Source organism: Pseudoliparis swirei, chromosome 6, assembly GCF_029220125.1.
Source record: "Pseudoliparis swirei isolate HS2019 ecotype Mariana Trench chromosome 6, NWPU_hadal_v1, whole genome shotgun sequence".
Lineage (NCBI taxonomy): Eukaryota > Metazoa > Chordata > Actinopteri > Perciformes > Liparidae > Pseudoliparis > Pseudoliparis swirei.
Window position 1 is genome coordinate 13,136,885 of NC_079393.1, and position 144,179 is coordinate 13,281,063.

Here is a 144,179-nt window from a genome sequence, read left to right on the forward strand (position 1 = left end):
CCACTCGCATCTTCCTTGCACGATTCACGTGGACTCAACCGGTGCTGAGTTCGTCTGATTTAGATCTTTTGTAAATGAAGTCCGTACCATTTTAAAATAGAATAACATGTATGTATTTTCCAGTCTGCCGAGGGTTACACTCTATGAGATGCTCCTATAGTACAGGCCTTACGGTAATGTGTGTACACTGCCTCGTTCCGGGAAAGGGAGCGTATTCTCGATATAAATGAAGTTCTGTAGTTTGAGAGGAAAACATTCACTGGCTGAGGTCCGACAGCTGCTCAACTGGTACTGGCAGGTATGCATTAAGACACGAGTGTTTAATGAATGTTATACTAAATTATAGGTATATATAACCGAAACTACTGTTCTGTTTACTGCGGTATAACCTGAACGTTACAGTTAAAGCTCATTTAACGAGAAACGAGAAGTAGTCAGAGGATAGGAATTCACCTACGTATATTCATTTTTATTTATTTGTTTGGACTTACAGCCTACTAAATGGAGTTAAAAAAAATACTAATAGAAAACTTTGACTCCACTTCCTACAGTCTTACGATAAGAAGAAGATGCACTGATGAATGGATCCCGCACCAAACCCTGTCGAATAATGATCAGCAGTAGGCCTACGTTTCTTCAACACACCACATGCGGTGACTTATTAAATATGAACACAGCATATTATGAGTTCAGACGACTGAGATTCTGACTTGATTTGTTTCAGAAATTGTTATAGTGCGCCATCCCGTTTCTGTGTGTGTACCTGTGAACCACAAGCTGACCCTGAGTGTCCGTGCTGAGGGCACAGGTATTCTCAATTACCAGTGGTTCACTGAGGATGATAAGGAGGTTTGTGGATTTTGATTTACAAAACATTTTGAAATTAAAATATATCGTGTTTTTATCATTGAAGGTTTCAAAACGTACTCGAGCATTTTTAATGGCACTTAATTATGACTAAAAAAATAACAAACTAAAACAAGTTAAACGTCATATCGAGAAAAACGTGGACACAGTCCAGCAAAAAATCTTAATATTTTCTCCGTGAACGTTTCTGTGCCTAGTTAACACATCATGTTGTTGTGTTTCAAGGTGCCTGCAGGCACTGAAGCAGACTTGACCATCACAGCAAAAATAACTCAGCTCTATGTGTGTCGGGTCAACGACCACTTTTGTAACTGGGTGTTCAGCGACTGGGTGAAAGTGAAGGTGTTGGACATTGATAAATCAGGTATGTATTCTTATTTTGATTTATATTGTAGTAGTGTGGTGCTTCTTATTGTTGTTATTGTTGTTGTTGTTGTATTGCATATTGCAAGACAGCCTCTGCCTGTCAGTTGGCAATCAATCATTGTATGCACATAGCTGGTGTATTGCTTTGGGTTTGAATCTCTATCTATCATCAGGGTTGCCAGAGAACTGGCTGGGTGAGCCACACATTGCTGTCCACCCTAAACCCCAGACAGTCCAACAAGGTACACAACTCACTCTCCGCTGCGCTGCCTTTGGCGTCCCCACGCCACATTATCAGTGGTACATAAATGGACAGCCGCTGCTGGACAAGAATAGTGGCATACTGCAGGTACGGAAGGGCTGTTTACTTATCTCAGTGCTGAGCGTGATTGTTTACACTGTGCTATATTTATTGTGTCAATTCATGAATCATGCACCCTTTGGTTAATATATTGCCAACGTTTTGATTTGATGAGTAATCAAATAAATGTGCGGGATTTGCCAGAAAGATAAAAGATTGTAGGAACATAATCAATTTTGGTAACTGCAGATTGACTGTGCAACGGCCGAACATAGAGGATCATACCTGTGCTGCATATCTAACGTGCTCGAGGAGGCATGGACTGAACCTGTCGATGTTGACTTTGGTAAGTCATAACTGGAACTACTTTTATCAGCTTGGTTAAAGTTTGTTCCTGGTTGTATGATTGTTTTTTCATCAGACATTACTTCCTCCAGTTACAATGAAAATCTTTTCTTCTAACACTCCTTTCATTCCACTGATTTAGCACTCAGAAGTTATTTCCGTTATGCTGCAGGTACTTTCCCATTTCTTCAGAGTAAAAAGGAAGTTAGACTCCAAACAGTACTCCATCCGAGCCTTAGACAGACGACAGGAAAGTGATGTGAAACTAGTCCTTGCAGAGTTTCTCTAGTGTGTGACTTATGTTGTGGCATGGACAGCGCAGATCACGAAAATATTGAAATGTGTTAATTTTACTGATATGTGTCCTCTGGACAGAAACGTAGTTCACTAAATCAGATTTTTGTTGATATAACTGATTGTGTGCATCTTTTGTTTTATATCCTCTAGTGAAACCTGATCAGCTTCTCAATGCAGCCCCCACAGGTACAGTTTTATGGAAGGAAACTCAGCTTCAAAACGTGCTATTTTCAGTGTCCCACAGTAGGAAGAGATTATGGTGTATATGATCATTTCCTTGTGTTGCTATAATTCCAATTCGACTCTGATTTTTTTTAGCCACTGATAAAGTTGCCCTACTTATTGGCAACTTGAATTACACCAATCACCCTCCCTTAATGGCCCCCATTATGGATGTACATGAGTTGGCCAATCTTCTGCAGCAGCTTGGCTTCAGAGTGGTTTCACTGCTGGATCTCACCAGGGAGGAGATGCTGGCGGCCATTGACACGTTCCTTCAGCTCCTCGACAGAGGAGTTTATGGTGAGTAGAATTTGCAAAACCTACTTTTTTTCTCTCTAAATTACAAAATGTTTCCCTTGATACATGATTTATATGTTGTGCTTTGAGAAGAACTGACATAGTTATTTCAAGAATTTTGTGGCATTTATAAGATAACAATTGAACTTCTTCCCCCAGTTTCTGTTGCTCTTATCTGTTGCTGTCCACGTGTCATGAGTCATGAATCCCTGCGTGGTTCACTATCTGTAGCTTCACACGTAGGCTTGGTCGATTGGACGGACGAGGGGTAAAAAGAAGCGTAGGCGTTTTTAACTTCTAAGCATGGCACTTCCTGTATGCCTGTAACACTTTGAGAGAACCTTGTATAGTATTTGAAGAGACTCATTTATAATCAGGCAAACAATCAACACAATGTATGTCTTTTGACATGTGATAACAGTTATATAGTGTAAAACCACAAAGAGGTGAGATTGAAGTGTGTGAAAACATTCAGCTATTAATAACTAGAGCATTGAGCTTCAAGAACAAGTCATATTGTTCAGGGGAACAAGGACACTACTGTTATTAAACAGCAGACATACGCTAATGATAGAATGGTATTGATGAATATAAAGAAGCAATGATAGGAGAACTGACATGCTGCGTCAGAATGATACTCTCTGTTACTATTCTTGACTTTCTCTTGCAAACAATAAAACGGAGATGGAAAATTAAGAGAGTTTTGAAACCTATCATTCTGTATAGGACTGCGTGTTGCTCTCCAGTGGGACCTTTCTCTAAGCTGCTCCAAACATAAGTGGAACTGCGTATGTTCAATGCAAAATGTGATAATCATAAGTGTTAACTAGATGCATTTTTCACACTATTGACAGGCCTTTTTTACTATGCGGGTCATGGATATGAGTGTGTTGGGAGGAACTACTTGGTGGCCATCGATGCTCCCCAACCGTACCGAACTGAAAACTGTGTCTGTGTGCAGAGGGTCATGCTCAGTATGCAGCACAGACGGACTGCCCTGAGTGTAATTCTAATGGATACCTGTAGAAAATGGTAGGTACAGTTATTAGTTTATGTTTTCACTAATAGTAGACAGTGACTTGTATTTTCCCATTAATTTTTAAACTGATGGCCATACTGTATTATAAATATGTTCAGACTGTTATATACTGTACATTTAAACATCTTTTTTTATTTTGATGTCTTCAGTCTTCTGCTAACTGTATTTTTCCTTCTGAAGGTACAACCAGGATTGCATACCTTCAGGTATCATGCCATTAGGACCCACTGGGAACACTGTTTATGGTTATGCCACGTACGTACTTTTTATTAGCACTTTTGTAAATATTTAATTACAAATACAACAGCCAACATGCTGTGGAATGGAACATTCACACAGTTTATTTAAAAAAGCAGAAGTTAATCCTTTGATATCTATTTTTTCCTTTGTTAACTAATGCAGATGTGAAGATGCCGAGGCGTACGAAGTCCAGGATGGGAGGAGAAGTACTGGAATCTTCACTAAATACTTGAACCAGCACATCCTACAGACCGAGAAAGTCACACATGTCTTAGAGAAGGTGTCCGAGGGTAAGTGGATTTAAATAGGACTGTGTTTTGGGTTTTGAGAACATGATGATAAATCCAAAATATATCAGCCTTAAAATGATGCTGTCATACTTGTAGTTTATTAACCCTGCTATGAAGAAGAAGATTGTTTGTCACTGAAATCATGAGTTTAAAAAAAACTTGTATCCACTCAGGTCTACAGTTCTGCTAGATTTGGGGTAAACAGATCTGAAGGGGACAGGTTGTACTTTGGTGCACTGGGTGGACCTAAGAGAAGTTTTCCAATAGTTGGCAACTCATTTTATTGTTGTTTACTCAAGACTTGTAAGTGTAGCTGAGACACAGTTATCAAGTTGTCCCGTCTTGCGAGTGTGTTTTTCTGTTTGATGGGTCTCTGGTGGAATAATCTTTCGAGGTACCATTAGCTTGTGACCTCATTCTCTGGAAATTCAGACTGTTGGCACAAGAACAGCAAGAAACCGGAGAGCTGCAGATTGCAAGACAGCTGCTCTGACGTTTGGGCACCTCCCACCGCTGCCCTCATGAGTTCACAGGACGGCCTGCTGACAGAAAAATCTGTATCTGTGGATATATTTAGATGAACAAATGAACCATGATTGTGACATTCTTAAAACAGGTTTTTATCATTTGGACTTCTTATTTGAAATCCTCGAGCCACAATATCGGCGGTAACCTAAAAAAGTCCTACGCCTCTGTTTTTGATATCTGCTCATCTTGTCTGGGATTTATTTAGAGATGGAAAAAGAGCTGATGATGATGCGCTGCTGGTTTATAGCGAAGACAGCTCGCCCCAAATATTCCTGATGCCATATCCTTCTCAAAAGCCATCTACATAACATTATTTGACCATGGTTTTACTTCTGGCCTGCCATTCCCCCCTGTTTACCTTTTAAATGATTCCCAGGTTTGCATGTATTCACTCTTGTGAATAGGGGTTTTCCAAAACTCATTTAAAAGGTCAATTACTGTTAATATTAACCGTCTTACATTTCAAATTTTCCTGAGTTCCTCAAAGCCAGCCGTGTGAATCTAATGAACTTTTTCTCTGTGCTTTTGCAAAACTCAGGCGGACAGGCTGTTACTGTTCACTGCTAACAATTAGTTGTTTTAGTTGTTAATGGCGTGTTGATTTTCCTAATATTGGTCAAAGTAGACTGAGTATAAACAGGAAAAACCCTGTAAATAATTCAATTTATATGTAAAGTTGCAGTTTTTTCTTCAGCTCTTCGGGCATCATATTTATTGGTATTTCCCTCCTCTCTCTACACCAGCTCTAGGCAGAGACCCTCTTGTCAAAGGCAAGCAGCAGGTGGAAATCAAACACACCCTTAAGGAACCTCGATCCCTTGCAGACCCAGTTCGCACCACTGGCCACACAAGGGAGCTCCACCAGCGAGAGGTGTGCTGGAGACAAGCAAATAGTGAGTTGTGAAAAATTTGATTTGTGTGGGTTAGATTTTTTTTAGGTAAAATCGCATTGCGGAAAGGATATGTAAAATACATTCACATTCCAGTTTATTTTGCATTAAGTAAAGCCCTGTTCTATTTCTTGATCTGTTGTCACTTTGATTGTGTGATAGACCGGTCTCTTTACCCTTACCCACACCTCACACACTGCATACAGCATGTGACTAACCAAGTGCAGACAGTGTGGTTTATTGTGATATTTATATTGTTTTTGTCAATCAAAAAAGGAACTGGTCCATTTGACAGAGTATTTTCCTGTTTAATGGAAGGAAGTTGGCTCATGACATCTTAACTTCCCCAAATTTACCCAAACCCTTTTATAATAGAAAGGTCAGCAAATATGAGAATCTCCTCAGTCTCTCTCAGACTTCATGAAGGATAAAAAGTCTGCGGCTTACTTGAACAGAAAGGCTGAAAGTCCCTAATGTGCTTAATCCATGGTTTGGTTAGATTAGCTGCTCTATCTAAGTATTATTTTACCATAATAATAATAATGCAAAAGTGCAAGTATAGTAAAACAGTTGTGCAGAATGTTGTACAAAGTCATCATAAAAATAATAACTCAACACTTGCTCATGTGTTCTTTCAGAGCTACCTCCGAAGAAGCGGCTGATGTTTGTTTGCGGAGTAGAAGTGGAACTCAGCTTCTCCGCTTTGTTCTCGAATGTCTTGGTGGCTTTTGCCACTGTAAAGACGGAAGGGCCCCGAACCCAAGACTGCAACGTCACCCTGAGTAGCATACCTGTAAATATTCAATTTTTCTTCAAAAACTATCCTTTCAAGCATTATTCTCATCCATATAGGAGCCATAAAAGATCTACACAGTAACATTCTTGAACCAAGGCACTTTCATTTTCATAGACACACACAGAAACACATTATATGTAATAAGTAAATACAGACATTTCAACGTTGCGGCCTTTTTGTTTTACTGTTTTTTTTGGACACATTACTTGTCATATTTTGTTATGTTATGAGTTACTAAACTCAACATTGAGTTTAAAAATTGCAAGTACTGTCTACATCATTAATTGGTGAATGGTGATCATTGAGAAATGCCTGCTTACAGGTGGAAACAGCGTGAGCAATATGGGCTCACGCTGTTTCCACTGTAAGCAGGCATTTCTCAATGATCACTCCCACGTTTACATGTCTGAGGAAGGTCCATATATGGACTTCCAGCCTCCTGCAGCAAACACAAAGCAGGATGTGATAGTAATCTGCTGTAATACATCCATGCAGAGTCTTGGCCCATACTGACCTCTAGTGGCTGGTTTATGAACGCATCAGTGTTTTAGTGCATTTCTAGCAGTGAGTTCCAAGCCAATGTGAATACAAGCCATGTTTATTGAGAGGGAACATATACATGTTATATAGTTGCTTAAAAATTGTGATAATGCTGACAAAATATGTTGTGCTTTAAATCCATAGCCAATGGAAGACATATTCTCCAGCTCTGGAAGGTCAGAAGAGATGGAGACTCTCCTATTTATGAAATCTGATAACCCGGACTGTAGTCTGCAACTTTGTGCTCTTCAAAGGCTCAAGGTACGCAGTTGCTGACATGTTCTGCATCTGTGAAGTGTATTTTTACTATTTATATTCTTCAATCAAAACACAGCAAGTCATTATAAGAATGACATTAAAATAAATGTGTAATATTGTTTTTTATCATTTGCATTTGTTAGGAAACGCTGGTCATCAAGCTGGATCTACACTATACTCACATGGACAGTAAGCAGCGGCAGACAGAAAGCCAACAGGTGGACATTGGAACGCCTCTGGTGGCCTCCTGCAAACTGTACACAAGGAATCACCCAACAGCCAAGAAACGAGGAGGCGCTTCTGCTCAAAGTATGGGCAACCTCTCGAGCGTCAAACCGCAGCTGCATCCGACTGTGGCTGGTTCATGTCGCCCTTTCACCAGAAAGGCAGAGTGTGCCGCTAAAGTTGCAGTTACAAAAAGCAACGAACCTGAAGAGAACGATGAAAATGAACTGCAAGACTTCCCTCTTCGACATTAGGCGTTTCTGGTTCTATTGTAAATAGTAGTTTGATGCTTTTTACTGATGTGATTAGGACTCAGTTGCTGAATCATTTGCATCCTAATCATCGGCAGTTGATGGTAGTGATGAATTAATTACTGAGGTTTGCGTTACCAGCCATCAATTCATATCTTTAAACTGAAGAAACATGAACACTTAACTACTTTTCTAAAACATCATTAAACGTACATTGTAAAATACTTTTTCGGCACTGGCGAGCTGGCTAGCTTAATTTAACAAATAAAGACTTTTACTGTTAATAATTTATCTAATAAAGACCACTACTTTCATTACTATTTGATTCTCAGTCTTTTGAAACGTCATTTTGTTGCCAATTTAAGTAAAATGTAATGTTTAGATGGATGACACACTTTTGTGATTGAATAGACATTACACGCAAATCAACCACCAACAAAATGATACTGTATGATCCTTAATTACGGTTTGTTTAAACCTTGAGGGAACCATGAGGTGCTTCTTGGTACTAACTTAAATAACTTGCAACTTACTAAATATATGAACGTATTGACCAGCCTTTATATTTTATGTTGCACTTTCCTGTCTTTAACATATCTGCTTCGCACAGTAATGTTAATTTAACATTAAATGCCTTTTGCAATGTTGGTCCAACACTAAGTACAGTAGCTAAATTTTACCATTATAATTCTAAACGTTGCCATTGTTGATTCCATTGTTGATAAGGTGTCTTCCTCCAACATCACAAAGACCAGTCATTGTCTGATAACCACCGTTATTGTCATGTAGACAGATTGTGTGCCTGCATCATCAGTTTCTGGTAGCTCGCCGTGATCGTATAGTGGTTAGTACTCTGCGTTGTGGTCGCAGCAACCCCGGTTCGAATCCGGGTCACGGCACAGACGTAACGGGGGGCGCAAAGAAACGTTTTTCAATGTATAATATGCATACCTTTTCCATTTGAAATGCGGTATTATTTGATAAACACATTGGATTGTCATGAAAAGCACGGTCTCATTGTGATAATGATTTAGTCAATTTATATATGAGTAACTTAAATAAGAGAGTGGAAATTAAAAAATATTAATAGTAAAAATACATCGACTTTGAATTTAGAGATCCTCCACCTCGCAGAACCCACTCAGTTCACTCACCAAACCACTGATGTGATAACTGCTTAAAACGCACTAACGATGACTGGCCTGCAGGGGACAGTAGAATACATTAAATATGCACCCAATATGACCTAGCAAGAGGAATGATAAATAATGCCTTGCCCCCTTCCAGGATACCTTGACACAACTATATATATATATATAAATTGTAACGTGGCTAATGCATTTAGGCCAGTTCGTCTGCCATGGTTTGTGTTGAAAGTCAGTTAATCAACCCTCGAAGACCCTGCGAGAGATATTTATATTCAGATATCGTCTGGAGCTCCTCAAAAATGAACGAAGGGGATATTTGATAAATTGTATGATCCAGGCTTAGTTACATCGATATTTCATAAATACCTCTAAGACAAAAGTTGCCTGGGTATTCTGGATGGATGCCTTTTTTTAATTTTATTTGAACATCCCAGCGTTGTGTTAAAATTGGGCAAAGCACTGCAACATGACCCGATATTCACTTTATATTTAGCTGCTATAAAGAAATATCCCCATGAGTATGAATGCAGTATATAACAATATATATATAATTAAAATATGTTTTTTTATGCACTTGAGCTTTATAGCTGTGTGTGGAGACACATTGCGGGGTAAACGCCACAAGCTCCCGTTGGTTCGCTTTGACGTCAGTTTTCTTTGGGACCCGCCCGCTTGCTCAAGTGGCAGCGGTGAATGGTGAGAGATAATCCTCCACTCCACCACAGACACACAGCAGGGCTGAGCTGCCTCTGGATCTGGATGCGGGCATCCTTGGATTCTGCCGTGAGCACGGGCCCACTGCACGACAACTTAACGGGACAACAATGGTGCGCGCCTCGGCGGCTGAATCCACATGGCTGCTGGTAGTTCAGGGGACCGGGGATCGTGGTCAATGTGACATTCACTAGCACGCTGGTGTTTGAGGTTATTGTTCTGGTCCGAGACGCAGAGCAGCGATTCTCTGAGAAGATGTTGAGCCGATTCATGAGTGGCAGCATCAGGAATCTTGAGCGGGAATACAGCTGCACCGTCAGACAGCTGGATGATACGGAATATACGTGCAACATTCAGGTGAGTCACCTGTCGACCACTCCGCAGAGATCTGAATCGCGATGCAATCGTGTCCGAGCCCGCAGACCGATGAGAAGCGAGTATCTGAGCAGAGGGACGGCAAGTGCCTGCATGTCCTGCTGCTGGTGTGTGCCACGAGACAATATAGACCCTGAATAGAGGTATACAGTTATTTTGTATCATTTCAAATAACACAAGGCTGATTCCTTCCTTCCTTCCTTCCTTCCTTCGCGTGACCCACTATTTCAAGAGTTCATGAGTGAATTTAGTGGCAGGCTTTCAGGGAGCTTTGGAGGACAGACATGGCAGTTCCCTGAGGTTCAGTTCGACAGGGTGCCAAAGGCACACTGTACTGTGACATGCATGGTTGAAAGGGCGTTTTGACAGGATTATGTATCTCATCTGTCAGTTTGTCTCATTTCTTTTTGCCTGTTGGATGACTGCTTGTTGATATTAATTACAATCATTTAGTGTTGCTCATGCAGTTTCCCTTGAACCACTGGCATCAATAATGCACACAGGGGATCCCGTTGCTGCTCTGGAGAACGTGCCTCCTAAGTTACATTGGGTGGCCCTTCCAAATGTACTCTGGAAGAAGCATAACTCAAGCATGTGGTGTTAATGCAGGACTGCATGTTTTAGTGACCACAGTATTCATGTGTGCCTCTTTTACACAGTCATTTACCACACTGTGTGGGACACAGTCGAAAACCAACAATTAATATTGTCAGCTGACGAATATTTCTTTTAAAGATGAAAACAGAACGAGGTCCTGATATCGAGATGTGCCTTTTGTCTCACCGCTCACACGCACCGCTTTGATGATTGTGCAGTTTTATGTTCATGCTGATTTCATAAAATAAAAGTAGTTGAGAGGGCCTGTCACATCAATGACGACACAAAAGTCTTCTCTTTGAGGATGTTGTGCATTTGTAGTTAAGGGCTGGAAGAAAATCCCTTAAGAATTCTCTGACGAGTCAGCAACATGTAGACTCATTACATCCGCTCCACAACATAGCAAAGGACACGTTTAACCTGCAATGAAAAGGAATTAAACATTAATATTACTTGCATGATTCTTGCCACTTTGATATCTATTATCAGCAGCAGGCTTTACTGCAGTCGCTCCATTTCCCCCCTGAAACAGATACTGCCATATTGTAGGATGGCGACTGTGTGCCCAAGTTGTAAACAGATCTGCAATTCTGCTTGGGGAGCCGAGCCAGAGATGGAGCCGGGCCAGATGGACTGTGAGGACAGCAGGTGTGCTGTTTGCAGCAGACTCGTGTGGTCTCTGTGGCTGACGTCAGCAGGCTGGAAGATGGGCAGTGAAAGAGGAGAATGTGCTCCGGCTCTGTGACTGTCTGGCATCCTACTTTCTGTCTAACCTGGCCGTGGGAGGGAGCCGACAAAACCACCTGACTAACCACACTGCTTGAGTGAAGTCCTCATTTAGTTCAAACTCGGCTCTTCTTTGCCTTCCAAGCTTCTGGCCGGCTAAAACAACTAATTACCCAAGATGCCTCGACTAAGGAATGCAAAGTAAGAGGCATAACTAGGTCATATATTCTCACTCTCTTGTAATCTCCTCTCTATGTGTTTCTGTCTCTTTCTCTTTCTCTTTTTCACCTTCCTATCTGGTTTCCAGTGGGTGAGAATGTATTCCCACTAGACCTGTTTCCATTACACGCTGATCGTTTCCCTTAACTGTTTGATGGCTCCACATTGAGATTTGCCCCTGAGTTATGTTATCCTGCTTTCGTTCTCTGACATTGAATTAGGTATCACCTTCCTCAACGTCCCTGTGGTGTCTACATTTATTAAGCCACCTAAAGCATAAACTAGGAGCTCACAATATGCATGAGCATTGAGCGCTTTCAAAAGAAGGGCAGAAAATGTGTCCATCTTTTAAGCTGTAATGCATCAAGTTTTGCTTTAATGAATTATGGATCTTTCCACTATCTTTGGAGGAGGAAAAAGTGAGCACTTATCATTACACAGGCCTGTAGATTTAACTCTCATCCAGTCCTACGTTGATGGAAGTGCTTAAATTCCTCTGTTGCCCTCAGGCCTCTTCTGCTCTGATTTTAATGCAATCTAGCAGCAGAGTCAGAGAGTCTCTTATTTGTGTCACGTCGGAAAAACAGGTACATCACATGTAAAGAAAATATCATATAGTTAATCAAAGACAATAACCAAGCGGATTCCCTCACTTTAAATACAGCATACGCTCTTATTTGTTTGTGGGTCTGAACTAAATCATATTTTTCTCACAAGATATATCAACGTTTTTTAATTCCCCAGTTGGTCCTAACAGTTCTCACAGTTTGTGCTAATATTTATTCTGCGTCTTCATTCTTAAGATGTCTGCGTGCCACTTCTCAGGGTAACATCAGTATTGTGAGACTTGTGTGGGGAGAGAAGGCATAAAGACAGTTAGGAAAGACAGTCTCGTCTGACAGAGAAACAGTTGTTGTCTGTCCCTGAAAGAATTTGACAAACAAAAGCTTTTAAAGTACTTTTTTATTATCACAACACATTTGAATCTCCCTTTCACCCCAAGGGCCTGTTGTTTCTGACAATTTGCGTTTTTCATTTGCTGATTGCTTATAAATATAAGCGTCATGATGCAAGACGTAGATCATACTTTCTTTCTCCTTCACTATCTATCACGCATAACGAAAAACTCCAGTGTTTTGTCGTTGTGCTTCTAATTAATTACGCATTCATTGAATGTCTGTCAGCACAGGGAACTGACCCACTGTATTTCAGCTGCTGAGGTAATAATAGTCTACTCACTGTGAAACCTGTGGTTTTCCTTAGTTTTCTAATAACTGTTTTGTTGGAGGAATCCACAACCACCCGCTTTCAGGTCACTAATCCACCCAAAATGAAAAACAAAACAAACAAAAGGTGTGTGTGTGTTCTGAAGTCCGTACCAAAATTATTAAGAGCTGGTGTAAGACTTTCTACCCTCTCACTACTGGCTGAACAAGTTCTCCTGAGGTCTGCTGACATCTTGGTGAGGAGACTGCCGGGGGATGGGGCCTGTGTGTATGGGTGTGTGTGTGTGTGAGTGTGAGTGTGTATTGAGGAGGCTTTACTTTGAAACATAGGGCCAGGGTCTCAGCTGTTGCTACGGTGACTCCACAGTTACCCTAACGAGACGTGAGATCGCTCACTGGTCAGGACTCCCCTTCCAAAGCACCCGGACAAAGACTCGGCTCACAGGAAGTTAATTTGTTTCCTGAATGCCATTGAAGGACAGTGGTGGTGATGTGACTGATGCCGGGCTCACACCAACCAGGCCGGTCTTCTTGGGACTGTCCTACTGATCCTCTGACATACATTCAGTATTTTACCTCCTGCAGTCATTATCGTCATAGATAATCTGCTGTTAAAGCTCATGTGAACAGATGTGTCGTACATGCTTGTTCACTGTCCCAGTGAACTGGGACACTTCAAGAGAACAGAGACATTCTTAATGTTTGTGGCAGCAGGGGGTGTTTAGGCTCGGCTGCAGAGTGGGTGGAGCGGGGGTGTGGTTCAGGGAACGGTGTCTGATTGTCATCAGCTGGACTGATTGGTAATCAGAGTGGTAATCAGTCCAGCTGATGACGATCTGTGTTGGTGTATCTGAGGTTGTCTCCATAAAGGAGGTGGACAGACATAAACTTGATTAACAAATATCCCTCTGGCTGCTCAGTCCTTAATGGTGCTTAGGGGGGGGAAACCTACTGGTGACGGCTACACACGTGTCACACTGTTATTTTATTTAACACCTGTGCAAAAATATCAGCGATAAAACATACCAAAATTATACTTTTTACCTTATACTATAAAAAGTAAAAGCAAGTTTTTTTGTAACAATCAAACCAAAGTTATATGTATACATGAACAATAACTTTGCTTTAAAAGTTGACAAAATCATGACTAAGCATTATATGTGATCAAAGAATGACCAAATAAAATTGCAAATCTGAGCATACTTTGACAGATTTTGTTACCTGTGGATAATTATCAATACTCTGAGTTTCAGGTACATTTCAGTCGCTATGAAAACACTATTTTGGTTTGCTTCACAGCTCTATGTGCGTTGATTTTCACTGTTTTTGTTTACAGTGAATTGTTTGGGTTTTGTATGTAAATATATCCATGTTTAGAAATTATATATATTCTTTACTCAAGGTCTTCATCGTGAACACAGCCAGCTCAGAGTAAAGTTGTTTTATATATAGATATAAGAGTGTAGCTGCAGTGTACAATGTGACAATTCAGAGATCCCTGGTGACTGCAGGTCTTTGCTGACGTTACACTGTCAGCACCTTCAGAGGTGTCCTGCGCCAGGAAGGCAAATGCCATCCAGGGTTGGAAGTCTGCATACTTCTGTGTGCGTCCGTGTGCTGGTGTGTGTGTTCAGAGCTCACGGAGGCTGACACACTGTTGCTATGCCTAATATGAATGATTAAAATGTGTGCTAGGTCTGAATGTTTCATGAGGAGTAACCTCCGGAGAACGTCACTTGTGTTTAACAGCATCACTGCACAGCAGCATCACGATTGGCTGAACCTGTGGCGCATGGCTGGTTGCGATTAAGCATGACATCACTGTAGTAACTACACAGCAGAGCAGGGCAGGACATCCCCTTGCAGCCCCCTCCTATCTTTGTCGTGGGGATTTGACATGTGGGAGCAGCCACTTGCCAGTTATATTTTATCAGTCACGCTGTGGCAGACCAGGGGGAAAAGCTCAGGTTGGGGGGCGTACTTCCCAGTGCAGGTGCTACAGCCAATTGGCACATGGGAGTGGTCACACCTGCAGCCCATCAGCTGATGAGAGACACAGAGTATATCTACCCTCCACTGGAAGGCATCAGGGGAGAGCTGCCTGAACAGGAGAGAAGAAGGAACGGTGGAACCTCAGGAGAGGAGCCGCAACAGGCCGGCGGTAACTGGACCCTCTCACCACTCTCCTCTGCTCTGCCCATACAGGAGATCGGAACGGTCTCACACCAGGTGTGAGACCAAAGACCCCGACCGGGAAGAATCCTTTGTTGCCGTTAGATGCCCATTCCCCCCTCTTCCTATACGTTTTATTAAAAGACACTTTATTTTGTGCTACGTCTCTGAGTCTCCTGACTTTATTCAGAATCTCACCTCCAAGTCCCCCGGGTTGCCACAACGCCTCTTAATAATAAAAGGGCAGGTGCATCGTGTCAAGGTTGCAAAGATCTGATGCTCTTTTGCTGCCTCTGGATATGTTCATTGATCTTCAGCCTTGCTATCTCACACACGGCTCTGATACTCCAGCGGGTATAACTGGGAAATCAAACCTTGCCTGACCTGCATTATCTTACTGGGATTAATGGAAGAGTTTAGCTGAAGATGAGATGTATCTTTGGCTATGCACTCATTAAAAGCTCACACACAAACACTTTTCTCAATGTGTTACACTGCATCAAATTAAGATGCTGAATGGGAAATTTCAACCACTCAAAGCACAACACTCCATGTCATCATTCACCCATTCACACCCATTCATACACTTATGAGAGGGTCTACCGTGCAATGGGCCATTAGGACCCTAACTAACCATTTATACACAGCAACCATAGCTTGCTGGAGCAATTTGGGGTGACGTTTCTTGCCCATGGACACATCGATATGGACTAGTGGAGCCGGCGAGCCAAGAGCAGAGCAGGGTCGAGCCACTCAATGTGGCTGCAGAGCTTGTTTTGGTTTGTCTCACCAAATGGCATTATCATATTCCCCAGTGTCTCTTTGTGTGTGTGTGTGTATATATGTATGTGTGTGTGTATATATGTATGTGTGGGCTGGATAGAGAGCAGGCAGGCAGTCTGTCAGTGTGTTAGTGGCAGTCTGCTAATCCCTCCATTGTGTTGTCTGGGATGTATTGTGTGACAGAGAGAAACCAGAGGGATCTGAGGTTATGCTCCACCTGGAACATGAATACTAAACCTCCCTTCCAGAGCAATACATCATCCGGTTACTGGTCTGCTCATAAGAGAAGTGGACAAGGACAAGAGCAGAGCAATGTTGATGATCCAGCTATCAGGCCAAGGTTCACTTTAAAAGGAGATAGCCTGTAGCGATAATAATGCAAACAGATTGCAAAATAAAAACGAGTTAACACGGTGCAGTGCAACTCTTAGTGGGGATTGCAAAAGGGAGAGCCATGGAAAGCTTAACTTATTTAAATAGGGAACAGCAGTGTCACATTGATCAAATACAGATAACAAAGGGTGTTTGTAGCCTGCAGCTATGCACAGGAGTGATGAACCACCTCAAGCCAGAGAATTAATCAGATAAAAGCTGCTTCAAACGCTGACCTCAAATTGGTATCAAACTGAATTTTATTCACAATGTTATATCCGGCTCAGCATTAAGTGTAGCAGGAACACAAACTCATTTTGCATCAGTTGTGATATATTTATAACTTTTGTTTGGGAAGATTGTTCTACATAAAATTAGCAGTGTTGCAATTTAAAACTGAAATTTGTTCTGATTGTTTACATTCACTATTTGACTTGATTGCTCTATTTCTGCTGCTGTATTACTGACCTGTTTACCTTCAACACGTTTTAATAGACACATGTTACTGTGCTGCTATCCACAGTTTCCTTTTAGTCCTCATCGCTCTGGACCAGTTTGTCTTTGGGCCAGAGGGCTCTCTGCCGCACAAGAGAATACAGCCATTGTCTCGCTTTGTAGTCCAAGGCACTGTGCTTCTGCAGACTAATGAGGAAATACAGGCATATGTTCGTATACTACCGTCCTCTCTGTGAAAAACAGCAGAACAGCAGGCAGAAGAACATTTAGAGATTTGCATGCAATTCTAATTTTGTTATCAGCACAGAGCATGTGTGTCCTTAGATTCTCGGGCGTGCACTGCAACACAAAAGTTGCTTTGTAATGGAAATTGAAAATACTGTGGGTGTCATCAGCTCTCAGGACAGGTGCTGAGCTGAAATCAGATGCAGTCTGACAGCCGTGACACTTTTCTGTTGGCCAACCAGCCAACAGAGCAGTGGAAGTCAAAGAAGTACTGATGGGGGGTGGTTACAGAGGTTAATTTAATCTTCAACTCCCAGCTCAGTCTTTATTGTTTCATTTAAGTTTGATGTCCTACAAGGGAGCATTTTTACAGAGAAAAAGTGAGCAGTTTTTAGACAACATTTTTCTCTTCTCTCTACGATTTCTCTCTCCTTTTCTCCCGCCCTCAGCTGCTCCACAGGGTCAGCTCTTTCTCTTCATATACAGGCTTGTGGTTCTGCTGCAAACAGCCTCACTGCAGGGTTTTATTGAGCTCATAATTGCCCTTCCTCCCCTCCTTCTTTAATCTCCCTTTTCCCCCGCCATGCCTCAGTGTCTCGTGTCTTATTTGTCTCCTCTGCAGTTTTACCTCCTCAGCGTGCTCTGTGGGTTCTTGCCTCTGTGCTGTTTTTAGTGTGGCCATTGCTGTTCAAGAAACACATTAGATGTTATCGTCAGTATGTCAGGATATCAAAATGCTTTTAAGGGCATCGTGACAACGAGTGTCTTTCAGTCCTCCAGCTGTGCCAATATACATGTTCACACCAAGGCTTATTCCAAGGTTAACTGTCTTCATTTACATTGAGTCAATTTCCATAAGGCACCTTGTTCAATGGATCCCCTGGGATGTAACGTCAGCAGATTCAGGTAATGCTTACAGTGAAATAATTTGACTGGAATGATGACTTTGGGTTGGCTGAGTAACGTATTCAGTAACAGTCAAACAAAGAGCTGTCAGGTCCTACAGGCTTCATGCTTAGTATACAGAATTACTATTTGGTAACAGCTTATTTTATTCTTATAAAAACAGCACTTAAGCACCGTATAGTCTCAATTTCCACTTATTCATGTATGAATAAAATATGAACATCAGAGTGCAAACAGGGTTGAGAAGTTCAGCAGCGGACTAAATAGCTAACATAAGTCCTGTGGGTCAGTGGTTAGCAGGTCTGTCTTTCAATCAGGGGGTTGACGGTTTAATCCCTGCCCTAGTCGATGTGTCCTTGAGCAAGACACTTAACCCTGAATTGCTCCCTGTAGCTTAGTCTACGGTGTATGAATGTGACATGATTGTAAGTCAGCGAAATGAAATGAAATTCTATGTTTTAATCAATGTTTAAAGAAATATGATGATTGTTGCCACATGGCGTTCTGCAATTTGAAACACACTATTATTTATTTTCTTAAAAAATGTGGCAATAGACAATAAGCATAATGTCAGCAAAAGCCCTTCAGTGGAGAGGTTATTCAAATTACAGCTTGGTGCAGTAAGGATTTGCATGAAGGAGTCTCAGAATGCACAACCAGTCTGTTGCAGCTGGAGAGGGCAAAGGAAGTTTCACTCCTGGACAAGAATATAAAACTACTGAGAGCTTTTGATTGGAGAACTTATTCAATTGAAATGTCCAAACAAGGGATGCACTAATCCATAAATTTCTCCAACGATATTATTATATTTCAAATCAATCCTCCTGGCTATATTGTGCTGTGGCCCAAAAAGCGCCAGCTGTGAGGGAATGAATGCAACTGAAACGCTGAATTTTATAATGACATTGATAAAGGGCTTCTAATGGATGTGGATTAGTCATGCCGTGGTCAATAACAGTGGCTATACAATATAATGTATCAGATCGGTGTATCCGTGTCTAGTGTGACAAGTGGTGGTTCAATAAATCCAGGTGTCTAAACTAACAGGTTAATTAGAATTTGATTTAAGAAACTGAAGCTTTTATCTAATGTGTACCTTGTTTTTATGGCTCACATTAAGCTCTTTAGGGCCAAATAATGATCTTTTAACACCATTGCATGCTCAAAACAATAACAATGATAGTTCCCTTGACACTGCTATATAATTGTAATATAATGAAGGAGGGATAACAGCACTTTCCCTCTTTAATATGTTCTACTACATATCCCTAAGGATAACCTCCTGTGGAGCAAGGGCAGCTGGCAGGTTGGTGCTGTTTGCCAAGAGGAAGGTAGCTGATCTTGAGCATTGCAGTAAAAGTGCACTCTCACAAATGAGTGTCTAGCTCCAAGAGAAATACTAGATCCTGTCATCTTCGTACAGAGGTGGCTAGGAGCCTGTGAAGAGGGCCACTTGAGCTGCACTGAGAGCACAAGGTCTGTTCTTTCTCAGCGGGTCTCACTCCTGCTCTCCTTTACCGTCTTCTATCTCTCTCCAAAGACTAGTGACAACACACTGTCTCTCAGGTGTGCCACGGCCAACGGTTGAACAAATCCGCTTATGGAAATAAAAACGGAAGAGAGCGGAGGAGCTTTTAGAGAGCCGTGTATATTGGTGCAGCAAGACATTGAGTAGAGGCGGGCTGGTTGTTTTCGGTATTTAGAGTTGAACAATCTTCTTGTGAATGTTTAGTTCGCCTTAGTCTAATTTGCCACCTGTTTGGGATAATTTTCCTCCAGAGGACTTATGTTACTTGGTAGATGGATGACAGGCTGAGCTACTTTATGAGAGTCATTATTCGTTTGCATTAGCGCTGTTTGCTTATATTAGGTGTGTCTGTGTGCATGTATATTTGCACACCACATCATCCATCATTTTATGTTTTATTCCATCTTGGAGTCAAATAAAGGCTTGGCTCCCGTTGTTCCACGTGTGTCTGGGCCTACAGATTATACCAACAGCGCTTCATGCATGCAATCAGTCTCCTTTTCCTTTGTGTGTGTGGCAGCGCAGCAGTCAGAGGAGATGAGTGTCTCTGGAGAGGAGAGAGAGGAACACACACATGGGACAAAGAAGCTGGCCAGTGGAAATGCACAACAAGCCACAGACACAAAGCCAGCTGTCCACTGCAGGTTCTGGGTCAAGTCAGAAAATGTGTTGATTAGAAACAGTAACATTAGTGTTTGCCAATAAAATAGAGTTATTTTGAGTTCGTAATGATACTTATTTTGAGTAGATGAGGAAGCCGGTTCTCCCATTAATTAAGGTATTTTGTTAGCTTTTCTAAGATGTACTAAAAGGACTGGCACTGTTGTCTTTAGGGATCTATAGTTCATCTGTTATACCTTACATTTCTGGGTCTGCTACAATCAAATGTCACTCTCAAATGCATTTTAAGATGAACTCTTTCATTTTACTTTGTTCTGCAGTTCCAAATACATCAGGTTGTATTTATTTGAAAAGTAATATTAAGATCTAAAAAATCATTCTTACAATATACAATATTTGATTTCAAATGTGATCATTTGATGCGTTTCTGTTTTATGTGATTGTATACTAATTGTGTTTCTCCATGGGACTGTTGGTAAGACAAAACAAGGAATTAGTAGATGTCACATTGGGCTTATGGAAGTTGTGATGGCTACAATGGCGTGTTATAAAGAAAACAATTATTTATGCATTGAGATTTTAAAAAAAAAATTGATCAAGGAAATTAGTTGCAGCCCTATCTCTTGGTGATCTCAGAGATTGCCTATCCCTCGCTTAACAGCGAGGGATAGGCAATCGGAGAAATAATGAACAGCATAACCCCTGATTGTCACAACATTTGTATTCCTCATGTGTCCTTCCTCCTTTTGCTACAATAGCTTCTAGAAATCAGTTGAGTACAACATTGTCATTCATCCTGGTTCATTAGATTGCATGTCTGTATATATTAATTAGACAAAAAGCAAAGATAGTCTTTTTCTAGCTCTCTCCTCTCCTCTTCAGAACCCTCTTTTTCCATTTGCCTATGCGCCTCACTGGCGATAGTGGAGAGTGAGTACACAGCGGACTCAATCACTGGTATCTTTTCATTTGGTTCAGACAATTCCATTTTGTGCCGTATAATGTTTGTAACAGGAGACTATTCCCAAATCTAGCTCAAGAAAATTCCATTAGGAACAGTGTAAGTGCTGAACAACTACATTGCCGTATTGAGGAAAATGGGTTATCAGGCCAACTAGTGACATGGGTTTAGGATTTAACAGTTGTGCATATGATTGTGTCACTGGGTGTGTTTATGTCATGACTATAACTGAGTAGAGCATGATATCTTCTAAGAAACAGATTCCCCTGCCCTGTTCTCTGTCATGTCAAACTAGAGATGAGTTGCTGCTATTGTGTCTTATCTTGTAGTCAGTCGTCCCCAAACCAAATATCAAATTGAGAACTCTCAGGGACTATAGTCTAATGCCAGCATCGTCTGGAAGAAATATCTTTGAAAGAGTTAAATATGACAAATGATGAAACTCAAAAGCCATACTATTTACACAGTGTTCATTGTTGGAATGTATTTTCTGAAAACTTGGCATACACCTGGCAGAATCCATGAAATCCTTTAATAACTGTAGGAACGTATGAAATCCTGTTTATAGTTAAAGTCTTAGAGTCTACAGCCAGGCGAGCAGATCTGTGAGGCTTTTGCATGCTAACATTTGCTAATTAGCACTAAACACAAAGTACCACTGGGGCTGATGGGAATGGCATGATTTTTTCAATTATTAAACCAAAAGTATTGGACAGATTGAAGATGATGGCGTTATATGAAAAGTCAGGACATCCCTAATCTCAGTATGGTACATAATGTGGGAACCATGAATGTCTATTCACATTTTGGTATCATCTGTAAACTTGGACCTGCTGGTGGTGTAATATGAAAAGTCAGGGGATCACTGAAGTCTCGCTGCTATTATGGCCAGAAATAAAACCAGCAAAAACCAAATACTAAGATGATGCTTATAAAAATAAGAATTCCCTGTAAATTAAGACATGGCTGTATTTGTCACTTCAAAGTGACCTCTCAGGCTGTAATATTTAAATTCATAGTATCTGAGCTGTGGTGGTGTTGAAAATCTGCAGAATTTGAACAAAGAAAGACCGAAGGAAATATTCTCAGCCTTTGGTCACAGCTCTGTGTCTTTTGTTTTGGCTGAGCACACAGACAGAGTTGTGCCATATGGCAGCAGAATAGCAGTCTGGAGGGGATTGTTTCAACAGTGGTGCTTTCCTCTCAATAAATGGTGTTCATGGAGCTCCCCTCCGTCCCCTGGGTGAGAGACAGGTGCTGCTGAGGGGATGAGGCGCTGTTTGCACAGCTACCCAGCACGTCAGTCTCCCCACTCCTTTGGAAAGGAAACGTGATTGTTTGCCCCGGGCCTCTTTGGCTGCATACGCAGTGCAAGAAGCGAGGAGCTGCTTCAATAAAAATTGGAAGAATAGGGGGAAAAAAACTTCACACATTTACTAAGTTGTTACCGTTTGCGCCATATTCTGTAAATATATCACACGAGGCAGTTGATATTTGGCAGTTGAACCGATGAGCTGTCCCAACTGGAATGCAATTAAGTGTGAATCAATCCAGAAATCATTTAGGCATCCTGTGGGCTGTAGCTATGCAGTATTGATGATGCTGATTGCGCTGTTTGTCGTCCAGTTTGTAGTGAGCGTAGCTATTTTTAGCCCAAGTCATTTCTCGGCTGCAGGTATAGAGAATAAACTCTACAGAGGAGTTAGCCTAGCCACCTCCGCCCACATGCGGCCTCGAGCACAATGCAAAGCTAATGAATCATGAGCACATTCTGTGACTATCATTATCCGATCCGTCGGTGCTCTGCGTAAAAACGCTCAAGGAAAATGCAGTGATATATCTTGGGTTGTTTGCTTTGCTCATATTCTGCTGCAGTTTTATTGCCTTTCAAGTCAAAGGAGTCTTAGAATGTTGTCACATTGTATAAACAGTCACTTGGGGTCTCTAATAGAACGCACCCAACAAGGCACAAAGGATCAACAAACAAGCAAACGAAAAACTAACATACACAACACAAATATGACATAGAAATGTGTTTAGGCTAAAATTGTGAAATTATTGGACATGTTAGCTGTCCAGCTAACCTTAGCCTTTTACTAGTTCTAAGCGTGTTTATTAGTTGTTTTGGTGCATTATGTACAATTGAGAAATTCCTTGTTTTAATGAGCAGGGAAGTGAAAAAACAAGCAAAACCCGTTGGTGTGAGCGCATCTCGGTACGACATATTGTACCTTCAGCGAGAGACGTCACTTGCGCGACTTTTGAGTGTGTAGTCTTTCTAATTATGTATGTTCATTTATGTCTTATACTTCAACAGTTAAACAACACAATTGTGTTCAAGTAATTTGTTTTAATGGACAAACATCAAAAGTGTAATTCATGGCACAATTAAAAAAAGATCAATATTGTTATATTGCTGTTTATAACCGCACATTTGAAAAGAATCCGATGGTGGTCCTCTAAAAGGGGTGAGACTTTGCCTCTCGATAAAGTCGATTGTTATTTTCAGTACATGTTTATTGGTTTGAGCATTTTGCATCAAGTAATGCTGAAACATTATTGTACAAATGACCTGGATATTTCTGGACATTTGGTTTATTTAATTCATTTTATTGCTTATACCTTATCCATGGGATTCAGCCGAATGACAAATATCCCTCTGTCCTGAGACCTGAATGGCGGCTTTTGCTGCAGCAACTTCATTGACCACTGCTCTCCCTTCCGACTCCTTTGGGCTTTTCTGAAACGCCTCTTTTACAGTCGGCATAAATGTGCCTCTATAATTAATGAGGGTAGCAAACTGAAGAGTGGCAGCAGAGCTTTAATGGAAAGACCCCAGGAGTGCCCTTCAGGACATCCCACTACCCCTCTCCTCTAGTGGGAGCAGGCTGTGACTGCTGCTGCTGACTTGGTAATGATGCAGTGGTGGCAGTCAAGGCTGAGGAGTGCTGCAGTCTGTAGGAGGTACAATGCAGTGATCATTCCTCGCCATAGCACAAATCTGTTGTAACGGCTCTCAGTATATTTATTATTCTTTAGCTGTGTACAATTCATCCGTAAGTCACCAGACTCTCTAAGCTTGATTCTTAGTTATTCAATAGAAAAAAACATGATCGATAAACTGGAACATCATTAAAAAGAAATGAGAGTAAAGCACGTTTCATAACCCTCATTTTAGCCACCAGGTAAGTGATGAAATCACAAGCTGGTGTGGTACATCCTCTGTTATATTGTATTTATTACATCAGGCTCAGCCAGGCTGTTTCTTACATTTGCACGTAGCTACATAATGGATGAACGCATATAGGAATCGTGCATTTTTACGGATACCTGGGGGACATGTGATATTCAGCCTTTCCTTCGCTTTACTTGGAAAATCATAATGCACTGCCTCTTTCATTAATGAAACTAAATGTAGACCACGGACTGCCCCTTGACCAAAGCCAAGGTTGGTTATTGCTAATTTAGAAGAAATCCACATATTGCCTGCCTCTGGTCTTTTTCTAAGTTTTAAACTTTCTTTCTTTCTTTCTGCATGTGTTTGAGTCTTTGCCGAGGCTGTGCCCTTCTGATAACGGTGGAGTAATTAGCTGTCAGCTGTCAGGCCCTGTTTGCTCTGTGACAGTTAGCCAGACTTGACAGTCAATGCTTCACCGCAGACGTCACCTTGATTTGCTTTATTGCTGAGTCATTTGTTGCCTCTAAATCAAAGTACACTAAGGATCAGCAGAATTTCGTACGGCAAACGTTCTTATGGTGCACATTTTAACTTGCCAATCACAGGTGTAACATATACCATTAATTACATACCATACCAGGTGTGCTAGTTCACCTGCTCTGTACATGCTTGCTCACTGGTAGGGCTGAATGTTATCGATGGAACAAAATCATCATTAATGTAGAGCACTGACATTTACATCCCGAAACACAACTACCATTCATTTTTGTACTTTAAGGAATTGAAATCTCCTGGATTAAATATAAAAAATAAAAGTTGCAATCCTGTGTCCAGATACACTTCTTGGCCGATGTTAGCTACAACTCCTTTTGGTGCCTTTTGGTCATCTAATCACAGAGCATAACATTATGCTGCATGCTGCATTTAAAGCAGACGGAGCCTCAACAATTGCACTGTTGGTGGAACTTTTATAATCGACATGTTTAAACCAGTTCACTACATTCTTTTATTTTTGGATGAATGTTACAACTATAGCACCGTCTTCTGTTCCCAACTGCACCACCGAAGTGTTCTCAATCCTCTATCGCTCCTGTTCGTGCCTATGACTAGCTTTATCTCCATGGCAACAGCGGCTGAGGCTCATGGGTTTTATAACATTGAAAGCTGTCCAGCTAATCAAAATGATGAACACATTTTTAATTTCCCAGAAACTAAATTGTAATGATTAAAACTGCTGTAATTTCATAATCCAGGAGTAACATTGAGGACATTGTTTAAAGACACAATTGAGATGTTAGTTGGGGAAAACCAGCTGGCCCTTCCAATTCACAACTAATGGTTAAACCTGTGCTTTTCCGATGACAAGTCAAAACATCTGCTGTGAAAAGGTCTATTAGGATCTCTGTTCAATGGCATGGTAGTTGCTACACAACACAAATCCCTTCTTTGTGTATCTCTGTCAATGGAGACTGATGGATATCTTTGATAATACCTCAGGTGTTCTACTGAGGGTCATAGCTGTATGATATACATCATGTTAATGTGGATGTTTTAAACATTAGAAGGAGCATCCAAACCAAGTAGTCCATCCATTCCAGTAAAATGTGCTTAGCCAGCACTTCTGAAAATGTATCTATCGCTTCTTACTTGCATATCCATAATGCATGTTCATTAGCGTCTTTCCGTGGCTCGGCCTGGCTGAATGCTGAGCCACATGACTCTTGGTAGCTTTTAGATAAAGAAAATGTAATTATTTATTTATAAGAATAATTTTGTAATGTATGTGATGCCCAGTTTTGCAATGCACGAGTACGGCAAAGAGTCTTTCTGGACTCAAAGCAGTCATGTGAAGTGTCTGGGGACTCAGTGCTAAAATGGCACCAAAGCATTGTCCTTGAAGACTTGATTTACACCTACAGTACTTTCCACAAGACAATTTGTTTTGGAGCAATCTGCTCCTTGTCTGTTATAACTGGGCAGCTAGTTATCAGTAATACACTAATACACACTGATGAAATACTTGATTAGCACACAAGTTCTTATTTTTAAAGGGGCTGATCTTCTTCCCTACAGTACTGGTTATTTGATATTTATTTATAATTTTCGAGTTTGCTCAGAACATATGCATTTCCTCTAAAAATTACATAAGGTGTTCAACATAAGCATATCTCTTTGGCCCAATTCAAATAGGCACAGACATATTTTGGCAATAATATGCATGCATGCTGCAGATTGCATTTGTCCCTCAGGACAGAGCTTGGCATATGGCACTGCTCTACTTTATCTCCTTGTGTACTCCACACTACAAATTATCGTGGTTTTATTCTTCTTAATGAGTAGCAGTAACCCCTCTTATTCTGAGTATAAATAAACTTGATATCACAGCCCTCTATTGTGTGAAACACAAATACACATGGTTGACAACCTCACCAGCAAGGTAGAGCATGACATTACCTCTAAAATTGTATTGAGGCCATAATACATACATCTTCAGTGCACCAACCCACAAGCTGCATCAAATCTCCCTGTTAGATTGGTCAGAAGCTGAGTCGCAGGCTAATGGATGTTGAGAAGATGGCAGATGGAAGGTAATGAAGGCCATTTCTAAAGGGCTTTTAAATCTTGTCAGTGTCGCTGTGCTGACTGTGGGTGTTGAAGGTCATTTATCAAGGTTATTGCTTGATGAGTCACTATGGGGGGCAATGAGAGAAAGGGAGAAGGCAGAGCCAACTGCCAAACCAACAATATAATATTATTCAAGTGCGGTCACAAATCCTTCAGCGCGTCCACACCGGAGGAAGAGAGATGGATGCCTCGTTCCATTTATAGAATACGGTTGTAGAAAGGCAGCAGTATTCATATTCTCAGAGAATTATGAGAGATATTGAAAGAGTATATTATACTGCTATCTATTTTTTTTTTTTACTGTCCTTTGAAGTAGAAGGTTTCGACAATCAAACTCCATAATCATCTTCCACATCTGGCAGATGCTTTTTCCTGAGCTTGAGCCTTGTTGCAGCTGTGCAGGTCTAATCCAGGTTTTTCGCATCCCACTCTACAGGTTTATTTCTCTGTGACCCTGTTCTGATATCCAGTAGTGGATTATTTTTCTCAATCAAGAACTATTATATAACCACTAGCCTGAGAGGATTATAGAAAAACATTCCGCTTTTAGAATTTAGTCCAACACACGACCAAGATGCGGCCATACTTTCTGTTATGTGTTGCAATAATAATCATTCTGGTGTGAAGACACGGTCAGTTTAATATTTCTAAGACTTCATTGTACAGGTGCTTCAACATATCTTTAAATATGTAATAAACAAATATCAGGTAGAAATAAATAACTTTTTGATTTCTCGACTGGTCTCGAACGCCCGCCGTTTACACAGCTCAAACATGCTGTGTAATTTGTGTTTTCATTTATCTGCGGCGTTCCTGAGTGGCAGCCAAGGAAAAATAATGACATTTACATGTACTTGGAGTTCTGGGATGCTGTAGCACCTCATCGCCATGGCAACTGCTCATTTTGTCATTGCTCCCCAGGTGTGCTGTATAATGTGTGCCCAAAGTCTCTCTGCTCCCAACTATGGCTCACCTCATGTTGCACTTCCTCGCTCACCTCACAGAAGGCCGAAATCATTGCACAGCCACATCTGATTGCATTCATGATTTAATGGGTATCCCATGTTTATGCTAAGCTTTTCCTTTTGTTTTCTCACTATGTAACCCAATATTTGAGTCATAACCACAGTTGACATGCTGGGTACCAGACCTGTTGTATTTTGAGTTTTTCTGTTCAGCTCGGAAAACAAACTGCTGTCTTTCCGTCCTCCATTTACAAATTGAGCGGGCCAGCGGAGACAACAACAGCATTTAGTGGCACATTACTGCGAGCAATGCAGCCCGCAGATGAAAATCTGCTTGCTCTGTTGCTGTAATTAGTGCCTGAAGGGTGCTGCACTCTGCTAATCCAGTGCCGGTGCTCCAGTGGGCTCAGGGATTGGAGAGGATGGATGATGTGATCCAAGGGAGGCTGGTCATTAAAACAGGCTGATTACATGGCCGTAATGAGATCAGCATTTTAAACTCTGGTTCTTCAGCAGAGTTTAGAGGACTCATGTCTTGAATTCGACTAAAGGTCGTAATTCTTGTCAACCTCTGCATCTTGTGTTTATTGCCTTCATTAACCAAGATCATACAAATTTCTACCATCATAATGCGTATGATGATGATGCTACTAATAATATCTCATTCAAGAGAGACCTGAGTGAATACATACATTTATTTTATCTTTCACAGTAGAGTTAGAATTGTGGAGAGTCTTTGGCGATGAATTGGATGGAGGACGGTCTGCTGACAAGTGACAGCAGAGACAACCGTCTTTGTCTTGATGGCAACAATATGATCTTCAGGAGATTGAGGTAATATCTGGTTGGTTTAACAGAGACAAGATTGTCAGCTTGTAGAGTAGAAGCGAGTGAGAGAGTGAGAGGCAGTAGTTTTTGTTTTCATTATTATTACCACAGATTCACATTAAGCGATGATAATTGGTATTTAAATAAGCGATGCATCACCCTAAAGACCTCTTTAGCGTACCCTCATCATTCAGTGTCACTGGATCAGGCAGCCAGTTACACATGGTTGATATATGTTTGAGTGTGTGTGTGATTGTTTCTTTGTTTGGCTTCCGTAGCATCGAGAAGTGTAACATGTCCCTAAAGACATGCCCATAGATCAACATGGTCCCTAATAGCCTTGTCATTGAATTAAAATAATACAAATTAATGGTTTGCAATTTGATTACAAGTATTTATTAAATAGGGAAAGTCAAGAATATAAGCATGAGCCTCTTTTGGCAGGATTAAAACAGATTTAGTCTCTGTGTTGTTTCTGTGGGATTGAATCAACTTGGCACAATGAAATTCTAAAGGCACCATCGATTTCATTTTCAGTTGACTTGACACTTAGTTGTTTCTTTAAATGTCGCATATTACTGCATAGTTCTCAATCGGACATGTCGGCATTGTGATATCCAGTGTTATTTCCTATTGATTACAGTGAATCCTTTTTTGCTGTCATTTTGATGGTGCGCAGTCTGAATCCCTAGAGTCATACATTAAAGTATGCTGACAAACCTATCAGCATATTTCACAGTTGCAGTTTTTTCCGTTGCTGACTCGGAAAGTTCTTGTTTTTGTGGACGTGGTTTGTGGGATTACACAACAACTCATCCATCTAGAGCAAAACAGCAGCAGCAGCAGCACAGGGGGCGAAGAAGGTGATGGTAATGATGACACACATTTGGTACTGGGACCCCCACGCTCCGTTCGCTTTATTCTGAGCTGATAGATGCTTTCTACCAAACCCACCACCGCTAACGTCATATTCAGCTCGACACTCACACCTGGCATGGTCTGTAGTGGGATAATTCTTTATTTAGCTTTAAAGAAGAGATGTTATCAGCATTCCTACACAGCTATACAGTGTACAAATGGAATGATTAGCTTCCTAAGCTCGTGATTTTCTGTTGATAGTAGCCTACTTGCTAATTGGTTTCTTGACGATCTTCCTCTGGGAATTGATGGAAGTGTTAATGTATGTGAGAACACCACAAATACATCACACATTAATCTTAAGCATTACTTTTGTTTAAATCAGTTGTATCAAGTATGGAGTACAGGTAATGAACAAAAGACTATTTTAACCTTTCTTTAAATCTTAAGTAGGGATGCACCGATCTGATCGGCGCCGATCCATATCGGCCGATATTCCCATTATCGGTTTTGATCGGCGTTCTCAAAACGGCCGATCAAAACGGCCGATCAGATGACGTAACATCTGCGAGAAAAACTATCAGAGACGTTTCAATCGCGGAGCATCGCAACGGAGACAATGCGCCCGGCGAGGGCCGCAGAGGTCAGAGGTCCACGAGGGGATCCTCACGCACCGAGCGGCGTCCCCGTCCCCCGAGTTGAATCACTGCATCAACTCAGCCGACACTCACATGTCTGCCCCTATAGACTGATGTTCACGGTAAACGCATTCGATCGGGAGCGCGCGAGGGTTTTGATCAAGTTAGCGGAAGGATTTAAGTGACAACATCCGGTTTTGCAAAGTTAGCGGAAAGAACCACGTGAAACAACATCCGTTTCTCAAAATAAGATGTCGACAAATCATACACTAACATATAAAAGTAAACAATTAACTGATTTTGTATCTTTATAGATCGTTTCTGAGATTTAGCTTAAATTATGCTAACATTAAAACATTTTTACTGTACCAAGGAAGAGTTTATAAAAATAAGTCAGACTTTTGTATGTTAAAAAAAGTCCTGTATATAGATTTCCCCAAGAGTTCCAGGAAATGAATAATGCAGATGTGTTCCATACATATCTGAAATCCCCTACAATAGCAATCAAACAATTTTAATGTATCAATTAGGACATTTTTCAAAGTAAAAGTCCGAAATGTTTAAAGAAATCTGTAATTTCTTAAATGTTTGAGGTGCTTTATATATGTATTATCTCATAGTCCTAGGCAATAATGCTACACAATAAATAGAATGCTTCAATCGACACCGTGATCGGTGATCGGTATTATCGGATCGGCAGATACTGATTTCAGTGATCGGTGATCGGCACCAAAAAACCTGATCGGTGCATCTCTAATCTTAAGCTTTGCACAATGTTTTTTAGTGAGACTCACCAGGGAGGCTGCCCACTGAGTAGAGAAAGTTGGAAAGACGGGGGGAAAGGGCGTACAGTAAAAAGCGCAGCCTCCCACGCCACCTCGGCCCCAGTTACTCCAGACCACATGCCGCCCTGTGCAGCCAAGCCGTGCCATTCTTGCTTCCCCCTGGGCAAACAAAGACCCCTTTCAGGCCAGTCCCTACTGTGATCGTGCAGAGCAGAAGCAATCTGTTCCTCTTGGTTGCTCACTGGGAAGTGACCCAGCCTTTTCCTTGCTACAGCTTTGCAGGTTTGTGCAGCGCTCAACCAGTAATGCTGTTTCTGCTATTTTTTGTTTGTTTTTTGCTTGGTCCTGTCCATCTTCAAAAGGCCACGAGGACTGAGACAATCTACAAACTAAAGTTTAAGGAAAACTGCAGTTTATTACTACTTTCTTTTTGGTGCTCCTGCCATTGGTAATGGAAGGTGAGCAGGAACGCCCGTGAATGAGCAGTTCAGAGTTTGAAAACTACAACCTTTCACCCAGCAGTCTGTTTTATTCCTGATGAGCACAATGACACGGACACTGTGAGTGTGAACGAGCAAACGGTGCCCTTTTCACCAACCTACAATACATGTAACCATGGTAATTATACACAACAAGGATGACGACAGCTAATGTATTACAGTTGTTATCAAAAAATAAAAGTGCATAACAAAATTGTGATTAAACTGCCTAAAACTAATACATATTAAATGACAAAAAAATTACCAAAACATATTTCCATTTCCATCAAAAAAATAAAGATTCAAAATCAAAATCAGGTGCCAACCAGAAAAAATATAAAAAAACCTTCTGAATCGTAACTCTTTTGCTTGGAAGAAGATAAATGTAATAACTTGTAAACATGTTAGATACTGCTTGTATGAGAACAATGAAATAGAAGTGCAATTTACTGACCTCCACTATTCAATGTACGTCCTTTATAAAACAGAAGTTGGTTACTTAAATCTGTCGATGGTATTCTATATTGGCATTGCAGTATTCATCACATTTATGTTGTACATATCAGCTTTAGTCTCTGATGATGTGGATTATGTTAGTGAGAAAGGGAAACAGTAGCTAAATGCATTTCACTGATATTAGGTGTCTTTTTCTGAATTCCCCTTTATTTCTGATGCTTTGGATGCTCCAGGTCCAGAATGCTACTTGTTTAACTGATGAGGTTTGGACTGGGCAGTCTGGACCAGTATGCACCTGTACTCCCATCAGCCCTCTGGGGTGATCTCACATATCCACTCTGTCAGTCAGAAGACTCCCATTCCTTTTTACCTGCAGCATCAGTCCACTGTCCTCATTCAGTCACTCTCTGCATCAGTCAAGGTGTGTAAGAAGCCTGACCTACAAAATGAGAAAGCTTTTGAGCCCCCAAGAGATTGTTAAGGTTGTCAAGGAAGCTTTTATTTGCACTAGATCGTAAAAGTAGTACCAGTCCTTACTAGTAAAGCACTGGAGATATACAAAAAAATGGAGAAAACAATTATAATATTTCCCTTTATGTTCTACTCCTCTATTTAACTCTTCATTGACAGGTTGTGTAGTGTAGGCTTACCGTACCGTATCTTGCTTCTCTATTGTGAGAAATAATCAATACTTTGGTAAGTTGTATTTGGCAGAGGGTATTGACCTGTTGGTTTACAACAGTCGCGTTCCTCCCTGTTCATCAGCAAATAATCGTTGCTTTGAGGCCACAGAACACAAACCTTGTGTTCAGCAATGATTTATTACGCATTCACGTCTGTTCCATCAGAACATTGTAAAGACTGAATGAAAGACTGACCTAGCAATACATTAATGATGAATATTTTTAATTATCCTTGAAAATAACTTTTGTGCTGACATTAAACTATTTTAACTCTTCATCAGCTCAGTGGATGTAGGAAACGAGATTATGGTTAAGTTTGACTAAAAAACATTATTTTTATGTTATTAATGTTTTGTCTTTGAGAACTCTCCTACTGATACTCTGTTAGTTGGAGTTGGGTGAAAACAAGAAGCGCTCCATTTTCAGTCACACTTACAGTTTGCCTTTTCCAGCATGGTATTACAATACTGTGGGCAAGAATCTTATTATACCCAGTGAAGTAGAAAGCTCCTGGAAAGATACTTGTTTTTGATTAGATGTAGCTAAGTAGAGGTTGAAGATGTTCATGCTTAAAGAAGAATGGCAAATATTGCTGTAATTTCAGGTTTGACTTCCATAAATTGTAACGTTTTCAATATATTAATAATGTTCTATCTTCTAAGCATAACTGAATCTTTTCTGGTGTATCTTCCTGTGTGTTTATTGTCATATGTACTATATATATATATATATATATATATATGGGTTTCAGAGGCTAATGCTCAAAAGTTAAATAAAATGCAGAAATTAGAAAAAAATAAAATAAAAGTCCCCTTTACCTAATGCCCCAAAACATTGTTATCTCCACAATCAGCCAGTTAAAATGTATCAAAGTTATACGGCCAATGTAAGAAACTGTATAATATGTTGTCTAGTTGTGTGCTTTTGCTCAATGCCAAAATGCTTATATATCCCTTTGCGACATACACACTCTAAAAGATGACGAGTATGCGATGCCCTGGTAGCTCACTGGGTAGAGCGCACACCATTAAGGCTGAGCTCTTCCCACAGTTTGAGTCCTGCCGAGGGCCCTTTGCAGCATGTCGTTTCTCCCGCCTGCTTCTCCTGTCTGTCTCGCTATATCAAATAAAGCGGAATGTAAAAAAAAAAAGACAGAGTTGAGTGACTAATTGAAGTGTGACAGAATCTGAACTGAGAGAGTTGTCTGATGTCATTGCCAACATTATTGAAACAAATGCAACTTCAGTACTTCTCAGAGTAACGATGTGCAAAAGTCAGTTCTTTCATGTTTTATAGGCAACATATTGTGTACTGCAGCAAACAGAGTGACAGCAAGTTAAGATTAAGTGAAGTAACAACAACTTCAGGAGTTAAACAAGCTAGACCGTATTGACATAACTTGGATTTATTTTGTATTTTATTTTATCTTATCTGCTTGCTGGAAAAGTACATGTGCAGTCTTTGTCTAATGTTTTACATGGTATAGTGGTGTGTGTGTGTGTTTGTGTGTCGGGGAGAAACAGCAGACAGGTGTGTGTATTGTCTTTAATTCCAATACAGGATATATTTCTTTGAGATGGTTATTTGCAATGTTGTGATCTTTCAGTTTCACATCAAGGGTGAGACAAACATTCAACGGTTCAATTGATTGGCCAGATAAAAACATAGACCTACCTCTTATTAAACCACGATATTTCTTCTTCGTCTTCGTCTTCTTCTTCTTCTTCTGCTGAATGGTCAGTTTTTGGGGAGGCATGTCACATGGTGAGTGATGCCTCAGGCAAAGTATCGTTTCCAAACTCTCTCAATCCTAATTTGAGGATAATAGTGTGGTGACATTTTACAGTGAGATAGAAAGCAATCACTTTGATATAACTAATCTCCTTTGATAAGATTTATATATTTTATTTGCGAAGCTATTTAGAGTTGTGTCTTACTCACTTGGTTTTTTCTTCATTTGAAGTCTGGCACACTCAAATCAATACCTTATGTAAGCTACGTGGGCGATGAATGTGAAACTCTTGTTGCTGAAGAAGAGTGAGTGCTATCTTTACATTGTGTATGTTCTGCAAGCAGTTGCCTACCTTCATTCAAAGGGCATGCATTGAAGAGTAAGGCCTTGAGTAAGAGAGGCGTGTAAGAAGTTCGGCTCACCGATACTGCTGTTGCTATGAAAAAAAATGAAAACATGTTTGAAGAACATATTATATATTATATTACATATATAATAACAGCCAATGCTTAGGTTGATATGTACAAAATGATGCTCAGCCTTCGGTTATGAATATGCAATAGTGTACCCTTTTGAAGGCCACGAGAAAAAGTAGGCGGTGCTGTAATAATAAGTACGCTGTATGTTATGGGATATAAGCTTGACTCCCCTTCTGTTTCTTTCACTGCAGACTACTGTCTTATCAGCACAATATATTCAATTCAATTCAGTTTATTTGTATAGCCCAATTTCACAAATTACAAATTTGTCTCGGAGTGCTTTACAATCTGTACACATAGACATCCCTGCCCCAAAACCTCACATCGGACCAGGAAAAACTCCCAAATAACCCTTCAGGGGGAAAAAAAGGGAAGAAACCTGGAGGAGAGCAACAGAGGAGGATCCCTCTCCTAGGATGGACAGATGCAATAGATGTAATGTGTACAGAAGGACAGATTTATTCACACAACATGAATAACAGGGAGAAACGTAGGCCGTGTTTGTTCCTCTGGGGCACAATGTTTGAAATTACTTTTTCTACTAAAAGCTAAATGACCCCATTAATCATCTGTGCTTCAGTCTGTCAGTTTTGTTAACATATCTTCTTCTTACCTGCTTAGCAACTTATTTTTCGCTCCTGAAATTAACGCTGGAACAGACGCAATTTCTTAACAAATGGCGTTACTGGATCCCGGTTGTATGGGAGGTTTCTAATCCCTCGGCCCCTGTGAGTCCATTAGAAAATCATCACCACGTCTCCCCTGAGGAGAACAAGCTGAGCTGCATGGGACTGAAACTGAAAGGCGGCTATAACAGTTCTCACAGCTGCCTTGGAAAGTCTTATTTTTTGCTCCACTTCTGGAGATTTATCCTAAGAGGCTTAATTTACATTAGCTGTACAATCAGATTGCTCTAAAAATACCAGTTTTAATTAAGCATGCAACCCAATTAGTTTATGCTTTTCTTGGTTTTCCTCGTGGTTAACCTTGGACAAGGTCAGTTGAAGAGGCATCCAATGTCAAAGGGTTTGTGCTCTGATGCATAAACCCTTCTAGTTTAAAGTGAAACAGCTAAAACCATGTCAGCTCATTGAAAACTCCTGTCAAGCACTTCATGCAGGTGAATGATACCACATTAACAGTATCTGCCACAGGTGGCCATCTCCCGTGTCTCCTCCAATGTAACAGGCGATGGAATGCATCTGCGATGTACATGGCATCAACGTGTGTTGCCTCAAAACAGTTGTGTACTGGGCCAGAAAATCCAGCACAGTCTTCTAGTCTGTGTAGTTATATGCTGTCGTTGAACCTGTCGAATATATCACTGAGATCTAGTAATCCCAAGATCGAAACCTTTTCACTGTTTGGGTTCAAATGCCATTCAAGACAAATTCTGTTTGATGGAAAGCCACTTTGTTTATTTGTGTTCTCATTATAACATTGATCAAAGGAAACATCCATCAGTGTCAAGGATTAGGCAGTTGTGGGACTCCTTGAAGCCTCATAAGTGACACCGCAGTAAATCTCTCAAATAAACTGTCTCTCCAAATCCCCAGCCGACAATTCAGCATCACTTTCTAGCTTCTCCTGCCTCGCCACCCACAGCACAGTGGGCCACAGACAGTAGGCACACCAACGTTCATAGTTAAACTATTCAAGACTCTGCTATTTGTGTTGATTATTTAGTGTGACAATCTCAAAGAAATGGTTCTGCTCACTTTTGTGTCTACATGATTGTTAAAAGAAAGTAGAGCTCCGCTGCGCCTGAAGTCCAACTCTGAAGCCTGTCGGGGCAGTTTTGAGTGTGTAGTGCCTGCCATGAAATATAACATCAAACTATTTTATTTTTTACATGACTCAAGTTAAAGCAATGAATCTGTAACTTTATGTCCGTTCTGGTTGCAATTCTAAAAGAACTTAAAGTATTGCTTGAATATTTAAGAATTGTATAATGATCATGACAGTGGGTTAGATAAGGCCGAATTACTTTTTTTGTCTGCAGTACAAGAACGTGCTACAGGGTCTTCTGAGAGATTTTAAAAACATTTCCCATTGTTTCCCAGTAGGCACTCCAATTGTGAGTTCTAAGATAATTTCCTAATTTCCCCCATCACAGTGGCATCTCTTGACTTTAATGAGAGCTTCTGATTTTTGAAAGCTATTTCCCCTCGGCGAACCGCTGATAGGAATAGACTTCATGTTTTTCCGCATTTATTACATATCATGAATACTTCATAAGACTGCTGACCGTTGTCTGAAGAAAGCTGCAGTGTTTACAAGATTAAAAATGTGTTTTAAAAATTCCTTTGCAGACTTGCAGTTCGGTAACACTTTGCAGTTAAGATTAAGACTGAGACAAAGGATTATTTTTCATTATTGATTCATTTGAATTGTAGATGGTTTTCTCAATTAAATGATTAATAGTTTGCTCTTTAAATGTCAAAAAGCAGAAACATTTTCATTGCAATTTCTCAAATCCCAATGTCATCATAATGAACCATAATCAATTTGCTTGTCATCTCTAACCAGAGGAGAGAAGATAACCACAAATTCACAATTGAGTAGCTAAAACCAGTGATCTTTGAAAAAAATGTTTGCTTTAAAAATACTTAAACGACTAAGTGACAATGAAATTGTTATCAAGTAATTGTCTGTTGACTGCCTGATTGATTAAATGATAATTATTGGCAGATCTAATATAATTTAAAACACTTTATTTACAACCACTGAATGTGTGGTTATATTGTTGTCACGGTTATGCTGATATAAGTGTAACATAAAATAACTCAATAACACACTTAAGAAAACAAAATGGAGTGAATATTAAAAGCTTCTTCAGCCTTCAGATAAATATAATTCTCAACTTTATGCTGAGCTGTTTCACTGAATTGAGAAAGTCTTGTCTCCAACCAGTCAGTACACAATTTAAGAAAATTAAAAAGGAAGTTTGATGACCCACCTTTGGCCAGATCTCCCCTGGTTGTAGAGCAACCGCTTTCTATGAGAATCTCGTTTCTCTGAATCATTTATTGAGAAGATTTCACCTCCCTTGGGACTCCATTAGAGCGTTGACACACAGTGGCAGTGGTGGGCCTTTAATGCCTGTGTGCAAAGCCAGCGAGTCTTCAGGGCCAAACAGCTTTCTTTCATTTTCATGGCTGGATTCACCACTGGAAAATGATCTTTCCCGGGCTCTGGAGACAATGGAGGGGGTAAAGTGGCACCACGGCGGGCCCCTCTGCTCAGCATGAAATGTTTATAACAGCCAAAGGGTGCCAAATCTGAGAAATTGAGCTCAACATCTTTCCACCAGTCAATCAGCCAGAATTTCTGCCAGTCACACAGGTGACTTACATCCTATACAGCACCAGATATTCAAATTCTTACACATTACAGTAAATAAAGTAAACAACCAACGGTGGTTACATTTTGTAGCCGCAGTGTTTTAGGCCTGAGCAGACTCTGATTTACCGCTCACTGAGTGCCTCTGGCATGCTGGAGTCAGACACAGCTGCAAAATATGTGGGAGGTCATCAAAAGTACTAAACGCACACTGAATAAAATGTGGGCATCACTATAATAAGGGGGCAGCTGAATGCAGTTAACAAGGAAGCACTACTTCATAACTGCATTATGGTAGTATTTAAACCACGGTAGCTATCCCTTTAACAGCTCTGGTTGTATTAGACGACGGTGGCAAGTTATTTTTGGTTGGCTGACAATAACTTCCTCAGTGGCTCCACACTGCAAAGTCCCTCTGAAAAACGAGTGTGTCTACCAAGCAAACATTATTCCATTTGGAAGTGACTCCATCAGCACCGCCAGAAAAATTAAGCTTCCGCCTACTCACTACAGAGAAGCTTGAAATCACTCAAAAGGATTCTGCTGCCTTTGTCTCTTCATTCTCACTTTAATGTGTTGTTGCCTTGGATTTTACAGCAGCAATGTTAGAACTGTGTCCTGCTGGTTTTACGGTTTTATGGCTTGTAAATAACCAAGTATCTATGTGATTTGGGTTTCTACCTTTTTTAGGTTTCTTAAGCTATCAATATCCTGGACATTACTATCATGTGCTGCTTGTGCATGTTTTTGCTGCAGGGAATGAACAAAATATCTTTTTTTTAAGTAACAGAATCATGCATTAGCTGTGAACATATTTAAATTCCACTTCACGACTTATGCATGGCCTTTACTGGGGAGATAAATGAGTCAGAGTTGTTCAAAAGCTCTAAATTATGCAAAAGGAATGGAGGCTCTCCAAAAACAGAGACAGTTGTCATTGTTTCAGTGATCTGCAGATATACCAGAGACACCCTGGGCAACAACAAAGATAAGCCTACATCTGCTGGTATAGCAAACAATACACACGGTGACACCAAAGCACATGCAATATTTTTACTATTTAGATGTGCTATTGAAAAGATGCCGAAAGGGCCATTCCCAGTTAATGTTTTCTCATGGGACTTCACATTCAATCAGCCCACTTGACAAAAATAGGAGAGGCGACGGCTGGGAAATATCCCTCTCAATAATGAGAGAAGAAGACAAAGAATTCAGAAGGGAAATTACAGTTTGACAGTAAAAAGATAACTGTGTCCGAGTAAAATTCTCTACTTCCCTGAAAGCCTTTTTCTTTCTGCCCTCTATCTCATGCAGGCTTGCCTTTCATTAAAGATCTGACTGCAGCAGTTTATTGAAGAAGACACATACAGCTTTTACCAGCTGTTTTGTCCGTATCAACAGATTATTTAAGTAGCAAGAAAAAATAAAAATAAAAGCAAACTGTTAAGTAAGGATTAATTTTGGAGGTAAAGTCAGGACATGTGCAGATGAAACGCTCTAACACAGAAAGGCAATCAGAGCTCATCAGTGTACAGTCAGGAGGGGATCGTGAGACGGAACCAGCGAGTGTGCGCCCTCACAGAGAGGGATCTCGCATCATCAGCACAGTATCACTGATAATCGTGCCAAACAGACGGTGTCGTGGTAGTGGAACAATTAATCCCGATGGGTGTCCACGCATATTTCAGAGACAGCATGCTGGAGAGAAAGAGCCGGAAGTGAAGTCTGCTTTTTTCTGACAGGGGGTTAGCTTTGGAAAAGAGGATGAAGCTGGAGATCAGGGAAGTGGTCGTCTCATTGTTTAAAAAATGCCCAGGGCTGAGACACATATTTTATGAAGTTATAGCCCGAGGCCAATTAGACCATGTTGAGCAACTTCTAACAGTGACTTCTCACAACAAATCTGCTTGGCTTAAATGTCATTTATAAAATGGATGAAAAGAACACTGACTTGAATCCTCAAAGGCTTTAACAGCTTCCCCTGCCAATGAATCCAATAGCGCTTATAGCTGTTACACTGATAAACAGCAGACATTTGTCATTGTGTGAATGAGTATTTAACAGGAACTGGAATGTGCATGTCTCGTACAACTTGTCATGCCTGTAGGCTAAACCTAGACGTAGTTATGATTATACTGCCTGCTGTAAGATTGCCCAGTTCTCATTTAATGTAGAGGTTAACAGTGCTTGAGAATAAATGCCAGGTCTGAAGGGCTGATGCAGTCTGAACTAGAATGGGCACTCGGTAGAGTGCATACCTTCGCATATCACAAGATTGGGCATTGAATTATGAACATTTTGGCATTAGTTGCATGCCAATTGGCCAAAAATGTATCGTGCTATGGTAAAAAAAAGAGTTTGACCTTTCCATGACCTTGACCTTGACCTTTGACCCGATTGATCCCAAAATCTAATCAAATGGTCCCCGGATAATAACCAATCATCCCACCAAATTTCATGCGATTCAAGAACATTTTGACCTGTTCATGACCTTTGACCTTGACCTTTGACCCGATCGATCCCAAAATCTAATCAACTGGTCCCCGGGTAATAAACAATCATCCCACCAAATTTCATGCGATTCGGTTCAATACTTTTTGAGTTCTGCGAAATATTTTGACCTGTTCATGACCTTTGACCTTTGACCCGATCGATCCCAAAATCTAATCAACTGGTCCCCGGATAATAAACAATCATCCCACCAAATTTCATGCGATTCGGTTCAATACTTTTTGAGTTTTGCGAATAACACGCATACAAATAAATAAATAAATAAATACACGGCGATCAAAACATAACCTTCCGGCATTTTCAATGCGAAGGTAATTAGCGACATTGAGTCATTGCCCGAAAGCATTTCACTTACACTGGAGGAGACCAAACTCGCGCATCACCAAAGCTGTGCAAATGCCAGAAAAATGAAGCATTGTTTTTATGCTAATCCAAAGCATGACACCAATTGTGCTGCTCATTCTCTTTTGAGGGGTATTTGTCACACTTTTTAGTCGGAAAAACCTAGCTGTTGTGGGAGCAACTCCACGCTCACTGAAATATGTATGGTAACCAGGGATGTGGAGAGTAAGAAAAACATTCAAATAAATATTTCACTGGTCATCAAAAGACCAATCGAATGTCTGGCTGATACTTTCTTTGATTATTATCTCTGCTCTAGAGTATATTTAGATGTGGTTACAATCTCTCAGCTGCACGTACAACTGAGCATTGTATGTGCAGCATGTGACAGAAAAGCTATTAGCACCAGGCTGGCAGTGAAATCCATCAGTTGTGGGCTGAATGACTGATGACTCAGAAATCCTCATTGAGAAATGTATATTTATTTCCTTTTTTCTGCATGAAGGTACATTATCATTAAGCCACACGTCACAAACAACTCTCCATCAAACACACATCCAGAGACACTGGATTTTTACTTTGATCTGCGTTATCATATTGGTATCCTGTAGTGGGCTCCGTTTCCATTGCCATAGAAATCCCGCAGTATTTCATTCATACCTTCTCTGGTTGTAGTCTTTAGGTCTAGTTACTGGTTTTCTTCGCACTAGTTGGTGAAGCAGTTAATCGGGTCCGTGTACACTTTTTTTTCTGTTGTTTTTTGTTTCATAAAAAATACGGAATACGGAAATACTGCGGTTTCTTTGTTTTCCATTTAAAACCAAAAACTTCGTTACTTTTTCTTATCTCTGGTAACATGACGTCCACCTGAAGTATCCTCTTCGGCTAACCACTCATCTAAAGTCATTCCCCCCAAAATGTCAAAGTTCACACGAACCATGTTTGGTAACTGTCAAGCTTGAACTGAAAACTAACAGTCGCGCAAAATCTACCGTTATTGTTATTTTGAGTGCGCACTGATATGGAACGCTCAGATATATGTAAACAGCTGTAGGACATGATGGCTGAATAAAGTACACATCGTGACTCCCTCTCAACCAATCAGAATGCTTGATTTCATCTACCCGTATTATAATGCATACTATTGACTGAAGTAATAATAAATATGATACACAACTAAAACACTTGTAAATGTAGAGACTGCTGTGATGTGCTCTATTTAAACACCTGCTTTACTACTAACTATGTGTGTGTGCTTTTATTTATTTATTATAAGACAAAAGACAATACATAGACATAACACCAAGAGGACAATAAACAATGCAGACGACAAAACAATGGACATAACATCATAAAGTCAGAGTATTTGTGAAAAAAACAAACAAACAACAAAAACAAACATAATAATAATTAGAAGGAGAAGAAGAAAGAAAGACAGATGCATGTGTACATGTGTATATGTGTGTGCGTGTGCATTATGAATTAACTAATAAATAAGAGGAGTGGTGTCATGTTTGTAAAAATATCGTGAATGATGACCAAATGTCGTGGTGTTCTGTTGTATTGTAAATTAATCAGTTTTTGACGAGAAAGAAAGAGACGTGACATGAAGATAGCTTCCGATTAATTTGAAGTGGTTCTGGTCGGCCTTTGTGTGAACCAAGCTGAAGTAGCCGGGTCACAATGTGAACTCCAAGCAGCCCGGTCAGGACGGTGAATCGCTCTGACACATTAACCACTCAGCCTCCTGGGACAAAAGAAAGTAATCTGCTCATGAAACTAAATAAATTTCCTCTATGTACCTTTAGCTGTACACTGTTTACACACACACACACACACACACACCTACACACACAGTCCCACGCAGTCAATGGCATTATGTTTCCACTCCTCTCACCAAAAAGTGAAACAATCTTTTATTAATGGCCTGTGCTCCTGCGTTGACATGGAGACTATTTTAATGATTAATCTGAAAGGAAAGTGCCCATTGTGCACCGGGGGCTTTTTAGGAAGTAAAAGAGCAACCATGTCTTTTTCAGGTAAAGGCCCATCAGGAACACATGTGTCTTGTTGCGACTCCTTTGGCAGTCAACAAGTTAATGTTGTGTACAATTAATTATTTCAATTGTGTAACAGGGACTTTTGGCGACGGGTGACGTCTTAGTCAACAAATCCCCATTTGCATTTTCACAATGTATCTTTTCTCATAATTATACTTATTTTCTAGGGAAGTAGAAGACAAATACAACACAGCACTATTGGATATTGTCAATATGTAGGGTTTCACCTGGTCACCTGCGTACTGTGTAATTCATGTCAAAACAATAAACCCTTTTGGAAATCTGTTAAGGCTCCTGTAGGCGATATTGATATGCCAATCTAGGGGTGGGGGGGAAAGGTTCATTAGTGTTAATTAGTAATTTTAAGACATCCTTTCTCCCGTGCAATCACCTCAGTCTTGTAATTAGAGAGACCGGCGGGGGAATAATGCAACTGTGTTCGGTGTGGAGCGAGGAGGAGGCATAGGGGAAAGAAAGGGGGAGGGCTGTTGAATACTAACAAACTAGCTCCATGCAACAAAAGAGCAGATGTCTTTTCTGACTCAATATGTCCTCTCCATACAGAACCAGTTTTTTAATTTGTGGTTGGCTTTGTTCCTCCCATTTTCTCCCTATAGCAGGCTTCTCGGCCAAATGATGAAACCAAAGGAGGGTACACGCTTTTTATTTCAAAACAGATTATTTATAGCAGATTATTTATTGCTTTCATTGTGTCCTTTTTGTATTTTAAGTGCATACAACCTGATTATTTATAACTTTATTTAGATTATGCAGGATTGGCAGATTATTTTACCAATAAATCAACGTTCTCAACGATAAACCAAACAGGGTAAATGTGTGTTCCTCTAATCCCTTACCTTGATTACAGAGACAGTGTTTATATTGTATTTGTCTGCATGCAAGTGTGTTTGATTCCTCCAAAACGCATACATATGCTCATGTGTCTGAGCACACCCCAAAGATCAAGCCCCTTTTAACGAGCAGGCACGTCAGATCGGTTAGTAACGTAACAAAGAGGGAATAATCTCGAAGTGACAGTGTCAAGCACCCATGAAGCCCCCTCGCTACAGAAAGGTTAGTTACCTCCAGTAGCAGAGCTTCTATCAGCATCTGGTCACACAGTCACGGCGGTGAAGCCTTTGTCCTAATGAAGTGCCTTTTATCTGCAGCCTGAGTAATGACATGGAGGCGAGTGCTGCCAGTGACACTTCTACTCGCCGTCACAGGACAAGCGAGAAGAGAGAGAAGGAACTGTGGCTGCACAGCCTTGAACTTAGTTCAACTCCTCATGCGCCATTATGAGAGACTTGAGCGCCCATCAGACCTCAGCTAACATGTGATTTAATCATTGTCATGGATAGGGTTCAGTATCGTTTTAAGATTGTAATATTGGTTAAATGTATATGAAAACTTAAATTAAGTAAAGATAAAATAAGCAAAGTTTAGATCAGAAAATATTACAGCTCAACATTAGCATATGCTGTCATGTTTATGGCTCCCTGATGACCATAATCTTAATATTCACTCTCTTTTTAGCTCTGTTTCGGTCTCTGTCATGGTTATTTTTGTTTTATTAATCCTCTCCTCTAGTTTCCTTTCTATGTTTCCTGTCTGTGTGGCTGTCTGCCCCGCCCTCTTTAGTTTCACCTGTTACTCATCCGTCCTGCTGTTGCCTGTCCCTCGTTATCTCCTCCCTACTTGTATTGTGTATTTGTCAGTTGATGTTGTTGTTTTTCATCTTGAATGTAGTTTTGTTTGCCCATAACCTGCCGGAATCTTGGGCTCTCAGATTGTAAGCCTTTTTGTTTATTATTGTTTACAAATACATAAAGAAGAGCAGTACAAAGAAGTAAAAAATACTATACATTAGATTTACAGCCTTCCAAAATGCCCACTGGTGAGAGACGATGAATAGTAACAGCACTGGAGTGGTGCTAGATTTCATATTTCTCTGGTCATGATTAATCACAAGCACCTTTTCATTCCCATAATCTAGAAATATGCTTAATGCAATGATTACATTAAAGTAAAGATGTTGAAATGTCACTGATAGCAGAGTTTTACCTAATTACATCATTCGAGGTCATTCACAGAGTTACTTGGGACCCAAGTGACTGTGAATGAATGGTGATAGTAGGTTCAAAATGGAAGATTATGATTTATGTTTGTGTTTTTATTTTTTTTCCTTGTCTGATTGTTCGTATAGTTGGTTGTTATGGAATTTTTATTTATTCGTTGTTGTTGTTTTTTGTCTGGTGTAACTTGTAAAAATTTAAAATAAAATGATTGAAAGAAAGAAATGTCAGTTTATGATAAAATGTCTTTTTTATGTACAAAGTTATTTCAGATATAATGGTAGCGTTTAAGAGTCTTTAGTATTCACAGTGACTGCCACTCATTTGCACTAGGCCTGTGATTAGTCAAAGGCCTGTCACTTATCACTTATTACTTTACCTGCGACCAGTTGTCATCAACGGTCATGCTAATTGTATCGGCAACCCTCATTAGTGAATGAAACTCGTCCAGAGGGTAGCAATGAATTATGTTGAAGAGCAGCTTTAAACTTGTTTTTGCCCTGCCATTGTTTGAGAGGAATGCTGCGGGACAGTATTATGTAATACAGTTGGATCTCTATAAGACAGTCGGTCCCATTGATCCAAAGGTTCTGCAGTGTTACAATGTTGTGACCAGGAAGAGGGGCATTAGATGTCTACTGGACATAGTGGTGGATGCCCAGGCTTCTCTCTGTGCTGCAGTGTACGCACAAGTTTCTCTCAGAGAAGCCTCCTCATGAGGTTCAGAATACAGAGTATTACTGTCGCAAAACCCCAGTGAGATGTCAGCATATTTAATCCATCCTCTCTCTGAGCTCCTCTTTTAGCTGTGGATAGGATTTATTCCAGACACTTCAGATAGCTCTCACTGTGTATTGATATTGGATGAATCTGAGATGTCTCTGGCACGTAAAAAAAAAAGAAGAACTGAAGCATATTCTGCGAGCAGAAATTATTTCTTATCTTTAAATTCAGGACAGTACTTTTGTTGTATATTTTCTTGGTTACATATTCAAATATGTTTGTGATTTTATTTTTGTTGGGCAGGCTTGCTGAATTTGTGTTTTTCACTTCTTTTACAGCGGGATGCAAAGGGACAGTATCTGTTTGACCTCACCTGCCACCACCTCAACTTGCTGGAGAAAGACTATTTTGGCATCAGATATGTGGATCCAGACAAGCAGCGGGTTAGTGTGCATGACAGAGGATATTCATGGGCACTTGAATCATTCATTTAAACAAATTTAAAAAAACATTCAATCAACAAGTCCATTCAGGTCCATGTCCCAAAAGAAATCACAAACCTTAAAAAAAACTGAGACATTGTTGCTTTCTTTAGTTAAACACATAACATTTGTGTTTTGCAGTCTACTCCAATTATAAGATGCCTATTACAGTATGGTGTTCTACTTTACAATGTGTGTGTTTTGGTTGAAGCTTTATGATTTAGTACTATTGTTGCTGGTAAAAAAGGAATTGTTTACTATTTTGGAGGTGCATTATTTTTAAATTCAAACCAGCCGTTTCTTTCTGCTTTAGCTCCAAGATAAAAGCTCCCTGACTCCAGCTTTGTATTTAACACACAGAGTGGCATCAGTCTTCTCATCAAAGTATTTCACAGAATGTAGAGCTATTACTTTATTGTCTGCAATGGGATCCACAAATTAAACCTTGTTGATATTTAAAACAAAAATGCATTGTTTCTACTCCTCATGTTAGACCAAGTTTTAATATTACAAGTTTAACATATGTCGATGTAGATCCACTGCGTCCAATGCTTTAAAGGTAGAAGTGATTGAATATTATCCTCTCTGTACACACATAACTATGTAGCTGTGTGTGTATTGGAAATCACATGAGTGGCTGTAGGCCATAATGAAAAGTTGTGTTCTTCCATTTCTTTTAGTCACGCCGCCCTTCAGACGGACTGTGTTTCATCAGTCTCTTCTGTTGTGAGGCATGTAGCAGAGCTGCTTGACCCATCAGTATGCACAGATCATGTTGTCGTCCTGCAGATAAGAGCAAAGTCCTGCTGATGCTGCAGTTCCTATGCTGTCGCTCAGGACTATTTGGGTTTGTTGTTGCTGTGGGTGGGCTGGGTTTGTTTTGGTTCGGCGAGGAGGCAACCTGGGAGAAATGCAAAAAAAATAAAGCCAGGGAGGAAGAATAATCTGAATCAGGCCAAAGACACCGTGTGACTGTCTAATAAGCCTTCGTGCTCCAACACTGTCTCAAGAGACCTCAAGTCACCGTTTCAAAAGAATACCAAACACATTATTAATATTCAATACCACTTTGGCATATTGATTTGCATTCATCTGTTTTTTTCCCATTGCAGCACTGGTTGGACTGCTCAAAATCAATTGCAAAGCAAATGAAATGTAAGTACCTTGAGTTCATAATGTTTATAATGTAGGAAGCTGAAGACTAGATCTGCACTTATGTTAAATTAATTAATCTTTGTTTGATCCATATACATTACTGTGGAGTTGACAACTGAACATTAGGCAGTGCAGTCCTGATAATTTGTATTTATTCAATAACGACAACAAACATTTGCTGACGATGGAATGTATCTAATTGGCTTCGTGCTCAAGTACAACTTTAAGTTTCCTTTTCTTTGGACTACTTTCATTTTAGGCTTTTTCCAGTAACATTTTAGAGACAACGGTATTGCACTTTTTACTCCAACTAAAGCATTACATGCTGCAAACTAATACTGCAATTGCTGCAGTAAAAATAATCTAGTAATATAATAAAACACTCAAGTACTTTTGATACATGGAGAACATTATGCTTTTAATACTTCGTTATAATAATTTCTGTTTTCACTCTTACGACAATTTATTCATAACGGTATGATTCACATTGATTAACAGATTCCCCGGGCCCTAAAAATAGAATAAAATATCTCGCTAAATGAGTATCTAGAACATAATAAATATCCACAAAGAGAAATAGCAGAAGACGGATCAAGACAAACAACTAGTTTCTGCTCTAATAAGCTTTTTGATTTGGGAAAATTCTTAAATGAATAGATCTTAAAACAGAAACGCTGTCTCCTTTAACCTCCTGTGGAAGATGCTTCATCTCTTACAATGAAAGGATTCCTGTCTGTTTCTTAAATGTTTGTTGTGCGTTTCCTCCAGGTCAGCCTCCGTTCACCATGTGTCTGAGAGTCAAGTTCTACCCTCCTGAGCCCGCTTATCTAAAGGAGGAAATCACTCGGTATGAACTGCTTTTGTTGATTTCTCTTCAGATTCATAATGACTCCATACTGCTACGGGGTACCTTCTTGTTTCAGTTTAAAAGTAAGGAAGAAAGCCTGCCATCATTTAACAAACTGGTGAAAAGCATATTTTCCTGGAGTACAGATTGTGCTCTAACATCTTTACATAGAGGCAACATGTGTCTTTGGAAAACATTATTCTTGGGCTTGTACAATTAAAATGCCAGAGTACTTTACCGTCTAAAATGTTATGATACATATTACACAGCGCACAGTTTGCAAGAGGAGTTGTGAAGCAGCAAGAAATGTCAATGTCAATGCCTTCAAGAGTCTTTTAGTGTATAAAGGCACACATTTCCTTCCATGCAAATTCTTCCTCAATGGGATTCTGATAAAATAGCTTAAAGGTAAACATGTCTAATTAAAAGCATGAAGGTGACTGAGTTGACACTGCCTTTAGATAATGAAGAGTGGCTCGCTGGTACATCTGTGCATTCATCACTGACGACAGTAGAGGGAGAGTAGGTTTTCTCGCTCTCTCTCTAAAGTTTAATCATATGTAATGTTCACTACACAGAAAGTGTTGATGGAGAGTATAAAGGAAAAAAGCAGGGTGAATGAAGGGCTGTAGGTTGGGGGTGAGGAGGAGAGAGTGACACGTTATGATGAGATTGCAGAGTGCAGACCGCAGAGGGAGGGAAAGGTTACATAATCAATCACATACAAGGCTCATTCAGTGAGTACGCCCTCTCATCATATTGTGGAAGGATATTTTCGGGTATGCATGTTAATTTAATAATGAAAAGTCTTTAGACACCAACAAATAGGCAGCTTTTCAATAGAATATGTTGAGACCTTTTGTGACAGTAATAACATTAACGATGGCTCCGTGCTATTCAAGCGTTCCAGGAAGCCACCAGAACTGAACCTGAAACACACAGACGTTCAGCCCTCACCATAGCATCACAGTTTGTATGCAATTCACACAAAAGCAAGATGCCCCACTAAAACATTTAATTAAATTCAAACAAAGAAGGGGAAAAACACATGGGACATTTTGGCTGATTATTATAAAATGTAGTGAATTTATTGAATTGTATTGATTATTTATAATACAGACAATACACAATAATCTAACAATGGCTTTTTTTCTTTTTTACAAACATCAGAAATTCATCAGGGTTGTTTGGCCCTGTAGTCAAAAAAAGGGATTTCAAATTAAGAGGACATTTTTCCACCATGCACCATAAAGGTGTGTGACAGGTTTCTAGCCTTCACCAGTATAGGTTCCCCTCTAAGCACCAAAGAATGAGCAGCCAGAGTGATGTTCCAGAATAACTTTCATTTTCTTAGGCTTGCAGACTGTGTCTCTGCTCTCCACCCTCTCGATCTTCCGTCTGTCCAGCTCCTTTATGGAGACAGACTCAGATACACAAACACAGATCGTCATCAGCTGGACTGATTACCAATCTGATTACCAATCAGTCCAGCTGATGACAATCAGACATCGTTCCCTGAACCACACCCCCGCTCCACCCACTCTGCAGCCAAGCCTAAACACCCCCCGCTGCCACAAGGTGAAATAGTGTGCTATGTCTGTGAGTGCATGTTTGTATTACAGTCAAAATATCAACAGCCATCAGCACTAAATGGTGGATGAATTTTTACCCATTTCTTATACTCGTTGCACCTTCAAACGGGTGTGTTGCAGAGAAACAATGTGGGGAATGTCAGCAGCTTTTTAATGCATATCATAATCGCATTGTTAGCCTTTGTGAAAATGCCCTCGGTGGAGAAGAGAAGCAGGTCTGTTGGCTGATTGTGAAAAACAACAAGATGAATTCCTCTTCATGATCCGGGAGGTTTTTAAAGTAAGACTTTTCACAAGCCCACCTCCAATAAGTGCTAATAATTATCGTCATCATCACCATCGTGATATTTGCTTCAGATGTTTTCCCAGAAAATATGTCGTGCTTCAGGAGCTGATTGGTTGGGTGAGTCTGAAACTAGGCTGGAGGCTTTAAGAGAAGCACAGCGTCAGTAGCAGCTTTCCCTCAGGGCCTCTACCCTCCTTTCCCCTAAACAAAACCCTCATTTCAGCTAAATTAAAAAGAAATATTCAACCCACCCATCGGGAACATGAACTCAACAGTCTTTGAGTGCTCCTCCTCAGTATTTGCATTTCTCTGAGAAATGTAACTGGATGACTGAGTGAATATCATCAGTATTCTCATAAGCCGACCTGTCAGATCATGTGACGGGATTTTTGTCCTTTCCTTTTAGATATCTTGTCTTCCTGCAAATCAAGAGAGACCTCTACCACGGTCGTCTCTTGTGTAAAACATCAGACGCGGCCATGTTGGCTGCACACATCCTTCAAGGTAACGGGATGTGACAGATGGAAATGACTTGAGCCGCTTCGCTCGGTGTTCAGTGACCTCTGTTTCACCATGCCCTGTAGTTCACAAGTCTCATGCTATCAGCCAAGCGAATACATTTGTATGTGGAAGAAGCTGAATTAGGTTATAGTAATGTAGAACATCATTATGGTCCTCAAAGAATATGCTGCCACCTGCCAGTGTTTCTCTTTTTTTATTCACACAAGATTGTAAATGCCTTTAAACGTGTAGTAAGCATTATGTTCATTGGTTGTGATTTCTCATATTGATATCGATTCTTGTACAAAGTAAAAGGCTTTTTTTTATTTTTTACTTTCAATAGTTTTTAGTTAAGTGACCTGCACACTCTTAAAAAAAAAAAGATACCACGTTTGATTATAAAATCTTTGAAATGGTCATAAGTCATCTATTTTCACCACACACACGTGAATAAACGCAACACACATCAACACATCAGGTATGGTGGCACAGCTAACAGAATGCACAGTGATTGAGGAGAGGCAGGTCCTCTGGAGGAGGGGCTGATGAAATAAAGATGGACTGCCTGGTCAGCTCCTCCTTGCAGAGAGAAATCATCAGGGTCATCTGAGGGAGTGCAGTGTGGCATGAAGGAACCCAGATAATCATGGGTATGTTTACCCTGCAAAAGCAGCACTGTGCTGAAAGCTGTAGGCATCGTTTGAACGTATGTGCCCTCTATGTTTGTGAATGTTTGTGAACAGTTCTCTTTTTCTGATCCTCCCTCCAGCGGAGATCGGAAATTACGACCCTGGGAAGCATCCTGAAGGTTACAGCTCCAAATTCCAGTTCTTCCCTAAACATTCGGAGAAGCTGGAGCGCCGGATTTCAGACATACACAAGAGAGAGCTGATGTAAGTGCCACAATATAATAACTGCGCCATCAATATCTCTTGTTTTCACATACCTAAAGATAACGCTATTATAACGGCTGAACAAACAGCAGATTGGCTCTGACATTTATGTAATTAAGTGCAGTAATACGGCTTCATTTTCTTGTATTGGAATGGCCAGACAGGTTATTGTCACTTATTTGAGCAGATAGCAGAGAGAAGCTGTTACGTACACTGGTCTACAGAAGCGCTCTCTGCTCCACTCTAATAAACCATAAACTGCCCTTTATTATAGTTATTATTGATGGTTCCTGGCCCAAGCTTCAACTGCAACAGAGCACAGTAATGAAATTGATCAGACAGAGTAGGCCCATGCACACACACACACACACACACACACACACGTACATGTAGAGACTGCTGTGATGTGCTCTATTTAAACACCTGCTTTACAACTAACTGTGTGTGTGCTATGAAGATAGCTTCTGATTAATTTGAAGTGGTTCTGGTCGGCCTTTGTGTGAACCAAGCTGAAGTGGCCGGGTCACCAAGCAGCCCGGTCAGGACGGTGGATCGCTCTGACACATTAACCACTCAGCCTCCTGGGACAAAAGAAAGTAATCTGCTCATGAAACCTCTGGGTACTATGTACCTTTAGCTGTACACTGTACACACACACACACACACACACACACACACACACACACACACACACACACACACACACACACACACACACACACACACACACACACACACACACTACTCTCAGAGGCAGATGCTAAAATAAGTCATTTATTAATGTCATGTAAATGAGCTGCTAATGATGTAAAGTGAGACACAATAAAGGTAGAATCCGTTTTGATGCTGTAGGAGCAGAATGACAAACATCATGAGACGCTGCTGCCCACTAGTGGTTTCTTCTTCTCTCTCAAATGAACAGCGCTTCTCTCTGAATGCTCACTTCAGTTTGACTTGACAAACTGAAGTGAGCATTCAGTAATTTTCTAAACAATTGTATTCATTTGTTTTGGTTTCTCTTTTTAAAAATGTGTGTGTTGCATTGTTTCTGCCCATGGTGGACTGACAGCTGTTCTGTGTGTTGTTGCTCTCCCTCAGCGGGCAAACACCTGAAACATCAGAGCGAAATTTCCTCCAGAAAGCCCAGATGCTGGAGACATATGGTGTTGATCCACATCCATGCAAGGTATTTTGCAAGCACTGATTTACTATTTTAGCAAACATTTCTGTCCAACATGAACATTGAAACTCATGGTACATACAGCACATGCTAAAAAAAAAACAGTCTCTTGATCTCCGTGTTATTCATGTTAAATGTGTCCGTTGAAGTTATATTTTCAAACCGTTCTCTTTCAGGATGTGTCGGGGAACCCTGCTTTCCTCGCCTTCACACCGTTTGGTTTTGTGGTGCTTCAGGGAAACAAGAGGGTTCATTTTCTCAAATGGTGAGCCAAATGTGAGACATTGTCCGAATGTGGAGCCAAAGTCAGCGCACTAGTTCCTCTGGCTTCTGCGGGATGTAAATAGACAAACCCTGTACTGCAGGCCTTAATCTCACCTGATCTGACATACATGCTCTATATGCAGGGCGTTCTGAATAAAACAGCATGAGCACTACAACTGGTTGTACAGTCACACTCAACAAAGACACAACGGCTAGCATGTGCACAGATGGCTAATTACACCCGTTTACACCCACGCATTTGAATCAGCAAAATGTTTTAATGATTAATTGATAATGTAAACACTGTGGTGTATTTCTAGTTAACATTTAGGGTTTTGTCTGTTTGCTTTTAACTGAAAAAGCTCCTGTTACGATAATGAAGACAGACGGTTTACGGTTGCAGTATTCATACAGGTTTTGTTTTGTAGCATTCAGATTTCCCTTATTCTCCATTACCAGTCTGCAGGGAATATTATCAGTTATTTGTTTTATCAGGCAAACACAGAGCACCGTGACTGTTTACGTGATCTCAAAGTGGTTGTCATGAATATTTAAAGAAGCTGTGGCTTTCGGCTTCTGCTTCCTGTATGTGTGACTGTTTCGCCTGGACAGGAACGAGTTGACCAAACTGAAGTTTGAAGGCAAGACGTTCCATGTATATGCAAATCAGAAGGAGGTGAGAGCATGAATTGTTTGATGTGGGAACAAATCTAAGATATAAAACTACTCTCTACATGCACTGCTGTTAGTTATATTTTCCTGCACGTTCTGTCATTTCAAACGTGCAGGAAAAAAAGATCATCTTGGCGTACTTTGCACCCACACCGGAGGCATGCAAGCACCTTTGGAAGTGCGGAGTGGAGAATCAAGCATTTTATAAGTGAGTCCACACATTTCTTCCTTCATTTAACTCCAATGTTCTTCTTATTTTTGGCTGATGTCTCAGGTGATGAAGGGTGCGTGAGGGTTAGCAGGTGGAAATAGAAGGGCAGAGGTATTGTAGTTAATATGATTTGTCCCTCTGATGACTCTATGAAGTGGAAGACTGATCATATTTTATCAGCCTCGCACTTAAGAAAATATTTCTTTAATAAGGAGTCTTGGGAACTAAAGGGAAAGAGAACATGTGATCTAGATGTCTTTCCGAGAAGCACACATCTCTAGAAGGCAAAATGAAACATATAACATAATGTCTAACATACTGTGACAATATAAACATACTGAATGGAGCCGTGTCGAGGATGCAGCACCTATACTGCGAGGAGTGGACATGGATAATGTATAAGTAGGGTATTTGATCCTATTTTCTGCTTTGTTCTGTGATTCAGAAAGCAAGCATTATATACAAGCTTCAACAGATCATATTAGAAGCATATTGTTGCAATATTGAGTGGAATATTGTTTATATCGTATATAAGTTCATAACAGTTTTCTGTTTCTGTTTTTTGTTGTGTTTTGCTGCAGTCGGCTTCATTTGTGTGTTCTTGTTCCCTCAGGCATGAGAAGTCGAGTCAGGTTCGCACGGTGTCCAGCAGCAACCTGTTCTTCAAGGGCAGCCGTTTCCGTTTCAGGTAGAGTACACGACAAGACAGTATGACTGAAGACAGGGAAGGGAGGACACTGCAGAACCCCCCGCTGGAAGTGGAGAGTAGGGTTCCCACAACTTCCCAGAAGACGCGGCCTCCTGGCCTCCTGTCCTGTAACATCAGCGTACTTTTGCCCGGCGGATAGGACTGACACCTCACAAGAGGACACAGAGGGGAACATGAAGGCATTATCACCTTGTATGAGCTAAAAACCTGTAGTATACATATATTAATAGCATCCTCTACTAAAGGACCAGTTCACCCTATTATTTTAACAAACATGTCTCACTTATCTTTAATGGCATCTAGCTTGGTATGATAGTTTTGTTTTAATTTCTCAGATTTTGAGATATACTGTCGCTGAGATTTTGGCCTCTGGGGGTGAATTGAATTTTCTTTGTTGTGCTCAGCATTGAAAAATGTATTTCTAATTTTCGTGTGATAATCCACAAACCTGAATAATTCCTATTGTATTCCCTAAGCGGGATGGTATCAGAAAATGGATATCTCAAACCCTAAGATGTAAAAAAACAAAACTACTTGAGGTATATTGCATTCAACATTTACAATTCATAGGCTATACGGAGACTGTATATGAACTAATATCATAAGCCCAGTCAGTTAAATGTTGAGTTTACTGTTGAAGGGCCAATCATGATCCTTATTTTGATATTCTTGCCTGCAAGTCTGTGTATGCATTTTGTCTAACTGCTGGTAATTCACTTCCTCAAAGCTGAATTCACCGTTTTACTTTAATCATGATGCTCATGCACTGTACTCCATTGCAGTGATGTCGTTCATAGTATTGGGTAACACCAGGGTGCCTGGTAATGTGTGTGTGTGTGTGTGTGTGTAACTCATCCTGAGCATCGTGTCTGTGCTTTATGACAGTGGACGAGTGGCAAAAGAGGTGATGGAGCAGAGTGCCAAAATCAAACGCGAACCTCCAGAAATACACAGGTAGAGTTGTAAACTCAGGAGAGGTCAGAATGCCCTCAATACAATTTTTGGTTAGTTTTCTTCCATTTTCTTAGGCACCAAGCGACTGTAGATGTCTTTTATTTAAGCAGCACCTACTCGCTACAGTATGAGTTACCTCTGCTCGGAGCTGTTTCTGTGTGCAGTGACGTTTGAGCCTTTTTGTTTTTGCTTGTCTCTGCAGGGCTGGCCTCGTGCCCAGCAGAAGTTGTCCATCCATCACCCAAGGGCCTCGTCTCGCCAGTGTACCGCGCACGCGTCGCAGAGCTGTGCACATATCTATTATGGAGGGTAAGAACGTAGCTTCACTCCCCGTGCTTCAACAGACCTCAGTAAGCAACAAATCCCCCACCTGCCATGGAAGTGCTCCTGGCAAACCTTTTACCAGGCATAATGTGTTCAATAGAGGTCTCACAGTGAGTATGCTATTGTTTACACGTCAACCTCAGCCACTGAAACATGTAATTTGTGGTTTGCGAAGAAATTACGATCCCAGTCTTCAGATATAATTGTGGATAATGCGTAATTACTGGCTGGTATGGAATCTTAAATGGATCAGGGGGCCATTAGTCCTATTTGTGTGAACTCTTATTTGTACGAGAACAAACATACACACACACACACACACACACACACACACATACACACGTGCTGTAACTTGAGAGCCATTTTGCCTAGTTCATGCAGTGGGACATGATGCAGGTGTGTGCGTCAGTCAGTGCTCAACTTGCAACGATGAAGAGTTCCAGAGCTGTGGATGTGTTTGAGTTGTTGTGTATTTGGTGTGTGAACACAGTGGCAACAAGAGTCACTCCTACAGCCCACTTGCAGGCTATTGGCCCAGAACAAGTGGCCTTCTTTCCTCTGCATGTCCTGTATGGCTCTGGGCAAAATCTACTCGTGAGACCCTTTGGCTCTGCCTTTCAAGTCCAGGCTGTGAGTGTTTCTACGATGAGGTACATGGAGGTTAGAGGCAGGCGTACTGTGTATATTGAGGGTCTTCTTCTCTGGGTTCAAGAGGGCCATATGAGCTTCCCACCCCCAGTGTGTGCTGACTGGGTGTCTTACACTGGTATTAATACCCCAGTTGAAAATAGCTTGAGTCTTCTACTCCATGTATGTCACTGGCCTGGGTGGAGCCAAATCAGGCCAAGCCAATGCTGACGATTGTAGCACTGTTGCAGAAAGCTGCCGTTTGGCCTCACGCACTCCTCTCCGCAAACCGCGACTAAGACAGAACCTCGCGGCCTAACACACACACACACGGCGAGACTGTGGCCTGGACTCCGGGACAGGGACCATAAGGACGGGATAAGCACGCCGCAACCATGGTTAAGTGTCTGATCCGTATCACTACCCGGGTGAACGTCCACCTGCGTATGGTCAACCACTGCTTCCGGGATGTAACGGTCCGCGTGCTGAGCCTGGGGCCTCGTATGCTGGGCAAGGCCCTGGGCGTCCTGCCCCTTTACCCTTCCCTGATGGGGCAGGAGGAGTCTGCCAGCGGCTCCCCTCTACCTGGCACTTCGCTGCCCTGCGTTCAGCCCAGCAGCCCTCCAGGTAAACATCACTGAGCCCATCAGGGATATGCTTTAAATGGAAGTGCCAATGGCTTTCTCTATTTTAAATCCGCCTCAGCAATGTTGGCGCGGAGGGAGCGACTCCATTCCTGTGGTGCTCTGTGCCTATTGGAGGTTTGCTTCTTCGTGTTTTTGTGAGGGACTTCAGTTGATTTTAGATTGGAGGACTCTTTATACAGCAGCTATGTTTGGTTCCATGCAGTATTTCAAGAAGTTTAATGTGTTTGGTAAGCATTCGTTTTAAAGTTAGTGTTTCAAATTAAAAGCCATGAACATGGGAATTTCAAATTTTAGAGCAATTATTTTTCTGCTTGCTGCCTCTTTGTAAGCATGATGTCGGATAAGATGAGGCAGATCAACACTGAGTAAAGATGGCAACTGACAATCACCCAACTGGCATGCCTCCTTCTTGTCACTTGACAGGAGTTTGATGTCGGCAGGGGATTACACACGGGACACAATTGGTTCTACTGATCCTGCAGTTTTAATAAAAAGTTATTTTCATGATTTGCTTCCTCATCAAAAGCTGATTTGTAATCCCTTCTCTTTAAAGTGAAGGTGTAATGTTGCCCCTTTGACTCTCTGGAGAATGTGATATCGCCAGCAAAGGGCTCAACGTCACTGACGCGTACCCTGCAGTGAGGCGTTCACATGCTGTTCTGATCCTTCTACTGAAGAAGGAAGAGTAGAGTTTACAGTAGCAGTAAATATGTGTAAAGCATTATATTGTTGAATAGTTTCATGTCGGTATATATTTGTCTTTAACATCTACAGTTGCATCGGACCACTGTTGACAATGCTGCTAGTCAATGAGCATTATTGTTTTATGGCAATATTTTAATCCTGTATGATTTTAGTATCAATCTTGTGATGAACCTTGATTTTGTTTAGGGGTATTTGATCAGATGAAATAAGCTGTTAAAATGTTGTTTATCGAGAAAGATAGTTTTTTTTTCTCACAATATCAGATAAAAAATATTGTAAAAGAAGATGTATTCTTGATAGCGCACTCCTAGTTGTAGGCTAAATCCTTTTGCCTACCTTTTCATTTCCATTTGATTCAATAAGGAAAGATAATGTAACTGCTTGGTGACAATGCACGCAGCCTGGTTGTACATTTTCTCGAAGCATTCAGGCTTTCTTTCTTCTCTTACAAGCTTTTAAAACAAAGGTATACATTGAGGAATGTAATATTCAAAGTGGGATCAGGGCTGTAAACTCTAGAGCCTGTTTGGAGATTTGGGCTCTGAAAGTGCATCTTCATCATAAAGCAGGCTCGGTGTAAAGTATCCTTGAACACTTTGTTCATTGAATAAGGTCTACACCTCCAGTGCAAGTGGAACATGAGGATTTCTTCTATTAGAGATGATTATTCAACAGCACATCAGCTTTTGACAATACTCTCCCCCCTCCCTGTAGTCCCCGTCTACTGGACTCTGGGGATCAGATTTCTGCTCTCAGGGTGCTGACAGTGTGTCAGACCGCTGCTGGACAAATGGCAAAATAGACCTCTTAGTATTTAGACTTGCAGCCACAGTCATATAGTGTGAAGGCCACACGAGTGTAGATTATGAATGGCCACATCTTGTCACACATTATTTTTCATGCTGTGAAATGTGTGTAATAGTCCTTTTCTTCCTGTCTGTTTCCCTCCTCTTCCTCCCTAAACCCCCACACAAGGTCTGGAGTGTCTGCGTGACAGTGCTCACTCGACACCGGTGCGTTCAGTGTCCCACGGGGAATGCTTCTTACCGCGCTCCCGGAGCCAGGCCGCAGACACCAGTGAGAGGACTGCGGTGATCTCGGACGAGGCCTACAGCCCGTCCGACAGCGTGCTGCCCACCCCGGTGGCCGAGCACAGCACGGAGCTGGCCGTCTCGCACCAGATCAACGGGGCGCCCTGCAGCATCGAGGAGGAGAAAGAGTCAGAGGCAGGCACCCCCATGCGCGGGGAAGTGGGTGATATTGGTGCGGACGGTAGTGTAGGGGGGGACTCGGCTCTCAGCGAGGTGGAACAGGTGAATAAATTTGTCTTAAGTGTCCTCCGTTTGCTCCTTGTGACCATTGGACTTCTCTTTGTCTTGCTCCTCCTCCTCATCATCCTCACCGAGTCCGACCTTGAGATTGCATTTTTACGTGATATCCGCCAGACCCCCGAATTTGAGCAGTTCCATTTCGAATACTTTTGTCCCCTCAGGCGGTGGTTTGCCTGCAAGCTCCGCTGGGTGGGCGGGTTGCTCATTAACAAGTGAGAGCGAGGTCGTAGAGGTCGTAGAGGCCGTAGAGCTCGTAAGCCCGTTCGGGGGTCTGAGATGACGGTTAGGACTCCGGAGTGATGGAGGGCAGCCTCGTCCCAACATGAACCGTGCCTCTCTCATCATCCTCTCACAGACATTCAGCTTGGACCACTCCTGGTAACACCGGGCCAGGATCTCTGCTCCCCTTTTCCACTTTGAGTTAACCCCCCTACCCACCCAACCACCTCCTCGTTTTGCTTGTTTTCTTTTTTTCTTCTTCTTCTTTTTTTCTACAAATCCAGAGGACACCTTTTTGGCATTTTTTAATTTTTTTATTTCAACTCATTTCAGGTATTTTTATTTTTTCAAATAACACAAAGGAGAAAAAAAAGTATCCTGAAATCAAAGAACTGAAGAAGTTTAAACAATTTATTTTTCAAGAACAGAAGACTTCATTGCAATGGTTGAAAGTTGCCTTCATTATTATTTATTGCTTTCAAACATGTATTTTGCAAAAGGAAATGAGAACAGAAGAACAGCAATCGAGGAAGTTGATTTGTCATGAAAAGGAAGATGGAAGTGAGTTATGTTAGAGATATGCCCTTTGGTGTAAAGTCTATGTGAGGAAAAGGAGTATAATATCATTTGATATTGGTTCATCCCCATCATAAGTCAACTAGAAACAGCACAACAGCATATACACCTCAGCAGGAGGAAAACTAACAGTTTGAAGGGAATAATGGTGAAGGTTCACGAAACAGAGCAGGCGATTACAAAAGGCCTTTTTTTAAAGAATAAGATGATGACTGGATTTTGTGGATTGTTTAAATATACAATTAGCTTAAGTAGACCTTGGTATACAAAGTAAACTCATGAAGAACAGTATTGTTTTTCTATGATTTCTTTTCGGCATACTGTTAAATAAAGAAGTACCAATAGTGTTATTTGAGCCAGTAGTGTCAGATGTGGTGAGAGAAATATTCAGGACAAGCAAAGATTTGCTGGCACCAATAAATGATAGTCTAGATAGATGTGAAATTCTCATATGGTTTAAATAATTAAGTACATTTTAATGTGCTCATTTCTTCTGTTGTTCTGTTATTTCTCCTTTAAATTTGATTTGTATTTTTCAACAAGTTGAAATTCGATGAATTTCAATAATTTCTTTTCATGAAGAGTTTATCATTTTATTTGTTTCATATCAACCTTGCTCTTAGGTTTATGTAACATACTATATTATTATTATTATTAGAATAAGAATATTGATGTACTTTTTGTACAAATGAGTTTCTTTCCTAATATATATTGACAGGTTTTCCATGTATATTTTAACAGAACTGAAATGTTATTTTGTTATTGAAGATTAAATTATACCTTTTTTAGAGCTGTGTTTCAAGTAAGGTCAGAAGCATTTATGGAAATGTGGTAGTGGGGACTAAAAAACAGGGTTTTTATCCAGATCCACTCAACACTGATCACACCTCACCACTCCACCAGCAGTGAATCAGCCTTCAGTGTGTGTGCAATATTAATGATCATTTTAATGAACGTGTATTTGTACAGCATGAAGTCTGGAGGTATCATTATGCCACCACAAATACCAAATAATACAAAAGCACATTTTCATCATTCATTCATACCATATCTTATTGTACTTGAAGAGTTTGGAGAGGTGACAGCGAGCCTGACCGATACTGCATGTTGTGACCCCTGACCTATAAACTTACACTAGAATTCATTCTGAAAAAGTAGGGAGCAACATTACAGTGGAAACAATTACTTCAAACACTGATACCAATTAATTGCCATATTTCAAGTAAACAGTTTTACACAAAATATTTTTGATTTCTGTTGTTCATCTTTGTAAATTTAATATCTTTGAGTTTGGGACTGTAGGTTGGATGTAAAACGATTATAATTATAATGGAGACTTTTCACTATAAACTGACGTTTCATTGATCAAACAATTCATGAAAAAAAGATGAGCAGATAACAAAAACAAACATTTGATCAGTATTAAATTAAGAATGAACAATTAAATGTGGCCGGAAATGCAAAGTATTTGGTGGAAGTCTGCTTGACAAACTGCAGTATGTAATGATGACGTTTTCTGGTGCACCTCGTGCTCATTATTTAAAAAATGATGTGCAATAATGACTTCCTTCCCTTACTTATCGGCCACAATATAAAAGCAGATACCAATAAACCGATATTGATAAATAATACATGCTTTTAAATCGGTCGGTCAGGCTCTAGACTCTTCAGCCTTACGGCTCTAGGAAGCAATAATTGCCACGGCTGCTGGATTCTGGGTAAAATCTGTTTTTTGTATTGCATGTCTACTTCCTGCACCAAGTGCAGGAGTTACTGTGTCTGTACGTGGGAATGGAGACGAGACTCAAGGTGGTTGGACCGAGAGGAGTGGAAACGTCAAAACATATTTTGCCAAAAGACCAGAAGGACTTGGTGGAAGGAAAAGAGAAAGATAGAGAATATGGGATATCAAAGGCCTTTATGAGAGGTTCAATGAAAGTGGGATTTATAAAATAATTTGGGAATGGAAGGCCCTCAGTGGCTCATCACTCTAATGGCTGTACAGGGTTGCTTGTTTTTGGCCTGCTGTTTCAAATGCCACACTCTCTTCCCAGCACCTGCAGCTGCTCCACTGAAGGCCCGATGGTGCAGCCTCCTTTGTTTGCTCCAGTGTAATCCGAGCGCATCACTCTTTCGCTAAATTGTAGTCCTGACCACAGAGTAGCACGCACTTTGGCGTTGTGGCTGGGTCCACTCTTGTAGCTCATTATCCTTCAATCATCCGTGGTGGAGGAAGCAGCACTAACATTTCTCAGCAAGATGCTGGAGGAAATATCACATCATTAGAGCTAAATTGGCAATAAACCTTCATGCATAGAGTGTAGGAGCTTATTTATCTCAAGTAATAATTTGTAACTTGGTTACGTCCAATAAATAGCAATGCAAAGAAGCACATTTTCACTAACTGGGTGGAGCAAGGTGGGCAGGTTGACTTTTGTGTATATTCATACTTCATATTTATTACTTCTATACTGACTGGCCAGTACAGCCAGGCTGACTGGTTAGCAGGACATCTTTTAAAGGTGTTTCTCATACATCTATTCAGCATTATGTAGCTTCAGTGGTCTCTCTGAACATGCAACAGTAAAAAAAAAAGAAAAAGGCAGCGCTATTCAAGGAGCAATAATCAGTTGTAAGAGCAAATATGATGCGATTTACAAACTTGTGTATGAAAAACCGACAAAAAGGAAGTCAAGGATGTCCTTTCTGTTTCTATAAAAAAACACGTACCAAATTGTTGGTAATTTCTGTCGAACGAAGACCTGCCTACTGAGACACTTGGTTACTGTTTGAATTCATTGACAAAATTTGATGAAACTCCGTTTTTCCTTCGAGACCTCTTGTGTGGATGTCTGTTCCGCTGTTTCATTGTTAAGTGACAGATTGTTCCTTGTGCCTGGATCCTAACTCTGCAGTTAACCAAAGTGACAAAGATGAAAGAATGGAGAACAAAAGACTCAACATCCCTAACAACTGTACTTCAGACTGCTCCATCCTTAAATCTCCCAGGCCAAGATGGAAAAACAGTGTTCATCTGTCTGAAACTATTCATAATGCACACTGGGCAGCCTGCAGTCTTAATATCTTAATTTGTCTTTGAAGGTTTCCTCCAACAAACCGGACTTTAATGTTACATTTCAGTGGCCGTGTCCTGTTTACATATGTAAGTTATTTTACTTCATGGGAGATTGCTGCAGTTTTTGGCCGGATGTGTGACTTTTGATGAATGAGTGTGACTGTCATCCATGGTTTACACATCAGAAACAGCTGCTCCGTCCCTGAAAAGCAGCAGTGAAGGTACAGCCATGCAAATGCAATGTGGTGCTGTGGAAGTTGAAGCACCGATTCTTGTGTTGAAATGTAATACACGGGGATAGACTCAATAACAGAAACACCCACATGGCATTATGGAACAAACCTACGACAAGTCCTAAATGTTTTCATTAAGGTGGTGTCAAAGGCATGTTTGGAGTCATTTCTGAGGTCTTTCATCGTGTTTTCTTACAGAACTTTTGCTGTGAGGTGGTTTTGTTATTTTGTCTACTCCATGTTTTAAATGTATGTGATACATTCAGTTTTGAGGATCGGTATCAAGAGATTTATTCACAATTGGCTACCTAAATGTCATTCCTGGTCAAAAACCCTGTCATAGTAATGAGGTTGATGAAAGTAACTCGTCACAACTGAAGGAATATTGATCTACCCTTTGCCCCCGTCAGCTCCCGGTCAATGAGTGTGTGTGCATATCCATGTCTGGTGGTGTTCTGTAGTCTGCATCGTTATCCTGGGATTGGATATTTGTTTAATTACGTCATATATATAGAAGTTAATATATAGACATATATAAATCCATGTGCCAAATCCAGTTCTTGTTGTCTGATCCATTCCAAAATCCATGTTTGTACTGTAGGTGTACCCTTCTGTACAAGTCAGTATAAAATATTGTTTCTCTCCAATAGTCCCTTGTAACTGGTGCCATTCAATAAAACTATTCAAACTCAAAATAAACATTGATTTAAAAACATGGTGCGACTCTGAGGCTTTGTAGTACAACACAAATTCAGCACACGGCTAGCTTTTCGAGCAAAAAAGGAAAAGAAGTAGCACAAAAATGTTTAATTAGTCTTAAATATATATATAAAAAAGATCTCCATCAAAATGGACAATTTGCAACAATCAATTAAAGAATTGAACAGACTTTACAACTGTACAGAACATAAATATCCAATTTTAGGAATTATAATAAACATAGAATTGGTCAATAATTTACAATCATCACTGACATCAACTGGTTTGAAAGTGTCGTGCCAAAGCATCCGAGGAGTCAGGAGACGGTTCTAGCCCATGTGTGAAAAGGAAGGCTTTAAGAAAGGTCGCTGGTTGGTTTGCGGGGCCGGGACAGTCAGGAAGCCCGGTCTCCTGCTCGCCGATGCGTCTCCCGTCGAGCTCCTGGACCCCCGGCCTGCAGCATTCGAGCCGCCTCTGGAGCTGGACGATGACGATTTATTGCCGCTGTAGCCACGACTACAACACCACAGCAAGACAGAAGATGGGGGAGAAAAGAGGAAATAAGGCATCAGCTGTGAAATTAAGCTTTTTGCTAAATACCATCTCCAGCTACATTTTAATACGCGAGACAAAGACATTACAGACCCTTTAGAGTTGGCACTTGTGTTGCTATAAGGCTTTTTCTTCTTGGAGAATTTGAAGAACGGAGCCTTCTTTCTCTTCTGTCCCTGTGCGGCCTGACTACGGAAGTACGTGGAGGACTCCGTGTCGTCCTCGTTCGCTCCATACGAGCGGCCTTGTGCCGTGTCTATCCACCCGTCTTCAGCGTTGTCCGTCTGTTCCTCTGCAACAGAGACAACGTAGCATTAATACCACAATGTGTAGAACTGCAAGAACTTGAAATATACAAACACTTCATTTTGTTCTCTTACCAGGCAGCTGCCACTCAGAGTATTTCTCTAGGACCTGAATGACTTCAGCTCCATACTTCTCCAGTTTGTCTTCCGTCACACCGTCAATTTGTAGGAGGACTTTGCGGTCGGGAGAAAGCTTCTCTGTTCATGCGAGAGAGGGAGAAAGGTTAGAACATGCCTGTTGGATAATATGAGCTATTTAAAAAGGACAGTCAACAAATGTCTCAGAAATTACCAGCTATCTTTTTCAAGGTCGCAGTCGAGAAGATGTTGAAATAGTGAATGCCAAACGCTTTCCCCAGCTGCTTGCACAGATCCGTCACCTCCTTCAGACACTCCTGAACCTTCTCATCTCTCGCGGAGACGTTCTTGCCCACAGCAGCTTTATGTTTCCTGACGCTAGACGCACTCTCGGTCTCATAGAACTCGATCTGCGTTGAGACAAGTGCTGGTTAGTGTTTCATATTTTCTTATATAATATAATATAAAAAATATTATATATATATATATATATTTGTTTCTCCTATAAGAGTCGAGATAAGTCAGGTTACCTGCATGTGTCCAGACACCACGTTTGTGGCTTTGGGTCCAGCAGAGATGTACGACACAGCTTGGTTGTTGTTGGTGATGTAGAGATCCTCCTCCAGGATGTTGTCCAGAACCAGTTTTTTGAAGAGACGGTCAGCATTATGCCGGGAGTATGCTCCTCCCATCCCAAACATTCCCGTCTGCACCTTGGCAGTTTTAGATCCTGAGAGACAGAAACAATTCCCTGCATCAGACCATTCACGATTCACGTGCAATTTGAACACATCAGGACATCGAGCAGGATTCACGATTGCAAAATTGCTTTCCGTCCCAATCGTGTGCGTTTACTTTACCTACAAAGATATCCACCAACATATTCAGTGTCAGTCGGTTTTGCTGAGCAGTTCTGCCAAACCTCGAGCCAACTTTCTCGCAGTTCTCCTGAGCAAACCTCACAATCTTCTTCACGTCTTCAGTGACATTTCTCATCTTGTATTGCTGCACATGGGAATGTTAAAACATTGTTGCTCAATTAGAAAACAGCCAGGTAGGTTCTGAATTTGTAATGATTCAATAAAGACATAATTCCTACGTTGGGTCTGGCACAGTTGTCACAGCTGACGTCTGCATGTTCCTTACAGAAGCTTTTGTTGAAATTCAGCTCCCCAAAGTATGCAAGTAGCTGAATTCTCCTGCACTCCATCATGTTCTCACAGAAGTGCACCATGCTGTGCAGGTTGGTGAAATGAGTCCCTTTGGTGTGTTGGTCACCTTCTCTGTCCACTGTGATTTAAAGAAGAGACATCCGAGTCAACATTGACTAATATAGAGTTAGTCATTTGGTTTGAGATTGATGGAGGAAGCAACATTTAAAACTAAGAACGCTCTGTATTTTTGTAACATACTGCTGATGATCCTCTTGATGCGGTGGACGTCAGAGTAGGAGTAGAAGAGAATACAGTGAGAGATCTCTCCATCTCTGCCAGCTCTTCCAGACTCTTGGTAGTAACCCTCCACTGATTTAGGCAGACTGGCGTGAATCACATAACGCACATCAGGCTTGTCGATGCCCATGCCGAAAGCTATGGTGGCACAGATGACCTGGCAGACAAAAGGAAGCAGTGAAACTAAGGCAATGTGAACTTTAAATATGTAAAAAGCTACTGGCTTGCAGAATGTTACCCTTTTAATTGCTTTATATCCAGTGCCATCTATTGGTAATTATTACATCAGATCAGTGATTGAGTGGTGTCCTCACCTGGCAGCCGTCCTGGTTGATCCACTTGGTCTGCACAAGTTCTCTGTCATCGTCCTTCAGACCTGCGTGATACGACAGAGCTAATATCCGTGATCTCTGAAGACTCTCCGCCATGGCATCGCAGTCTCTACGGGACAGGCAGTAAATGATGCCAGAGTCACCTGCAACATGCAGATTATTAGATACAAAATGGTCAGAGGGGGGCTGTAATCAGACAAAATATCCCCTGCTGGGATAATTCAAATCATGGTCACGCTTTCATTTATTACAAAAAAGCAATTAAGCATTTGACAAAAACATTGATTTTTAATTATTTCTGTTACAAGCTCAATAATCTTATATGCTTAATATAACATGACATCAGAATGTGTTCGCACAGACAAAAGGGAGTTGCATTTTCAACAAAGCAGTGTTCCAAAAATAACCAGGATCAGAAAAAGTACATCTGAAATATTTACGTGGGTAATGCTTCTTGATCCAGTCAATGCAGTCCTCGTCAACCTTTTTGGGTTTCTTGGGCAGGACCATGTACTTCAGGTTTGTTCTGTTGAAGCTCATGGTGAACCTAAAAATATAGTGGATGGAAAATGTGAAGCTGTTGGTTGCTTGAATTCATAAATCACGAAATGGAACTACTTTTAAAATCTAAGACGGAGCATGAGCACGTACACCTGCGGCCGTATCATATTCAGCTGGTTGAGGATGTCTTTCTGAACACGGGGGGTGGCGGTGGCCGTCAGGGCGATCATCGGCACGCTGGGGAACTTCTGACGCAGTTCATGTAACTTCTTGTAGTCTGGACGGAAATCGTGACCCCACTAGAAGATTTAAGGATGCATGATGATTCACAATGGCTGTTGCAAAAACAAAAGCACACTGCAGATTGTGTATAGAGCAGTTGAACACACCTGACTGACACAATGGGCCTCGTCTATGACGAGGCGCACCAAAAGGCCCCGCTCGTACAGGTTCTGCAGGGCGGAGATCAGCTTGTTACTTGCACTCACCTTGGGGAGAAAAGAGAGGCATCAGGTTTGAGAAAAAGTATTTCCTACTAACTACAAGAAAATCCACTCATTGATTCCAACATTTAGAGTAACAGTCAATAATGTCTCACCTTTTCAGGAGTGACATAGAGAAGTTTAATGATAGGGTCTTTCCGAGAGAGCTGCATATAAATCCTCCCTGCTTCGCTGTCACTTTTACTCCCAGATAGACTTGTTGCTGGAATCTGAAATGAATCACGAAAACTTAACCGAATTCACCTTCTGGGTGCCATATATGCTGACTGTAGCATATTTCATACTGATCCAATAGGAGAAACTATGCTTACATCCAGTGAAGTAAGTTTCTGGACCTGGTCTACAATGAGAGATTTGAGTGGGGAGATGACCACGGTGACTCCTGGTGACACGCAGGCAGGCAGCTGGTAGCACAGGCTTTTACCCCCACCTGTGATACATAAGGGTCAGAGAAATGTGGACATTTCCACTGCCGTTAACATTTACAATCTATTGTTGCATTGCAAGGATAAAACCGTTTTTAACACCACTAACCTGTGGGCATCAAAACAAACGTATCTTCTGCCAGAATCGTTGCATTAATTGCTTCAAGTTGATTGAACCTGAATTGGTGAAGACCGAAACGCTTGTGAAAAATCTTCATCATCTCCTGTGAGTGGGGGAAGTTGAACCCTCTGAAGCGATCGTGGGCTGGGTTTCTGAAGGTGGGTTCTGCATTGGAAAACATTAAAACAGTGTTAGTAAAAGCCAGCACAGTAAACCTAATCAGGGTCTGCTGAGTGCAGAAAAAAAAGGACAAAAACCACGTTGTTCTGAGAACCTTGGACCTGATAAGACTTCCTAGATAAGTACAGGCCAAGATTTTTCCACGCCGACATACCAGGAGAGCAGATCTTTGCAGGCTTGGGCGCAGGCGTTGTTGGCTTATTATCCCATGGAGACTTGCTCGATCCCATGGAGACTTCCGTCACTTGTTTAGTCACGGTGCTGGAGTTTGGGGGTTCGTCAAAGTAATCAGGGATATCGGAGGCATTAAAGTCATCTATGTCAAAGTCGTCACTGTAAAAGTCATCCAGTTCCATGTCTTCTGCTGCATTACTGGCTGCTGGAGTATGAGATTTGTTCTGAAAAACAGTTTCTGGCTTCTTGGGTGAGAAGAGCTCTGAACCATCCAGGTCTGTGCTGGTTTTCCTTGAGAAGTTAAAAGATGGATCTGTTCGGCTGTGGGTTGATGGAGAGTCAGAGCTTGTCACATATTGTGCCCCGCTGTTCCTATTATGCGAGGGCTTTGTGTTAATAATACTGTCCGAGTGATCAGAATCATAGTCCACAGAGATGACTGAAGATCTCCTGAGCTGAGGAGGCTTCTTGTAGTCCGCGGGCACAGAGCTGCTCGATGACATAACACTAGACATATCACAGCTAAAAGAAGATTTTCCTTTAAAACCGGATAGAGAAATCACGGAGCCGTCTGGCTGCTGCATCCTCAATGAATTGCAACCACCAGTTGCAAGAATCCTCTTCCTGGGGGAGAAAGGCAAGATGTTAGCAATTATACTGACATATTATAAAATATCACAAATAATAACAAAGACATTTTTCACTCAAATGTACACACCTTTGAGCCCTATTCAGCAAAAGCTCACTCCCACAGGACAGAGCTATAACTTCATGTTCAGGGATGGAATCAACCAGAGAACAAATGGACTGCATAATACTGAAGAGTTGCTCATCTGTGACGTGGTCAGAACAAATAAACAACAATAATTAACAGGAAAAAAAAGACCGAGTCCTGCTTTGTCAAATAAAATGTGCACACAGTCTGGAGAAATCAGAAAAATGCATATCACCTACTTGTTTGGTCTTTTGAGTGGTTATCAGAGGATCCATGTAGTGTGGAGATGGGTCCCTTTGAGTGCACAGGACTGTCTCCAAGTTCAGAATCAGCTGATTTAGATCTGTTTAAAAATAAAAGACTAATTATGTCCCACATTCTTTTTTAAATGATCTTTTAGGTCAACTCAGAGTAACTAATCAAGAAAGGTAGACAGGGATTTTCAACTAAACTGTCAAACTCCTGACCCTTGTACAAAACTTATGAGTCCAACATATTGATATCAGAGAGATAAGACTCTGCCAACACCGTGATGTAGTTTTATGTTGGTGGGTTCAAGAATGTGAGCAGATAACAAGTGATATCTGCTTTATTCAGGTGATGTGTGGTCAGAGTTAACATCGAGTCTGGATGCTGGGAGTTCATGCCACTTGAAAGTTAGTTTTGTTAACGTTTTGAACTTAAAATAATTTGTCTACGATAAAGACACCCCATGTGTGTGTATCGGGAAAACAACTAGGCAAATCTCTTAAGAAAAATCATTGAACTGACCTGGTCTCCAATAAAGAAGTAGTATAAGCCATCTCATCTGGGATTGGAGATGGGGGAATGTAATCAAGATCATCTTCAGGCTCTGAGTTGTCATCAAGCTTTATTATCTTCGAGTCAATCAATTTTTTCTTGTTATCTAAAATGCAAAAAGATATAGTTGTGTTTGTAGTTTAATGTAATGCTTTCCTGACCCATATCTACCACATAAAGTACAAATAAAATACAAATGCTGCAGCAAACAGCTTCTTACCCATCTTTCTTTTAAAAGGCTCAAGCACATCATCGCTGTCCTCTTCACTATCACTTATGACGGAATTCAGATGGCAAGAACGACGTCTTCGGGTCGCTTTTAGTGGAGAAACTTCGGGTTCAAACTCCTTATTCAAACTAGGTCCTGGTGAATCTACACAACTGTTGCTCAACTGTGACATCACAATCGGGAATTGTACTTTTTCTTCACTAAAAGATGATCCTGGTTTGGTGCTCTTCCCAGATATTTTTGAGCTAAATGAGTCATTTTTAAAAGGAGTTTCAAAGTCATCCATGTCACTCCAGTCATCCATCGGGAATCCAAGAGATGCATCCAGACTTGTGGAATTGCCTCCATTGCCACCAGTAAACTGGTTGTTCGATTGAGTTTGATCTGTTGTCACCTTAGAAGCAGACTCTGCTGAAGGAGTCTGGCCAGCAGGAGCACCATCACCTTCTGGGCTGATTGAGTCCGACTTGCCTTTTGAACTTACAGGGAAGAAGTTGTTGATTTGGGATTTTTGAGGTCTTTCAAGCTTGTTTGGAAATGTCAAAGAAGATTTAGTCACCAAATTGATCTGAGGGACATTGAAATTCCTGTTTTCCAAAACATTTGAGCTATTTACCTTGTTTGTACCTGGCGAGGACTTCTTTTTGAAAGAATAGGACCTGAAAAATAAAACACAATCTTACAATTAAAATCAAAGGGTGTAATGCCCATTCAACTGGAAATTGGTTTTCGAGTAGTCAAATATATCTTTGTCGACATAAATGTCTCTTTAAATTTGGAAACCAAAATGTATGTTCCGTATTTATTCTGTGTATCTACCTGCTCAATAAATATGAACAATGCGGAAATGAAAAATTGGCCTATTTGTTTTGAATCCAGATACCAGTTTTACAGAAGTTGATTAAGCTGCAGCCACAGAATCTCAGGTCTGATTACAGCAACATCATTATTGAGTTGATATAAAAATAAGTACCTGTAGGAAACACTTCAAACATTACATTAACAGACAATACAAGTACCATCTTGGACTCGCGTCATAGAGTGAAGTATGTCTTGACACAAGCGGGTCAAATCCACATGTAAAACCATTCAGACTGTTTACATATTTGATTATGGATGACAAAGTAACTGATAATCGATGAGTTCACGTTTTCATATCGAGGTCTCGCTGCTTGACACCTCTAGTAAACAGCAACAACACGTTTTGCACATTTGGCTAGCCAACGTTAGTGATCTCTGACAAAGCTACCGCGTTTCTGTCGCGTGGATAACATCCAGAGGAGCGTTTATGAGCCTGCGTCGAGCGGCTGTGGACGTTAGCGCGGCGGCGAGAGACTTACCCCGGGCTGGGTTTAGCCAGAGACAACTTGCTCTGAGCAGCGTTGCTGTGCCTCGCCAGCTGCTCCTTCAAGTTATTTCGTGGAAGACAAGACATTGTTGTGGAAGAGCTCGCGAGTGTTAGCTTGCTAGCTGTGTGGAGCTCGCGGTTCAAGCGGCGGACAGTTTCTTCAGCATTGCTCGAGGCACAGAAGACACGAAACAAGACAAGAGACGGGCGGTCGTTTCGTCTGGTTACACTTCATTAAACTGTTAGTTGTCGCCACTGACTTCTCCTCTCCGGCTTCTCTTTCCAGGAGGGCGAGGTAAACAGACTGACAGACAACGGGTTTTGCGCCCATTCCACAAACTCTTCCTTATTGGCCGAGGTCGAGCAGAAGTGAAGACTTCTGGGAAATGAAGTCTTACGACATGGACAGCATGCCCTAAGACTTGATGAGATAGTGGCTGGTGATGCACGTATGACAGATTTCTCTCTGGTAACTCCTTATGTGTTGCTGAGGTAGAGGCAGGCCCGGGGTGGGTAATTGGAAGAATCGGAAGAGTTCCCGGTGGGCCGCTTCACTTCTGGGCCGGTCGAGAATTTTATTTGTTGACATTTGTCACGTTAGTCCATCTTCTCTTAAAGTGGGCTACACACGTTCAGCATTCTGACACCGCAGCCTCTGCATGGGTTGTACCATGCGAGGAACTTCACCCCTCCAAAATAGAGTTGGTTCGGTCCTTAGCCGTCTTTTCCAAAACGTTTTCTCAGCTACGGATAGCTGGGCCGGCCCGACCGCAGCGATACGCGTCAGGGAGGATGGACGGGAGGAAGAGGGCAGGAGGGGCTGAAAAGCCAGGTTGAAAAAGAAAGGCATTGGAGGAGGATGCTGCCAAATGTGCCAAGCTTACAGATTTCTTTTCAAGAGGACAAACACAAGTGGCAACTGGTAAAGAGAGACAAAGGCCTAATGATTCGCAACATAACTATTCGGCTAACGTTGTAGCCTTGATTAATATCATTGTAGCGTTGTCAACCTATTCTCAAGCAAAATATTAAATTGAATTAAAATATTAGCCTTTTTATATCACCCAAAATATGGCGATCCATAGACTTTGTAAATATTATGCAAATATTGATATATACTATTGATATTGATATTGAAGTATGCAGTAATATCACTCTTAATTTTTCTTTGTAGCTCGAGCAGCAGATAAGACAGTCTCCTGCTGAAAATGATGAGCCCGACATTTGCAATGAGGAGGCCATGACGGCAGGGACAGGTAGAGAGGATAACAGTGGACACTATATGAATTAAAGTGATATATTCTAAGAAAGAGCAGTACAGTCCTTGATGAACCAATATGCATTCATTGTTTGCTCAGAAGTGGGTGTAGTAAAGGAGTAAATCACCACTATATAATACACATGCAGAAAAATGATGATGACCATGACAATGACGGCCCCCATGAGGTCTCACTCCAAGAAATCTGGCCTACTGCCTAATCTGAGTCTGACACCCCTGCTACACCCTTCTGCCTTTTTTAATGTTGTGCATATTTTTTGTTAACTTCTCATCTTAAGTGGATTATTCTTGTTGTATTTAACCGTTACATTATTTGTTGGACCATGGTATTAATAAAAGAACTACAGGATAGTAAGAGCTGAACTGTTGCTTCATTTATCCAATTTCCACTACCATAAAAAAAAGTGGGCTGGTCTTGAGCCTGAAATTCCCAGGCTGAAAAGTGGCCCCACTCCGGCCCTGGGTAGAGGGATGTATAAACCCACAATTGTAATACATGTTAGGAATACAACATAATTATTGTCGCTGGATTTATATTCATTACATTACATAACATGTCACTGAGCAGACGCTTTTATCCAAAGCGACTTACAGTAAGTGCATTCAACCATGAGTACAAACTCAGAACAACAAGAATCCTGCTTGTTATGAAGAGGGGCCCCAGTGTCAAAATGTTAATTTATATTATGATCACATATTCTGAAATAAAGTTGTGTTTGATTTAACTGCCTCAAACGTATTGACACAAAGTAAACAAGGTCTTCCAGCATAGCATTTTATCGGGGCATTTAATTAAGAGGGGCGTTCAACAACAATGTGTTGCCCCAGGCCAGGCTCATCTAGCCAATCTGTGTCCTATACATTGGTATTAGAATACATACACAATAAATTAATACATAGAGATAACAAACTCTTTGGTATCCATAAAATGGAGGGATTTTAGATTTATTGTGAATTTATGGAAGTGACAATGTTATCCTGACGATAATTGTGTTTCAGCATGTGTTTCATGTGTGAAGCATAATAATATAATGCACCATGTTTTATTTTCTTCTTTCAGATAAAGCTAAGATTTAAAACTGTTGTCCACTTTATCATGTTTGCTATAGAACATAGAAATGCTAGTGATGTTAAATAGTTACAGATTTAATTTTAGAATGATGTCAACTGATAGATGATCTACAAAAACACTTGAGAAAAAATGCCCCTGATATCAAATGGATTTATTAGCAAGAGGTTACTCGGAACATATGAACATATTCTTGTTTATTTGTCATCATCATCATCATCCTCTTCTTCCTCCTCCTCCTCCTCCTCCTCCTCCTCATCATCATAAATTACCTTTTGTGGTTTTTTCTTTTTTTTCTTACAAAACTTGTAATATTTCTTAAGGTGTGGAAACATGAGGGGTTGAAAGATAATTTTCATACCACTGGGTATTGCTAACAGCAAAATGTGTATTTGTTGATATACCTTTATAAGAGTATGTGCGTGTATTAGTGTATACAGCATAAGTATATAGTATTATTCTGTCTGTGAAGGTGTTGCATGCCTGCCACATGAGCTTCAAAAGTGGACTGTACATACATAGAAAAATACATACAAATATTCACAGAATAAGCACTACGTTACTATATTCCTGCTAACAGAAATGGTTATAGACAGGATTACAGTATTAATGCAAAACACTTTAAAGTTGTCTCCTACCTCTAAATCATGGTTTCAGGACCACAATGTTGCAGCGTTTTGTGTTCAAGCTTGAGATACAACTTTTATTTTGTTGAAAGGATTACACTGTTCCACATTGAGAAATATGCAGGGTTTCATGTACAAAATGTACAGCACATCTCAGTCAGGTGAATTAACAACAAAGTCCAAAATACTTTCCCATGTTCATATAAAGAGCAGGTCACTCTCTCTTATACTACTCCAAAAATAGTGTTTGAATGCTGCAGGCAGAGGTCATTCACATAAGTTTTTATAATAAGTTTAAACAGCAATGCATATAACAGAGTGATATACAGTCACGTTCCACAATCACTGGAACACCATAAAGGACAGATTGTCTTTTAATGACAGAGGAGCAAAACCTTTTACTCTACAGAATCATCGCCAAACCTGAAGATACAACACTTTCCAAAGCATGTTAACTTTCTTTTATGAGTGAAACTAAAATCCAAGAAACATGAAATTTGAACAACTCACTGTACTGCATTGGTATTTTTTGAGTGTAACGGTAAATTCAGATGTCTAATGCTTAACTGTAAATCATAGCAATTTAAAGATATTCATTGTCTCCTTATCACGGATTAGATAATATAATGCAATGTGTGACAAGAGATTTAGCGTAAGAGTGTATTGCTTTACAACAAATACAAATATAAATTTTTTTTTCTCGTTATTTTTGATTTCAGGTCATGGAGGAAGTGTTTTAGAGCAGAGGTTGTCTGTGGACTGTAATCGGCCCTCAGAAAATTTGGGAAGCGAAGAAACTGTAAAAATGTCTTCATATTTAGAAAAGAATGCCTGTTCTGCATTACTCATTCCCGTTTTCACCAGTAATAAATAAATTTCTATTCTGTGATAGCAGCATGACAACTATTGGATATCAATTGACATTTTGTAAAAATTAGGGCTGCCCCCTTTTGGTGGATTAGTCGACTAAACAAGCGTTTTAGTTTTAGTTAACTACGATTTCTTTGGTCAATTAGTCGTTTTTTAAAGATTAAATCACCTATTTAATTTGTCAACAAAATCATACGAATTTCTTTGGATAGGGACAGCCCAAGTAAAAATATCCACAATTTCCAGAGGATATACCTTCAGTAATCCCTTGACCTGTTCCTCTAGCGCCACCATGAGTTTCACACGTTTGTGTTTTCTAGTGAAAAGTCTTAACGACTATTTGACGGAGTGCCATGGAAAGTGGGACAGACTCATGTCCCACTCACTGAATTATAATCCTGTTGGTGATGCCCGGACTTTTCATCTCGAGCCATCATCAGGTAAACATCTTAATTGGTCCAATACTAAATGACACATCTTTAAACATTCCCATCAGCCTCAGATGTCGCTACTTTTTTTTAGTAGGCTACTAATTAGCCCATGTTAGCATGCTATCACACTAAACAAAGATGATGAACATAAGCATGTTAGCATTTGTCTCAAAGCTGGTTCACAATGATACTATTTGTAATGACAAATTTCCCCTTGGGGATTAATAAAGTATATATCTATCTATCTATCTAAAAATAAATGGTTTGCAGGGCAAAATAAACTGTAGGGAACCTCTGACTTTCGATTAGTGAGCATCAATTAAAATCTAAATCCTGTTTTTGAGAAGCATAGAGACATTTATGCTTCAGGTTTAATGATCCAATCTCCATTGATCATTGTTACATATCTTTAAATCCATTTATTTTCTCTGTAATATTTTACCTGATTAGACACAGTTAAATTATCACAATGCTACATTGGTTGCAGAGAAACTCAGTCATTGATGAAATTCAGGCCAAGAGAACAACGGTCAGCAGCACGAGTGCTCAATAAGCGCAGTTAATAAGGTACGAGATGATGCAAAATAATGTCATTAGTCACTAAGAAAACACAGTTATGTGCAGGCAAAGGGACCTCTGTTATTATGCTTGAAATACCCAAAATAAAAATAAAAATAAACCTCAAAGCAGTTGGCATCATGGCAACATTAACAAACTAAAAATATACACTGAAAGGTTTTGTGTCGTCAAACAAACTTAAACATCTACTGTACAGAAGAGCAAATATATTAAACATGTACAACTATACAAATGTTGATGAGTTTGTTAACTGATGTGTAATATTAACAGAGGAAATAATGTCGTGGACCAACTTCCCCATCAGTTGGGCACTTTCGGCTCAATTCTGAGAGAGGCTTCGTACATGCTTTCTTCATCCAGAACAAAGCTATTATCCAGTAGGTACTGGGCTACCTGGAAGATTAAAAGACAAAAACAAAAGCATGTTTGAGGAATTTTCCTTCATTGAAATGAATCTGCACACTTTTCAAACAACACAAAGTTGCTAAGGCAGCAACAATCGTTGACTGTCGATAAAAAGTGGTGGTCAAATTGTTGGTTTGTAAGCCCTTCAAATGAGGCGATCATGAGGTGTAGCACATCAGTATGTCATATTATGAGTTATTTTATTTGTTTTAGAGGGCTGAAGAAGAATACTATACACCAATTCATATATGATACAATAATGACATGTAAGGAAAAATAGATTTCATATTCTTCTTATTTTCTTCCTATCGATCTAGTTGATCCTGCAAAAAAGTGTATTACTCAAAACAGTTGAAAGGATAGAAAAGCATAAACAACTCTATTTATGTTTTACTTAATCAGATTTATTTTGTTGCCATATTCTCTTCAAGCCTCCGAAAAAAATGTTAATTGGATTTTTATTAGGTTGATTTTTACTTTTTTTGCCCTGATACCCTGATAAAAGTGTTTGAAACCAACATGTCTGATGATATCAAAGCATTTAATTTAATAAAGAAGGGTCTAGAGACTAAGAATAGAGAGTTTCATAAGCTGTACAGGTCGTAAAACCCCTTCAGGAAATTGTTGTGCGATATTGTGTTGTACAGATAAAGTTGACTTGACCTCTTCTTCTTGCTCCCTGTGCCTGAAGAGCAAATGTCTTTGATCAGCTCTTCAAAAGAACCTGAAGTTCCCTGTACACACTACAGGTGCTTGTGAAACTGAAATAGCACTTGGCCTCTGCATTTGTCACAAGCCAGAAAGGTTTTGGTATTCGTTTACCTTTGGTTGCAGGTCAATCTTGTATGCTGTTTGCTGAAACTGCCTGATTTCTCTGATGATGTGAGAAATCTGAAAAAAAACAGCAGGATGTTAAATTCTGAACACACACAACTAAAACACACACTTGCAAAAACTCTCTCCTGCGTCAGGACACCGAACACCTTACCATTCTCATCTTTGAGAAGTTGACCAAGTTGTCTTCTGTGTAGTTTGGCGTTCCCTCCTCAATGAAAGCCAGGTCCGTGAGGTACATCCCCAGATAGGGCACACAGGGAGGATCACAGCTGGTGGGGAAACACACACACACACACCATCCACTTGTACTGCAAGCTTGCTTTATTGATCCAGCACAACACTGTGTCCTTGAACTGAACTCACTTCTTCAACGCCTCTCTCAGGTTTTTGAACCTCCCCTCTGATGAGACCAGCTTCTGCAGCTTGTCAATCAATGCTTTTGTCTAGAAGAAAGAGTTATCAAGAACACAATTAATGATAACACAAAGCACATCAGGAAGAAATAGCTTAACAAACAAAGGTTAGGGAGATACACACCTGCTTGGAAGCCTTGAGCCAGGTCTTCTTGAGACGGAAGACAGAGCTGCGGTTGAGGGAGGAGGTGATCTCGAGCACGGCGTTGTAGTTGTGGAAACAGCGGCAGATGTCTGCTACAGCCACCCACTTTTCTATGACCAACAGTCGAGTGACCACGTCATCGCAGCGCAGGATCTCTGTAGCAATCAGGTTGCTTATCTTGCAGAGGAAAGGGGGAAACAAATACTCAGTATTATCATTTCACATTCAGTAACACAGAACAAAGTGTAAGGGGCTTGTAGATTGGAACATACATCATTGAAATGCTTTGTTGTTCTCATGATGTATGGCGTCTTCTCATTTTTGTCATTCTTCATCCAGCCTTGTCCAAAGAATTCCCTGATAACAGATTGAAAATGAAAAGTGAACACTGAATCGGTCCGTTTGTCCTTCTTGGCCACAGACATGCAGCTGAGATGTGATGGCACTCACTCATATGGGATGACCTTAAACACCAGGTGGTCCAGCAGAGTGAGCTGCTCTGCGATCTCCAATGCAGACTGACTCTCAAAGTGCTCCGCCTTCCCTTCACCCATCTACGAGAAACAAAACAGGCCGAAAACGATCAAAACTGTATCATGCAACTTGACACAAAGTAACAAATAAGCGAAACACAGAACATAAATACTATGACGAGTTTTCTTTAGACTGGGCAATGGTTCAGTGGATTAGATTTACATTAAATGGAGCCGACCCTTGGCATCGCACACTGGGACGTGGGATGCCACCTTTCTGCCGGGAAAGGGATGAGAGCTGATAGCCCTGGGTCAGTAAAGATAATGGATAAATGAATGGACTTTTTTGGGGTACAGAAATGTCCAATTTAGATCTCAACATTTCATTTCAAGTGTACAAATCTACTTTTCAGTTGATGTGGATTGGAGCTTATACAACTCGTCAATTAATCTGATTAATTGAGAGACAGAAAATGATCAGCAGCAATAATTGATAATAAAAAATGATCAGAACAGAGATTATGTTTCCTTTCTCGCAAATATGAATATTTTTAAACCTTCTTCATGTTCTGTACCAGTAAACCAAATATTTTTGGATTTTTGAAAAAACAAACATTTGGAGAGGTCATTAGAGGTAATTAATTGAGAAAATATTCATGTGATTAACCAATAATGAAAATAGGCAGCTATAATGTGTATAATAGGCAGCTCTAATGTGCGCGCTTCTGGTTGACTTGTCTCAATGTGCATGTATTTGCTTTTTTTGTGTTTCAGTAATTTTGATTAAAAGCTGATTCACTCACCAGTTTTGTCACGTCTTCAAGGGTTATCTGATTGTCACTGTGGTCTTCCTGAGTTAGAGTCCTGAAAAAAATGTCAAGCTCTGAAGTATGTACAGTATCATACTAATCCCACAATCATACTGCACAAAACAGTACCTAATGATGTTGGCTGCTACTTTCCTCTCCAGGGTCAACAGCTCAGGGTCATGCATCACTTCCTCCAGGAAGGCAATAGCTTTAGTCTTCAGCTCATTGTTGCTCTCAAAGTCCTGAAGAAGTGACAGACAGCACACAACATGTGGCATGTGGCTTGAAAACAATGTTATCATCAATCACCAATGTGTGTTATTCTTTTCTTTTTAGATTTTATTTGAAAAGGTGCTCTATTTTCATTGAACTAATTCTTGTTCAGTTTTCTTGTAAACTTCCTCATCTGTTTTTGACAAACAGTCCTCAAAGAAAGGTCTCTGTACAATTTATTTTGCAATATTATGCAACTAGTTTTGCAAAGCACATGTTAACAAAGACAAATCAGCTGATTCGCATGACGCAATACATTCAGCAGGTGGCTTTGGGATTGGCCAAAGGCATCCAGGGACGTGCATTAAATGACTGCCCTTCAAGACAATAATCTTTTATTTTATTTTATGCCAACTTGTTTTCTAGCTGATCGGACGATGGAAATAAAATTGTATATTGAGTCTAAAATACTCTGGGTTCTCTGCAGTTACACACACATACAGAAATCCAAAGATTTTACTGAAATAATTGTAACATTTCTGTTTCTCTGCGACAAAAGCTGACTTACAGGATCAATATGAAAAGAGGCAATTAATTAGTATACGCATTTGAAAACCGTGGCAGTGTTCCGGCATGATATGAACTGTGCCGATAACTGTGCCTTGAACTTTGTTGACGGAAGCTTTACCGGAGAGTGTTTGGACACCCAGTGCCTCAGGACATTCAGGACTCGGTTCGTCGCTGCTCGTCTGATCACAAACTCTTTGTCTCCATTTCTCTGATCGGTTGGGAAGCCTGCAGAAAACATATCACGTGAGTTTCTACATCAAACTCATATCACGTTGGCAACAAAGAGCATCAACGTTTTAGGAACTCATACATTTAATATCAGTTGACCTGACATGGTGTAATTTTAACATAACCATTATGTTCACCAGTGACTGAGACTGGACCCTAGGCCTAATAGTGAATAGATGTTTTACCAGTACTGGCGAGGGACATCCGGCGATATTTTTCCTTGGTAGGTGTGCCCTCATTGGCTCCAGCTGTAGCAATAGCAAAGGCGGAGGCAGCGGACACGACACTGCGGTTGTTATCCAGCTCTCGACATGAGGACATCACCATGCCATTGTTGTAGGAAAACAGTGAGAACTCTACAGGGAGGCACAAATAATAATAAAAAGAGAATAACCCATTGGAAAATGGCAAGAGATTGGTTTCATGTCAATTATTTTTTTGTGGTCACTTTAAAGATACATTACAGCTTTGGCAACAAACACACATTTACAGAAAAGTGCTTGTGATATATTCTCGTCTGTACTGACTGAAGAATGATCTGCTTCTTGTTGTACAGACATCCACTAGGGGGCACTATGAGCCAACACAACAGTTTCCCTCCAGACTTTCCTTTACGAGAGGCTTTGATATTCAAGATGGTTACAGCTAAATATAGCCACCAAATATCAGCATAACAGAGGAATCAACAGATTCTCTGCAGTCTGCTATGTTTAAATCCTGCACATACACTGATCAGAAGCAGCTGAGCAAGTCAAGTTATTTCTTTACTTCACACAATATATTCCTTTAAACTCCATTGTGTGATTTTGTTATGAGATTTATAAGGCAGAGATAATCTTGGCTCCAGTGAAACAGCCTCATTTGTGGGGGCGGGAGGGAAAGCACACTCTTTATGTATGACACAAGTTTCCCTAACACCTACTGAAGTCAAGCATTGGCTTTCCCCACATAATCATAACCATCAACCAGTTCATATTTTATATGAATTACACGTCACAGTGGCAGCTTGTCTTTCTGTTCGTTTTGCACAAGACAAATTTGTTCTATTAACTATTGCAAACTGAGAGAAAAACAAACCATTCCACAACTTGCAGAGAGTAAATAGTGCCCCTTTTCCAAACATAAAAATAAAAATAAACATTCAGCTACAAGTATTATCCTTATTATTTAGTCTGTTACTGTTGTCAAACAAACTAGTGCAGAAGGCTCTAATATGTGGAATTCGCTGGTGCATTGGATTGGTGCCATGTTGGTGTGGACCATTGTATTTACATCACAGTACATGTTTAGGACACAATGTACCTGAGGAGTTTTTGCATTTGATGTTTTTTGGGGTCGTTGGTGATTTGCTGGGAGAGGCTTCTAGATCCCCTTCATGACTCTGGTTTGGATCATTGCCACTTTCTTCTGGTACAGAGTGATCTATAGCAAAATACAACATTTCAATAAAACCATCATCAAATCAAAATGGGAATACTTTGGTGATAATTGACTCTTGCTGACCTACCTTGTTTGCTCACTGATGTATCCTCCACCTTGTCCTTCTTGTCCTCTCCCTCATCAGGGATTTTGCTAGAGACGGAACTGGACACGTACAGTTTGTTGATGTCCAAGCTGGTCTTGCTGAATGGGGAGATGGATGAGTACACGCTTGCATAGCCATTGGAGGAGCAGCTGAGGGCAGCCAGGTCAAGAGCTTTGCCCCCAGTGATGATGGGGATGTTGAGGGAGAGCTTCCGCCGGCGATTTGGGGATAAATTCTTGGCAATAGTGAGAGGAGGTGGGGAGGAGAACTTCCTGGTGGCTCTGGGGGAGCTGGGAGGCTCTCCATACAATAGTTTACTGTTCTGACTGCTGGCAAAGAATAACTCCAGGGACCTGCATCAAGGGGAGGATATATGCATTTTAATTAAGGACATCACAACCATTTCCTTCAATATGTGGTAACTCTTCTCTGTTTTAAAAGCTTAGCTAAATACACAACACCTCCTAAATAATGCCTGCAACCCAAGTCATCATAGCAACCTGAAGTCTCTTTGCAGTCATGTCTCGTTGTTTTAGAACAGGATACAAGCTGCAGTGTTGCAGAAAACCTCTCCCACTCCCTGCCACCCTCCTGGCGACCTCACGGGTTCCCATAAATAGCACACCGAGTGATAGTGCGCATGGCCACTGCTGACACAAGCAGCCAAGTGTATGTGTTTCACAGTGACATGACAAGCTCCACGGGAGAGCATGCAGCAGGGCGTGGGCATGGGAGCTCCCCGTGATCTGAACCCCAGAGTGGGGGCCTTTGCTCGAGGCCTGCAGAGCGGTGAGTTAGCCCCACTGCAACACTTTGTCAATATTTCACACTATGGATCTTTGCAGACAAGGAGAGGGAGGAGGAGGGTGGGGTCCTGCAGCACCAAGGTTGGTTGCCATAGAGCCACGGAGCCCAGTTGAGACGTTCCCAGACAGACAGGAGAGACTGAAACCAATTACTGCCTTTGATCACTGAACACACACATAAATACACACACAAACAATGACACTGAAGCATCCTAGAGCCTGTCTTCATCTACCCCTCCATCTGCTCTTTTTCTGTGCTCACACTAACCAACGAATCAAACTCCCCAAATGCTGACACAAAGCTTTGAAGATCCCTGGACTTCACTGTTCTAGTGTCACATATATTATGTGAACACTATTTGTCCCATGGGACACACATACAAAATATCTACATATGTTCACACTCATAACCATCCTGCATTTACCTCTTTGACATGACCTTGGACTTGCAAGAAACGGATAAGAAATGACAGGGTCATCTAACTATCACATATTAAACACCACAACCAACTCATTAAACACAGTCATTTAAATAAGGTGACCATTTAAAAATTTCCGGAAAAGTTGTTGATTAATTCTTGTTTTATGCTTTGTGTAAGAGCTGCTGAAGACACTGTACTGCTTTTGTGTCTGAAGTGAGATTCATCAGGTGAAACTAATCTTCAGTTTATAAAAAAAACATAAATAAATTCATAATGTTTTCATATGAAACAGAAGTAAACGGGTTGTATCGCTGCAATTAAACCTAGAGGTTCAATTACAAGCATCTTGCATTGTTGCATTGATGAAAGGACGACAAAGCTTCACATCATTAAAGATCAGTCTTCTTTTTATGCAACAAAAAAGTCTGCAAGGATGCCGAACATATCTCCCAAGATTCGTTGGTCTATTGTTACTATCGTCAATAACCTCGCAATATTCTAGTCTTTCCACATGTAACTTGACTTACCGAGCAGGGATGGCACTGATCGGCTTCTTGTAGATGGTGATGAGTTTGTCGAGCACCACATCAGCTGTGGTGAACACGCGATAGGAGTGCAGGAAGGTGTTGAGGAAGTCGATGGAGAGGAAACGGAGGTCAGTCAGTCTCTCCAGCAGGCGCTCAACGCTGGCGTAGCGGATCTGCAGCACCTTGCAGGAGTTCATCATCTTACTGAAGCGGATGTCTACGTCATCGCAGTACAGACTTGAATCTGACCTGCTCAAAACATTTTTATAAGAATTAGACATTTTAAACAAATGCCGTAAAAAAAACTGCAAAGAGATGCATGGACTGTAAATGCATGGACTTGATGAGATAGTGGCTGGTGATGCACGTATGACAGATTTCTCTCTGGTAACTCCTTATGTGTTGCTGAGGTAGAGGCAGGCCCGGGGTGGGTAATTGGAAGAATCGGAAGAGTTCCCGGTGGGCCGCTTCACTTCTGGGCCGGTCGAGAATTTTATTTGTTGACATTTGTCACGTTAGTCCATCTTCTCTTAAAGTGGGCTACACACGTTCAGCATTCTGACACCGCAGCCTCTGCATGGGTTGTACCATGCGAGGAACTTCACCCCTCCAAAATAGAGTTGGTTCGGTCCTTAGCCGTCTTTTCCAAAACGTTTTCTCAGCTACGGATAGCTGGGCCGGCCCGACCGCAGCGATACGCGTCAGGGAGGATGGACGGGAGGAAGAGGGCAGGAGGGGCTGAAAAAGCCAGGTTGAAAAAAAGAAAGGCATTGGAGGAGGATGCTGCCAAATGTGCCAAGCTTACAGATTTCTTTTCAAGAGGACAAACACAAGTGGCAACTGGTAAAGAGAGACAAAGGCCTAATGATTCGCAACATAACTATTCGGCTAACGTTGTAGCCTTGATTAATATCATTGTAGCGTTGTCAACCTATTCTCAAGCAAAATATTAAATTGAATTAAAATATTAGCCTTTTTATATCACCCAAAATATGGCGATCCATAGACTTTGTAAATATTATGCAAATATTGATATATACTATTGATATTGATATTGAAGTATGCAGTAATATCACTCTTAATTTTTCTTTGTAGCTTCGGAGCAGCAGATAAGACAGTCTCCTGCTGAAAATGATGAGCCCGACATTTGCAATGAGGAGGCCATGACGGCAGGGACAGGTAGAGAGGATAACAGTGGACACTATATGAATTAAAGTGATATATTCTAAGAAAGAGCAGTACAGTCCTTGATGAACCAATATGCATTCATTGTTTGCTCAGAAGTGGGTGTAGTAAAGGAGTAAATCACCACTATATAATACACATGCAGAAAAATGATGATGACCATGACAATGACGGCCCCCATGAGGTCTCACTCCAAGAAATCTGGCCTACTGCCTAATCTGAGTCTGACACCCCTGCTACACCCTTCTGCCTTTTTTAATGTTGTGCATATTTTTTGTTAACTTCTCATCTTAAGTGGATTATTCTTGTTGTATTTAACCGTTACATTATTTGTTGGACCATGGTATTAATAAAAGAACTACAGGATAGTAAGAGCTGAACTGTTGCTTCATTTATCCAATTTCCACTACCATAAAAAAAAGTGGGCTGGTCTTGAGCCTGAAATTCCCAGGCTGAAAAGTGGCCCCACTCCGGCCCTGGGTAGAGGGATGTATAAACCCACAATTGTAATACATGTTAGGAATACAACATAATTATTGTCGCTGGATTTATATTCATTACATTACATAACATGTCACTGAGCAGACGCTTTTATCCAAAGCGACTTACAGTAAGTGCATTCAACCATGAGTACAAACTCAGAACAACAAGAATCCTGCTTGTTATGAAGAGGGGCCCCAGTGTCAAAATGTTAATTTATATTATGATCACATATTCTGAAATAAAGTTGTGTTTGATTTAACTGCCTCAAACGTATTGACACAAAGTAAACAAGGTCTTCCAGCATAGCATTTTATCGGGGCATTTAATTAAGAGGGGCGTTCAACAACAATGTGTTGCCCCAGGCCAGGCTCATCTAGCCAATCTGTGTCCTATACATTGGTATTAGAATACATACACAATAAATTAATACATAGAGATAACAAACTCTTTGGTATCCATAAAATGGAGGGATTTTAGATTTATTGTGAATTTATGGAAGTGACAATGTTATCCTGACGATAATTGTGTTTCAGCATGTGTTTCATGTGTGAAGCATAATAATATAATGCACCATGTTTTATTTTCTTCTTTCAGATAAAGCTAAGATTTAAAACTGTTGTCCACTTTATCATGTTTGCTATAGAACATAGAAATGCTAGTGATGTTAAATAGTTACAGATTTAATTTTAGAATGATGTCAACTGATAGATGATCTACAAAAACACTTGAGAAAAAATGCCCCTGATATCAAATGGATTTATTAGCAAGAGGTTACTCGGAACATATGAACATATTCTTGTTTATTTGTCATCATCATCATCATCCTCTTCTTCCTCCTCCTCCTCCTCCTCCTCCTCATCATCATAAATTACCTTTTGTGGTTTTTTCTTTTTTTTCTTACAAAACTTGTAATATTTCTTAAGGTGTGGAAACATGAGGGGTTGAAAGATAATTTTCATACCACTGGGTATTGCTAACAGCAAAATGTGTATTTGTTGATATACCTTTATAAGAGTATGTGCGTGTATTAGTGTATACAGCATAAGTATATAGTATTATTCTGTCTGTGAAGGTGTTGCATGCCTGCCACATGAGCTTCAAAAGTGGACTGTACATACATAGAAAAATACATACAAATATTCACAGAATAAGCACTACGTTACTATATTCCTGCTAACAGAAATGGTTATAGACAGGATTACAGTATTAATGCAAAACACTTTAAAGTTGTCTCCTACCTCTAAATCATGGTTTCAGGACCACAATGTTGCAGCGTTTTGTGTTCAAGCTTGAGATACAACTTTTATTTTGTTGAAAGGATTACACTGTTCCACATTGAGAAATATGCAGGGTTTCATGTACAAAATGTACAGCACATCTCAGTCAGGTGAATTAACAACAAAGTCCAAAATACTTTCCCATGTTCATATAAAGAGCAGGTCACTCTCTCTTATACTACTCCAAAAATAGTGTTTGAATGCTGCAGGCAGAGGTCATTCACATAAGTTTTTATAATAAGTTTAAACAGCAATGCATATAACAGAGTGATATACAGTCACGTTCCACAATCACTGGAACACCATAAAGGACAGATTGTCTTTTAATGACAGAGGAGCAAAACCTTTTACTCTACAGAATCATCGCCAAACCTGAAGATACAACACTTTCCAAAGCATGTTAACTTTCTTTTATGAGTGAAACTAAAATCCAAGAAACATGAAATTTGAACAACTCACTGTACTGCATTGGTATTTTTTGAGTGTAACGGTAAATTCAGATGTCTAATGCTTAACTGTAAATCATAGCAATTTAAAGATATTCATTGTCTCCTTATCACGGATTAGATAATATAATGCAATGTGTGACAAGAGATTTAGCGTAAGAGTGTATTGCTTTACAACAAATACAAATATATATATTTTTTTCTCGTTATTTTTGATTTCAGGTCATGGAGGAAGTGTTTTAGAGCAGAGGTTCCCTGTGGACTGTAATCGGCCCTCAGAAAATTTGGGAAGCGAAGAAACTGTAAAAATGTCTTCATATTTAGAAAAGAATGCCTGTTCTGCATTACTCATTCCCGTTTTCACCAGTAATAAATACATTTCTATTCTGTGATAGCAGCATGACAACTATTGGATATCAATTGACATTTTGTAAAAATTAGGGCTGCCCCCTTTTGGTGGATTAGTCGACTAAACAAGCGTTTTAGTTTTAGTTAACTACGATTTCTTTGGTCAATTAGTCGTTTTTTAAAGATTAAATCACCTATTTAATTTGTCAACAAAATCATACAAATTTCTTTGGATAGGGACAGCCCAAGTAAAAATATCCACAATTTCCAGAGGATATACCTTCAGTAATCCCTTGACCTGTTCCTCTAGCGCCACCATGAGGTTCACACGTTTGTGTTTTCTAGTGAAAAGTCTTAACGACTATTTGACGGAGTGCCATGGAAAGTGGGACAGACTCATGTCCCACTCACTGAATTATAATCCTGTTGGTGATGCCCGGACTTTTCATCTCGAGCCATCATCAGGTAAACATCTTAATTGGTCCAATACTAAATGACACATCTTAAAACATTCCCATCAGCCTCAGATGTCGCTACTTTGTTTTTAGTAGGCTACTAATTAGCCCATGTTAGCATGCTATCACACTAAACAAAGATGATGAACATAAGCATGTTAGCATTTGTCTCAAAGCTGGTTCACAATGATACTATTTGTAATGACAAATTTCCCCATGGGGATTAATAAAGTATATATCTATCTATCTATCTAAAAATAAATGGTTTGCAGGGCAAAATAAACTGTAGGGAACCTCTGACTTTCGATTAGTGAGCATCAATTAAAATCTAAATCCTGTTTTTGAGAAGCATAGAGACATTTATGCTTCAGGTTTAATGATCCAATCTCCATTGATCATTGTTACATATCTTTAAATCCATTTATTTTCTCTGTAATATTTTACCTGATTAGACACAGTTAAATTATCACAATGCTACATTGGTTGCAGAGAAACTCAGTCATTGATGAAATTCAGGCCAAGAGAACAACGGTCAGCAGCACGAGTGCTCAATAAGCGCAGTTAATAAGGTACGAGATGATGCAAAATAATGTCATTAGTCACTAAGAAAACACAGTTATGTGCAGGCAAAGGGACCTCTGTTATTATGCTTGAAATACCCAAAATAAAAATAAAAATAAACCTCAAAGCAGTTGGCATCATGGCAACATTAACAAACTAAAAATATACACTGAAAGGTTTTGTGTCGTCAAACAAACTTAAACATCTACTGTACAGAAGAGCAAATATATTAAACATGTACAACTATACAAATGTTGATGAGTTTGTTAACTGATGTGTAATATTAACAGAGGAAATAATGTCGTGGACCAACTTCCCCATCAGTTGGGCACTTTCGGCTCAATTCTGAGAGAGGCTTCGTACATGCTTTCTTCATCCAGAACAAAGCTATTATCCAGTAGGTACTGGGCTACCTGGAAGATTAAAAGACAAAAACAAAAGCATGTTTGAGGAATTTTCCTTCATTGAAATGAATCTGCACACTTTTCAAACAACACAAAGTTGCTAAGGCAGCAACAATCGTTGACTGTCGATAAAAAGTGGTGGTCAAATTGTTGGTTTGTAAGCCCTTCAAATGAGGCGATCATGAGGTGTAGCACATCAGTATGTCATATTATGAGTTATTTTATTTGTTTTAGAGGGCTGAAGAAGAATACTATACACCAATTCATATATGATACAATAATGACATGTAAGGAAAAATAGATTTCATATTCTTCTTATTTTCTTCCTATCGATCTAGTTGATCCTGCAAAAAAGTGTATTACTCAAAACAGTTGAAAGGATAGAAAAGCATAAACAACTCTATTTATGTTTTACTTAATCAGATTTATTTTGTTGCCATATTCTCTTCAAGCCTCCGAAAAAAAATGTTAATTGGATTTTTATTAGGTTGATTTTTACTTTTTTTGCCCTGATACCCTGATAAAAGTGTTTGAAACCAACATGTCTGATGATATCAAAGCATTTAATTTAATAAAGAAGGGTCTAGAGACTAAGAATAGAGAGTTTCATAAGCTGTACAGGTCGTAAAACCCCTTCAGGAAATTGTTGTGCGATATTGTGTTGTACAGATAAAGTTGACTTGACCTCTTCTTCTTGCTCCCTGTGCCTGAAGAGCAAATGTCTTTGATCAGCTCTTCAAAAGAACCTGAAGTTCCCCTGTACACACTACAGGTGCTTGTGAAACTGAAATAGCACTTGGCCTCTGCATTTGTCACAAGCCAGAAAGGTTTTGGTATTCGTTTACCTTTGGTTGCAGGTCAATCTTGTATGCTGTTTGCTGAAACTGCCTGATTTCTCTGATGATGTGAGAAATCTGAAAAAAAACAGCAGGATGTTAAATTCTGAACACACACAACTAAAACACACACTTGCAAAAACTCTCTCCTGCGTCAGGACACCGAACACCTTACCATTCTCATCTTTGAGAAGTTGACCAAGTTGTCTTCTGTGTAGTTTGGCGTTCCCTCCTCAATGAAAGCCAGGTCCGTGAGGTACATCCCCAGATAGGGCACACAGGGAGGATCACAGCTGGTGGGGAAACACACACACACACCATCCACTTGTACTGCAAGCTTGCTTTATTGATCCAGCACAACACTGTGTCCTTGAACTGAACTCACTTCTTCAACGCCTCTCTCAGGTTTTTGAACCTCCCCTCTGATGAGACCAGCTTCTGCAGCTTGTCAATCAATGCTTTTGTCTAGAAGAAAGAGTTATCAAGAACACAATTAATGATAACACAAAGCACATCAGGAAGAAATAGCTTAACAAACAAAGGTTAGGGAGATACACACCTGCTTGGAAGCCTTGAGCCAGGTCTTCTTGAGACGGAAGACAGAGCTGCGGTTGAGGGAGGAGGTGATCTCGAGCACGGCGTTGTAGTTGTGGAAACAGCGGCAGATGTCTGCTACAGCCACCCACTTTTCTATGACCAACAGTCGAGTGACCACGTCATCGCAGCGCAGGATCTCTGTAGCAATCAGGTTGCTTATCTTGCAGAGGAAAGGGGGAAACAAATACTCAGTATTATCATTTCACATTCAGTAACACAGAACAAAGTGTAAGGGGCTTGTAGATTGGAACATACATCATTGAAATGCTTTGTTGTTCTCATGATGTATGGCGTCTTCTCATTTTTGTCATTCTTCATCCAGCCTTGTCCAAAGAATTCCCTGATAACAGATTGAAAATGAAAAGTGAACACTGAATCGGTCCGTTTGTCCTTCTTGGCCACAGACATGCAGCTGAGATGTGATGGCACTCACTCATATGGGATGACCTTAAACACCAGGTGGTCCAGCAGAGTGAGCTGCTCTGCGATCTCCAATGCAGACTGACTCTCAAAGTGCTCCGCCTTCCCTTCACCCATCTACGAGAAACAAAACAGGCCGAAAACGATCAAAACTGTATCATGCAACTTGACACAAAGTAACAAATAAGCGAAACACAGAACATAAATACTATGACGAGTTTTCTTTAGACTGGGCAATGGTTCAGTGGATTAGATTTACATTAAATGGAGCCGACCCTTGGCATCGCACACTGGGACGTGGGATGCCACCTTTCTGCCGGGAAAGGGATGAGAGCTGATAGCCCTGGGTCAGTAAAGATAATGGATAAATGAATGGACTTTTTTGGGGTACAGAAATGTCCAATTTAGATCTCAACATTTCATTTCAAGTGTACAAATCTACTTTTCAGTTGATGTGGATTGGAGCTTATACAACTCGTCAATTAATCTGATTAATTGAGAGACAGAAAATGATCAGCAGCAATAATTGATAATAAAAAATGATCAGAACAGAGATTATGTTTCCTTTCTCGCAAATATGAATATTTTTAAACCTTCTTCATGTTCTGTACCAGTAAACCAAATATTTTTGGATTTTTGAAAAAACAAACATTTGGAGAGGTCATTAGAGGTAATTAATTGAGAAAATATTCATGTGATTAACCAATAATGAAAATAGGCAGCTATAATGTGTATAATAGGCAGCTCTAATGTGCGCGCTTCTGGTTGACTTGTCTCAATGTGCATGTATTTGCTTTTTTTGTGTTTCAGTAATTTTGATTAAAAGCTGATTCACTCACCAGTTTTGTCACGTCTTCAAGGGTTATCTGATTGTCACTGTGGTCTTCCTGAGTTAGAGTCCTGAAAAAAAATGTCAAGCTCTGAAGTATGTACAGTATCATACTAATCCCACAATCATACTGCACAAAACAGTACCTAATGATGTTGGCTGCTACTTTCCTCTCCAGGGTCAACAGCTCAGGGTCATGCATCACTTCCTCCAGGAAGGCAATAGCTTTAGTCTTCAGCTCATTGTTGCTCTCAAAGTCCTGAAGAAGTGACAGACAGCACACAACATGTGGCATGTGGCTTGAAAACAATGTTATCATCAATCACCAATGTGTGTTATTCTTTTCTTTTTAGATTTTATTTGAAAAGGTGCTCTATTTTTCATTGAACTAATTCTTGTTCAGTTTTCTTGTAAACTTCCTCATCTGTTTTTGACAAACAGTCCTCAAAGAAAGGTCTCTGTACAATTTATTTTGCAATATTATGCAACTAGTTTTGCAAAGCACATGTTAACAAAGACAAATCAGCTGATTCGCATGACGCAATACATTCAGCAGGTGGCTTTGGGATTGGCCAAAGGCATCCAGGGACGTGCATTAAATGACTGCCCTTCAAGACAATAATCTTTTATTTTATTTTATGCCAACTTGTTTTCTAGCTGATCGGACGATGGAAATAAAATTGTATATTGAGTCTAAAATACTCTGGGTTCTCTGCAGTTACACACACATACAGAAATCCAAAGATTTTACTGAAATAATTGTAACATTTCTGTTTCTCTGCGACAAAAGCTGACTTACAGGATCAATATGAAAAGAGGCAATTAATTAGTATACGCATTTGAAAACCGTGGCAGTGTTCCGGCATGATATGAACTGTGCCGATAACTGTGCCTTGAACTTTGTTGACGGAAGCTTTACCGGAGAGTGTTTGGACACCCAGTGCCTCAGGACATTCAGGACTCGGTTCGTCGCTGCTCGTCTGATCACAAACTCTTTGTCTCCATTTCTCTGATCGGTTGGGAAGCCTGCAGAAAACATATCACGTGAGTTTCTACATCAAACTCATATCACGTTGGCAACAAAGAGCATCAACGTTTTAGGAACTCATACATTTAATATCAGTTGACCTGACATGGTGTAATTTTAACATAACCATTATGTTCACCAGTGACTGAGACTGGACCCTAGGCCTAATAGTGAATAGATGTTTTTACCAGTACTGGCGAGGGACATCCGGCGATATTTTTCCTTGGTAGGTGTGCCCTCATTGGCTCCAGCTGTAGCAATAGCAAAGGCGGAGGCAGCGGACACGACACTGCGGTTGTTATCCAGCTCTCGACATGAGGACATCACCATGCCATTGTTGTAGGAAAACAGTGAGAACTCTACAGGGAGGCACAAATAATAATAAAAAGAGAATAACCCATTGGAAAATGGCAAGAGATTGGTTTCATGTCAATTATTTTTTTGTGGTCACTTTAAAGATACATTACAGCTTTGGCAACAAACACACATTTACAGAAAAGTGCTTGTGATATATTCTCGTCTGTACTGACTGAAGAATGATCTGCTTCTTGTTGTACAGACATCCACTAGGGGGCACTATGAGCCAACACAACAGTTTCCTCAGACTTTCCTTTACGAGAGGCTTTGATATTCAAGATGGTTACAGCTAAATATAGCCACCAAATATCAGCATAACAGAGGAATCAACAGATTCTCTGCAGTCTGCTATGTTTAAATCCTGCACATACACTGATCAGAAGCAGCTGAGCAAGTCAAGTTATTTCTTTACTTCACACAATATATTCCTTTAAACTCCATTGTGTGATTTTGTTATGAGATTTATAAGGCAGAGATAATCTTGGCTCCAGTGAAACAGCCTCATTTGTGGGGGCGGGAGGGAAAGCACACTCTTTATGTATGACACAAGTTTCCCTAACACCTACTGAAGTCAAGCATTGGCTTTCCCCACATAATCATAACCATCAACCAGTTCATATTTTATATGAATTACACGTCACAGTGGCAGCTTGTCTTTCTGTTCGTTTTTGCACAAGACAAATTTGTTCTATTAACTATTGCAAACTGAGAGAAAAACAAACCATTCCACAACTTGCAGAGAGTAAATAGTGCCCCTTTTCCAAACATAAAAATAAAAATAAACATTCAGCTACAAGTATTATCCTTATTATTTAGTCTGTTACTGTTGTCAAACAAACTAGTGCAGAAGGCTCTAATATGTGGAATTCGCTGGTGCATTGGATTGGTGCCATGTTGGTGTGGACCATTGTATTTACATCACAGTACATGTTTAGGACACAATGTACCTGAGGAGTTTTTGCATTTGATGTTTTTTGGGGTCGTTGGTGATTTGCTGGGAGAGGCTTCTAGATCCCCTTCATGACTCTGGTTTGGATCATTGCCACTTTCTTCTGGTACAGAGTGATCTATAGCAAAATACAACATTTCAATAAAACCATCATCAAATCAAAATGGGAATACTTTGGTGATAATTGACTCTTGCTGACCTACCTTGTTTGCTCACTGATGTATCCTCCACCTTGTCCTTCTTGTCCTCTCCCTCATCAGGGATTTTGCTAGAGACGGAACTGGACACGTACAGTTTGTTGATGTCCAAGCTGGTCTTGCTGAATGGGGAGATGGATGAGTACACGCTTGCATAGCCATTGGAGGAGCAGCTGAGGGCAGCCAGGTCAAGAGCTTTGCCCCCAGTGATGATGGGGATGTTGAGGGAGAGCTTCCGCCGGCGATTTGGGGATAAATTCTTGGCAATAGTGAGAGGAGGTGGGGAGGAGAACTTCCTGGTGGCTCTGGGGGAGCTGGGAGGCTCTCCATACAATAGTTTACTGTTCTGACTGCTGGCAAAGAATAACTCCAGGGACCTGCATCAAGGGGAGGATATATGCATTTTAATTAAGGACATCACAACCATTTCCTTCAATATGTGGTAACTCTTCTCTGTTTTAAAAGCTTAGCTAAATACACAACACCTCCTAAATAATGCCTGCAACCCAAGTCATCATAGCAACCTGAAGTCTCTTTGCAGTCATGTCTCGTTGTTTTAGAACAGGATACAAGCTGCAGTGTTGCAGAAAACCTCTCCCACTCCCTGCCACCCTCCTGGCGACCTCACGGGTTCCCATAAATAGCACACCGAGTGATAGTGCGCATGGCCACTGCTGACACAAGCAGCCAAGTGTATGTGTTTCACAGTGACATGACAAGCTCCACGGGAGAGCATGCAGCAGGGCGTGGGCATGGGGAGCTCCCCGTGATCTGAACCCCAGAGTGGGGGCCTTTGCTCGAGGCCTGCAGAGCGGTGAGTTAGCCCCACTGCAACACTTTGTCAATATTTCACACTATGGATCTTTGCAGACAAGGAGAGGGAGGAGGGGAGGGTGGGGTCCTGCAGCACCAAGGTTGGTTGCCATAGAGCCACGGAGCCCAGTTGAGACGTTCCCAGACAGACAGGAGAGACTGAAACCAATTACTGCCTTTGATCACTGAACACACACATAAATACACACACAAACAATGACACTGAAGCATCCTAGAGCCTGTCTTCATCTACCCCTCCATCTGCTCTTTTTCTGTGCTCACACTAACCAACGAATCAAACTCCCCAAATGCTGACACAAAGCTTTGAAGATCCCTGGACTTCACTGTTCTAGTGTCACATATATTATGTGAACACTATTTGTCCCATGGGACACACATACAAAATATCTACATATGTTCACACTCATAACCATCCTGCATTTACCTCTTTGACATGACCTTGGACTTGCAAGAAACGGATAAGAAATGACAGGGTCATCTAACTATCACATATTAAACACCACAACCAACTCATTAAACACAGTCATTTAAATAAGGTGACCATTTAAAATTTCCGGAAAAGTTGTTGATTAATTCTTGTTTTATGCTTTGTGTAAGAGCTGCTGAAGACACTGTACTGCTTTTGTGTCTGAAGTGAGATTCATCAGGTGAAACTAATCTTCAGTTTATAAAAAAAACATAAATAAATTCATAATGTTTTCATATGAAACAGAAGTAAACGGGTTGTATCGCTGCAATTAAACCTAGAGGTTCAATTACAAGCATCTTGCATTGTTGCATTGATGAAAGGACGACAAAGCTTCACATCATTAAAGATCAGTCTTCTTTTTATGCAACAAAAAGTCTGCAAGGATGCCGAACATATCTCCCAAGATTCGTTGGTCTATTGTTACTATCGTCAATAACCTCGCAATATTCTAGTCTTTCCACATGTAACTTGACTTACCGAGCAGGGATGGCACTGATCGGCTTCTTGTAGATGGTGATGAGTTTGTCGAGCACCACATCAGCTGTGGTGAACACGCGATAGGAGTGCAGGAAGGTGTTGAGGAAGTCGATGGAGAGGAAACGGAGGTCAGTCAGTCTCTCCAGCAGGCGCTCAACGCTGGCGTAGCGGATCTGCAGCACCTTGCAGGAGTTCATCATCTTACTGAAGCGGATGTCTACGTCATCGCAGTACAGACTTGAATCTGACCTGCTCAAAACATTTTTATAAGAATTAGACATTTTAAACAAATGCCGTAAAAAAAACTGCAAAGAGATGCATGGACTGTAAATAAAAGTAAGGCTTGCTTGATCATCTGTGGCACTGTGACTTTGGAGTTGTCTTCGAAGGCGTTCATCATCAGCCCATTGCAGCGGATGTTGTCTATGCACTGTGGGACAGATGCAGTCGAAGTGAACAGAGAGGACAGAGGATATGTCAGTGACTTCTGTAACGTGCAGGCTTTCTGCCGACATCCTCGGCTTCTCGTCTGACGGCTGGAGACTGTGATGCGTGTTGACATGCCTGGCTGATGTCACTGGTCCATGCAGACTTCTCCTGCCTCGAGGAGGCCACCAGGATGACTGTGAATGACTGGCTGTCCTTTGGCTCCACGACAATCTTGAAGTCCAGGTGCTGCTCCATGTCCTGGCCAATCTTGTCTGACTTGGCTTTGTGTCAAACACAGAGACATAACTAGATGTCATTTCCTCTATAAATTCATGCACACAACCAGTAAAGACATGAAAAGGCATACATTCGAGGGTTTATACTGTATATATATATCAGTCTGAGGAAATCAGTCTTTATGTATTCATTTTTTTATAGTCTGTATTAGTTTCTAGTGGCACTACCTGCCTCATTTTTTCAATTGTTCCAAATATGAATGATAAAATATAAATACATTCTGTCACATTCTTGTAATCATACATTATATGCATGCACATATTGTCCAGATGAAGCATGTCTCTGTCAGCTGCAGTATGAAAACACTCACCTTCATCATCTGTTACCTCAGGGTCCTCCAATAGAGTGCAGTCTATAAGCGAGACTACTCCATTCTGAAATCAACATACAATATACAGGACTGTCTCAGAAAATTAGAATATTGTGATAAAGTTCTTTATTTTCTGTAATGCAATTTAAAAAAAAAAATGTCATGCATTCTGGATTCATTACAAATCAACTGAAATATTGCAAGCCTTTTATTCTTTTAATATTGCTGATTATGGCTTACAGCTTAAGAAAACTCTAAAATCCTATCTCATAAAATTTTAATATTTCCTCAGACCAAGTAAAAAAAAAGATTTATAACAGCTGAGTGTTTGTCAAGGCTCAGGAAACCCTTGCAGGTGTTTCGAGTTAATTAGACAATTCAAGTGATTTGTTTAATACCCTACTAGTATACTTTTTCATGATATTCTAATATTTAGAGATAGGATATTTGAGTTTTCTTAAGCTGTAAGCCATAATCAGCAATAAATCAGAATAAAAGGCTTGCAATATTTCTTTTGATTTGTAATGAATCCAGAATGCATGACATTTTTGTTTTTTTAATTGCATTACAGAAAATAAAGAACTTCATCACAATATTCTAATTTTCTGAGACAGTCCTGTATATTTAGTTTCACCCCTGCAAACTTTGTATGACTCAAAATGAGCATTTAGACTACAAAGTTCATGTAAGGTTCATCAGTCAGTGAAACCATCAAACAAGCACAACGTCATGGAACAAGAATAATATATATATATATATATATATATATATATATATATATATATACTACCGTTCAAAAGTTTGGGGTCATCCAGACAATTTCGTGTCTTCCATGAAAACTCACTTTTATTTATCAAATGAATTGAAAATTGAATAGAAAATATAGTCAAGACATTGACAAGGTTAGAAATCATGATTAATATTTGAAGTATTAATTTTGTTCTTCAAACTTCAAGCTCAAAGGAAGGCCAGTTGTATAGCTTATATCACCAGCATAACGGTTTTCAGCTGTGCTAACATAATTGCGCAAGGGTTTTCTAATCATCCATAAGTCTTCTCAGGCGATTAGCAAACACAATGTACCATTAGAACACTGGAGTGATCGTTGCTGTAAATGGGCCTCTATACACCTATGGAGATATTTCATTAGAAACCAGACGTTTCCACCTAGAATAGTCATTTACCACATTAACAATGTATAGTGTGTATTTTTGATTAATGTTATCTTTATTGAAAAAACAGTGCTTTTCTTTGAAAAATAAAGACATTTCTAAGTGACCCCAAACTTTTGAACGGTAGTGTATATATATAATAAAGCTCTATATGGACGCAGGAGCAAACAGTTAGGCTAATATCAGTGAGATGAATTAAAAAAGCAGTCATGTGTTATTTTCTGTGAATCCCTGAGTGAGTGTGACGGCCATTCCAGTGTGGAAATGGCCGACCCCGCCACTAACAATTAAATCTACAGAGAGATAATTCAGATCATATACTTTTATATGCATTAATATGAATATGTTAAGGATTATTGTTGTATGATTAAGATATGCATAATAATGTATCAAATGACAGAGTGGAATAGATCGTCCATAGGGATGAATTTGCGGAGCATTATCTCCTCAATCTGCAGCTCCCCTTGGCTTCACGGAGCTTTGCAGGAAGTTTCAGTACATTGATTAGCACTCTGCTTCACTCTCACTGCTCTTTTAGCAGGTTTCAGTGAAAAAGCTCAATCAGCCACAGTCCAAACACCTGCTAAGCAACAAAGACACACAGTCAGTAACTAGCTGGTTATCAGATTGAGCATTTAGCAGTGCCAGTTGCAGATATTTCCCTCAGGAGTTATCGAAAAAAAAATCAGACTCCCAGAATAGAAACTCCAAATGATTGATAATGTTTCCCCCTCAATGTGAAAATAAGCAACTGTTTGCTAACTCTATTGCCATGTCAACTTAAAAAGTGATGATATGGCAATGTTGTGCTCACAACTCCCCCAAAATAAATAAGCTATTGCAGTTTTCAAATTGCAAAACATATCACAAGAAGACCCTAGTTTTCATACCTTTGCTCGTGTTAGACTCCAAGCATTTATTGTCCTTAGTAATGTTGAGTAATGTGGAGAAATACAACTAAACCGCTCCATAACACACATCAAAGGGACATCAATCTGCTTTCAAACATGTTCAATGAGCCTGTGTGTGTGTGTGTGTGTGTGTGTGTGTGTGCAGGCTTGTATGATCGTGTGGAGCTCCAGTGGTCATTGGCGCAAACCCTGTAGCTTTTATTTCTTTTTATCAGTCAATCCATTCAATTTAGCCCAGAGATGCAGCTCCGCTGCTAGCTCAGCAGCGCAGGCTCACCTTGGTGAGATGAAGCTTTCCCCCAGAACCCCGATTGCAGATGATTAAATGCTTGGAGAAGAGAAAGCACTGCCTCTCCCCCTCCTTTTTTAGGGACAGAGAGCCCAGTCGCCCGCGGGTGATCTTGCCCTTCTCGCTCATCGGCACCTGGATGAGAGACCCTGTATGTGGGAATAAAAGAGTGTGTGTGTGTAAATAGAAAGGGGACGAGAAAAAGAGAAAGATGCATACATGTGAAAAAGAGGCAAGGACAAGGGATATTTTGAAAAAATAGAAAAAGGAGCAGGGGGCAGTGGAGAAAGTGAGTACAATAAATAATCAATTTAAAATTGCTTTTTGTTGCCTTCCTTTAGATATACATACAAGTCGAGTCCCATGAGATGCTAAGGATTAAATAACCTAGCATATCTGTTTTCCCTCTCCTCATCCATCAAGGCCTGTAGGTGACCTGTGCCATTTACAGTCCCAGACTATCCTCAGTTTGCCTCTGAACAGAATTCTTTTAAAACAGTATTTCCTGCTCAATACAGGGCTGAAGTTGCGAGATCAGGCTGTCAGAGAGGTAAGGAGGGACAGGAAATCCCCTTCTGCCGCGACTCTGCTTTTCTGTGGAATTGGAGGTTTCATTACTGGGATCTGAAATACAGCACTTGAAGGCAGCTGTTACCTTGTCTCACAAACGTCTGGCTGGTGTCGAGGAGAATCTCGCAGCCCTCTACAATCATGCGCTCTATTGCCAGGTTCTTCCTGATGTTCTCGGTCTCACTCACTTCGTCGTGCATGATTCTATGGAAAAGGGACATTCAATAGTTCTGATTCAATAGATATATGATAGTACAGGATCCAGTAGGAAACATGAGACAAATAAATGAAACAGGAACACAAGAAGTATTACTGTAAATGTTTTTTTTTCGTTTTTTTTACCACTCCCGATATGATAGATTCCTTATAACATGCATTATATTGAATACAGGTAATAAAGTAAATACAGAAAGTAAGAAAGTATTTAATGTGGGCAATAAATGACACAGGAATGCAAGAACACAAGAAGTATTACTGTAAATGTTAATTTTATAACCACTGACCATATGCTAGATTACAAATGAATACATTATATATAATAAAGGTAATAAAGTAATCTGAGTCCCCTTCAGGTATGTGTTTTTAACAGCAATAGGCAAGTGCTTGTCATACTTTGCCTGCTCTGACTTTTTTCTCTTGTAGTTTGCACTGCAGATACTACTCAGGACTTAAAAGTACTACATTCTCTTCCTCTGCATGTTATTATGGGTCCGAAAATAATGATTTACTCAATATTTACATCATATTTAAAAATATTTATTTGGGGATTACATTATTACAGAAAACATGATAATCATCATACTGGTGTTTCATGGTGTTGCCAAGTTAAGATAACATGCAACTCTTCTATTACCTCTTCTATTACATCTTAAAGTACCTGGAAAGCTCCTCTAGCTTAGATTTGGCGTAGTCCAGACTGGTTCTCTCTACATGTTCATGGGGTGTGTGGGCCAGAAGTTCGTGGAGTGTAAGAATGTAGCGGGGAATCTACAAAGACAGTATAGCAAGACAACAAGATAGCAACAGGGGAGTCTCACTGAAATATAAGAGCTTACGTGCATGCATGAATGTAACATCAACAAACACAACAACACACAGATGCACACACAGGAATACACATGTACCTACACTAATGAGAAGTAGATAAGTGGAGAACACAATCTACACTCATCAGCAAAATGTATTATCAACACAGCACAGCCTGCAGTAGACCCCAGCAGGGGAAACTGCATGCCTTGCCAGAAAAAGCCATTATTAAAACCTGAGATCCAAAATACAATCGCTTTTTATAGACATGAAAACACCACAGGGATATTCTGAGCAAAAGCAGACAAATGCCTGCAGTTTCTGTTCGTAATCAAGGATGCTACAACATGGGACATTACAGAGAGAGCCAATCAGTGCTGAAGAAGGAGGAAGCCGAGTCCTCATCGAGCCTTGATGCCCAAAATAGAGATTTGGTTACAATTCTGACTTAATTCTATGTTGTATAGCTATTTTTGGCATGAGACCAAAACTCTATCCATCTTCCAAATTGCAAATGACATCCACTAAAGAGTTGGGTGGCAGGTTTCTCCAAAGCCATTGGGCTCATCTTTCGTTGTCAACTTTAGATAATAGAACAACTAAAACTGCTTTTCAAGGTCAAGCCCTGCTGGTTAATTGCAATGAGGGAGACAAGTTTATGTTCTACAGGCAATAAAACAACTCTAAAACGACTATTGGCGTACACTTATAGCGGTGGAATAGAGGTGTGATCAATATGCTCTCCAGTGTTATGTGTTCTGGGTACGACACATTTACAGCAGATCATATCTAAATATACTGTATAATTCAATTGTTTACAAGCCTTGAAAAAGCAGGTTGCAAGTTGGCCAAAAATAATTCAAAGTAAAAAGTGACAATTTTAAGAAACATAGAAAAGAGAACAGGATAAAATGTCTGGAAATCAAAAACTAGATCTAGTGACCATATACATGACAGATAAACTATATAAACATTATTCAATATTTTAAAAAACATAGGCATGTGACGGATATGTCATTCATTCATTCTGGGAGTGATAGCAGATTCCAGTTCAAAGTTGTGTACATTGATAACGGGCCTTCCATTTTTGGTGACATGTGGATCACAGACAGTGCCTTTAAAACATGTCCTTGAATATCCCAAAAATAAAACGTCCAACTTACAGACAGCTACATCAGGCTTTCTTTCATTGGCATAGCCTTAGCCAACGAGTATTACCTTGGTGAATTATATGGCCCACGGGTAACATATATTTATGGAGAGAGGGACTTGGCCCAGAATGGCTGCGAGAGCTCAGAATTAATGACGAAATCTGGCTCCAGGCTGCAACTCCGCAGCAAACAAATGGGCCTGCCTTTATTTATTGTGTAAATCAGTTAGACGAATGAGCTCACCCGGAACATGGGGTAGGTGAGGAAGGTCTCCAGAGTCCTCTCCTCACAGTCGGGCTTGGCCTCGTACTGCTTCAGCAGCTTGTCAAAGTCTCGGTTCTGCTTGCAGTGAGCCAGGATCTGCAGGCTGTACTGGTGGTTCCTCACAAACTCCTGGTAGATGTTCAGCATGGGCAGCAGGATGTCAAACAGGTCGGCTACAGAGAGATCAATACCAAGATACTGTAATAACGACGCAACAAAACCCAGGGATCCTTCTGTGGAGTCTTTCCTCATCACCTTTAATAAAATGAAACACAGGCTTCTAAAAAGTAAAAATATGAAAAAGGCACGGAAATTAAACAGTTCTTACCCAGCACTAATGTTGGCCAGCTCGCTATTCTGGCTTTTAGACCCTGGTAAAATATCTGATGTAGAAACATAATAGTTTCACTGAAAAAGAAGAAAGAAAAACTGATTATCTTCTGAAAGAAATAAAGAGTTTATACCAACAGTGAGTGAAGTTGTGGTCAAGGAAAGCCCTGATACCAGGTGTGTACGCGTCTGGAGGACTGTGGGTGGATTCTTAATATGATGAAGCATGCAGATTAATGTCTCCATTGCACAGTCTTCGTGACGAAGATGTGGCAAAGATGTGTCTAAAGGGACACAAAGCTCAATCAGGAACATTGAATCTATAATATGAGAGAATCCAGACGATGCAATAGACAGCATACAGCTGCCATTTTGGGGAAGAAAATATATTTATTTATTCTTTGCCGATCTTCATATCTTTCTTTATAGGACTTTTATTTATATTAAAGCTACTGCTTGATGAAGAACTTTCATTCTCATTAGATGTTGGCGGCGTCTGTGGACCGAAGTACTAGAGCTAGAGGCCTGGACCTCCAGCAGTATAGTGTCGGTGTTGACTCCCAGCAGGAAGCGGAGGAGCAGCGAGGCAAAGCTCTGCTCCTGGCAGGAGGGGGAGCCGCAGCTGCTGGGTGCTGAGCTCTCCTCCTCCCACCAGAGAGTTGGCCTGCCGGTTGAAGGCGGTGGCAAAGCCGTATCTGCTTCTATCAGCGGTTGTCTGGTCGCTGCTGAAGTCGCCACTGGAGTCCGAGCTGAAGGAGTTCTGGCAAACCTGCATGATTTCATCTGATTTTGCTTGAAATCCAACACGGTGGCACCGATGACAAGCATTACGACGAGGAGTAGGTCAGTAGGATAACGCACGCGATATTAACAAAGCCACTCACAATTGAATTGCTCCACAGCTCTAAAATAAACACACAGGGTCTCTTTAATGAAGATGATAAGGTTTCGTAAGGTCATTAATGAAGGTTGTCTGTGGGACGAGGGGATCCAACCTGTTGAGGAATATGCTGCTGACATCATCGTGGGTGATGGGCGGTTTCTTGGAGCTGGCTGCCATGCGGAGCGGCCTCAGGAAGTTGTTCACCAGGATGTGAAGCTGCTGGACGTACTCGGCCTCCGAGTCCAACATGCTGAACACCACCTGGTTCCTCTTCCTCATGCTCTCTGCATGCGGTGAGCGGACATAATCCTGGATGATTGTCTTCCACTTCCTCCTGCAGATCCAGCCTCGCAGGAAGCTCTGAACCTGAAGTTTTAAAGGCTGTAGTTAGTTTCCCAGCAGCCTAAGAAAATGTAGCACCTGGTGTAAATCATGTGCTTTACTTTTTTGATTTTCTTGATTTCTGAGTCGTCATCAGTTGGGGCGGCTGCAGGGCTCGCGTGAATCTTCTCATTGTCTTTGAGCAGCCGAGAGATCTGCCACGGAGGCAACCACAAAAAAAGACCAGTCATTCCCACTCACATACGTCTCTTCTTCACACTTACTGTACCAGCATGTTAACAAAGTGAGTCACCAGGACGGGACCTGTGAGCTCTGTCAACACTGAGACATTAGCCTGACTAAACTAGTTGTGTTCACTTTGCTGATACCGCGGCAACGATATGTATTTGCATCGGTTATTTAAATGCATTATGTTCCAAACTATCCTGCCTGTCGATAAAAGGTAAACAGGCTGCTAACCCCCGATAAAGACTAGAGCTGCCTCGAACTGTTTGAAGCTCAGTGTCTCCATTTACTTTGTAGAAGGCACGAGAGTTAATTGTCATTGCATTTCATAGAAGAGATGCAAAATAAAGCCGTGGTCATGCATATTCAGTGCATAATTTGATTTCAAGCATCACATTTGCACATTAAAGTAAAATGACTATTTGATGTGGAGAATGAAGCCTTATTGGAGGCATTGTTCCTGAGAGGAGATGCAAAGTGGAGTGTGGTTGGCCTGAACCTGTTTCTCTCTGTGATGGAGCAGGGCTTCCTGTTTTCTGCTCTCACACGACTTTATACACATTTGAGATAAACATAGCAATGATCAGCATAATCCATCATTTCCCCACTGGTTGTGCTGTTGTTTGTGCTGAGGAGAGGACGGTGCCGGAACACATTTTGGAAAGGAACAAGTGTGTGATGTAAGAGCCGGTTCAGGAAGTCTATTGATATTGTTGATATTTTGATTGATAGTATTTGTGGCTGCCAGATATTTATTGATGGGTACAAAATCCTGTAATCCTTTGTGATATTAATCAAAGAGGACAACAACTTAGATATTTCAACAGTTAAACTTTTGCCATCAGAAAGCTAAAATAGCTCCCAGAGATACTCCTGAGTTGGGACGTAATTCAGGCCTACTATCTATATCTGTTTATATGACAAGAATATGTGCATTTGGATCTACACTCCGGTGAATTATTTTCTACTGCCATTTACGTCTTATACTTATGTATAAAACTACAAATAATAATACTGATACAATAAAAACACAATATTTCTCTGTTGCACAATCTTCTTGGTATATTTCTATAAGATTGGGGGATAATTGAGTTGATCTGAAGCATTAAGACAATGCCTAACTTCAGCTCAAGTAACAAGTCATTTCAGGCTTTAACATATAATCATGTACAAATGTAACTTGTGCAATAGCAGTCAGGCTTCAGCCTGAACTGCAGAACAAATCTCGTGAGGACTGATAAAAGTAATTGAGGATCTGGGTCTTTAGCCTGTAGCCTTTTGGTTTACATTCTGGGAAATCTGCATGAGTTTGCCGACAAGCAGTTAATGTTCATACTTGACAGACAGACACCTTGATAACTTTGATCATGAAGAAAAACTATGATAAATGGCCCAATCTGAAGTGAATCTGCAGCGCCTTTTTTCGAGGATTATTAAACGGATTTATGGATGTTCATCCTCAGCATCAGGTATCCTGGAACCGTGTTTAGATCTGAATCAGGTAGGACTCTGAGAAGAAGAGGTGGAAAACTAAATCGTTTGCTGAAGGACATTGGGGATCGCATATTACTGCAAAATATGTATGCTTTTCGTATCTGCTCAAATCTGAATAATGTATTTGTTTACATCCCTACTCCTCAGCGTAAAGGAATCACAGTGAGTATTACCTCTGACTTAAGCCTTTCAATTTCTATTTCCCCATCTTCTATCTGTTGTCGAAGTTGCTTAGCAACTGTTTTCTCCGTCTCCACAATCTGAAGCAGATGAAGATACTTCTGCATGAGAGTCTCATGCTCGTTGGCCAAGTTTCTGTAACTGTAACACACACACACACACACATATTTTGAATTTAAGCTTGAGTAATTAATTTCATATCAGTGTATGTAGTTTCATCTCACACCAAAGCAATCATGTTTTCAATTGTGAACAAAGCATTTTTCTGTCATTCCTCATATTTCAACCCCACTTATGAAACCATGGCAACATCCCCTACAGACTGAGCAGTCAAAGATGACTTACCCTCTACTGACTAATTCAACTTCTAATTGCCACGTCTGAACATTTCACTGATGTGTGTCTTTACCTGGCGTGTGATATTGCAGCCACCCATTCATCGCTCTCCTTTACATCTTGCGTGCGTAACTCGAGCGCCTTTTGATTTTCATGGGTGAAGCTGACGGTGAAATAGTACTGAAACAAACAAGGGGAGGGGGTTCTTGTTAAACAACAGGACTATCATCAATCTGACATGTTATACACAGAAAGGAGCATGCATTATCGCATACCCTCTAGATAAATCTATTATATAGTGGCTTAACTGAAGCTCCTCCACTGCTTTTGTCTTTGTGTTTGTTCCACTGCCTCGCTGCCGCCGCCATTAAGCGGGTGATTTAAAACCACACAGGGTCTGGGGAAGCCACATCTTCCTCGCCCACCAGTGCGCTTGATGGGCCACACTGAGGGAAGCCTCCCCCAGCTCAGTTCCTGGGATGTCTCCGGCTCCCAAGAGAAAATGCGATAAGACGTGGAGGATGGAGCCACAGCCAATTACATAACTGTGCGATACCTGTTTCCTAGCAACTGAAGCTCATCGGAAATACGGTGTTATTGTTATTATTATTATTGTTATTAATATTAATAGTAGTAGTGGTATTACTATTATAAATAATAATATTATTGTTGTTTTAATTGTTATTAGCATATTACATTTGTATTATTAATTAAGGCATTTACTAAGGTTTTATAGATTAACCATGAGTCATTGGTAGGGTCAACTTTTGGGTTTTTAAAATGTATTTTTAAAAATTGTAATTCCCTTGTATGATAACCATTCTGCGTAACAAAATAAATACTTGTGTGTGACATTTTGCTGCTAATACTTCAGTACTATTGCTTTCATAAACCATGTTTTGTACAAAGCCATGACCATTTAAAGATGATGCTAATTAAATAGGATTTAACACGACCACTATCACTGATTAAATCTTACAATGGTGTAACAATTTATTTATTAGTGATTTCTGTGGGTTTGGAAAGTGGGTACTAATATTTTATCTGCAAGCAAGTGTCCAAATGGCAAATTACAAATGGAAAACATATTGTTGCATACCAAGGAAAATCCTGCATTTATAAAGCAATTTTCCTTACATTTTAAATAGAATAGTTTTTCAGTTTGTATCCTGTTTATGAAGGCCTTCGTGACGAGAGCTACTTATAGCATATACTGCTTATTAAGACAGAAGGAAGACCTCAGAAAGTGGTCCATGATTAAACAATAGCACAACTCCCATAAGGGAAATGTCATCTTTCTGGGGACTGTTCCAGTCGTACTGAGCGAAACCAAACTCTAATCTTTGGCCTGCAGATGTTCAACAGGCGCCTATCAACCTGCAACTGATCATTATTCATGGATGAATGCTCTTCTATCTTCACATTCATTAGGTATTCATCCTACCGTCAAAGAAAATCTATTTCTGGCAGAGAGGCATGCATGTTGTCGTAGTTTCCCCCCATGTTCTCTTTAAGAGAGTGTCTGGTGTGAGTCAATGTTAAGCACACTGTCTGCCTCCTGCTTTCTGTTTATGGCTGAGTCATGCACCTTTAAACATCATTACTGATCTGAACAGAGATACATTACATTAATACGGCATTGATCAAACCTATAGATACATGAGTGATGTTGTTATGGGGCAACAATCACTTGTCTGCTTTGCTGTGCTGTGGATATGAGTGAATACATCATTTAAATATTTTATCAGAGTAGAATCATTATTTTGTCATGTATAATTACTTCTCACTGATAAACAGATAAACAGCAATCAACAAATGGTATTGCAGCAATACAGCAAAAACGGCTCTCCTGAATCACATAATGAGATCTATCGTATATTCTCTGAAGTGCTAAGCGTTGGTAATCACTCGCGCCCAATTTCATTATAATGAGGAACTATATGTTATCCCCAACAACACTATCATACTTATTTGTTTATTAGATTATTAGACAGATCTTTTGATTTACAGTACAATTTGTATAGCAAATCCAGCATCTCTTGCTCCTATAGCTTCTTGTGTTATTTGTCAAAGTGCTGCTGTTTCCCCAGTGTGAGCGAGCTGTTTTCTATAAATGGACACTGACCCCTCCAAAGTACAGCAAGGAACACATTTAGCCCAGATAGCGCTCACATTAATAGGAGAGATGCGACACACTACTTCTCTCATCTGTTACCCAACCTCTTCCAACAGCATCATTCTTTAGGATGTAAATAGGGGTTGCCATAGAAACATCGGGCTCAAACGCATTATCATTCTCACATAACTGCATTTGAGGATACATATAATGTAGGGATTATGGTGGATTGCTCAAATGTTTGCACAACACCCTAAATCCAATCGGGGAAAAGAGATAGAGGTGATGTCTTCATACTCCTTTTTGTCCTTGTGAAGGATGTTTGTTTGTTTACAATAGGAGGTAACACAGCAGCAGCTTGTCACAGCAGTCACATTAGTTATTCATTATCTGTGCACTTCTCAGTGCTTTTACTCTGCAAACAGGATTCACAGAAGAAAGCGAATCAAACGTCTTCTCTCAAGTTTATCACACATTCTGTCCAATTTATTGATCAGTTTTTTTGCAGCATGTTTTGGATGTAAGCATGTACAGCAGGTACATTCAGAGGAAACAGCATTGCTTTGTGGGTGGTTTTAAAGCAACTGTTAGAGCACAACATTAGCCAATGTGTTGCATTCTGTGTGTTGCATTCTGCTTCATCAGCACAAAGGCAGCTGTTCACAGGAAGAGCCTGCACTCACTTTGGATTGCAGCCCTACCGACAGTCAGGCACAGAGCCTGGAGAGAGGAGAGCCAGTGGCAGTGAAGCATTATGTTCCTCAGTTATTTATTCACCATAACGATGTAAACAGACCTGTCAACCTTTCTACTTCTCACTTTCATGCTTTGCTGAGTTAAGTAGCAGTCGCATGAGATATTTTAAGATCGAGTGATGCTTTATTTGTGGTTATGATTTGAATATGTTTGCTATGTACAGTCGCCTTGACAATGTGTACTATAGTTTTTATTAAAGATACCACTAATAAACCATATATATTGCAAATACAAAATCCAGTATTAGACTGAACTTCATTCAGGTCATCTCGACGTGATCAGAGCTGACTGATCACAGGCACCCTGCTGTTTCTTCAGCCTCTGCTGTACTTTCATCATTTCACCACAAGATGGAAACCTTGAGACAACAACTTTTTTGTGTGCATGTTTTGTTGAAAGGAGCATTAGGTACATCGCTCTCCGCCCTAAAACAGACAAATATGATACACATGTGAGACCAACCAGATGCAAATGCATCACTCTGATCAGAAAAATTAATATTTACATTTCATGCACCACTGAAAACTATCCCACCAATAAAAAAAGAGTCAAGCTCGGATTTACTGCAACCTGAAGCAAAACACTGCAGAGCCCAGTGCCAGGGCTGCTGTAATATCATTAGGTGTTAATATTGTTACCTCACCATTAATGCCATGCATGGATTACATAACGTGCAATACAGCAGTCAGGCACCTCGTGCTATTCTGCTGTGCTGAATGTCAGGTCATCATGCGATTGAATGTGATAAGAATATACGCATAAGAAAAGCGCTTTGTTTGCAACTAAAATAGTTCAAAGGCGTTTGCGGCAAAAGGAACACTCGGTGTTGCACCTCGTCGATATTTTTAACATAAAATCCTTAAAAACAGTAAAGCAGTGCGCGCGCGAGAGAGAGAGAGAAGAGAGAGAGAGAGAGAATGTGTGTGTGCGTGCGTGCGTGCGCGCATGTGCGTGTGCGCACGCGTTCCATACCTGCTTTTCCAAACACTCCTTGGCTGACTGTGAAGGTTTCGGTGAAGGCGCCCTGTCGCATATGCATCCCTCCAACAGGTATAATCCAGAGGGTCGGGAGCTGGACTCGTTCTCAAAATAAAAGAGCATATTTTGTAACAAAGCAAACCACTTTGTGTGCCATTTCGTGTTGTCTGAGCTCTTTTTGCTCAAGCACCCTCGTCTTGTGCCATCCTTTTTCGCCAAAAGCCCCAGGTAGCTGACATGACCATCATTAAGTCGTATTCCCTTCTGCATTTTGATGAGGAGACTTCAGCTGCGCAAAGTGGATCGGTCGTTACATCCTTCTGAAGTCGCTCCAGGGAAAAATAAAATCAAGAAAGACAAGATGTTGACTTTCTGAATGCGGACCACTAGCAGCAGGCTTATCCTCTCTGTCCGACGCATTCACCGTGTTGGCATGTAAGTCAAAGAAGAGGAAACGAGCAGCACAAGTCCAGCATCCTAAAATATGTTGTCATACTGCGAGCGCTTTGAAGGTCCACGTTGACCGAGAAAAAAAAGACAGAAAGGAGGGCGGGAAAAAAACAGTCTAAACCACGCAAGATGAGGGCTCGTCCTTTTCTCACATGAAATCTCCAGAAACCAGCAGGCTTGGTGCTGAGTTAGGCAGTGCTTGCTGAAGTCACATGACGCTTGCTTGGGAAAGCAGATTTCAGGACCCTGGACAGGGACGTTTCAACAAGATGCCGCCTAAATAAGTGGAGTTTTGTTTCAAGCCTACAGTATCAAGCACTGGGGATGCACGTAACATATTTAGACAATGACAAGAGATGTTCTTCTTTAATTGAAATGAACCATTTGACCGGCTCCAGTATAAATGTATTTATTACCTTTTCTTTTTGTGTTCACTCATCACTGTTGTTTACCATCCAGGACATTCTTCCTGACAAAGCAATCAGTGTAGATATTATAAGTGCTTACATAATAGATTAAAGACTGCTCTATCACCTAAAAGGAGTAATTTGTTGGTGCAATTCAGCCTCACTTTAATGAATCTCAGTTTAGATTTAAACTGTGTATACAGTCAACTTACTGGGTCTTTTAGAGCTTTGAACTGCTTCTCATGGTCTTCATCCTTCCACATCTCAAAGTCAATAATAGGCTTGCATGCTAGAGTGACATACATAAAAAACACAGACAATAAATAACAAACATAATTTACTCAACATACAGTGTTTTTGTCCATTTTGCCCATTTACGAACCCATCAAAAAAATGTCATATACTTAAAATTAGTGCCAAGTTATAACTGGATACCAATAACCAATTACCAACAACATCAAGTTTCTGCAAGTTGGTTTTCATACATTGGTCATATTAGATAAACCAACTTTTTTTTAACACAGGTGGCTCTGTTCAACTCACATGTCACAACCAATATGGAAAATACCAGGACAAAAACATCATTCATTTTATTAGTAACAGCTGTAGAAATATGAATAAAACAATAAAGCACAAGATGAATTGAGATGTTAATGTACGTTGTGAAAAGGCTCAAACTTTCAAAAACACCAGCATGGTCCTTTAATATTTGGTCTGACTGTTTAAGATTAACCGTTATCCTTTATTTTCTCATATTTCGTCACACATGATTTTGTCACAGACAAAATATATATTTTCAATAGGAGATTTTCTTTGAAACTACCTGAAAAATTAAGGTAAAAGCACAAGATTTATTTACATTTCAAGTTGCATGTAAACAAAAATATATATATTTATATCTGAGCTTTTATTCCTCACCTTATTTGATTGCCAGGTGAAGTAACTCCCCAAACAGAAACACACTTTAAAATGATAGAAACTCATTTTGGTTGGCCTTCTTGTTTTACATCTAATTTCCTTAATATGTTGTTAACCTTTACTCTTTACACTGTATCCACCTTTTGCAATGAGAAAGCGGTTTATAGGTCAATTAGTTAAGCAGGGTAATTGCATAAACCTGAACTTGCAGCGTTAGCGTGTTTGAACTGCATCTTGATGTCATGTTTGAACTGGCAGAGTTGCATGTCTCAGTGGTTACAGAGCTGCACCATAAAACATGCTCGAGCACACAGCCAATATGCCTCTTTGAGCACCCAATTTGTTTAAAAGGCACAGGCTCTAATCTGCTGCTGTCAGTCCTCTGGCTACTTCTCAGATAGGAGATTTATTTATTGCACCATCTCCATTGTTATCTGCACGATCGCTGATCTATTCTGCCATAAACCCTTGCAGGCTCTGCATCGTCCTCCTCAACATGGCTCTTTTTTCTTTTTTCTTCTTCTCTGACTAGTTAGATTTTAACCAAATATTTTAAATGAATAATAATACAAGTGCTCAGTGAAACCCTGGCTGACATGTAGAGACATTATTTGTTTTCTAATAAACCGATGCTATGTTAAACATGCGCGAAGCAATTACTGCTGCCAATTTTTTAATAGATTTGCATAGACACACATGTGAGAGGCTGATAACACTGTGGTTATTTTGGTCTGCACTGTGTGAGCCAAGGTGCAACATGAGAAGCCTGTTGTGTTTAATGTGGAGATCTTCAGTCCATCCGGCTCTGTGGTTCGCTGAATCTAAAGAGAGCAGTTAAATAATGTGTCAGAAAGTATCGCTTCCTAGATACTTACAGTGATTTGTGTTTAAAGTGATTGGAATCAGCAACACCACAGTAGCTTCTATCGAACTGAGACTCAGCTTCTCTGCTGGGGAAAACATCTCACAGAGGAGGGAGCATGTTTGTTGTTTTATTTTGTTTCTGTTTAAATGAGAATAGGTGAATCTGTGCTACTCGCTTCTCCAACATGAAGATTTTTTCACTCCCCTTCGTATCTGCTGAATTGTCAAGTTAGACCAGAGCTGCTACAAAAAATATTGTCATCATCGATCAAACTGTTGAATTTAAAATTAAATAAAAATGCAAGACAACTGTAAAACATATTAAGCTGAAGGTGACATTGTCAAAATGCTTGTGTTGTCCAACTAAGATACTTGATTATTATTGTTGTTGTTGTTTTTATCATATAGACATAAACCAAAAGATTTAGTAGTATGAACCATCACATGTTTTTTGCTTGATAAATGACTTGGTTAATTGACTCTCAAAATAAATTTTAGATTCACTAATTGATGAATCAACTTCTCTTTTCAAAACTAATTAAAACATTGAATTGAAAAGCATAAACCTGTCGACACTTGACACTTGAATTGTATTTTGTTGCTATGTCATATCTTTTTCTTGTAAAAACATGACACAAGTTTGAAAAAGTGCATTTGAGAACATATGGTCACTTTTAATTGTTACATACCATCAAATATCACATGCAATTTAATTTAATTTTACATTTATGCATAAAGAAACCCAAATCTTCCCTAAAAAACGTTGATGTATCCACATGTTGTTCTCCCCATTTATGACATTTGATCAGACATGTGAAACAAGAGAGAAAACAGTCATGCTTCACTGTCAGTCTTTGTTGACATTGTGATCTGTGCCTGTGTGTGTGTATTTGTGCAACAATGTGGTTATGTGTGTGTGTGCATGTGATGTGCGTGTGTGTGTGTGTGTGTGTCAAATGGGGTTTTCTGTAACAGCCAGTGTTCAGCAGAGGATGCGGCCGTGGTGTCCTCGTCCTTCCATGAGCCGCCTATGAAAAGGCTCCAGTCCTAATTACATGATCCACCAGGCTTCTGATTCGCCACGCTCCTCTAAAATGACATTCACTAATTACTCCTTCCTGTTTTAGAAACAGCTTTCTGAATTGTATCCAGGCTCCCTCATGCTCATTGTCATGTAGGAACAAACTAGTTGGCTGATGTGCAGTCACAGCCTATCTGATTGAAAGTGAGTAAGCAAACATACAAACAGACATCTGAAATCGCTTCAGAGCATGATGATGTGTCAAACAATCTGAATTATCTGCACAAAGGAATTAAATAAAATCAGAGAGATATGGGGGGAAATCTGATGGCGAAAAGGAAAAAAAGAGTCTTCCCGGTGATGCTCCAGGCTTAACTGCTCAGTTCCCTCGATGGTAATAATAGTGTCGAGCCACATTAACGCTGTATGCAAATGAATGCTATGTGTGCTATTGTTCGACCGAAAATGAATAGATCCATGTGATTAATAAAGCCAGAAGAATAAGATGTTTCTCTTCCCAAGATGAATCCTTGACTGCGATTTAAATGATACCTGTCTGGGATGCTTCAATACCTCCTGCCCAGTGCATGATGGGAAAACCTCTGGCCAGTGGCGTGCATATACTCTGTGTCAGGGGAGATATTCATGCAGAGGGTTAACGGCATCACTTTATAAGGCTCCCTTATAAAGGGTTTGTAAATTGTAACTAACGGTTTAAAAATAATGTACGAATGTTCCATTCCATTATCCAAAACGTTTTTTCTATGAAGGGGTGCTGGAGTCGATCCCCGCTGACAATGGGCGACGGCAGGGTTCACGATGGACAGGTTGCCTGTTTATCTCAGGGCAGACATAGAGACAGACATTCACACCCACGGCCAATTTAGAGTCTCCAATGAACCTAAACTGTCTTTGGACTGTGGGAGGAAGCTGAAGAACCTGGAGGGAACCCACGCTGCTCGCCCCTCTGTGAGCTGACAGTGCTCGCCACCGTGCAGCCCTAATTCACTATTGTTTGATAGATGAATTATGATCCATTAATTAAATCATTTTTATTTTGACTTCTGCTGTTGTTTCACCTCATCAATAATGAAGGTTAATGGGTCAACAAGTCTGAAATTATGTATTTGCAAATGTTAATTAAGTCCCTGATAAAGAGTCAGGACGTTTTCATTATGCAATAAACCAACAAAGGCTACAATTAAAAAATACCTATCAACTACATATTTTTTTCTTTCTCAAGTTGTCAGTGGTAAATGTTGATAAATTGATAAAACATTTATTTTGGTCAGGTCCATTTGCAAGGTCAGAGGTCTACTGAAGGTATCTTCTTGATTAATTTAAGAGTTACAAAGATGATTCAAGTGTCAGTATAAGAAAAGAAAAAAACAGCCGAAAAGTTGTTCTTATCTATTATTTAACTGACCGAAGCATTAGTATTTAATTAATTAGCATTAACAAAGCCTTTCACTACAAAATACACAAAGAGGGACTTGTTTGAAGGGATATGGTTAATTTTTACCCTCAGGTTACATCAAAGTGGCACTTGAACTAACCAGAGGGCACTTTTGGGAGCACTTGGGCTGCTTGAGCACCCCTTAAGCTGGAGGGTTGAACGTATAAATGCTCATTTTGATGACTGACTAACCATCTTGGGAGAGAAAACCTGTGGTTGAATAAGAGGCCGTGCAAACATCCTGCATGTGTTTGCTGCCATCAAATGAACAGACTGCAATGTGCTCACTTTCTGTTTGTTTCTATGTTTTACAGGCCTAGCTGGGTTGCACCAAAGTACAACACGGTTTTGGGACTTTAACTGGAATGGAGGCTGACATGTCTCGATGATGGTTTCCAATGTGGCGGGCAGGCATTGCTCTCACGGCTGCTCCTTCTCAACTCAGGCTGATTCTCCTGTGTCAAGACTGGTTAGCCGGCCTGCCACTCACAGCTCATGAGTGGGGGAGTAGGAGAAACTGGCCCACCAGACACTGGCTGCATGATGTGCGGGCAGTACAGTGATACTACTGGCCATGGCACAACATATCTAACCGTCAAATCACAAGTGTTTAGCAAGTTACAGGACAAATACACTGCTTCGTGTCTTGTTATCGGAGCTGGCTGTGGCCATGTGCTGTTCGCTGACACTCTCATTGCTGACGACTGTTGTGCAACAGCAGCGAGATGTTCCAGGATCCCCAGGGCCCACTGAGTATTGGTCACATATAGGAAGTCCGGGCTTGCACACATTCAGATTTCATGTCTGCCGTAGTGAGCCTTCACTGACCAGAAATATTTCACTTTTATTTACAGTTTACGATCCGTGAGCAGATGACCACACAGAGCCACTAGACCTTTAGTAAACCTACATGATGAAAATGAAGCTCATGTCACAGCATACATTATATCCGATGTATCCGATCACTGCATTTACAATCTGTACAGCATATGACAACCTCCCTCACTTTATTTTACAGATCACGTGTTATGAAATTTAATGATTTGGTTTATTATAAAATAATGCAGACAATGTACAGAGCTAAAGCAAAGTCACTGCCAGACTGTGTACAAAGTTTATTTTCAATACATGAGTGTAAATATGATTTGAGAGATGTTTGTAAATTCACGGTACAAAAGGCTAAAAAAGGGATTAAAAGAAGATGTATTTCTGTTGTAGGAGTCCAATTATGGAATAATGTTGAAATGGATGTAAGACTGGTGAACTCCTTTTTGGTTTTCAAGGGAATTATTTATAAAACAATTCTTGAGAGTTATAAATGTAATTAAAAACGTATTAATATGGAAGATGTATGTGGTAGTAAAACTCAAATATCCTATCTCTAAATATTAGAATATCATGAACAAATCACTTGAATTGTCTAATTAACTAAATATTCTAATTTTCTGTGGTAGTATATATAAATATATATATTTTGTTTATTTTGTTTATTGTTTTTGTTGTTGTTTTATTTTCTTCTTTATTTTATATTAATTTTCTGATTTATTTCAATTTCAATTTAGGATAGGAATTTCTAAGCATTTTTTGCTTCTACCTATACCTTTTCAGTCTTTCTCTTTTGTATATTATTTAGGATAATATTGTATTGTATTTGATTTGATTGACTGAATAAAATACACAAACAAACTTTGGTAAAACTCCCCAAACAAACCCCTTTAACAGGGGGGATTCATAAAAACTCTGCAGGAGCAACTGATGAGGCCTCCCTCCACCAGGAAAGACATACATGCCATATATGTTGTCTGCACATAACAGACCGACATAATTAAATTACATAAGACACAATCCAGATGACAAATGATTCACAGAATGTGGGACAAAAGAGAATCTCCATTTATTTGAAACATGCTTCTTTTTACTCCACATGCATGATTCTATTTTTTTTTTAGCCACAGTGCGACTGTTCGAGTACTCTATTTTAGGATCAGGACATGAATTATACAGCGAAGTGGCCAACAATGTGTATTGCATTCCTTTTCTACTGACCTGAGTGCACTGAGAGAGAGAGACGCGTGGAGTGATGAGTGACCATGAGCTGCTCTTGGAGTGTTGGTGGGCTGTGCGATGGCAGAATCCCCGCTCATGGCAGCGGCCCAGGCCGTTATGATTTGCTGCCTACAGGGTCGCCACCTGGCAGAGGCTTCCTCCAATCTCCCTGGGTTACACAGAGTGCATCCACAGCAGGTCTGTAATTGAATTTCACACATGTCACAGTCAGCTTAACTGTGTTTGCTGCAAGGTGCGTGTGCCTTGAAAAATTTAATCTTGATATGCTTGAGAATGATCGTGATGAGGGAGAATGTACTTCAGCTCCTTGGCACACTTTAAACTACAGTCAGTAAAATACATTTAGAAAGTTTAGTATCAAAAACAGTAAAGGCTTAAATGTTGCGTAAACAACCTGAACTTTGGAGTGTTGACCTTGACCTGCTAGAGATAGGCCATCTTCTGGATGTAACATTAGTCTTCCATACCTGCTCTTCCTTGTTGCCTTTTTTACTGGAGTCTTAACCAATATAAGGAGAAGTGGTCGGCCTTGCTGAGGGTTTGTGACAGTCAGTCCAGGTAAAGGAGGCAGGATGTGAACACAGCCTGAGGGGAAGGTCTGCCTGTGAGGTCATGAATATTACAAGCTGCCCTTCTAGGATGGCACCTGGTCTTTATAACCTTCGTAATCGTAATATAAGAAACTAACTTCCACTAAATCATACAACGAGAAGTTATTTACTTTTACTTTGAGATAATCATTACAGAATGATGTGCATTTGTAAGAAAGACGTGAAACATATAAGTGTTTGTCAAGGCTTAATTAGACAATTCAAGTGATTTGTTTAATCAATATTCTAATTTTCTGAGACAGTCCTGTAGATGGGTGAAATGTCATCGTCAGTCAATCAGGGGGAAGTGCACATGCATATCATTGAACTGTAAAGGCTGAAGATGATGCATTTATGAGGATGTTCTAATAATATATTATTTTATGTAATGGAAGAAATATACAAATTTGACAAGACTAATAACAAACTAGGTAGCGGCATTTTAACAAGCTAGTATGTAAAGCTATAAAGATTGTTCTATTTAAAATCAAAGAAAAACAAGACCACAAATACACACACAGTAATAGAATTATGTGATAAATAAACAATTTGTAAAGCCAAGCACAATCTTTCCAAATCTCTTGTCAATGTATGAACCAGAGCAGCATTGGTTCAGGACTTCAGGCTTTCACTACATTTGTTTTTGCAATTTCACTGAAGTGGAATCTCCAGACCACGGTTTCTATGCGTTTACCTGACTGTACAATTCCACATGAGACACAAACGCTCGCCCTTAAAGAAGGCCAATTACCAGTCACTATGAATAAAGATATTAATGCAATGTGGCAGAGCCAAGAACAGCCGGAAAGGCAGGGTGTCTTCCTTCAGCTAACATGAACTCAGAGGGGACATATAAACAAGTCCCTCCATTACATAATCAGTCTCTTTCTCCTTGAAGCATCTTCTCTTCTTTCACACACCCATTCCCCACCGTGTCTTCTCTCGAGCTAAAACAGAGAAACAACAGGATTGTTCAACCATGTCTAATGTCATACTTCCTGTGGCTTTAACAATGTTTAGCTGCCTATTACTTCATCATGGTCTCCAGAGGATATATCTGACTTTGGTGATCTCCTGACTTTACTTGACTAAGGGGTTCAAAATTCAAAGTAAAAATATTTTTCAAAATATATATTTTTTAATGTGCGTGTACTTTAAAAGAAAATCTGTGCAACGACTTTAACAAATATCTGATGTTATCTGTAAGCCCCTGAGGGGCAAATGGAAGAACTTTTTCAGATGTGTGTTCTCGAAACAAAAATCAACGTCCAGTATCTCTTTGGATCTGTTGATCCATTTATTCATTTCAGATTGTAAACACAGTATTATATTATCATTGTTCAATTTGAATTCAGTTATCAATGAATTTGAGCGTGCCATGGTCCCACACCAACACGTTACACAACCACACAAAATATCTCTTTTGCTGTAATATGCGTTAGTGCCTGAAGCCGCTGTGGAGTTCATACATTTCTGCTTCTGTGATGTTTTATTCGACTGTTGAAGAGAAGTTAATGCAGAAACGTTTAGTCTTAGTTCTCTAACTGACCTAACTTTGCGTAAGATTCTTTTTTAAATGTTACTTTTACTTTACCTTATTGTAACCAAATAATTCCACTAACAGCTGCTTTGGTGACCCTATACGCACCAGCGAAACTAGCAGGTCAACGTTTTCCACTTATTGCGTAAAACATCTTGACATCTACTCGACGGATTGTACAGACACTCATTGATCTAAGAAATGCATCTTGATGATTGTAATCTTGAATCATTTAGCACCATCAGTGGATCAACTCTTCTGTCAAGACTCAGGGGCCTGCATAGTCTATACAGCAAACAACACCCTCTGTCATTAGACCCTCGATTCGGAGAAGAGCCACAGAAGGAGCCATCTCTCTGAACAGACAGACATGTCATAGATGTTGAGTATACTGAATAGAATAACATAGAAAAATAACTGTTTGGACAATTGTAAGCTGGATTGTAAACATTTAGTTTCGGAAGGACGTCGCACAACATTTAGTGGGAATTACACCAACCCGTTTAGCTGAAAACAAAACACCTGAGACCAAAATGTTGACCCGATACAGTACCACATATTGTGAAATGTAGTTTCTAAATCTCTGTTATATTCATGGGTTTAGGGGTTCGAATGACTGTAACTGCAAGTGGAAGACAAATATGAGAAACAAACAGAAATTGGCGCTGCAGGTACGTGGCCTTAGCACCGGTCCGATTTTATTCACTTCCTAAATGAAATGGGCACAGGAGACAGTTGTGCCATAACACAGATTACATGTGGAGGAACAGGGGCGACGAGACGGCCTGCAGGGGTCATTGCCAATATATTCTCCGTAGCACTCAATCACTGTTAAATGAAATCTAAGGATGACAGATGCTGCCAATCAGTGATGGGTTAGTGAGGTCAAATTAAGATCCATATGCTGACCTTATCCTTGACTGACTCCTTTCAGAGTGCCTATCATCAGGACTATCAATAGGGACTAATGAGCCCTAATGGTCAGATCCTGGCAGAGTGCCATCGCTTACACTACAGCCCAGTGCTCACCAGGGCCAGCTAGGCAATGCCACTGGTAACGAGTGCTCTAAATGAAAACGCTATTATCTCAGCTGTTGCTGTCAAAAGCTCCTTCATCACCATCGTCCCACCCAGCATGAACCCATCGTCAAGCCTCCTCAGTGTATTGGTCTTTTTATTGTCTGGGTGAGAGCACAGATTTAAAAGGCAAGGCTGGAAGTATTCCATTTAGTTTTGCATTATTGTCAAAACCTCCTGTGAAAGGACCAAAACCAACAAAAGACTCATTCTGAAACAATAATTGTTTGTGTAATAAAAGCTTGATACATCTAATACATTCTGTGGTTGTAAAAAAGAAGTCTGATTGTGAAGTCTAATCTAAAAACGTCTAATTCAGTGTTTGGTTTTACTCGTCTCCACCCTCTCGTGGTAATTCTGGATGGTTAAAAAACAAAACAAAATGGGACGGCCATGAACCAAGACCCCGAACTCAAGGCTTATATGGTATTAATACATATCTTGAAATAGTCTTCTACAATACACAGTTGTATGCCAAGCTGTTACTTGGTTACTGGTTCCTTTTTTTATGAATGACACAGTTTTAATGATTTACCTCTTCAGTTGAAAACAATGGGTTTGGGCCTGAGAGCCACATTCAGGTTGGGAAAGTCAGAAAGCTTTTGAGAGACAAATTAATGCTTTGGTGTTAGTGGTCTTTGTTCACAAAAAGTACAACATAGAAGACAGCCTCATCCTGTGCTCTGATGTATCTAGTCTGTGTTTGTTACAGACGGTTGTGGCTGTTCTTGACCTTCCCACACCAAAATCCACTGAGTTAAAATTGTACCTGCCACAATCATCGGCTTGCCATCTCTGATTGATATTTGTTAATCATACTGCTGCCCTTTCCAGTCTGCTGCTAATGAAAAACAGATCATTAAGTGTTCCATTTGTAATTGTTGTGTCAGGTTTTTTTTATGGGCCATTTCCGAGAAACAGAATATTTTTTTATCCTCGCATATTTATTAATTTATTTTACTCCTTCCTATTTATCGTCTTTCGTTTTCTTATTGTAGCACTCGGTTTTAGCAGCAGTAAATTGTGGAAGTAGAAACCTCCTTGTGTTCTCTCACTGAAGACATTTATCTTTCCCTTTTATTTGTACTTCAAAATGCAGTTATGAACAAATTTGGACACTTGGGTGAGCTTTTATGCATCGCAATACAAATGTGCAAGCTCACCAAGGCTGGCACAGAATGATTGAGCCGTGAACTGTGAAAATGTCGGCCCCTATTAATAACAATGCTGGATCAAGTATGCTGAATCTTAACGTCTGCACTTCATCCTGTATATTTAGATGATCAACATTAGAAGTCTATTTAAGTCACACAGTGAGTGCATTTTTGTTTTCCTGATTGTGGCCTTCAGAGTGAAGCTGCAGCCCTGGGATTAATAAGCCTCTCTCAGTCTGCCTCGGTTAGACTCAAAGCCACAAAGCCACAAGGAAGCCGAGCAGCAGCCGCCTGCAGTGCATAACCACAGCTCCAAGTCTGATGGAATTGGACAAGTCAATGTGAGGGTGTTATTCTTGTGGAGAAGAAAAAATACGGTTTCCATTTCAATTAAATGTTTTTGTGCATTGCAACTGTACAATTACTCAAATAATAAATTGTTATTTTTAAATTATTTTCGATTAATTGGTTAATCATTTTATGAAGGAAGTGGGGCAGAGATCAAGGTCAATTGTCCGTCCAATAGTCAAAAACATATTAACTTTATTAGACACAGAAAAGCGGCAAATCCTCCCATTTGTGATGTTTGTTCTTTTGTTTGTAGTTTTTCTGAGGTTACTTTTTCTTGAAATATGACCTCAACGATGAATGGATTATCAAAATAGACTGAGGGATTAATCAAGGGCATTGATCACGTGGCCAGGATAAGAGATGAAGTGATAAAGAGTGTCACTGCTCTTTAAACTAATAAATAAATCAGTAAAATATGACATACAGCCTTAAAAACAAGTGCCACACGATCTTATCAAAAACCCTTTTGAAAAGAGTCACATCACATCTTGCCAGGTCAGATCTCTTTTGGCTTTTCAGACTGGATTTCTTCCAACAGCGTTGACACAAAGCAATGTCGTCCCGGTTCACTGGAGATCTCCCCAGAAGTATTTGGACGCATGCATCTATTTATTTCAGCCTACAATGTGCACACCCTGCCTGAGGACTAATTACATTTGCACAGTTCAGATGTCCTCCTTTGTCGGCTTTTGAGACACCTCCCTGACACATTGGCAAAGAGGAAAGTATGTCGCCATGTGAGGACAGTGAAGTTTTTAATTGTGATCTACTAGTGTCTGTAATGAACACACAGAGATCACAGAAAGTTGAGAAGTACACAACGCGTAAATATATTTACACGTATCTCAAGGTTAATCTTCACGATTGTTTATTCGTGTGACTGTGGCGGAAACACACACACGCTCACCTGCGCTCACACATGTAGTGAGGACCACGTAAGATACAGAGGAGCAGTGAGAGACACGGAGAGGGAAGCACAGTTGACTTCCTCTGTCGTTACTCACACCTGCAGTAGGATGCAATCTCCATAGCAACAAGACTTGGCAACACTGTGCAGAGTTGATATTTGAGGTTGTGATCTTTAATACCCTCTTTTATCTCCCTTTTTTATTGCAGTATTTTGTGGAAATGCATTTCTCTGTAGGGTTTTCTGTCCCTCCCTACCTTCACTCGTAATGTGTTTGTGTCACAACTACCCCTCTGATGTCATCAATCTGTCATCTGGAAATGATCAATAAAGTCAAACAATTATCCCAAATCAAGCTCATAAGCAGGAACAAACTAGTGTCATTATTTGTTTGTCCACATTTATCCTGGCTGCCCAATACTGTTATATGTACAAGGAATGTGTTGCTCTGATGTGCTTATTGTGCTGGTTATATGGTGCCATTGTTTGTTTAAACCTTTTCACAGTTGTTAACATACTTCGACAGTCAAAATCATGTTTGCATGATAATCTAAAATCATTTACTCAGCAAAGTCAGGTTAATGGGACGATAAGGAGAAGGCATAATTAACAATAATTGTGACACGGCATACATGTTCTCTCAGCACAAATACATTGAATGTCTTTTTTATTAAAGTACTGAACACATTGATGCTCGATTGTTACTGATTATTTCATAACAGATGTATGCTTCATTTGTTGTACAAGCTCTGACGCTCTTAACATGTCTTTCTCCTGAGTTTGCATCAATTTATATTGTAATTTTTATCAAGAAAATCCTTTTAAAAACTCCCACAGGTGACTTGATAAGTGTGTAGTTGATGAAATCTGCAGCGCTGGAATGCTATTCTTCTTCAAGATGATTTTAAAATATATGTGTGTTATGAATCATTACATGATCTGGACTACAGTATCACGCAGCGTGCTTGTATGCTCTCTGATGTAAGCGAGTCCAAAATCTGTAAGTGTAATTAGCTGAAAATCCTTGCCGATAATTGAAAATGTATACGCAAGGAGGTCACAACAAACTGGCAGTGGCATTTCCTTTGAAGATGAGATGTGATGTTGTTATAATGAGCAAAATTCATAACACATAAGACACCTTAAAACCATCTATAATTGAATCCATGATGAATATAAAAGCTGCTACTGAGCTGAGAGCCTCAGGGGTGGTTTTCTTATTTCACAGGGACCTTGGATGTCCTCTTGTGTTGAATTTGTTGTTACTCTGTTTGTTTACTTTATCCCTCTTAAATATGCATCTAGCCTGCATTTGCCTCTCCCGAGAAGTGCAGCCTCATCATGTGCTAATAATGAGCCTGGTGGCCACACACAAACAGGCTGATAGTTTACTTGACGCTGCCATCTAGTGGTCATGTACAAGGAGCAGGTCTTGTTTGGCATCAGCCAATAAACATGGTCAATTATTGGTGAATACTTACTTTAACTTTTATCCATGGGTTATGAGATAAAAGCCCCAGATTCAATGAGATATATATTTGATCGTTTTACATTTTTTTAGGTCGTTGTGCTTCTATTATCGATAGTTTTCCATCTATCTTTCGTCATTTTGCATCTATTTGTGGTTGTTTTGCATCTCTCTTTGGCCATTTTTTATCTGGTTTTGGTCATTTTGCACCTCTTTTTTGGTCATTTTGCATCTGTTTGTGGTTGTTTTGCATCTACATTTGTTCATTATTATTATTAATTATGTGTGGTCATCTATCTTATAAGTTTGATGCTTCACAGGAAAATTTTGAATTGCTGGCAAATACATAAATACACACTGTCCTCACATTGTCTTACATTATGATCAGATAAATACCATTTATTTAAGTTTAATTTCAATATTTGATATGCTGCGTATACATTTCAAATAATTAAAATAATGTCTTTATAAACAATTTAATTCAGCTTCATCCATAACTGTTGTATATGCAGTTAGTGTATAACACAGTTAGATTGTTGTAATTATATATATCCAAAGAAATAACATGGAGCAGACACCCGGTGGACTCACCCCCACCAGGGACAAGCATCAGGGTCGGGTGCTATATAGACCGGGCAGCGGGCCGGGCAGCCGCTGTGTTGGAGTTTTCCCCGGAGAAGGAGAGGGTTGCCTCCCTGCGCCTACGGGTTGCGGGGAGTAAAGCTCTGACTGTGGTTTGTGCATATAAACCGAACAGCTGTCCGGAGTATCCGGTTCTCTTGGAGTCGGTGGGAGTGGTCCTGGAAAGGGTGTCACCTGCCAACCCCATAGTTCTCCTGGGAGACTTCAACGCTTGTGGGGAATGACAGAGAAACCCGGCTGGGGTGATTGGGAGGAACGACTCGCTCAATCTGAACCCGAGGGGTGTTTCATTATTGGACTTCCATGTTCGAAGATAAGGTGGTTCATAAGTGTATCTGGTACCAGAACACCTTAGGCTGGAGATCAATGATCGACTTTGTAATCATATTATTTGATCTGCAGCCGTATGTCTTGGACACTTGAGTGAAGAGAGGAGCAGAGTTTTCAAATGATCACCACCTGGTGGTGAGTTGGGTCAAACGGCGGGGGAGTCAGCTAGAAAAACTTGGCAAGCCCAAACATGTAGTGCGGGTGAACTTGAATTGTCTGGTGGAGGATCCTGTCCAGGAGGTCTTCAACTCCCACCTCCGGAAGAACTTCTCACACATCCCATCGGAGGTTGAGGAAATGGATTCCAAGTGGACCATGTTCAAAGCCTCTATTGTGGACGGGGCCGGTAGGAGCTGTGGTCAGAAGATCATCGGTTCCTGTCGTGGAATCAAACCGAGATGGGGTGAGGGAAGAAGGAGGCCTTTTGGGCCTCGTTGGCCCAGGGGTCTCCTGAAGCAGGTAACAGGTACTGGCAGGCCTGAAGGCCAGAAGCTGCGGTGGTAATGGATGCTAAAACTTGGGTCTGGGAGGAGTTTGGGGAGGCCATGGAGAAGGGCTTTCGGTTGGCCTCAAGGAGGTTCTGGCAAACCTTCCGACACTCAGGAAGGGCTACCCCTGCTGTCAAGGGTCTCTGACCGCTTGTCGTACCTCAGATTCAAGACGAGCAGTGCGGATTCCGTCTCTACCCTCGCAAGACTACTAGAGGGGTGCTGGGAGTTTGCTCAACCAGTCTAAATGTGCTTTGTGGACTTGGAGAAGGCTTTCGACCGGGTCCCTGGAGGGGTTTTGTGAGGGTTTTAGGGGGTGCAGGACTTGTTGCAATGGGCTATATGGTCTAACTATGCCTGCAGTGAGAAATGTGTTTGAGTTCTCTGCATTGTCAGACAAGGTTCCCGGTGGGCGTTTGCCTCCGCCAGGGCTGTCCTTTATCATCGTGATTTTCATAGGATATCACAGCCGAGGGGTGGAGAACATCAGGTCCGGGAGTCTCGGGATTGCCTCTCTGGTTTGGGCATCTACTTTGGATGCCTCCTGGACATAAGAGGTTCTCCAGGCACGTCCAACTGGGAGTAGAGCCCAGAGAAGACCCAAGACATGCTGAAGGTATTATATCTCGTACCTCTGTACCTGTATTCTAACAATGACAATACATTTAATCCAATCCAATCCAATCTCCTGGCTGGCCTTGGAACGTTGGGATCCACCAGAATGAGCTAGAAAGTGTTGCGGGTGAGAGGGAAGCCCGGGTCAGCCTGCTGGGCCTGCTGGGCCTGCTGGGCCTGCTGCCACCATGACCTGACCCCAGATTGAGCGGATGAAAATGGATTGATGGATGGATTTGAGAACACATGAGCAAACCTTCCAAGTCTTGAAAATGTGATACATACCTTTCGTTAACAAGCACATTTACTTATGTTGTCTTCACAAACAATATCATTATGTAGGATGACAAATGAGAATCAAGCTCTCACCAAGTTAGTTAATATTAAACTATTTAGTTGTTTAGACAATATAATGTGTTTTATCAAGTTTGTACAAGAAAAGATAACAATTAGTTAACATTTTCTTGGGGATTGTTGGATGTGACAGTTGTGCACTTTTGTTTTCTACATAGGTGGTGAACAAATAAGATCCTTTTTGTGTTTGGGTATTTCTATATTTTCATTTTCATTGGTGACCATTTACACACAACCAACAAAAGAGAACACAGCAATAAACCGTCATCAGGGATATCCCATCATCCCCCCACCCACTTCTATCCGCCTACATCCTGCCTTTAGGCTTTGGTTGAGATCCACTAACTGTGTGACGAGTCGGTTTCTCAGTGCACACATATGTATGTGAAGGATTTTACCATCGTCTTTGCCACCATTAAATGTTCGTAAAATGGCCACAAAAAAATCAAATTTGTTATGAAAGCTATACTGTTTTCTGAACACATAAGAGTCACATATTTTTTTCCGGTGACTTAAAATGCATAACATTTCCTGTAACAGCCATGTTGTTGTCATGGATACAGATAGAAAAAAAGGAGAAAAAATAAAACATCATCGGTGTCCATAGCAACTGAGTCAAGTTTAGCGCTGCCAAAAATGGTTTAGGCAAAAGTCTCCTCAGAGATGCAAGATATGTGTATAAGATGCAAGTGCCTTGCAAGGAACATCCAGCTACCAGTAAAACAATCTTACACATTCTACACTAAAGTATACTATGTTGTGTGCGGCTGAGGCAAATGCATTGAACAGCATCTCGCCTGACAGACCATAAAAAAGTAGAATCAAAATACTGCTACTTTAGTGTAGTAAACACAATGACACAAAAGCCATGCAAAATCCGTCCATGATGATACAAAACAAATACAATTATCACCTTTGCTTAATACTGAGGAATTGATAAATGTCTTCTGCACAGTCTCCTGTTAGTGCTCAGACTGAGGAAATAGTTTCCCCCCTGAAAACAGAGCAAAGCATCCTCAGGAAGCCTGTAATCCCCTTTAGAAATCTTAGTCAACTACTAAAAATAGAAAGCATTCATGGGGCCCTCTGCAGGAGATTAATTTGAGCCACTGAAATGCGCTGTGCTGTGTTTGGGAACATCAAGCAATGCTGCAGGACTGTTCACAGACTTTATGATATATGTCCATGTATACAAGACTATGCTGCCTGTTTCTTCCAAGATGAATCACAAGGCTGGTTAGCCAATCCACAGGCCCCCACTGCTCTCTCAGGGTGTCATTAGGGGGAATTACCTGGTCTCCACAGGAAAAGCCTAATCAAGCCTCCACTAAACTGAAATCCCCCTCTGTCTTAGGCTAATCATCTATTGGTATTTAACAACTGGCATGACCCAGGAGGACGCAGCAGGTTTCCAAGGTCACTCCAGGCGCCCTCCGTTGGGAGGCAACCTCTTGAGACTGGCTGAGGAAAAGACAGGAATAATAAATAGTGATAGGTGGCAGAGGTTGGATGTGGAGCTAATTTATTTCACCAAATGTGGTGGGAATCAGGACACTTCTGGCCTTTGCTTTTGATGAATGTCATGGTCAGATTCGGACTTAAAACATACACACGCTAATCATATTTCTGTAGAGATTAATGACATTTGTGTAAAACATATATAGTATGTCTTTTATGGTCACAAATAAAAGGAATTTTCTTATTTTAAAAGTTGTGAATGCACCGGTAGCTGGCTGTGTGTTGTCTTACTCCAGAATTGGAAGATTTTGCTTTGCATTGCAATCCTGCAGCCTTCCAGCGATTTGTAATGATGTGTGCGCTGACCTCTTGTTCATACAACCTGATCCATCGTACCCAGGGCGGTGGAGAGGAGGGGAGAGGGTCTCTGTCTGGTCAGTGGGGGGAGGACGCAACAAAATCACAACTTTGAAAAACCTTTATCAACCTACAGCATCACTCTGTATCCAGCAGGAAGTGCATAACTAAATGACTAATGCGTGTGTGTTTGTGTGTGTGTGTGTGTGTGTGTGTGTGTGTCTGTGTGTGTGGGTGTCAGTTTGTGAGGTAAAACCTGACTGGTGTGAGTCCGTGGGAGACAGAGAGACAGGAGAAAGAAAAGGAATTTACGTGTTTGTTTGTATAGACGACCCCGCCCCTGCCTCCACTGAAATGTGTCTGTATGTGTGTGTGTGTGTGGGTGTGTGTGTGTCTGTGTGTGTGTGATTATGAGGGCCCGGTGCTGCTGATGGTGGGAATGCAGTGCAGCTAATCCCAGAGGAGAGCAGAGCGCTGCAGAGGAGATGCTTGGCAGATCTCCCCTCATCCGTGTGACTGCTGTTGGCGTCTGGTGTGGAGAAGAAATCCGGAACTGGATCAGAAAGCGAGCCACCCGTGTTTAATTTGCTCAGGACTTTTCACACGGACGGGAGGAACAAGGCAGAGATACCCAACACCAAAGCATACAGAGATGTCTGCTTTCCTTCCTCTGCCAACTGCACAGCCAGGACTGACTGTAGATAACAGGCAGAGGGGTCACAGGGGGTCAGTGCCCTGGATGTGAAGCTTGATTCTCATTTAAAAGACTGTGTTGCAATGAAAGATGACCACTAAACTTAAAAGAGTCAGTTACACTTAGATGTGATAGTCGCCTCTGGTACATTGACACACAAAGAGCAACCTTTTTCTGATTTTTAAAAACAAAAAACAATTTATGTGCTCCACTATGTTCACAGATAAAGCTGGCTGCTTTTGAGATGAAGAATTATAACCCTCAGAATTATGCTCTTTTACAGATTTTCTTTGTAGTTTCTACTAATATTTTCACCTAATTGATAGATTTATTATTATTAATTTGTAAACGATTATGAAATCAGGACACGGACACTTTAGGATTAATGTATAAATGTCCATAATGCATTCAGCAGCTTAGGATAGAAATTGACTAGAATCAAATGGTGTAAATGTTATAGATAGATAGATATATACTTTATTAATCCCCAAGGGGAAATTTGTCAAAACTGTGCAGCTGATAAAGAAAACATCCACTTTAAAAAAAGATTGTAATTGTTTGGGAACGTTGTAATTACTGGAACCCATTTAATGTTTTACGATTTGGATTTTGTATCACTTTTAATGATCATTTATGTGTTTTTACCATTTTATCCGAGCTTTATTGCAGAGCACCTTTTGACAGTGTTTTTGAAGATTGTCATGAAGTTATTACTATTATCTTTTCCTGGGACAGAGTCGGTCCCCTCGCACCACAATGACTTAACAAAGCACAGACCGGAGAGGGGAAAGATAATCTCAGTACTTGTTTTTCAACCAGTAAGAGACAGCAGCGGGGACGAGGTGGGGCCAGAGGGACATAAAACTGCTCATGGGACGTGTCCTCAAAGTTACTCGGCCATTTGGATGCTGGACTCTGAGCTGTTGGACAGACTGCAGCTGGATGACATTTTGGTTCTGATGATGAAGTGATGCAGCAATATACTTCCTCTGAGGACATTTCTGTTTATCAACCTTACATTTTCGAACAAAATACCATTTATAGACATTTTGGAAGACCATTTTGTGTTGATAATATGAAGACCTATTAACACTCAAAAGTGTTTTTTCATTTTCCTGTAAACTGTGTGACGGTCAGTTTGTTTTTCATTTTTTCATTATTACGAAATGCTGTTCAGGTTATATGTTGTCGAGCACATCTCCTTTTCACTTTTCCAGCCCAGCTATCTTTCAAATATTTGTTGGACGGAGAACTGATAAGGGTATGTGTCTGACACTTTCCTTCACTGATAACTGGACAAACATTCTGAAAAAAAGTTAATTATATGAACTAGTGACTGGGTCATAAAGACAACCAGATCATGACAAGTTTAACTTTTGACTTTTGAGAATATTGCATATGTGATGAATTTCATTTGGCCACCTTTAGCTGGCTCTATTTCCCCCATTTACTGTCATATCATTGTTCCTTTTCAATGCTTTGATACAAAAACCACAAGAATCAAATATTTGATGACATTTCTGCTTAATTTGTATTCAAACATTTCATAATCTTTTGTTTTAGGAAGAGAAAAAAAGAATTCCTGTTTTATTGAATTTGGCATTTTGGAGACACCATGGTTCACCTGAGAGAAGCTGTTTGCTTCTGTATGTTTGTTAAATTGTGTCCAGCATCACTAGATATCGATGGTCAGAGTGAAAAACCTCCAATCTGCAAAGTGATCCAGGAAAAGCGTAACCTTCTATCTGCATTTTGTGTTTTTCCTTTTGTATTTTCTTTTATTTATTGAGTTTCCTTAACAAATATCATTCTGCATTAATTAATCATTAATTTTTCATATAGGAGGTTTTGCTCTTCGGCCTTTGGTATGTAGAAGCTTACTTTGTTCTAATAGCATGTTCATTTTTATCAGCTGATGCCTTTATAACTTTTGAAGTTCATTGTTTGATGTGAGTAATTTCTTCTTCAAGAGAAAATGTGCCATAATGCCTTTTGTCATAAATAATCTTAACCAACACATTTAGACCCGAGCACGTCGACCACTACAGTTTTGATCCCAGCTTGCAAAGTGACTCCGTCCAGTCTCGTAAGTATTTTTAAGTGTGTTGGCATAACCATCAGGGTTTCTTGATGCACGTTGAAGATATAACTCTATCTAACATGTCAGTGTGTGATGATGCAGGTACAGCCATGATTAAAAGATGAAAGATACAATTCGTAGTTCCGAAGTGAACATACAGCAATTTTTATTGAAAATTTAGCAAAATGCTGAATTGTAAATGCTATAACGATGCTGCACTGCATCTTTTGTTGAAAAAATTATGTGAGGACATTTCACCTACTATAAATTATTTAGTCCCATCTTCAGTTCACACGCCTTCAAAACGTGTTTCTGAGGATAGAAGCGCAACGTTTTCACGTTTTTTGTCAGACTTTATGAAGACAAATTGTATCTGCAAAATGTTTTATTCTTTTTGTAAATACACCATGGTTTTAAATACAACACCTTTTCTCTAAGTGTGATTTATATGATCTGATATGACTTAAAAATAAATAAATCTTAATATATCAAAAATCCATATTTGTGCTTCATGTTCCTCTTCATAAAATTAGTATATAATAAAAAGCAATATACTCATGCAATACTCATATTTTAGATAGTATATGAGTATTATACATACCTTAAAACATGCATACAAACAAACAATGCAGAAACTCTCATGTGCGGAAATGTGCCTGCAGCTGCATCAGTCGACACAAGAGGGTATTGTTTCTCTACCTTTGCAGAGCAGCTCTCTGGTCGTCAGATACAGGTGGAGTGGATGTTGAACACACAGGAGGACACACCAATAATACAACCCAAAGCTCCTATAATGACATCCCTGAGAAGAGAGAACGCAATCAACTTAGAATTGAAAAATATCATACAATGACCATTAATCATGTCAAATATGCAAGGGCAGCCAATGTCGCCTGAAGTTGATCCATGGAACAGGACAGCCTTTAGGCTCAGGGATCAGTAAACTGTGCTTCAAGTATCCTCGGCTGCCAAATGAAGGACCCTCCTGCCTGATTTGTTTGCAAAGTCTTTGATGGGCAAGAACAAGCTTTTGATTTTTCTAAGAATAGTTCCTCTAATCATATTACAATAAGGCTTGTGGGATATTATGTGCAGCTCGGAGGCCAAGACAATACCATAATAGTATTTCTCTGGTATGTGTATATAAAGATGAACTGTGGAGAAGAAAATGTTATTTTAATAAGAGAAAGATGCCTCACTTTCTTAAAAATGATGCAGTGACACATAATAATAATGCTGCTTCTTTTTGACTATTATTTTATGAAGTTTAGAGGCAATTATGACGTTTGTTTAGACCTGTTTATATTTGCATAACAATAAAGGGTGTGTTTCTCTTCACTTTGACCAAGAGCCTTCCATCCTCATGTTTTACCAAAGATCCCAGTAAAGTAAAGTAAAGACAATGTCCGAAGTATAAGAAACAGATGAAGGAATTAGCTCAACTTTAATAATGTGATGCTCTCTCTAAACATCATCCCACCATGATTAACACGATGACGTACATGATGGTCCCTCTAATAGGAAGCTTGGAAACATGACGTAACAAGCTATGTTGAAACTGGAAAGCTTTGGCTCATCCCTTTCCTCTTCTCCAAGTAACTATGGAAACAATGTATTGTCATTAAGAAGTTGATTTTTGATTGCTGACACGCTCTGGGATACATTTGGGATTTTCGCACTTGCAGAGATGTTTATTTCTAAAAACAAACTTGTTTATTGACACAATGTCTGACGCCAGCAAAGGTCACGCAGAGTTTATTTGTGAAAGTGATCATCACAGAAGGCAGCGTTCTGTCTCGAAGCGTGAGTGAATCAATGTTAATAACAGTTTCAATACATAACATTGCAACATTGCAACATCCATCTGTGTTTCTGATACCACCGGTTTCCGTCCACATGCTCAGTATGTTCCTTTCTAATTAAAGTTTGATGACGACACAGGGAAAGGTATTAGCAGAAAGGTGTTCTGTCGTCTGAGATAGTCAATACATCTAAAGCTCTCTAATTAGACACAAAGACGAAAACCCATCACCATGACGACACAGTAAAAAGACAGAGGCGAAGGAAGATGGGTTGGTGTGCATCTCTGGAAGCAGAAAGGGCAGTACATATCACTATACATTTGGCTATAATTTTGTAATATGATCTCCCGTGTCCTATTAATATCTGCTGCTAATTTATTTTGACACATTCTTGAAATCAGCTGCGACCACGTCATGACGCATGATGTCCCTTTGAATAGATGGCAGCTCCACACTGGTCAAAATATAGAACAGTTAATGAGATATGATTATGCCCAGCATATTGGAGAGATGAAAAATGGCCTGCTCATGATTTGTTAAGGACTAAAAGAGGGGGAGAAATGAAGCACACCTTTAATTGAGTGGGTAGCAAATCCCCATCATCTCGAGCTATAGCACCAGACCTCCCACTGATGCTTGGAGCTCCCCACCACCATCTGTTGCCGAGTGTACCCGGGCATCCGCTGCCTCAAATGCCATAGTGCAACAAAACCAGCCCTTTAAGACCTGCATCATCCGAATACCAGCCAACCACAGGGGACAAGCGGAATGACAGATCCCATTGAAACAGTCCCAGGGTGGGTTCAGGACACCCGGAGAAGGATTCCAGCAATTAATTGTTGGAGAGCAGCACTGTGCCTGTTGAGACTGGTTTGTATCCATCTGCTTGGTATGGAGCTCAGCAGTTACTATGGCTTGACGCGCGGCAAAGCGACTGCAGGCACTAATTGCTGCGATCTCTTACATCAGAGTCTTACTCACAGGAGGAATCTATGACACCGAAGATAAGGCTGCAGGGCTGGGACTCTACCACAACAATTTCGGGTCGATCTAGAATGTCTCCGTTGTGTACATCTCATGCAAATAATGAGGATATGCGCAAAACCAGGAATAAACCCATTATTCATTCAGATGAATCATCATTGGAACCCCATGCAAGTTCATGTAAATCCAGTACCTCGTTAAAGTTGTTTCCCTCTATTAAATTGAGTTTCAGAAGTACCAAGTGGTCCTCCGCTGCTCTGTGACACTGGGTTTGTATTTTCTCCTCATTGCTATGCCAAAGGATGCTGACAGGACCTTCAAAGGTGGCTGGTGAGAAGTCTGCCAGTGACATCGTCGTGCCTCTATGCGTCAGCTTTGACAGGAAGTATGGCAAAGTGCTAATAAGTGATTTGCTGCCTTACATAAACATATTTTTTTGCCAAATGTTCTTATTTCCTACGTCGGCAACCAGTATACAAGACAACGAGGGCACATTCACACCCAAAGATGAGCCACCACACAAGCAGAGGAATTAATTAAACTACTTCAGCTGTTAGATATCTGGATTTAGTTTTAGTTTTATTTGACAGTGAAAGTAAGGGTCAGAGACCAAAGGGCCTCCCCTCCAGAATGCTGAGCTTTACCATTCCCCTTATTGACTTTTCACAAGTCATAAGCAGGAATCATTGACCTTTTCAACTGTCTATGGCATACATTGGACAGTTGAACCAATTCTGTGGACCCATCAAAACACAGAGAGAGAAACCTCGCTTGAAAGTTTTTTCAAGCTGTAAAACTGACTCTCTCTCTTCCCAGAAAACATGTGACAAATGTGTCAAACATGTCACTTGTTTCTGCAGTATTACAAAGCTAGCCAGGAGCAACTCAAAGAGGAGGTGTTGTGGCTGAACAGCTGGCAAAGTGACAATTATGAGACGTTAAAACAAAATGTTACAGGAGCAAAAAGAAAGAATCGTAGTGAAGTCGGTGAATAGGCCCAGTACTCTCTGTTCCAGAGTACTCTCGATGTTTCCAACTACAAGTTAGCTAACATTAGCCATATTGAGGTCACACCAGGCTAAGTGGGACTGTTGATACATGACCACTCTGTCAATTGAACGAAAATAAGTGTGTTATTTGTAATTAATTATTTGTTTTCATTTGTTAAAGGGAGATTGTGTTATTTCTTGTTTTAATTAACTCAAACACTACATTTGTATGGTACGTATCGTACCCTCGTTGATATAAATGGTATGGACACAATAATATGTACTGTTCAATCCCCACCTCTCTAAAACATCTGTATCAAATACTGAATATTGAAACCTTCATGAAAGAATAGTATTGCAAGAGTGTTGTATGAGACTGCATTAGGTTTAGAAAACGGTGCTTAATAAACTGCCAACTGAGGGTGTATCGATAGGCTCATTCATTTAACTCTACAAGGTGATACAAAATCTCAGAATAATGTATATCAAAACACATGAAATATCAAAAGAATTGTAAATAGTTGGAAGCTACATGAAAGGAAACACATGATTCAAGCAGACCTGCGTGCTTCTGTACCTGAGAGTCTAATCATTTGATGTCATGTTTGTGAATTAGCTCTGTGGGAAAAGTGTTGGTACAAATGGATTTAACATTAAACAGCCTAGAAATAAAAATAGTGCAAATCCTCTTCAATCGTGTCTAAAAGTAAAATTCTTCCGTGTTCAATTTCTTTTTCTGTGTACTATTTTTATTCCTGCTTGACCCCACTTCATCCCTCTATATACTCAGTGTCACATTCAAGAACAGCTCAGAAATGTGGAAGAGCTTAAAGTAGATCTCCACGTCCTCAATGCTTCTTCTTTGTACCTAATATCTGCAGAAGCAGTTTTTCTGACTCTCATCAGCTCTGAAAAATGTATCAGCACTTGAAGACTGCTGGAAAAACAGCAGGTATTTGGAAGAAACTGCAGCCTTGCACAGCAAACCAGTGAGCATATGCAGACTTGCCAGAGTAAATACGGCCATGTTCATATGTCTGTGTGTGTGAGAGTAGTTCACCATCATTGAAGCTATTAGGTTTGTTCAGAAAATATAAAGTAACATTTTTGGGGAAAAAGCTTTTCATTTTTCTCATTTTTTAGCCGAGAGTTAAATAAGCCGATCAATACGTTACACGTGAAGCGAGAGCCAGCAGGAGCTTAACATAAAGACTTCCAGCAAGGGAAACCGATAGCCTTACTCTCTCTCTCTCTCGTATGGATTAAATAAGCACAAGATAAAATATGATGTTTTAAATAGTGATCTTTTAAAGGTGCTGGAGGACTTGTACCGGACACGCATGTAGTTCAATCGATATGATTAAGGGTCTGCGTAGGTCTGGACTTCTACACACATCTCTATAGCGGTTATGCACCATAACGTTGTTTGCCATTTGTCTGTCTTGATGTCAAATTGTATAGCAGTGGGTAAATGGAAGCACGCATGGACTAGATCAATGATGGTGAATGATGTTTTTTATATTTTGTATTTCTATAACAACAATAATGACAATAATTATAAGCCTTTGACATGCGGCAATCTTCTGGTCATTTGCCAACCGTCACATTTAAAAGGTTGAAGAATATCCTTGTGTGAAAGGCTCTTAGATGACTATTGTGTGAGAGAGGTGTAATGACTGCTTTGGCAAACTAACACATCATTATCCCACAAAAGATGCTTGATAAGATGAATGATTTCTTTTATATTAGGAAATTATCACCATGACAGTTGACTTTAACACAATAAGCGTTCTGCTATTTTTGAGCGGACGTGTGCTGCAGAGCTGCTGTGTGCAGGAACAGATAGTGTTGTGATCCTGCTCACTCTGCGTGATTATTGGTGGTCTCGTCTAGATGTGCAGTGCAGAGCGGTGGTCATCTCCCCTCAGAGACATGATCAGAACGCTGCTTCTCTCTAATGATGCTATTCTGGGCTGACTCACCTCCCAGCTGACAGACAGTGCTTTATTAGTTTCTTCAGGATAAACGTCTCCCTTTCCACCGCTTGCAAAGCCACATCTCAAGGGTCACTGACGGCATCGTCCTTTATTTGGTTTATTTATAAACCCTGTCCCTGTGCTTCGCTGAGCTTCTCCACACACCTGGCTGTGCATGGCTGATCACATTGATCGAGCCAAACTTCTTTGATTTGTGCTCAACAACAACAGCAGCGGGCCTCGAACACCTCAAATCAGATGCCTTATCTTCTTTTTTAAATGTCCTCACACCAAATGTCAATCATATCTCGGTTTTCAAATGTCAGTGGCACAAAGTAAAGGACGAATAAAGGACAGTTGTATATGCTTCGACAGTAATTACATCCGTTATTGTGTATTTGACATTTCATAAATCAAAAATACCATTTAAAGTATAAACCTATTTAATGGACTGTTTTGAAATCATTTATCTTTGGAGAAGGGAAGTTAGTCAAAATGTATTCGTAGAACCAGGGAGGGCCTTTAAGCTTTTCCTCACCTCACCTTGTGAGATTTGTTTTTAAAAAGGTATTTTAAAGTATAACAATGTGTTCAGTCAAATGCAAAGGACAACAATCCTCTGTAACAGGATTTCATTTTTCACATCAAACTCAACTCGTAGATTGTGGGATCAATATGTTTTTTGAGAGCTATTTTGTCAGGTATTGTTTTCACCCTGTGTGTCTGTGTGTGTAATCATCGCAAACTGTCCTGGAGACCCCTCCTGTAGCAGGAACTACCACAGAAACGGGTGTTTTTGTTTCTGGCCCTCTGTGGACAGATCTTGTCCCCGTGATAGTTTCATAACCGTGCAATAATCAGTCATGAAACTTCACAGGTGTGTAGGTGAGATCAAAATGAAGATAGAGTTTAAAGATGAGCATGGTCCGAGTAAGGGGGGAAGGAGCCATTGCCCACAAGTGGCCAGAATAGTATTTTTTGCTGTTTCTTTGTGTGCAAAAAGACATATGGAGATATTTGAAGAGAAAACCTAAAACTTATATTATGTGAACAGAAGAAAATGATAACAAAAGATGCATCACTAATTCTATTAAAAAATAAATACCAGAAGCAGAGAGCATCTCCTAATTCACTGTATTTTTTTTTTTTTGCTAGTCCCTCATGGATTGTGCTCTCTCTGGTCGGCTGTTCTCTGGATTGGGAATCACATTAATCATCCCTAAAAATACTCCAATGCATTACTCTTGTTGGTGCTGCTCCAGTTGGAGTCAAAAGTAAATGTTTTGCTCTTTTGTGTTTCGTATGTCTCTGAATGTCTACCTGTGAGGTATTGTAGTCGGTGGGAAAAGCCACACATCCTGTACTGGTGATATTGTGGATTACATACAACTCTTGAAACAAGTTTATTACAAAGTATTTAACCAAGGATGAAGGTTTTCATAATGGACATGCCATTCTGAAATAAGGTATACATTGAAGTATGGCTAAATTAGATTTTTTTTACATGTTTTTTAATCAATTTAGTTGTTGGTTTGCCTCTCTCATCTTTACCTTTTACCTTTTCATCTTCATCGTCACATAAAAACATACCGTGTAATAATACATCAATATTTGTTACATAAATGTCACCGTGCCTGGCAACGGTGTTGTTGCTGACATCTACAGCTTCATAAATGCAGAAAGAAAGAATTTCATCATCGATAGCATCATTTGTTTATAAATTGGCAGCCGAGAAAGTCATTGTGTGTGCAGGAAAGAAGAATATGACAGTGATGACCACAGAATGAGCAGCTGAGGAACCCTGAAGCTCCATTTGCTGACTAGTTTACACCGGGAAAATTTCAGTTAAGGCATTTGGGCTTTAAAAGAGCAATTAGATCAATAGCATCAGTGGGAGCAGCAGGAGAACCAGAAACTCAGCATGGCTACTTACATATTTATTTAGGGCACATCCCCTTCATCTGTGCCTGTATTAACAGTGACACTGTAAAACAGCAACATCTTCTCATGTCTGTGCAGGTGCAACACTTGTGAGACAACTGATGTTTAGCTTGCACACAGAAAGGCTTCCAACCGGTTAAAACTTCAATTTACATCTGATGATTTTGTCAAAATTATGATGTATAAAGAGTACGAATCAAGACCACAGCAGCTGAGAATATATGTTACTTCTGCGGCAGCCTCGATGTAGAGCAAGTAGCATTTGATAAATCGTGTCGTGTTGTCGCAGTGCAACTGCAGAGTGTGAAATTGATTTCACAGTGATAACCCAAATCTTCCTCCCCGATATCTACTCAACAATTTGGGTGCGAGGACAACCACAGCTGGCTGCAAGCACAAGATGAGTGAATATTTCTTAGCCTGTCGACCTGTACCCAGATCAGTCATAACCATGCAAAGACACATCTTCATGAAGCTCAATAATGCCGTAACTGCTGCATCATTTCATAGGAAACGCAACTTATTACCCTCTTGTGTGGATCAGATTTATTGCACAGCCGCTGCAGATTATGCTTTGTGACCATTTTGTGAAGGCACACTTGGACAATGAAAAGCCCTGTGAACCCTTTGATCAGCAGCGCTAACAAAATCAGCGTCCCACTCCATTCAGCGTTCGGTGTGTGCTACTGAACAGAGAGCAGCATCGCAGGTTGAGCCTGAAGGCAACACCGCTTTCCAGATGAGATAAATAATCATCAATGGAAAGATCACTTCTCATAAATTCTGTATGCTAACTGTACATGGTATATTGCATTTATTCATGAAATATATAGATATTATACTAAGACATCAAGTTATTAAAAACACAGACACTGATATAGACATTGACACACAACTTTTTCCACATTTGTCAAACCTCATATTAAGAGGAGGCACAACAGGAGAGAAGCTGATATACATGAGTCACCACATTGTGATACTGACACAATCGTGCCATGAAAACATCCCAGCAGCACTCTGGGTGTCTCCAACTCCACACGATGTGTGCCATCAGAGATGCAGCTTAAAAAGGAAAGAGGGTCAGAAGTCCTTGTGAATATGTAATAATAAGGAAGTAATGAGGGTTAAATTATGATAAAATGAATCATTCGGAATGGTAAAATAAATCAAACCACCATATAAATAATATCAGTGAGCCCAGAAGAGTAACAGAAAGAAACATGTCTCAGAACAGGTATGGGGTTGATGGAACACGTTCCTCGTGTGACCCTGCAGAATGAAGTAGTGCCCTGGTTTAGCTCTACTGGGCAGAGAGCAAATCTTTATCTGGACTCAGTGGTATACCTTTGAAAACCTTTGAAAACAAGACACAATGCCGTCATCTGACCACGCAAGATATTGCTCTCAAAATGTGCCAACTGGAGCTCTGTCACTCGGAGTTTGGAGCCAAAGTAAACTGACTCCTCTTCACACAAATGCTGGGAGAGCCCAGTGTAATGAAGTGGGCCTCCACCAGTTCGTCCTCTGTCTGCTCAAAGACTGAGTCATTTAAAAAAAACTTCAAATCAATAGCTTTTTATAACAACGGATCATGTGATTACATGTGGTCTAAAAATAAATAGCTCTGCAGTTCCCCTCAGCTCAGAGAAGCTCTTTCCTCTTCTTTCGATGTGTTTGGTTATGCTTCATTGTTTTCTCGAGAGATGATAGAGAACAAAACAAATAGACTGAACATTTTTGCAGTGTTAACACGATCATCAACAACCTTATACGGTGATAACATGTCAATGTAGATTTTTCACTCTCCAAGCGGCCAAAAGAAAATCAATACATATAGTTTTAATGGTGAAGTATGGCTGAAGCATTGATGATGGATTCAGACATGTGGTTAGTTTGGCATTAGACCCCTCAAATCCCTCTCTCTCTGCAGAAAGGTTGCAGTGTCTGAATGACTCTGATGGGGGTCATTTAGGTGCCCGTAATGAGGTCATATTGTAAGTGATTTTAAGTATTTTGAATATTACATTACAGTATTCAAGAATGCGTCCATCAAGCTTAAAGGCCAGCAAACATATGTTCTCAGTTAGCTTCTTACCACGTGCTAAAAATGGATTCAACAGTTTGGTTCATTTTGCCTGAAAGAGTTATGTATTGAGTGTTTTGTCCTTGCTTTTATCATATATTTAAAATGGGCACACATTTGTTCAGCATTACATTTCAGCAATACATTTTGAATCAACATGGTTTGCTTTTGTTTCCTGTTAATCAACTGATAAAAATGACACTCACACCTGAAAAGGCAAATTGGCCGAGTTTTTCAGTCTAAAAAAATAGCTTTCAATATGGATTATTCCAACATGAATCCAAAACTTTGGTAACTTTAACTATAGGAGTTTGATGAAAACATGTCGTCAGTGTGAACGAGCAGCTCAATATTTATTGCACCAAGCGATAGATTTCAATATGTTTTCTTTACATCAAGTCTGCCTGCTTCCACAGCTCTCTTACTGCACACTACACTGCTTCATGATTACAGTGCACCGTCTGAACTGCTGAATAATGACTCATAATAATGCCCGTCTCAAATAATAACCGCAAGCTGCATCTATTTTCATACTGCTCCATCTCACCTGAAGGTCTGTCAGGAAGACATAGGATTTAAGCTCTCAAAAACACTCTAATTCAGAACTCTGTACAATTAAAGAGATTTCAGTGCTTCTAAAGTGACTGTATACGGAAGCTGGAGAGACATGAAGTAAATGGTATTCTTCTGGTTTGATTGAATCCCAGGTGATCTCCCTCGGGGACGTGGAGTGCTGTGAGGCAAAGATAACTGCTTCTTATCTTGATCTGCTCAGTCAGGTATGAGAGCTCCTGACCCGGGGCAACACAAACAGGGATCTCAGCGCTTTGGGCCTCACGAGCACACTGGGAACAACATTTTCCTTCCCTTTAACTCTGTGCTGTGTATATTAATTGTATCCATTATCTACCTGCATCACGTATTTTTGCCAACAGGCTAGCAGCCAGATCGCAGTGGTGGTGTGTTATCGTCATGCTTGTTTTGAATTGAAATCAGACAGAAAGGGGGATTAAATACCAGGAGAGTTGTGATTCAAGCAGAGAGAGCCCTCGCTCGCTCTACCTCCTGATGGAAACTCTGATGCCAGTCCTGCCTGGTCTGTGTGCACAGACAGCGGGATACGAACACAGGCAACTCAGCTGATTGTGTGAGCGCTCAGATTTAGAGAGAAAGAGAGCATGTGAGAGATGATTTGAAGGTGATACTATGCATTCAAGACATGTTTGCCAGTTTATGCAGTCATTTGACATGAAGAATAGATGAGGGAACCTTCCTGTTGGTCAATTCAGATTAAGGACTGCTTATTGATATGACTATGATCGACTGAACGGGGGGTCATGCCATCAATCTGGACATTTTAACCCATGCCAGTGCTGTGGTTCTCTAGTGAGAGCAATGGCCATCGGTTTTTACAGCACTTTGGTCCAGACTGAAATATCTCAACAACTTTTGGATGGATTGGCATTACATTTCATTCAGTCACTTTCCATAGAGACATCAGGACATCAAAATAAATGTGTCCAATACTTTATGACCAAATACCCTCAAAACTAATGATGTAACAATTGTTTATTTCTCAATAGCAAATGTATACTGATCAAGGTAATTTCATATCTCTATTGCAATGTTGTGGTTATTCAATCAAGAAGCTGTATAAAATAGCCACATGGTTTTTTATACTCTTGTATGAGTAATATACTTGGCAAATGAAGAGTGCAGAGTATTTTTGCATTAAATTAATAATTTGAGTGCAAAAAGTATCACAATAAATAAATTGTGTGTTATTTGCTTTTTATTGTTATTATAGACAACATAAATGTGCATCACGATATTTCAATATATGACTCATCACGCTATGATTCCATTGAATGATATTGAATTATTGCCCTCTGCTAAACATCAGTGTCAACATTTAATAAAGTACAGCCTCCAACAACATAAAACTTTTTCAGTCTCAATCTGGATGCAAGAGCAAACCAGAAAGTGTGTGAGAGCGTTTTTGTCTCTGAGGAGTTGGAATGCATTCAGTGTGACAGCTTTCATTGTCTCACAGCTCCTTTCTTTTAGCACCCAGCAATAATTACTGACTTCTACTATACCTGCCAGTTCTTCCAACCTCCCAGCACAGCTGATCAGACCCAGCTGCAACATGCTTATACATTTCTTGCCACGTTTTCTTATCGGGAACCTGAAGAACAATCAGCTCTCTGAACAGAAAGCCCCATGCAGTCTTGTCTTATTGGAGCAGGATTTTAGCTGAGAACATTTATTAGAGAAGATATATAAAGATATGTAAAGTTCAGCCTACTATAGGTTGATACGGTTTAATCAGTTGCTCACTGACTAATTATGTGTGTACTCAATGGAGCAGGTTTCAGTCCTGAATTAATAGGTGGCCGGTATCCTGCTGCACAGCCATGTTTATGAAGCTTCAGATCTATTGTTAGTTCTGTCACCTCGAGAGGACCCATTCTGCAGCGGCCTGGCTGGTCATGTTTGGTGCTGTCATGTCTGATTCGGCAGATGAGCCCTGACATTCTAGACGACGGACAGAAATTATTTGACGTCACGAACAACAACAGACACAGAAAAAGCTCTTTCCCCACCTTGTGCTGCAGAGGAGGTGTATTTCGGTCAGAGTGCCTCATGGTGTCAAAGACGTCACAGTCTCAGGGGTGTGAACTGCGAGCAGAGTGAAGTTCTCTAAGTCACTGTCAGAACATCCACTCATCCACACTGATGCCACATACTCGGAGAGACCCACACTTCTGACAGATGCAGCTCTGAAACACTCTGTGATGAATTCACAGCACAAAACATTGCTGAAATGTATTCAAACCCATATCAACATTTTCTCAAACTCATTCCACAAATCTATAACGAATACAGACACAAAACACTACACATGCAATTATTAAAAGGTTTGGATGAATGTTTTAAAGGCCAAGTAATCTTGACAAGTATCCTTGGATGTGTATTGATGACTGTGTATTTCCTCTGTAGTGCTTCATTCCTTGTTTGATAGCAGGGAAAATGTCTCCTCTCCGCTCGATGGGGGGCAGACACAATTGTAAGCTTTTGATTTGGTGGTGTGAAGAGAGGTGTGACAGATCCTACCAAAACATCAATTCTGTCACGAATTACTTCTGCAGTAAGTGAGGCTACTGTACAAACGCTCAAACTCTGCCTGAAACTCCACAATATAAACTGTAGAAACACTTTGATTTAGATGACCGGAGGA

General features: G+C 40.3%; 5 protein-coding genes and 1 non-coding gene across 9 annotated transcripts; 3 read left to right on the forward strand and 3 right to left on the reverse strand.

Moving 5' to 3' along the window:
- Positions 1–239: 239 nt before the first annotated feature.
- malt3 (MALT paracaspase 3) lies at positions 240–8,072 on the forward strand. The gene is made up of 15 exons (XM_056417455.1): positions 240–298; positions 552–620; positions 725–849; positions 1,093–1,231; positions 1,407–1,582; positions 1,784–1,880; positions 2,327–2,362; positions 2,495–2,698; positions 3,550–3,727; positions 3,915–3,989; positions 4,137–4,264; positions 5,536–5,685; positions 6,321–6,475; positions 7,163–7,279; positions 7,420–8,072. Exons 2-15 carry the CDS (start codon positions 578–580, stop codon positions 7,753–7,755), a joined length of 1,959 nt encoding a protein of 652 aa, XP_056273430.1. The 5' UTR covers positions 240–298; positions 552–577; the 3' UTR covers positions 7,756–8,072.
- Positions 8,073–8,579: 507 nt separating this feature from the next.
- trnah-gug (transfer RNA histidin (anticodon GUG)) lies at positions 8,580–8,651 on the forward strand. Its single transcript has one exon. It is a non-coding gene; the product is annotated as a tRNA-His (tRNA).
- Positions 8,652–9,666: 1,015 nt separating this feature from the next.
- On the forward strand, positions 9,667–63,741 carry LOC130195149 (FERM domain-containing protein 5). The gene is made up of 14 exons (XM_056416483.1): positions 9,667–9,971; positions 45,879–45,983; positions 47,135–47,177; positions 47,946–48,024; positions 50,309–50,406; positions 51,173–51,296; positions 52,395–52,482; positions 52,653–52,741; positions 53,353–53,416; positions 53,529–53,620; positions 54,237–54,311; positions 55,218–55,286; positions 55,489–55,595; positions 58,565–63,741. Exons 1-14 carry the CDS (start codon positions 9,870–9,872, stop codon positions 59,134–59,136), a joined length of 1,707 nt encoding a protein of 568 aa, XP_056272458.1. The 5' UTR covers positions 9,667–9,869; the 3' UTR covers positions 59,137–63,741.
- Positions 63,742–63,816: 75 nt separating this feature from the next.
- On the reverse strand, positions 63,817–71,927 carry blm (BLM RecQ like helicase). Of its 3 annotated transcripts, XM_056416481.1 has the most exons (22): positions 71,431–71,917; positions 70,707–70,749; positions 70,082–70,616; positions 69,832–69,967; positions 69,300–69,403; positions 69,064–69,178; positions 68,326–68,969; positions 67,980–68,156; positions 67,757–67,875; positions 67,541–67,654; positions 67,332–67,430; positions 67,093–67,241; positions 66,882–66,988; positions 66,424–66,584; positions 66,071–66,266; positions 65,758–65,948; positions 65,519–65,663; positions 65,189–65,388; positions 64,873–65,068; positions 64,656–64,778; positions 64,369–64,567; positions 63,817–64,239 (listed from the first exon to the last, which is right to left on the reverse strand). In XM_056416481.1, exons 1-22 carry the CDS (start codon positions 71,523–71,525, stop codon positions 64,053–64,055), a joined length of 4,035 nt encoding a protein of 1,344 aa, XP_056272456.1. In that variant the 5' UTR covers positions 71,526–71,917; the 3' UTR covers positions 63,817–64,052. The 3 variants fall into 3 exon arrangements, with proteins under 3 accessions (XP_056272456.1, XP_056272455.1, XP_056272457.1); XM_056416480.1 differs by having other exon boundaries at positions 70,082–70,749; XM_056416482.1 differs by lacking the exons at positions 63,817–64,239; positions 64,369–64,567; positions 64,656–64,778 and having other exon boundaries at positions 64,879–65,068; positions 65,523–65,663; positions 70,082–70,749; positions 71,431–71,927.
- Positions 71,928–74,475: 2,548 nt separating this feature from the next.
- Positions 74,476–87,853, reverse strand: LOC130194990 (ras-specific guanine nucleotide-releasing factor 1-like). The gene is made up of 15 exons (XM_056416215.1): positions 87,816–87,853; positions 83,666–83,914; positions 81,893–82,263; positions 81,688–81,807; positions 80,571–80,741; positions 80,276–80,382; positions 79,504–79,616; positions 79,369–79,429; positions 78,543–78,646; positions 78,365–78,449; positions 78,072–78,269; positions 77,898–77,977; positions 77,686–77,803; positions 77,520–77,588; positions 74,476–76,685 (listed from the first exon to the last, which is right to left on the reverse strand). The coding sequence occupies exons 1-15, from the start codon at positions 87,851–87,853 to the stop codon at positions 76,593–76,595; spliced, it is 1,977 nt and encodes a 658-aa protein (XP_056272190.1). The 3' UTR covers positions 74,476–76,592.
- On the reverse strand, positions 86,070–110,145 carry rasgrf1 (Ras protein specific guanine nucleotide releasing factor 1). 2 transcript variants are annotated; one of them, XM_056416826.1, is made up of 27 exons: positions 109,870–110,145; positions 106,099–106,205; positions 105,683–105,830; positions 103,892–103,984; positions 103,561–103,814; positions 102,564–102,643; positions 102,215–102,408; positions 100,672–100,781; positions 99,880–99,998; positions 99,213–99,373; positions 96,853–96,916; positions 96,381–96,526; positions 96,164–96,246; positions 95,817–96,065; positions 94,043–94,413; positions 93,838–93,957; positions 92,722–92,892; positions 92,426–92,532; positions 91,653–91,765; positions 91,517–91,577; positions 90,691–90,794; positions 90,513–90,597; positions 90,220–90,417; positions 90,046–90,125; positions 89,836–89,953; positions 89,670–89,738; positions 86,070–88,833 (listed from the first exon to the last, which is right to left on the reverse strand). In XM_056416826.1, the coding sequence occupies exons 1-27, from the start codon at positions 110,143–110,145 to the stop codon at positions 88,741–88,743; spliced, it is 3,774 nt and encodes a 1,257-aa protein (XP_056272801.1). In that variant the 3' UTR covers positions 86,070–88,740. The 2 variants fall into 2 exon arrangements, with proteins under 2 accessions (XP_056272801.1, XP_056272802.1); XM_056416827.1 differs by having other exon boundaries at positions 93,838–93,939; positions 94,013–94,413.
- Between the last annotated feature and the right edge of the window lie 34,034 nt (positions 110,146–144,179).

Coding starts and splice junctions, on each gene's coding strand:
- malt3 (XM_056417455.1), top strand. CDS start 578: ATGAATGGATCCCGCACCAAACCCTGTCGAATAATGATCAGCA. Junction 3,990..4,136: donor ACTGTTTATGGTTATGCCAC/GTACGTACTTTT, acceptor TAACTAATGCAG/ATGTGAAGATGCCGAGGCGT. Junction 4,265..5,535: donor CTTAGAGAAGGTGTCCGAGG/GTAAGTGGATTT, acceptor TCTCTACACCAG/CTCTAGGCAGAGACCCTCTT.
- LOC130195149 (XM_056416483.1), top strand. CDS start 9,870: ATGTTGAGCCGATTCATGAGTGGCAGCATCAGGAATCTTGAGCGGGAA. Junction 48,025..50,308: donor CTAAAGGAGGAAATCACTCG/GTATGAACTGCT, acceptor CTTTCCTTTTAG/ATATCTTGTCTTCCTGCAAA. Junction 55,596..58,564: donor GCACATATCTATTATGGAGG/GTAAGAACGTAG, acceptor CCCCCACACAAG/GTCTGGAGTGTCTGCGTGAC.
- blm (XM_056416480.1), bottom strand. CDS start 71,525: ATGTCTTGTCTTCCACGAAATAACTTGAAGGAGCAGCTGGCGAGGCAC. Junction 65,664..65,757: donor ACAACTGTGCCAGACCCAAC/GTAGGAATTATG, acceptor TCCCATGTGCAG/CAATACAAGATGAGAAATGT. Junction 65,389..65,518: donor GTTGGTGGATATCTTTGTAG/GTAAAGTAAACG, acceptor TCTGTCTCTCAG/GATCTAAAACTGCCAAGGTG.
- LOC130194990 (XM_056416215.1), bottom strand. CDS start 87,853: ATGAAAAGTCCGGGCATCACCAACAGGATTATAATTCA. Junction 78,647..79,368: donor TTGAAGACGTGACAAAACTG/GTGAGTGAATCA, acceptor TGTTTCTCGTAG/ATGGGTGAAGGGAAGGCGGA. Junction 78,450..78,542: donor TTTAAGGTCATCCCATATGA/GTGAGTGCCATC, acceptor ATCTGTTATCAG/GGAATTCTTTGGACAAGGCT.
- rasgrf1 (XM_056416827.1), bottom strand. CDS start 110,145: ATGCAGAAGGGAATACGACTTAATGATGGTCATGTCAGCTACCTGGGG. Junction 94,414..95,816: donor ATCAGTGCCATCCCTGCTCG/GTAAGTCAAGTT, acceptor CCCTTGATGCAG/GTCCCTGGAGTTATTCTTTG. Junction 93,940..94,012: donor AAGAGTCAATTATCACCAAA/GTATTCCCATTT, acceptor CTGTACCAGAAG/AAAGTGGCAATGATCCAAAC.